The sequence below is a fragment of the Erpetoichthys calabaricus genome, chromosome 15, assembly GCF_900747795.2.
Source record: "Erpetoichthys calabaricus chromosome 15, fErpCal1.3, whole genome shotgun sequence".
Classification (NCBI taxonomy): domain Eukaryota; kingdom Metazoa; phylum Chordata; class Cladistia; order Polypteriformes; family Polypteridae; genus Erpetoichthys; species Erpetoichthys calabaricus.
The window spans coordinates 77,047,101-77,191,279 of record NC_041408.2 but is presented as its reverse complement, the minus strand read 5'-3'; the positions used below and the strand labels follow the sequence as shown (position 1 = coordinate 77,191,279).

The 144,179-nt window shown below is 37.5% G+C and overlaps 3 protein-coding genes across 5 annotated transcripts in view; 1 reads left to right on the top strand and 2 right to left on the bottom strand.

Annotated features, from left to right (window-relative positions):
- Positions 1-22,005, bottom strand: part of LOC114665887 (zinc transporter ZIP9-B) — a 44,922-nt gene extending 22,917 nt beyond the window's left edge. Inside the window, 5 exon segments of the mRNA XM_028820542.2 lie at positions 418-486; positions 1,180-1,237; positions 1,239-1,348; positions 15,939-16,044; positions 21,336-22,005. Of these exon segments, the coding sequence (XP_028676375.1) occupies positions 418-486; positions 1,180-1,237; positions 1,239-1,348; positions 15,939-16,044; positions 21,336-21,431 (439 nt within the window). The 5' untranslated portion in view covers positions 21,432-22,005.
- A 6,334-nt stretch (positions 22,006-28,339) lies between these two features.
- Positions 28,340-123,921, bottom strand: LOC114666191 (CSC1-like protein 2). 2 transcript variants are annotated; one of them, XM_028820951.2, is made up of 25 exons: positions 123,670-123,921; positions 89,011-89,145; positions 78,449-78,647; positions 78,119-78,198; positions 74,443-74,484; positions 71,154-71,244; positions 70,134-70,171; positions 68,342-68,484; positions 65,530-65,581; positions 62,431-62,539; positions 60,033-60,103; positions 57,215-57,295; positions 51,284-51,407; positions 50,760-50,893; positions 49,578-49,715; positions 48,008-48,161; positions 47,049-47,155; positions 46,718-46,804; positions 46,536-46,601; positions 45,875-46,037; positions 43,069-43,174; positions 37,277-37,444; positions 35,799-35,917; positions 35,247-35,330; positions 28,340-33,254 (listed from the first exon to the last, which is right to left on the bottom strand). In XM_028820951.2, exons 3-25 carry the CDS (start codon positions 78,629-78,631, stop codon positions 33,075-33,077), a joined length of 2,520 nt encoding a protein of 839 aa, XP_028676784.1. In that variant the 5' UTR covers positions 78,632-78,647; positions 89,011-89,145; positions 123,670-123,921; the 3' UTR covers positions 28,340-33,074. The 2 variants fall into 2 exon arrangements, with proteins under 2 accessions (XP_028676784.1, XP_028676787.1); XM_028820954.2 differs by lacking the exon at positions 74,443-74,484.
- A 130-nt stretch (positions 123,922-124,051) lies between these two features.
- Positions 124,052-137,155, top strand: mrpl14 (mitochondrial ribosomal protein L14). 2 transcript variants are annotated; one of them, XM_028820722.2, is made up of 3 exons: positions 124,052-124,197; positions 131,791-131,870; positions 136,466-137,155. In XM_028820722.2, the coding sequence occupies exons 2-3, from the start codon at positions 131,797-131,799 to the stop codon at positions 136,830-136,832; spliced, it is 441 nt and encodes a 146-aa protein (XP_028676555.1). In that variant the 5' UTR covers positions 124,052-124,197; positions 131,791-131,796; the 3' UTR covers positions 136,833-137,155. The 2 variants fall into 2 exon arrangements, with proteins under 2 accessions (XP_028676555.1, XP_051775187.1); XM_051919227.1 differs by lacking the exon at positions 124,052-124,197 and adding an exon at positions 129,096-129,120.
- The last annotated feature ends 7,024 nt before the right edge of the window (positions 137,156-144,179 follow it).

The window sequence follows — 144,179 nt, the reverse complement described above, 5'->3', positions numbered from 1 at the left end:
ACGGAAGAGAAGCTCATCTGCCTGATGCCTTGTGTTGGCAGAATGGAAAACAGACAAGCCAAAGGGCCGAGATAGCAGCTGAACTCGCCGTTAGCCCCTCTTACAGCACCGGCTCTGTCAGGCAGAACGCTACTGGCGAGCGCGACTGTGCTGAAAGGCTGACACGCGGCTGCTAAACATGACGTGCGCAGCAATCTTCCGTTGCGTACTTTAACGTGATCTGACGACGAGATCAGCAATTGACAAGTCTGACATACCTAAACGACTAGAAGTTGCGTAACGTGACATCGGCTTTAGGATAATAAAGTGAGTCAAAGATGGGACGTGAAGGGGCAGCTTTGTGGTTCTAAATCAAATGTCTTGGCCACTGCACCTCACTGCTCTTCAATATCCAGAATTGTAGGCTGTGACACTTACCTGCCGCGTGGATCACTAAGCCTAAGGTGGCAGTCATGCTGGAAATTCCTGACAATCCTGTGTGGGGGTCTGAAATCAAGAAAACAGGAAATGTTGATTATCAAACCTCCAAGACGAGTAAACGGCTACCTGGAATATCAAAGCAGCAACGTCTGTTTGTACATGAAATAAACTGCATTATCTGGGAGTGTGTGAGTGTTGGGTCCGGGGTGTCACAGCACAAACTTACACAAATAATGTAAAACTCGAATAAACCACACATGGGGGGTTCAAATCCTGCTGCTGCCAGAAGGGATCCTACTCTGTTGGGCCCTTCAGTAAGGCCCTTAACCTGACAATGGCTGACCCTGCGCTCTGACCTCCAAAGATCAAGTGAAAAGATAGGATTAATAAAGTATATCAAATCAATAAATGACCAAATGACCAATTAAAGCACCCATCACAGTAGCCACCTTAAGGCCTGCATGTCCTGTTTGTAACAGAACTTCTAAACTCTCACTACACTGTCACTCGCAATAGAAAGCTCTCGCTGTTGGGTTAAAGACATTTGTGAACCCAAACCAGAGCTGACAGCCAGCAGAAGACCCAATATGAATCCGGGGAATACACTACCACAGCTTATGTAGTAGCAAATTCATTTAATTGTGTCCAGGATGGAAGCACAACTGGCTAAGCCGGTTTTAGGTGGAGCAGCAGCCATCTCACTAGAACACAGAAGAAACACATAAACACAGCGCGATGTAAAGGTTTATGGTCACTCACTCCGAAAGGACAAGTAGCTCCCGATTTGGTCCACAATGAACATCAGAATGAAGCCCCCCCACTAAGGAAATGCCAATGAAAAAATGAGGGGGCAACGGTGGTTTTTCTGCAGGCGTCCCATCAGTTCCATTGCCATTTAGTGCCACAGGGGTGCAAAGCGGGAGAGAAGCTGTAGGAGAGAAAGGATAATATTGTTAAACTTAAGGCAGGCTTTTCTGATGCTGTGGGCACTGACTGGTTTCAACCAGTCGTCTCTCAATGACATTTTTAAAAAGTGTGACCACTAGGGGGCAGTGCAGCACCCCAAGCCCCATTGTCCGCAGAAATCCGCGAACCAGCAAAAAATCCGCGATATATATTTAAATATGCTTACATATAAAATCCATAATAGAGTGAAGCCGCGAAAGTCGAAGCGCGATATATATATATATATACAGTTATATGAAAACGTTTGGGAACCCCTCTCAGCCTGCATAATAATTTCAACAAAAAGATAACAGTGGTATGTCTTTCATTTCCTAGGAACATCTGAGTACTGCGGTGTTTTCCAAACAAAGATTTTTAGTGAAGCAGTATTTAGTTGTATGAAATTAAATCAAATGTGAGAAACTGGCTGTGCAGAAATGTGGGTCCCCTTGTAATTTTGCTGATTTGAATGCCTGTCACTGCTCAGTGCTGATTACTTACAACACCAAATTGGTTGGATGAGCTCGTTGAGCCTTGAACTTCATAGACCGGTGTGTCCAATCCTGAGATATTAAGGTATTTAAGGTGCTCAATTGCAAGTTGTGCTTCCCTTTGACTCTCCTCTGAAGAGTGACAGCATGGGATCTTCAAAGCAACTCTCAAAAGATCTGAAAACAAAGATTGTTCAGTCTCCTAGTTTAGGCGAAGGCTACAAGAAGCTATCTCAGAGGTTTAAACTGTCAGTTTCTGTAACTGTAAGGAATGGAATCAGGAAATGGAAGGCCACAGGCACAGTTGCTGTTAAACCCAGCAGGTCTGGCAGGCCAAGAAAAATACAGGAGCGGCATATGTGGAGGATTGTGAGAATGGTTACAGGCAACCCACAGATCACCTCCAAAGACCTGCAAGAACATCTCGCTGCAGATGGTGTATCTGTACATCGTTCTACAATTCAGCGCAATTTGCACAAAGAACATCTGTATGGCAGGGCGATGAGAAAGAAGCCCTTTCTGCACTCACACCACAAACAGAGTCGCTTGTTGTATGCCAATGCTCATTTAGACAAGCCAGATTCATTTTGGAACAAAGTGCTTTGGACTGATGAGACAAAAATTGAGTTATTTGGTCAGAACAAAAAGTGCTATGCATGGTGGAAGAAGAACACCGCATTCCAAGAAAAACACCTGCTACCTGCTGTCAAATTTGGTGGAGGTTCCATCATGCTGTGGGGCTGTGTGGCTGGTTCAGGGACTGGGGCCCTTGTTAAAGTTGAGGGTTAGATGAATTCAACCCGATATCAACAAGTTCTTCAGGATAATGTTCAAGCATCAGTCACAAAGTTGAAGTTACGCAGGGGTTGGATATTCCAACAAGACAATGACCCAAAACACAGTTCGAAATCTACAAAGGCATTCACGCAGAGGGAGAAGTACAATGTTCTGGAATGGCCGTCACAGTCCCCTGACTTGAATATCATCGGAAATCTATGGGATGATTTGAAGCAGGTTGTCCATGCTCGGCAGCCATCAAATTTAACTGAACTGGAGAGATTTTGTATGAAGAATGGTCAACAATACCTCCATCCAGAATCCAGACACTCATCAAAGGCTATAGGAGGACAGCATCTAGAGGCCAAAAGAAGGCTCAACTAAGTATTGATGTCATATCTCTGTTGGGTGCCCAAATTTATGCACCTGTCTAATTTTGTTATGATGCATATTGCATATTTTCTGTTAATCCAATAAACTTAATGTCACTGCTGAAATCCTACTGTTTCCATAAGGCATGTCATATATTAAAAAGAAGTTGCTGCTTTGAAAGCTCAGCCAATGACAAAACAAAAATCCAAAGAATTAAGAGGGGTTCCCAAACTTTTTCATATGACTGCATATTTATGTATATATATATCATATATACTGTATGTAATTACAGTATATGATACAGTACCTGCCAAATAAAACAGAGTACACGACACATGGGCTCGTCAGCTCTACGCATTTTTGCATCCCCTTCCAGGCATCGAACCTCAGATGTCACTGCCTGAGGTGAAGCCTGTGATGTTGCACCACAGCGGCTGGTTTGCTTACTTAACATGGTGAAGATCAGAGTAATACATTCATGGGTCTCAATTGCAATCTGATTATTTGAATGGTTACCTACGTACCTGGTAACGTGTGTGGTTGATGAAATTCAGACCTGATGAGCCCCAGTTAGGGTGAAACAAGTGTCATGTACTCTTTGTATTGTTTGGAACTTATTGTATCAGAAATCTTTGATCTGCTTCTCACAACTGAGAGGACGTGACGGATCTTTGCCGAGTGGCCGACCAACCACAAGCATTAACTGGTAGGTGAGCACCTAAATAATCAGATTGCGATTCAGACCTATGATATTATATTTTATACATATATATATATATATATATATATATATATATATATATATATATATATATATATATATATCCATCCATTTTCCAACCCGCTGAATCCGAACACAGGGTCATGGGGGTCTGCTGGAGCCATTCCCAGCCAACACAGGGCACAAGGCAGGAACCAATCCTGGGCAGGGTGCCAACCCACCACAGATATATATTATATATATATATATATATATATATATATATATATAGAGAGAGAGAGAGAGAGAGAGAGAGAGAGAGAGACACACACACCGGCCACTTTATTAGGTACATCTGGTCAACTGCTTGTAAACATCCATCCATCCATTATCCAACCCACTATATCCTAACTACAGGGTCATGGGGGTCTGCTGGAGCCAATCCCAGCCAACACTGGGCACAAGGTAGGAAACAAACCCTGGGCATGGGTGCCAGCCCACCGCAGTACTTGTTAACACAAATATCTAATCAGCCAATCACATGGCAGTAACTCAGTGCATTTCGGCCTGTAGACATTGTCAAGACCACCTGCTGAAGTACAAACCGAGCATCAGAATGGAGAAGAAAAGAGACTGAAGTGACTCTGAATGTGACATGGGTGTTGGTGCCAGATGGGCTGGTCTGAGTATTTCAGAAACTGCTGATCTACTGGGATCTTCACACACAACCATCTCTTGGGTTTACAGAGAATGGTCTGAAAAAGGGAAAACATCCAGTGAGTGGCAGTTCTGTGGGTGAAAATGTCTTGTTGATGCCAGAGGTCAGAGATGAATGGCCAGACTGGTTTTTAGCTGACAGAAAGGCAACAGGAAGTCACATAAGCACTCGTTACAAGTGAGGTATGCAGAAGAGCATCTCTGAACACACAACACATCAAACTTTGAAGCAGATGGACTAAAATCAGCAGGAGACCACACCGGGTGCCACTCCTGTCAGCTAAGAACAGGCAATTGACGCTAAAATTTTCACAGGCTCAACAATATTGGACAATAGAAGATTAGAAAAACATTGCCTGGTCTGATGAGTCTCAACTTCTGCTGCATCATCTGGATGGTAGGGTCAGAAATTGACATCAACAGCATGAAACATGGATCCATCCTGTCTTGTATCAACGGTTCATGCTGGTGGTGGTGATTGAATGGTGTAGGGGACATTTTCTTAGCACACTTTGGACCCCTTAGTATGAACTGAGCATCATTTAAATGCCACAGCCTACCTGAGTCTTGTTGCTGACCGTGTCCATCCCTTTATGACCGCAGTCTACCCCTCTTCTGATGACTTCTTCCAGCAGGATAACATGCCATGTCACAAAGCTCAGATCATCTCAGACTGGTTTCTTGAACATGACGATGAGTTCACTGGACTCAGATGGCCTCCACAGCCACCAGATCTCAATCCACTAGAGCACCTTTGGGATGTGGTGGAATAGGAGATTCGCATCATGGATGTGCAGCTGATAAATCTGCAGGAACTGCGTGATGCTATCATGTGAATGTGAACCAGAATCCCTGAGGAATGTCTCCAGCACTTTGTTAAGTCTATGCTGCAAAGAATTACAGCAGTTCTGAAGTCAAAAGGGGGTCCAACCCGCCACTAGTAAGGTGTACCTAATAAAGTGTATATGTATATACAGGGCAGCACGGTGGCGCAGTGGGTAGCGCTACTGCCTCACAGTTGGGAGATCTGGGGACCTCCCTGTGTGGAGTTTGCATGTTCTCCCCGTGTCTGCTCCGGTTTCCTCCCACAATCCAAAGACATGCAGGTTAGGTGGATTGGCGATTCTAAATTGGCCCTAGTGTGTGTTTGGTGTGTGGGTGTGTGTCCTGCGGTGGGTTGGCACCCTGCCCGGGATTGGTTCCTGCCTTGTGCCCTGTGTTGGCTGGGATTGGCTCCAGCAGACCCCCGTGACCCTGTGTTCAGATTCAGCGGGTTGGAAAATGGATGGATGGATGGATATACAGGGTGGTGCAGATCTAATTATGCAACTGTTCGACTGACAACCATCTCCCCGCCATTTTGGAATGCAGGGCAGGTGCTGCCATCTATCGGCAACAAAAAGAATTTTAAGTGAAATCTCTGTGCAGGGCAGGTGCTGTGGATTCTCTGTGTAATAAACTTAATAAGTTATAGCGTAATGAAAATTGCATAATTAGATCTGGACCACCCTATATGTATATATATATATATATATATACATATATATATATATATATATATATATATATATATTACTTACTTATTGCTAATTTGTGTCCCTTTGTTGAACTTTATTTGCGATTATCGTTCCACTGCGGTGGGCTGGCGTCCTGCCCGGGGTTTGTTTCCTGCCTTGTGCCCTCTGTTCACTGGGATTGGCTCCAGCAGACCCCCGTGACCCTGTAGTTAGGATATAGCGGGTTGGATAATGGATGGATGGATTATCGTTCCATTTGCATTGTTTGTTGTTTGAGGTATGGTGGCACAGTGGTTGGCACTGCTGTCTCACAGCTCAGGTCACATTTTTGGCCACAACAATCAGTCCAGCTTAGTTGGCAAATGCTTCCCTTGCCCTCAGGAATGCATAAAGGCCACCATTATAATCCACTCAACACCAGTTCAGCTCCTCGTTCCCCTTTGACTTCAATCAGTTTAGCCGAGTTTGGTGAAGTTCCTGAACATTTCTGGGATTTCTCCAAACTGATGGTAAGCAAACAGCAAACTCTTCCTGACACTTGATCTTTCTCGATGTCTTCCATGTTGGTCAGATAACAACCCCCTGTAGCACAACGCCTTGTCTTTCTTTCCGGCTTGCATGGCCCAAACGCTTGGGAGGAGGCCATCAGCTCGATTCTGGGTCTTGTGAGCGCCTGGTGTTAATGGCTAAGTGGCTCGGGTTGTCTGTGACGGTGCCTTCTCTCACCAGTGAACTAACACATCCATTGCATGGCGTGTAGGAGAGCAGCGAGTTACAAGCTGCCCAGAGCTGTGAACTGGATTTCCGTTTGGCCAACGCACACTTTTCGGGTGGTGGCTGAACTGCTGTTGTACATTTTACTAACCATGAGCGAGTCGGAGAGCTGAATTGTTAAAAGGATGCAGAGGGGCTGATTGCTGACTGCTGGTTTTGTTTGCTTACTCAACTTTCATCCATTGCTAAGGCCCATGGGGACACAGACATAAGGTTCTTTTCTTCACGCCCCACCAGGGACATAATTATCCTCAAAGTATCCCCGCTGTTCGATGGCTCATCCTGGGCCCTGGCTAAGGTCTCCCAGCTAGTGACGTCAAGCCTGCTGTTCTAAAGCTAAGAAACTCATTGGTAACAAATGAGACTGGCGCGTCCTTCTCATTCACAAATTATACACCTGCTAATGTTTTATGTGAGCAATAAAATCATCTCGAGTCCCAAAATTGGGGAGTGAATGGGAGAAAAAAAACAAAATCAGTAAAGAAACCGGCATCAATGAACGGCACCACCAGGACTGACCAGCTCCCACCATGGCCCCCCTAAGCAAACCCTGCAGGTGTCAAAGCCTCACCAAGGAACCAGGGCTTCATTATGACAAATCTGCCAGCGTTAAGGATGTCTACAGTCAGGGTCAGCAGCTTCATTAACTGGATTTAAGAACCCCACGAGAACAGATTAGTAGAAGCGAAAATAACAAAAGATCCAATTCACTCCGGGCTCGATGAGATTTGTTTTAAGACGCAGCTGATGTCACGTATCACCATCCAGGCTCTCCCCTTGGCACCCCGAGCCAAGAGGGGGCACTGCTGCTGCTGCTGCTGCTCCCTCCACAGTACAGAGGAACCACCCAGTAGGGAATCCATTCCCGGACGGGTTTATCCATTCTCGGAAATTCGGGAATCCCGGGCTCCCCAGAATGACACAGTGCACGGGCATCTCACGTGTGAACGGGTTTAGAGCGAGCGACACTTATTTTTAATAAAACTACTGCAATATGTTGACACCAATAAAAGACTAAGCTTAACTACAAGCAGTTCATGCTGTCGTATAAGTACGTGTATCTTTAGTTAGTTACGGTAATAAGAGCGTAGAAAGCACAACGTGTCCAGCGTGCGGTCATCCAGGTGAGAGCGCACCTTCATGCAGAGTACGCCAGCCGCTGAGAAAGCACTTTCTGCCTCCACTGAAGTAGGCTGCACAATCATCAGATACGAGGGTTGCCTGGGTTCCGCGCGGAATCACTCGAAATAAGTAGCCAAGGATTTTGTTTTCTATTTTTCTCATGTACTTCGATCCTTTTTAAACTTTTTCCAAGTATTCACCGCCAACATCAATGCACTTTTGGGCTCTTCTGACCCACGCCGCAAAACACTCGCCAAAGGCTGTCTTTGGGAGGTTGTCCAGCTGTGCGTTTCACCGAGCGGATTCGCCGAGCTTTGAGTGGTGGCGGCGCCCCTTTTTTCGACCAAACCATGCTCTGGCTCTTCGTTTCAGGGTCCAAATTGTAGATCCAGGTCTCGTCTCCAGTGGTGATCATCTTGAAAGTCCTCGATTGGCCATTGTTGAACTTGTCAAGGAAAAACTTGCACCATTCCACGCGAGCTTGCTTTTGTTCCACAGTCAGCAGCCTTGGAACCCATCGGGCACATTTCTTTGTAAAGCCAAGATCTCGTCGAATGATGGTGTCGACAGCATACCGGGTCATCCCAAGTTCCAGAGCAATTTTCCTGATGGTCACACGACCATCTTCTTCCAGGAACTCCTTCACACGATCAGCATTTCTGCCATCAGTCAAACTTCGCGGTTTCGGTTCACGTTCTTCATCGTCAAAGTTGAAGTGGCCTGTGCTGAAGCGCTGGAACCACTTAAAAACCAACCTAACCTAAGGTGGCCTTTCGATTTTCAGACCCCCATTGTGTATTCAAACCTAAAGCTGGAGACCAAAACTGCACACAGAACTCCAGATGAGGCCTCACCAGTGCATTATAAAGGTTGAGCAGAACCTCCTTGGACTCAGGGCGCTATATAACCTGATAGTCTATTAGCCTCCTTAATGGCTTCTGAACACGGTCTGGCAGTTGATAGCGTAGACTGCACTACGACTCCTAAATCCTTCTCATAAGGTGGACTTTGGATTTCCAGACCTTCTGTTTTGTATTCAAGCAATTCACAATTCCGTCTCGTGCCACTGTACGCTGTGTGGTATAGCGGGTCCACGGCTCAGAAGAAAAGCCCAGTTTTTAAATAGATAATTGCCGCACTTGCAGCTTATAAAGGGGGCAGGGTAGTGTGGCCGGAGCAGTTCTTGGACGCTACCTGAGGCGGCCATTTCCTCGCTTATGTGCACAGGTGGTGAATCGTCCGAATCGGTCATTGATGCCAGGAGCTGCTAATCGCCACACCTGAGCCACATCCACATTATAAATAGTAGGAGCGCGAGTGTGGAGGGGGAGAGAAAAGGAAAGTGAATGGAGGTTAAGGGAGAAGAAGGCGGCAGGAAGCTGAAAGCCGGTGCGTGTTAGGCCGACACTCAGGGGCAGCTAGAAGTGGTCGCTCCTGCCAAGCATTTTGGAGTAGCAGGAGTGACCGAACGGTGATTGGCTCGCTGCAAAAGGTAGCTTGGGAGGTGGCAGCCCCAATGTGAGTGTCCTGGTCGCTGGGGAACCCAAGTCATAGTGTGGAGAGTCCTACAGAGCCAGAGACCACAGAGCTACCCCCTAGACAGGAGAAGGACAGCTGAGGGCAGGGCGAGTCCCCTGGTGCAGAGCCCGGATGGAAGAAGCAGGGGAGCCACCAGTTGAAGAAAGCACCATGTTCGTTTTTAAAGAAAGGACTGCTTCCAGTTTTAATGGATTATTTTAATCACCCTTTCACTGGTTTTTAATGGATTATTTATTGATTGACTTTTGCAAGCCCTGCACTGTTTATTTGGAACACTGTGTTGATTTTGTTGTTTTTAATAAAAGCACTGTCTACATCTTTTTGCACCATCCCCTTGCTTCTTGGTGTCTTCACTGATCAGCTCATCCAGTTATATTATTGATGGTGTCGGGTTCAAGGGCTCCCAAAATGGAGATGTGGCCATGGAACGACACCCCTCATCGTCACACATTGCAGTACGCTATAAGGAGAGCTAAGGGGGCATACGTGCAGAGGATTAACGAACATTTCAGCAGCACCAGAGACACACATCATATGTGGCTGGGCGTTCAGACAATTACAAACTACAAGCCCAACCCACACAGCAGCAATGGTGATGCCTCCCATAAGGATGAGCTGAACAACTTCTTCACACGGTTTGAGGTGCAGATCAAAGAGCCTGCGAGAAAAGCAACACCTCCCTCCACTGACCAGGTACTCTGTCTCTCCATAAATGCCGTGAAGAGGACTCTATCCAGAGTCGATCCACGCAAGGCTGCAGGACCTGACAACATACCTGGTCGTGTGCTCAAAGAATGTGCCAGTCAACTGGCTGGTGTCCTCACAGACATCTTCAACACATCTCTGAGCCAGTTGTCAGTCCCAGCATGCTTCAAGTCAACCACCATCATACCAGTGCTGAAGATATCATCAGTGACATGCCTGAATGACTACCGACCAGTTGCACTCACGCCAATCGTCATGAAGTGCTTCGAAAGGTTAGTCATATCACACATAAAGACTAATCTCCCTGCCTCCCTTGACTCTCTTCAGTTTGCATACCGCTCAAACACGTCAACTGAGGATGCCATATGCTCTGCCCTTCACCTCTCCCTGACACATCTGGATAAAAAAGACACATATGTCAGGATGCTATTCATAGACTTTAGCTCCACCTTCAACACAATCATCACTCCAAAGCTGGTTGTAAAACTGAGCAGGCTGGGCCTGAACACCACCCTCTGCAAATGGATCCTGGACTTCTTGACAGAGAGGCCCCAGTCAGATCGGATGGGCTGCAACACTTCCAGCATCATCACACTGAGCACTGGAGCGCCGCAGGGCTGTGTGCTTAGTCCACTGCTCTTCACCCTGCACAGCCACGCACAACACCAACCACATCATCAAGTTTGTGGATGATACGACGGTGCTGGGACTAATAAGCAGGGATGATGAAACAGCATACAGGGATGAGGTGGAACGGCTGTGCGTATGGTGTAAGACAACAATCTACAGTATCTCTCAGTGTCGACAAGACAAAAGAGATGATTGTGGACTTCAGAAAATCACATCCTGCACACATCCCACTCAGCATCAACGGTTCAGATGTGGAGACTGTTAGGAGTACCAAGTTATGCACAAGTGTGCACATAACTGAGGAACTCACGTGGACACATAACACCTCATCACTAATCAAGAAAGGCCAGCAGAGACTACACTTCCTGAGGTGGCTGAAGCGAGCAAGTCTTCCCCCTTCCATCCTCACCATGTTCTACAGAGGGCACCATTGTGAGTGTTCTGACCAGCTGTATCACTGTCTGGTATGGCAACTACAACATATCTGACTGGCAAGCGCCTGCAAATGATAGTGAAGACAGCAGAGAACATTATTGGGGTGCCTCTCCCTTCACTACAGGACATATTTTACAAATGCAGTGTCCACAATGCCTGCAGCATTGTGCAGGACCCCTTACACCCCTCACATGGACTTTTCACACTTCTGCCATCCAAGAGAAGATACGGCAGCATCAAAGCCAGATCTGCCAGGCTGCAGGAGAGTTTTTACCCCCAAGCTGTTAGAGTCCTTAACACCAGGCTGCCCCCTGGGACCTTCCACACGGTTTTGACCACCTCTAAAAACAGAACTTTTATACATGCTGGCCACTGTCCTGCAAAGACGAGTGTGCAGGTAGAAAAGAACTGAAAATCTCATACTGACCTTTAAGGATTTTGACACTCTTGATATCCTTCTGCTGTGAAACATTCTGACCTGTCATTGTTTACACGTCTTAAATGGTTCACCGACAAATGAGCGCCGACAAACCCGCGAACTGATTTTCAACAAATGCGCGCCGACAAAATCTCGAAAATCAAAATCTCTGTGTCAACAAGCTGTGGAAAGCCTATTGACTGTGCTGACCCACTAATATGTAGCCAGGTTTCATGTAATATATAGCAAAATGTTTTATTTCTCATATCTCATAATATTGACATCTAAATTAAGTTTTACAAACCATATTTAAGTAGAACTTTTTATGCTTTTATACTACTAATTATCGCGCATTTGTCTGCGCGATTTTGATGTCGCGATTTTGTCTATCGCGCATTTGTTGGGTCACAGTCTTAAACAACTATTAGCATACACTGATCATTTCTGTATTATTCATCCATCCATCCATTTTCCAACCCGCTGAATCCGAACACAGGGTCACGGGGGTCTGCTGGAGCCAATCCCAGCCAACACAGGGCACAAGGCAGGAAACAATCCTGGGGAGGGTGCCAACCCACCGCAGGACACACACAAACACACCAAGCACACACTAGGGCCAATTTAGGATTGCCAATCCACCTAACCTGCATGTCTTTGGACTGTGGGAGGAAACCGGAGCGCCCGGAGGAAACCCACGCAGACACGGGGAGAACATGCAAACTCCACACAGGGAGGACCCGGGAAGCAAACCCAGGTCCCCAGGTCTCCCAACTGCGAGGCAGCAGCGCTACCCACTGTGCCACCGTGCCGCCCATTTCTGTATTATCTATTATTTATTTATTATATTACATACTGTATCTATTGAATATATTTATGTATCTAGATTGCAAATACCATACATTGCATCAATGTTCATATTGCTAACTACACGTTGCGGCACTCGGCTGGGGTTCCTACCCAGCCGGGACGCCCAGGAAGACAGGAGGAGGGTTCATTCCTCCTCCAGACCGCGAGGGGCAGTCCGCCCTGGTTGTGTTGGGGGCCACGGGTACAGGGCTTAGAAGCTCAAACCTGTAGGAGCTCGAGTCCCCGTGCCTGATGGACCCTGGACCCCAGCACTTCCGCCACATCAGGAAGTGCTGGGGGGGGGAAGAAGAGAGGGAACACCCGGAGTGCATCTGGGGAGACAGCTGGCACTTCCGCCACACTGGGGCGTGTCGGGTGGAAGATTGGCGGCGCACACCTGGAGCACATCCAGGTATGAATAAAAGGGGCCACCTCCCTTCATTCGAGGCTGGAGTCGGGTGGAAGAGGACGAGGTCTTGGAAGGAGAGACAGGAGGCGGCCTGAAGAGTGAGGCATCGTGGTTTGGCCTGGACTTTGGGGAAGTCTGTGGGTTGTGTGGCACAATTGTAAATAGTGATTGTATAATAAACGTATGTTGGGTGACAAAATGATGTCTGCCTGTCTGTGTCTGGGCTGTTCCCCACAACGTCAATATTGCTGCTACTTCTCTGTCTTGTCTGTGCACAATGTGTTGTCTTGTTTGTGTTTTAATTTTCATTCTATTTTTAATTTATTATTTGCACGTCATGTTGTTACACTGTGGACCCTGAGCTTCACAATTTCGTCTGTCTGTATACTTGTATAAGGATGAGATGACAATAAAGTTCACTTTGACTTTGACGGATGGTATGCCAAAGCCACCTGAAGGGCCTTTTTGCTTCCTTGCTCCTGGTGCTACTCGTGTAGACTCCAATACTCCATGGCCCTTAAGCAGAATAAGCAAGATTGGACAATGAATACATGAATTAAAGAGATTTGTGTTACTTTAATAATTACTGTATATGCTAAGGAAAAAGTAACTTCATGTATTCAGAATCGCCTAAGAATGACACACTTCGTTCCACAATTTGTGTGAGTCTATTGAATTAATTCTACAAGCAACTGAATGAGGAAGCCTGCTGCTGCTGAAGTCTCGTCATTTGGATTTTTGCCCCGAGTTTACTTTGCATTCACGCCCAGCTATGTAAATAACTGACGGCCCACCTTAGGCCTCTGCTCCGCATGCTGAAACTCTCACCTAGATAATGACGGCCTCTGTGGAGGAATTGAGCGCGTGCCTGTCTGAACTTCAAGGTGACCTGAGAAAGGAACTCAGGATGGACAAAGTAAGAATTCCGTAGCATATCTAGCAATCCGTAGGAATTTAACACGGTGGCCATTTAGAGAAAGTGCCGTCACAGTGCGCTGTACGGAGGGTCAAGAAATACGAGGTGTTTACTGGCAATATTTGGATGACCCTGCCCTACACCCTGTATGTCCGAAAGAACAAGACGTGAAAAGACCACTTGAACGGTTGTGACGAGAACAGGCCATTCAGCCCAACAAGCTCTTCCATCCACTTCACTGAGATTGTCCAAAATTAAGTTCAAGTTGAGCTATGGAGCTCCCTAAAGTTCTGCTCTCCGACACACTACTTGGTCATTTATTCCATGTGTGTCTGGGGGTTCTATGGGTGAAAAACAACTTTCTGATGTTGGTCCAGTTTTAACCCTTATCCGGTTTCCAACCACGTTCCCATGTTCTGGTTGAAGACACAGCGGGCATCCACTTTACTAAATCCTTTTGTAATGTAAAACACACCATCTTAATCTTCTCCAACCTCTCCTCATGGCTCAAACTTCGTAGTCCTGAACTCAGCCTCGTCGCTCGTGGACTTTCTCTTGTGCTGTTATGTCTTTTTTTTTTGCTTATAACCATAACTGATTTTATTACTCAAGGTGAAGCCTCACTAGTGTGCCATATGACTGAAGCAGCCACTTTGGCGCAGTCGTTAAGAGCTTTGGACTGCAAACCCTGAGGGTGTGGGTTCAAATGCCACTGTGTGACCCTGAGCAGGAGACTTGACCTGCCTGAGCTCCAACTGGAAAACCAAAAGCAACAGAACCAATCTTCTTATATGATACTCTACCATGGCAGTCTGTTTGTCTGTCCAGCATTTTAAATCACCTGTAGCTCGCAAACCACTTGAAATATTGACCTGAAATTTGGTTCACATATACTACGTGACGTCTACTATCCGCTTTCAGGGTGATGATTGACCTCAAGGTTATTCCTCTTTTTAGTTTATTGTAGAATCAACTCTCGGCAGTGGACAGCAGGGCGGCCGTGCGGCGCATGTGTACTGGTGACATTCTCATCTCTACCACCTTTGCCATCACTTCCCCTACCTCTTTATATCTTAGATCATTCTTGAGGCAGATTGAAGACTTAAGTGCCAGATTAAGTGAAAAATTAAAACGTACTAAGTAATTGCAACACAAACACTGACTTAATCAGTTTTAACGTGAAAAGTTGCGGACGAAAGAAGAGAAGAAGCGGGCTGCTAGGGTGGAAAAAAGATGAGCCGCTCAGGTGGCAGCAAGCGCATCAACCTCTGAGCAAATGAATGGTAAACACACAGAGAAAGAGGATGAAGACTAGGAATGATCAAGTCAAGTGTATTCACTGCACGTTATCGTGCAGCGCGCCGTTACTAGTTGTATCATAAATATCGTTAGTCACCTTGGATAAAGATGCCAGCCATACAAGTAAATGTTAAGCATAACCTCCCTACACGGCGTGAAGAACACAAGATGGTTTCTTTGAATCTCACCAGAGGTCTTCTGTGGACTGAATGGAGTCCCTAAATCCCAGCACTGTGTCAAACACTAGAAGGTCCTAGTTGAAGATCTCAGTTCCAGCATTTCCAAATATTTTTCCCACATCACTTAATTTCCTTACCATAGTCTAACTGTACAAGATTACAAGTCCAACTCACTGTGGGGGTCCCAAAAGGAGTCACTTCACTTGTCCCTATTCAGCTACTTCTTATTTTGGATTTACTTAGGATAAAACCATCTTACCCAATAAGTTTCAATAAACTCGTGCAATCTTCTCCAAGTAATCAACTCAAGATGTCCTCAAAAGGAACATCTCTTCAGAACCCTCGTTCAAACAATTGAGTGGTCCGCCGCTGGACTTCCAGGCTTTCCCCCCTGTTTGGTAGTCTCTGTCTCTCTTTTTCTGCACCTGCTTCCAGATTTGTCAGATGCTCTTCCAAAATGTTAAGAACTTCTCACCTGGATATAAAAGTGTGGACATGTCTACAAGCCTTGTTGGGTGCAGTGCTGCCCCTCACTTAGTGGCCTACTGGAACCCTGAGTAGAGTTTAAAGGACTCTGAATGGTGGGCTGAGATTGAGAGAAGCGCACAATGCCAGCCAGTGCTCCGTTTCTGACGTATTAACGTTAGACATCTACCCAGTGGTACCAGCGACACGCCAACATCCAAACCGCATGGACACGGCAGATGGAGAACTCGGCCCTCCTTACCTCTCAGCGAATCCTCCAGCAGTTCAATCCCCTCGGGAATGATGATCGCCAGGGCCGTTCCGCACAGCAGGCCTGCCCCCAGGACGCTGACAAACTGCAGCTTTTTCTGAAAGGAAACAGATATATCACATTACTTGTCACACCATCATCATCATCATCATCATCATCAACGTGCTGATCTGAAATGTCTTCCTTGTTAATGCTATTTCTAAAATGTCAGAGGTTTTTCAGAGGTTATTTTGCGTTAACCGCTAAGAAGAAGACGCGAGCTGAGACCTTTGATGGAGTCCTGTGCACTCGGCGGGCACTCGGGACAAATGGCAGGCAGAGGACCAGGACCCCCATCATCCAACAGTGCCAAGCAAGCAAAATGGGGAGGTGCAAACGGACCAATGCCACGAGTTTACAACATCTCAGTGCCTAGGCCACAACACCGAGGTACTTCAAGGCTGAAATCGAATCTTTGTGTATTGACTTCGCCTCCACAGAGCGTTCAGACCCCTCACTGTTTTCAAGTTTTGTTATATTGATGCCTTGGGCTAAAATCCTAATACTCCAGAATGAAGCAGCGTAAGCAGCATTTTAGGAATTTTTGAAAATGTTATTAAAAACAAAACGCTTCGGCAACAGCCCCCAGTGCACAGTCGGGACAATTGACGCGTGTTTCTCGGCACACTTCTCTTAGATTTTTTTTCTTGTTGCTTACGCGTGAGTGCCGAGAGTCAGCTTGTGATCCGCACGATCGACGCGCCCCCTTGCAGTATTGTAGTCTGCCACAGCACAACGCTTGCTGATGTCCACATTTCTGCTGACACGACCATTGACTGTTGCTGCTTAGGGGCCTGACGTCTTTCTTGTCCTTCCTCTCGATCGCAATCATTTTGCCCTTTAATGACATGTAGATATTGCACCCTGCTGCAGTGTAACGTGACTGGAGTCAGCACTCGTATCACAGCGACTCGGCCAAGCAGTGCCGTGTGTATCAGTGTCGACGCTTGATGACCAAATCACATCATCATCACCGATTCAACTTATGGTTCCGTTTCAGTTTGTTCTAAAACTGGCTTTACTGCTCCTCGTTTGTATCCTGTTCTTTTGATTGAAGACTCCAACCCCACTCATGAATATCGACGAGTTACCACAGCGTGGCAGAAAGCACCGAAAAATTTTGCAGTACGATGTTATTTTATCCACTAGATGGCAGCAGAATACTGTCCTGAGCGTCAGTCAGGCTTAACACTTTTCATCAGATCATAAGAGCTTAACCAAGAGACGCTCGGGCTTAACTGGCCCTACAAGAGCTCTGAGCCCGAGAGAAGCTCCGTGAGTGGTTACCAGTGAGGTGGTTAAGCCAGTTTAGAAATGGGCTGAATTTATTTACAGGAATGTCGTAAGCAGATTGAAAAAAGAAACGACTAATGACTCTCCCCATTTCTGCATTGGAGACCATCCTGCCACTCCATGCCTTATCATTAAAAAGGTAAGAAGTGCGCTGCACATCCACTATAAGCCACAGTTTGGCCCTGCGTTCCTGTAGCACGCTCCTCCAGGATTTACTCCCACAGCCTAGAGACTCAGTGAAGCAGATTAGCCAATCGTCCGCCCAATGTGGGAGTTTTGGCTGGGATGGCCTGGCGTCCCAAATGAGGCGGCTTCAAAACCATCGGAGTGTGGGCAAAGATGGAGGGGCTGATTTACAGTGAATTTAGTCGTCTGTCTTAGGGACTTTGTTTCCATTATTGGGTAGTGAGGAGCCAATGCAACAATTTATGTCTTGTAAGCCGAAAATTGCACAAGGAATGGCTGAGTGGGCTTTAACAGGACCTGCTCTTTGACATAAAACCCAGCATTGACTCTATAAGAAGACAAAAAAAAAAACTGACTGCCCACTTGACAAAATACACTGGATAAATAACATCATCATCATCATCACTAAATATGGACGGAGCAGCACTTCAGGTGAGCACAGGCTGTCTCAGCCATGGAGGACACGCCGGTGGACCTGATTGGACAACACCGTCTGCTCCAGCATCAGCAGATCTGAAACAGGCAGGCGGGCGGACGGGCGGACACACTCATGTGCTGCTCCCAGATCTGATCTCGACCTCAAAACAAAAATATGTACACCACACAAATAAAGTTCTGTCTATCTATCTGTACAGTCAGGGCGATTAAATGGGATAGATGGAGAGATAGAAAGGCACTATATAATAGATAGATAGATAGATAGATATATGAAAGGCACTATATAATAGATTATCTATCTATCTATTATATAGTGCCTTTCATATCTTTATCTAATAGATAGATAGATACAGTAGATAGATAGATATATGAGAGGCACTATAGATAGATAGACAGATAATCTATTATATAGTGCCTTTCATATATCTATCTATTATATAGTGCCTTTCATATCTCTATCTATCTATTAAATAAAGATATGAAAGGCACTATATAATAGATAGATAGATAATCTATTATATAGTGCCTTTCATATATCTATCTATCTATCTATCTATCTATAGTGCCTCTTGTCTATCTATCTATCTATTAGATAAAGATATGAAAGGCACTATATAATAGATAGATAGATATATGAAAGGCACTATATAATAGATTATCTATCTGTCTATCTATAGTGCCTCTCATATATCTATCTATCTATCTATCAGATAAAGATATGAAAGGCACTATATAATAGATAGATAATCTATTATATAGTGCCTCTCATATCTGTATCAGATAGATAGATAGATAGATAGATAGATAGATAGAATGGTTGAAATAGTTTACTGTCAAATAAATGCAAAGAGTACACAACACGTGTTTTGCCCTCATTCTGGGCTCATCAGGTGTACACACTCCACTAGATAGAGATATGAGAGGCACGATAGATAGATAATCTATTATATAGTGCCTTTCATATCTTTATCTGATAGATAGATAGATAGATAGATAGATAGATAGATAGATAGATAGATAGATAGATAGATAGATAGATATGAGAGGCACTATATGATAGATAGATAGATAGATAGATAGATAGATAGATAGATAGATAGATAGATAGATAGATAGATAGATAGATAGAAATATTTGCCTCCTCCCCATCTGGCTTCCTCTATTTTTGCTTCTCCGTAACTCTTTATTATTTCTGATCTCCTCATAAATTTCATTTAATACAAAAGGCAGCCTGAGTAAACACAATTCAATATTTTAATGAACGTTTGATTTATTGAAGGACAAAAGTTCCGCCACAGCTGTACGAGCCTTGTGAAGATGTACCTGCCTCCTCAGTCACTCAGAGCTAATGGCTGCATTGATGATTCCTCCTTTAGAGAGACACATGGGAGAGCCACGAGGTGAACACCACTGCTAAACATGAGGAACATAAAGGTTTGTCTAATGGCTGCCACGAAACACCTTGAAAAATCCCATACTTTTAGGATAATGTTCAGTGGATGGATGAGTCCAAAAGTGGAACTTTATAGAGGACATGGCTCCCATTACGTCTGGCATAAAGTTAAAACAGCTTTCCTCAATACCAACACCATGCTCACAGTCAAACATGGTTGCTTGTATTGAGGCGTTGTGGAAATGCTTTGCTGCTTCAGGGTTTGGTCGACGTGCCATAACTGAGGGAAGCAGAAGTTCAGCTCACTAACATAAAGTATTGAAGGAGAAGGTCCAGTCGTCAGTCTGTGATCTGAAGCTCAAGCACAACTGGCTTATTCAGATCTGCAGTCCTAACCACAAGAGCAAGACTACCTGTGAATGGCTGAAAAACATCAAAATGCAGGTCTTGGAGTGGCCTACTCAAACTCCTGACTTGATACCTTACACCTTGCCTGGTGTAAGCTCAGAGTCAGCGCCTCCCAATGTGGCCCAATTAAAACACTTCTGGAGCGGAGAGTGTGTCCGAGTCTTTTCTCCACAGCGATGCTGAAGGCAGGTCTCCTGTTTTCTGGAAGCTTTCCATTGCAGGTGCTGCTGTATTAAGCTCAGGGGGGCAGTTACTTTGTCACATGGGTTATACAGGTGTTGGTGAACTTTTTTCCTTCAGTAAATCAAATAATCTTTTAAAATTGATCTATTGCAAGAGTTCCCAAACTTTTTTCAGCCGCAGACCCCTTTACCAAAAACTTTTAAAACCGTCGACCCCCTAATTACATGCAATGGTTTTTCATATCCGCACTTGCTTTGATATGTTCGATAAGACAATGAACAGACATGTTTGTGCTACATGTATTTTCATGTATTCTTACGTGTGACTCTTTTAATGACACATTTTACCTTTTCGTTCGCATATTTGGTATGTAATGTGTTTTTTTTTTTTAAATGATTTTACTTCTTAATTAGGTACCTATTGGAATCATAGATATTTTGAAGTAACAAACAAATAGCAGTAGTAAGGGGTCTATTTTTGCTGTCGTTGACCCCCAAATTTTTTCATTGAAACTATTGACCCCTAGAAAGTTCAAATCGATCCCAGGGGGTCAATATCGACCACTTTGGGAACTCTTGATCTATTGCATTCACTCAGATGATCTTTTCTGCTATAATAAATTTGTTTGGAAGATCAGAAACGGGCGTTATGAAAAAGCAAAAATGAAGGAAATCAGGCAGGGGGCAAAGACGTTTTCATGCCACTGTATATGACAAATATTATGTTACGTACGTAGTGTCTATTTATCTTCAGATATAATGCTTTTACTTGGCGTCTTTTGTGACCATCTAAGAGATAATCGGAAGGCGCTATATAAGACACAGTAAAACATATCCTGGGAGTCCGCGGGAGTGCGCATGCCCGCGGGATGCTCGCACACCTTCTTGTCAGGCTGGTCGGCTTTATGTCCAGTTGGACTGTCCCCGAAGGTGAAGCAGGGGTGGAGTTTGAATTTGGCGTCACTTTCCTCAAAGATGTGCACTTTTTATATTATTTTTCTTACATGAGGAGGTTGTTTTCTTCAGCCGTTTTGGGTCGTTTGCGCCCAGTGGTCCATTCTCGTCACCCCGTGTCCTTCAATCTGCTGCAACGTCAGTGGGAGATTCTGTTCATTTAACGGACCGAGCTGCTGCCCTGGCATGGGGTTTGGGGCTCCGTCTAGTCCGATCTCCGGAGTGCAAGGCTGTTGCTGTAAGAGTCCCTTGAACCCCATGGTGGCTGTTTGCGTGTCACCAAAATGCTACTCCGCTACGTTTTTTTGCAACTTTGGACGCCCAGAACCTGAGTTTAAAAAGTGAGTTTTGTGTAACACTGCGTTTTTTCATCTACTTAATGCCCCCTTTGTGTTTCAACGTGTTTATTACACTGAAGCAGGATACTTAATAAAATACAAATAAAAGAATTGACTAACGATAAACAAAAGAGCCCACCCAACCTCCACCGCGTACCTCTGAAAGTTTGATCACGATCGGGATCAAGCCCAAGGCATAGCATCCTACGAACATGGCCAGGCTGATGAGAACGATCGCCGCCGCTCCGTTCATGGTTGCAGGGTGCCGGGATCGCCGAACGGTGCAAAGACCCCAAAAGTTCAAAGTCCTGATCTCGTGCTCTGTCTTCCTTCAACTTTAAATCATCACTCCTCCGCCACTACTGAACGATTCGTTGCATGATCCCCAAATCCCTTAAGTGGCACACATTGTCATCGGCTGTCATGTTTTCTTTCGGCGAGTCCAACAGCTCGGGCTCAACTTCTTACCTTCCACGTCGCAGGGCTGCAGAGTCCGGTGGCTCCGTAAAGTTCAGTCTTCAGTACGGAGGAGCGTGTTAGGGGAGGGGCCAGAAAGATTGACAGGCAAATGCTGTTGCCAATTGGAGAATAAACATTTATAAGCAAGAAGGCTGCTGCCACAGATTGGTGGATAAAAATGATCGGCAGCTACCGACCCGCATTCTCAGGGTGTTCGTGTGCGCAGACATGTATCGTGAGGAGAAGAAAAAAGACCGCTGCGCCACCTGGCGGAAAGTACCGGTGTCACGCGAACGTTCACTTGGATTCTGAAAGCAATCTGTTACAGTTCAAATATTTACACTGTAATAAGAGTTAGCGTAGGGCTGTGTCAGCGTGTATCTACAAAAGAAAAAAAAGTTTAAGGTTATTCTCCAGCTGAAAAAAAAAATTTTGGCTGTACATCTTCATCCGGTGTGGAACTGAAAAAGAAAAGACAGGTGACATATAATAATAATAATAATAATAATAATAATAATACATTTTATTTATTTGTAGGCGCCTTTCTAAACACTCAAGGACACCGAACAATATATAACACACACATTATAAACAAAACTAAAATACAAAAATTAAAATCAGACAGAGCAATTGTAATCAAACAGAAGGAGGGGCGACAAAAGCAGGGTAAACGAAAGGAGAAAAGACGAGAGTAGGTGACAGAAAGGGACACATTAAAGAATTAATCAGTCATCTAGACCTGGAGAAATGTGTGAACCTAGGCTGGAAATGAGATTGGCTTCTCCGATTTTCTTTCCAACGTGTCTTTGAAGCCCTGTGAAAGAACACAGAGAGATTAATGTGGCTAAATCAAGGAATGTGAAGTGATCTACAATCAGCTTTGTAAGGTCTTTGATCCTAACGGCTTGAACGCACTCTCTTGAATGGGTACGTCTGACAAGAAATGCAGTGCATGAGATTTTTAGACTGGCACAAAACACTGAATTTACCAGAGGGGCCAGATATAAGGGTACTGTTGGTGACACAGCGGCTCCTGTTGTGAATGTGGCTCTCCTCTGTCACGTGAGCTGTGGACGAGAAGTTTGCATGGGTTGGGTGGTCAACAGAAGGAGATCAAAGGAGGACGAGGATAAAAGGCTCCCGTGAAAGGACCAGTCTGTCAAATGGGGAAATTTGGTTTGAGGACTTGTGGGAGAAAGAGATGTTAGGGTGGAATGGGAGGACCAGCAGGATGTTGGTTTGATTATTGAGGTTTCTCTTGAAGTAGATGTTATGAGGTCTACTGCTGGATTGATTGAGGGTCCTGCTCACAATATGAGGAGGGTATCTTCTATCAATGAAGAAACTCCTCATTCTGAGTGCTTCACCTCATCACTGCAGAGGCGGCGGAGTGTAAGGAACTGTGAATGACTTTAATATGACAGGGATGGAAGGAGATGTACAGAAAGATGGTTGGAGGTTAATAAAATTAATGAACTCCTGTAGTTGGGTTCTAGAACAAGAGGTGGCACCAACCCAACCGTCAATATGCTGGTCCGTTACAAAGCCTAAGTAGGAAGAAAAGAAATAAAGTATAAAAATATAAAATTTGCAAAGACACAAAAGATATGATACTTTTCCACTTGCCTGGTGAAAGCTAGCTGCTCATGGAAGTAGGAAGCTACTGTGAAGGATGGGCATCCTCTGCTGGATGCTGCCAAGATAGACTCCAGCTCCACACATTCCTTCAACAGAATTAGGGAACTGGATGGCCATTTAGAGCAGCTTGACAGAAATCTACCAAGGACTATGAATAAACGTACTTGATACACTAAGTTTTGGCAGTCAAAATAACTTTCTCAACTTCCCTTAAAATGATTCAGGGTCCTAAAGGGGTGCCACAGCCAAGCCCAACAGCATAGGGTACCAGTCCATCACAGAACTCACTCATGTGCACTCCCAGACTTGAATAGGGTCAGCTTGGAATCACCACACCATCTAACGTTTTCAGAAAAACAACTTTTAGGTGGCAGGGCAGGTTTTTCAGGTTGGATGACTGGCCCAGGACTACACAGTCAGTTTGAACTCAACAGCTTGTAGCCACCGGGCTACTCATGGAGCACCATAAGAAAAAGACACGAAAACGAGAAAGCTGCAAACTGCTTTGAACACAGGCAATCACACACAAAAATAACCATTAAAAACTTAAGGTGTAAAAGAAGTTAAAACGTGTTCAGTATTCGATACAGCAGATAAATAGATATGAAAGGCATTATATGACAGACAGACATATTAATTTAGTGTAGTAGGCAGGATAAGATAGATGATATGAAAGGCACTATATGATTGATAGATAGACATTAATTTAGTGCAGTAGGCGGGATAAGATATAGGTAGATGATAGGAAAGGCGCTATATGATAGATATAGACATTAATTTAGTGTAGTAGACAGGATAAGATAGATGATATGAAAGGTACTATATGACAGACAGACAGACAGATAGATAGATAGATAGATAGATAGATAGATAGATAGATAGATAGATAGATAGATAGATAGATAGATATTAATTAATTTAGTGTAGTAGGCGGGATAAGATATAGGTAGATGATATGAAAGGCACTATATGATAAGATAGAGATATGAAAGGTACAATATGATAGACATTATCTTATCCTGCCTACTACACTAAATTAGATAGGTAGATGATATGAAAGGCACTATATGATAGATAGATACTTTATTAATTTCTAAGGAACTTTCAGGGTTACAGCAGCAGACAAAAAGAGGTACAAATATATACATTGTGAAGGAGAGCCCATGCGGGTGGGCACGCCGGCCAGGACTGAACAAGAATTCTTACCTGGCCAGGAGGAAGTTTTCTAATGGAAGGACCAGGAAAGACGGCTTATTCGTGTTGGTTCCTTTCCCCCCAAACACTGGATGGCAACCATCCCAGGCAGGGATATCTGCACTGATACTCACAAGGCATGCTGGGTGGTGTAGCCTCAAAGGACAGCCCTGTTGGGTTCTGGGGGGTCTGCCACAGGAAGCTACAATGATTGGGAGTCCCTGCATTGTGGGTCTTCAGATGTACCCAGAAGTGCTTCTGAGCCACAACCTCATGTCACTGAAGAACTCCTGGGTGTGCCCCGCTTCAATGTGAGAGCCAGAGTTGCGAGGAGGAGGATGAAACTTGCTGTGAGTAGCGGAGTCAGAGAGAGGAAGAGAAGAAAGAGAGTTGCAGAGTGCTTTATTGTTGGGCTGCTTTGTGACGGTGTTAGTGGTGTGGGAAATGCTTCCTGTGGAAGAGTTTTCTGAAGTAAAATGCCCTGGTTGAGTGCTACACTTGTGTCCGAGCTTTTGTGACTGGTGCTTGGGGAGCTGGAGGGCCCCCTGGTGGTCACAAAATTTAAGAAAAATGATAATCTTGAGTACAATAGCAAGATATAAATACACATGTAACAAGTATTATCTATGCGTAAATTAACAAAGTGTATTTTTATTTACTAAGTGATTAGCATTGCACACACTTAACAGTTACAAATTCACAGTGCAGGGTGTCAGTATTATTCTGCATGGAGTGGGGTCACCAGTGGAGTCCCTTAGGGGTCTCTCCTTGGGTCTGTTACTTTATCTGATTTATATTAATGACATTGATTCCAGTTAGTAAACTTGTGAAAACTTGTAACTCTGTTCACCTCCTTTACTCTCAGCACGTGTCTTGTATTATTGAACCCTTGTCATTCCTTTTTCACTGTAATATCTTTGTACCGAAAGGTGCTGCTTGTTTTATAGCCTGTTTCAGTCATAAACTATAATTAATTAGAACCTGATCTTAAAAAGGCCATCTAGTTTAACACACCAATTCTTATTTAACCTACATGTCCAAAATAGCTGCTGAGATTTGAAGATGTTGAAGTTGCAGCTTTCAGCCAAGCCAGTAGGCAACTTGCTTCCTACGCAAAGAAATATTTTTGAACATTTCCTTAAACGTTACTCTTAATCAGACTTCATCTGTGGCCGAGTTTTTTTGCCATGCATTTCTTGAACCCGTGTTATTCACTACGGAGTTGTGGAGACCTGAAGTATACTACAAAAGACTGCAATACTTGCTCCCACGTGTAGCTGACCAATTGACATTTGCTGTGTAACACACTCGTCTTTGGGAAGTAAGAAGAAAATAAAGTGCCTTGAGAAAAACCCACACTGATAGCGATCATAATGGAATTTGAACCGAGTCACCTGGGGCTTAGAGGCAGCAGCACCACCACCAAAACACTAAGCTACCTCTAAACCTCACACTGCAGCCAGTGTTTCCCTTTATATATGGGATCCTTTTGTCTTTATTTACATAAACATTTATTTGAAACACAAATCTGTCAAACCTGAAATTTGCCATCAGCTAATTATCCTATTTTTGCACCTAAGGAAAAACTAGTCTTTTTGAGACATGTCTGGCTTTAAGGTTTTCTTAATCAGATTTCTTAAATTACTCAGCAAACACTGAAATATATGAAACAGTATTTTCCTTTGCAAGGAGAACAAAATACAAATCCAGCTATCAAAATTAGTGCATGCATACTAACTGGTCTCGTACATTCAGTTCACGTCCAACATTCACATATGGCAGGCGACTCTAAACATTATTTTTGGATGATGTCTGAATATAGACTTCAAAACTTAACCACTCCAGTACATTTGCTGCAAATCCAGTTAGTCCACGTTGGCCTACAGCTTGGCTTCCAGTTGACCAAATGAATTGACATTTTTTCTTTAAAGTTTTGTATTTCTTTCACAATACCCATCCCAACACTTTCACAAATTAAGTGATCCAACACAAGGCCACACAGAGCTTTAGACTAACTATGTAGCAAATTAAAATCAGAAAGAGACAAACAAATCAAGATGCAAATAATGCACCGCTGATACTGATCAATTTTCGTAAATTATGATCCACTGGTTACACGCAGAGCCATTTCATCCATTTATTTTTCATAAGCACTTCAGCCCAGTGAACACACAACTATTTAGAGAGAAAACCAGAGAATCCCAGCATACAGTGGGGCAAAAAAGTATTTAGTCAGCCACCAATTGTGCAAGTTCTCCCACTTAAAAAGATGAGAGAGGCCTGTAATTTGCATCATAGGTATACCTCAACTATGAGAGACAAAATGAGAAAAAAAAATCCAGAAAATCACATTGTCTGATTTTTGTAGAATTTATTTGCAAATTATGGTGGAAAAAAAGTATTTGGTCAATAATAAAAGTTCATCTCAATACTTTGTTATATACTCTTTGTTGGCAATGACAGAGGTCAAACGTTTTCTGTAAGTCTTCACAAGGTGTTCACACACTGTTGCTGGTATTTTGGCCCATTCCTCCATGCAGATCTCCTCTAGTGCAGTGATGTTTTGGGGCTGTCGCTGGGCAACACGGACTTTTCAACTCTCTCCAAAGATTTTCTATGGGGTTGAGATCTGCACACTGGCTAGGCCACTCCAAGATCTTGAAATGCTTCTTACAAAGCCACTCCTTCGTTACCCGGGTGGTGTGTTTGGGATCATTGTCATGCTGAAAGACCCAGCCACGTTTCATCTTCAATGCCCTTGCTGATGGAAGGAGGTTTTCACTCAAAATCTGAAGATACATGGCCCCATTCATTCTTTCCTTTACACGGATCAGTCGTCCTGGTCCCTCTGCAGAAAAGCAGCCCCAAAGCATGATGTTTCCACCCCATGCTTTACAGTAGGTATGGTGTTCTTTGGATGCAACTCAGCATTCTATCTCCTCCAAACACGACGAGTAGAGTTTTTTCATCTGACCATATGACATTCTCCCAGTCCTCTTCCGCACATGTACTGGCTTAAGCAGGGGGACACGTCTGGCACTGCAGGATTTGAGTCCCTGGCGGCGTAGTGTGTTACTGATGGTAGCCTTTGTTACTTTGGTCCCAGCTCTCTGCAGGTCATTCACTAGGTCACCCCCGTGTGGTTCTGGGATTTTTGCTCACCGTTCTTGTGATCATTTTGACCCCACGGGGTGAGATCTAGTGTGGAGCCCCAGATCGAGGGAGATTATCAGTATGTCTTTCATTTTCTAATAATTGCTCCCACAGTTGATTTCTTCACACCAAGCTGCTTACCTATTGCAGATTCAGTCTTCCCAGCCTGGTGCAGATCTACAATTTTGTTTCTGGTGTCCTTTGACAGCTCTTTGGTCTTGGCCATAGTGGAGTTTGGAGTGTGACTGTTTGAGGTTGTGGACAGGTGTCTTTTATATTGATAATGAGTTCAAACAGGTGCCATTAATACAGGTAACGAGTGGAGGACTGAGGAGCCTCTTACAGAAGAAGTTACAGGTCTGTGAGAGCCAGAAATCTTGCTTGTTTGTAGGTGACCAAATACTTATTTTCCACCATAATTTGCAAATAAATTCTTTAAAAATCAGACAATGTGATTTTCTGGATTTTTTTTCTCATTTTGTCTCTCATAGTTGAGGTATACCTATGATGAAAATTACAGGCCTCTCTCATCTTTTTAAGTGGGAGAACTTGCACAATTGGTGGCTGACTAAATACTTTTTTGCCCCACTCTACCAATCAAAATTCAACAATTCCTCGCCAAGCCCGACATATTCAGCAATCCAGTGATAAAACACTCATCATGGAGAGCACTGGTATGCAAAAGACGGCTAGAAATGAATGCACATGAGCATCGTATGCCACTGGTAAATCAGGGTAAACACCAGGTTTATTGTTTAGGGAATTAGAATACATATACAAATGTGTTACAGACATTAAAAAAAGCAGACAAACAAGAACAGAATTTGCCTTCTGAAACCGCACTTTGTTTAGTGAAATACAGAGTAAACCATAGGGACAATGCTTAGGAAAGCACGAGATGTCACACTGGATGATAAGCCAGACATAAGGAATAAATTAAAAAATATACAATTGTGGCAAAATACTGTACATGTTTACTTATCCTCCCTGCCCCCAAATCACGTATGCAAACTGTACATATGTACCTAGTAATATCACACTACCATTAGTTCCACTGATAGTGCCGTTTTCATAAGATATATACAGGGGATTTTTCACATTTGAAAAAACCGTAACCAACCTAATAATCTTTGTAAAGCATATGCACAGCAGCAAAAAGGGTAGTTACCCTAAATTCAAATTTTATACCAACCTTGTACTAAAAACAGCTACTGAAGTCAGTAGAATACGGTTAACTAAAACGTCAGCTGTCATAGTGGGCAATGACATGTACAGAGGATCCAAATCATTCACGTAAAGACACTTTCATAGTTCAAAAAGCTGTCATGATCCTCCAACTCCATAATCCATATATTAACAAGTACAAATGATTATTTTGGTATTTGGAAAAATATAAAAAAATATAACAAAAAGGTTTGGTCTTCTAATACCGCTGCATCATTGATCTTTTAGAGTAAAAATAAATCAGAATGTAAAAAGTTACTTGTGTACAATGATTGATACAGACTTTATGGGGAAATAGATTTTACATTTGCATTGCAGGTCAAAATTCTAAAAGCTACTCACCATTGCTCTTGATCTAATAACATATAATTCAGGTTTACAAAGCAAAAAAATGAAAACATATTTGCATATTCACCACTTTGTTTCTGACAGTTCTTATAATATCTCAGGTTTTTGAATGCATCCGCAAATGTCTGTTTAGATTTTTAAGCATATGGACTTTGCTGTGATTTTTGCAGTTAATCTTTTAATAGACTTAAAAAAGGTTATAAAATCTTCTGGACACCTGTTGTGCATACTGTAGCCACTGTAAATTGTCTAAACATCTTTATATACTGAACCTTAAAAAGACAACATTTTCTGAAATGTGGCTAGCTCCTCTTGAGATAACTGATATTTTTCATATGGAGTGTCAAACGCATATTGGGAGAACCATTCTTTAAAAGCATGCAACTCCTAATAAACTCCATGTCCTTCCTGCACTTGGTACTGGATAACTAATTTATTTTCCATTCCTGCTTCCTTTTTATTACTCTCCTGATGGCAGAACAATTCCTATCATGGATATAATAAATGTGATATTAACTTTCTAAGGTTTTCAGCATTTGCAGTCAGTTGCTTATGAAATGGCTACTATGACTTTGATTTCACTTCACACTAAGCGCACCTTTTTCTGACATGCATTGTTGAGAACCACCAACCTACCCGATAAACCACAAATTAATTCACAAGTTTTAAATCTCTTTCCAACATAACATTTCAAACCCGCTTTTTGTAATTCACAATTGCACTTTGGCCACAGTCTCGTCCAGAAGCACTGGGTGTACTTAGACATGGCACCAAAGTTATGGAACCTCTGGCCCACTTAAATGTTAATATTTAGCCAAGAGAGGAATTATTTCAATATGTAAAACAGCGCAATAGTAAACACTTGTATTGGGCAACACCTAAATACATGTCATTATTTTTCATTCCAATAATTAAGAATTTACGTGAACCGTGATAGCAAACAATTTTACTTTGTATCCTAAATAAAAGTCAAATCATTAGTTCTGATTACATGTGCATAGTTTGGAATGTATCTTTGATTGACAATGCGTCCCAATGCAAACTTATACTAGAAAAAATAAAAAAGGCAAGCAAAAGCTGCCTGCTGCCCTACCTCAAGTAAAAATCTTCAGACACTTATGGCCTGTCTATTTGAATAAAAATAAGATCTGAAGGTAATTTGTTCGGTGCTTCAAAAAACAGTAAATTGAATAAACACTGGTAAAGGTCACATCCTAGTGGTTAAAATAACTGCAGCTAACACATCAATTATGGCTTAGGGAAACATGCATAAAGGAATTAAACTATTGGTAAATATTACAATGAATTTAGTAACACCCCAATCTGCTTTTTAAATATTACACTTCATATTAATTTCCAACAGTGGGACACAAATGTACTTTACATTCACAGAGGGTTGACAGACAGCTAAAATTAGTATACTGATTTGACAAAAATAATTAATTTCAGTAAGAACAAACCCTAGTTTCTTTTTTTGGATAATTGTTCAATTAATTGACAATAACAAAAGCTTATCACAATGATCATAATTCATTTCATTTGTCTGGATAAGCAAGTTGTATCACTTAGTTTTTAAAGTTGTGGGCACATGAACAACCCGACTGTTGGATTTTCATTTTCATTTCCATACCAGCTGGAAAATCTCTAGGACTTTACAAAAAAAGAAAAAAAAAAAAAAACAAACAAACTTCCAACTTAACCCTTAAAAGTGAAAATGTGCATGTTATCTTTTACAGAAAACATTTCGTTAACTAGCAGTAGTCTATGGCTAACATATAAATGTGCAACTGAGGTTTGAGAAGCAGTACAACATACCTAATAATTGCAATATAGGAACAATTTTTACATTCAACGCACAAGACAAACTTATATAAAGAAAAACATTTTATAAAGTGCTATATGTTTCCAGCACAACAAATTCCGGAACACCATTAAAGAGCACACTGCAAAGAAACCTGCTGTTTTCAAACACTTTCTAAATGATGGAGATTTGTTTTTAAAAATGTCTTCCCTGACTTGTGTCAAGCAGAACAGTAAAACAATAACTAGTATAACTCTGAACTATTACAAGAAGAATAAGCAAATGTCTAAATTGCCTGTTCATCTCCAAGTCTCTTAAACAGGTGTGCATTGAAACTTTACCCATCAGGTAGTTGAAATGAGACCATTCAGTATGGGGTCAGTTTCTAATGAGGGGTCCTAAAACAAATGGAAGAAGAGCATATGATGGAATAAACACATCTGGTATTAAACAGCTCTGTCTATACTGGGTGGTTTGGAAAGCACTACCAAGATAATTACAACCCTGAAACGTGGCAGAAGCAATCTTCTGTACTCAATCAGAGGTAATGAACATTTAAATCAATACTTAAGTCACTAGTAGTGAATGTCTGTAAATCAAAAAACAGTCAAACGGGTGCCCAAAATGGGGGAATAAAACACACACACACACAACAAAACAAAACTTTTCAATGAACAGAAACGGTTCAAGTAATGTTACCACTTAACTAACACATCCATTAACCTACTGTCAAATTATATAGCATATTTTTGAAGTCCTGTGAAAATAATTATTTTGCTACTACCCACATTAAAATAAATAAATAAATAACCTAGATGAACATTTTATTCCCTTTCCAGCTTTTCTTTCTACAGATTTTTTTTTTGATTTTATTCTTTAACAGCAATAGCATGTAAAGTAGTAAGGAAGTGGCTGCATAAAACACGCAAAGCTGTTTTAACTAAAAGAAAAGTACATTAAACAGTAAATGCTAGAGATTAGCACCATTATTTTGCAAAAGCTAGGATAACATACAAAAAAAGCACAACATCTAAAATGTTGCAGAACAATACCAAATATTGTTGCTTTTTGACCTGTAATCTACAATACAACAAACCTTACTATTATGAACTAGAAAATGTGCTACTTTTATCAGGGTCTGCATTGAAATAATCTATGGTGTGACCTACATTCTTTGCTGTGACGTTATTTAGAAGCTATGCCACCCCACCTTTGATTTTGCACATATAAAAAAAATCCTTCTTACAAAATATATATTCCATATACAGCAATGACAGTGTTGACCCTTTCTAACATACACCATAGACTTTGACAATCCTTACCTTTTAATGCGATTCACCTGTAACAAGCTTAGTTCTGTAGGAGACTTGGCGTCTACATTCACACACACACACACACACACACATCTAAAACTCAAATAAACTGAACAGACCACATTCACATCCAGGGATTGAAGGGGATTTGATCTGATCACTAGGACTCGCATCAATATGAGCTTTTGGGGTGCTGTGCACTGCTGCTGAAAGTCCAATTTTCTCTGGTATCACTATCAAGATAACATTTTTGTTTTGTACAATTAGAGCATTGAAGTAAACAAGATCCCATTTCTTCCACAATGCACACCTATGCAAAATGATTTCATTCTTTACTGGTTTTACAAATTTTCAGATAAAAGTCTTAATGACTCCAAGCTAGTAACATAAGCTGGTCAGTTATACAATTAGTATCATGTAGTCAGTCTTCCTCCATTAAAAATTAAACACTTCTCCACGTCCACCATGATTTTATCAAGAACAAAAAAAAAAAAAAAAATTAAATACAAAACAAGAAACACTCCAGTGTTTAGAAAACGCAGCCTTTCCCAGTAGCATCTTCAGCATCCAAAAATGCCGGAGGATATTTTTGACGATGTTTCTCTTGTGATTACAGATTTACAGCTGCTGATCATTGGTTACCAGTGCTTTAAATCAATTCCAATAATCAAGATAAACCTTGACTAAAGATGTAATTGTTAGCTGATGGTGTAATGTAGTGTAAAAGAATAATCTGTAATTGTCCTCCACTGGTCATCTTTCCCAGTTACTGATGAACCTCATTAGCTAAAAGACTGTCTTCACCAGACTGGAAATCTGCCTCATTGATGCTATTGTCTGTGTTGATCATTTCATCATCCTGAGAAGACCCTCGTTCTTCATCCTCCCCACTGCCTCCTCCTGCCTCCTCTGAACCTGGATCTTGAAGCACGTGGGCAACATATGTCTGTGAAAGATGAAAACAGTAAATGTAACAGCAAAATAATATCAATAAGAGTGGTATGGAAATGTTTAGATGTTTGTCTGAGGATTCACAATACCAGTGACCCTTTGCAGACTCTCCTATCTACTGTCAACATCAAGGTAGAACTGAGCAACAGCAGTGATGCCTAACGTGCAAGAACTTGGGTTGATAATGGTGCACACTTCTTTTTAGTGGCATCAGCGAGCCTTAGAAAATCAAAAATTAATGAAATCAAAGAATATAAATTGAACTCAATGCTACATTTAGCTCATTCCTGATTACATACATAGCCCATCATAATATTTAAAACAATACTTTTCCAGTGTACAATGGATTCAGAAATTTCTGAACACTTCATTGTGATGTACAACCAATAACAAATGAAGATATGAAAACTTGTTTTCAGAAAGGATTTCAGAAAAAATCTTGCAATCATATAAGAATTCAGACTATTGATTCAGCCATCTATAGATGTCCCAGTGGCAATAATTCCAGCTTTGAACCTTCTTGGGTAAATCTTATAAGCTTTGCACACCTGGGTTTGGGCATTTTATCCGATTCTTTGTAGCAGATCCTCTCAAGCTCCATTAGACTGAATGAGAAGCAACTGTGAACTGCCAACTTCAGGTCTCTTTATGAGGTTCAAGTCAGAGATTTGGCTTGGTCCCTCATGGACAAGTACAACTTGTTCCAAAGCCACTCCAGCAGTGTCTTGGCTGAATGCAACGGGTCATTGTCATGCTAAAAGATGAACTGTTGCACTTGTCAGAGGTGATGTGCTTTCTACAGCAGGTTTTATCCCCCCCAAGGACTTCCCTGTATTAGGCTCTGTATTTGTAGTTCCCCCAATTCTGTCTAGTCTCCCTATCCCTACCACTAAGAAGCACCATCATGCTTCACAGAGGAATGGTATTAGGTAGGTGATGAGCAGTGACAGGTCTTCACTAGACATAGTGCATGGCGCTCTACCTAAAGAGTTCAATTTTTATCTCATCAGATCAGGGAATCTTTTTTCTCATGCTTTCACAGTCATTTAAATGATATTTGGCAAACTTCAAAAGAGTTATAATGGATGCATTACTACTGAGATTGTCGTCCTCCTGAAGCTCTGTTAGAGTGACCATTGGGTTCTTGGTCACCTCCTTGACCAATGCCCTTTTCGCTCAGATATTCGGTTTGGCCAGTTAGCTAACTCTAGAACGAGTTCCATACTTCTTCCATTTCACAGTTATTGAGGCCACTATGCTCCTGGGAACACTCAAAGCTTTAGAAATGTTTTACTACAACTACAATTTGATCGCAGAGGTCTACAGAGAGTTCCTTGGACTTCATGTCTTGGGGTTTGTGCTGACATGGAGTGTGAATTGTGGGAAAGTTTATACACAGGTGCATGTCTTCCAAAACAATTTCCAAGCAATTCAGTTGGCCAGAGGTGGATTGTAATCAAGTTCTGAGCACATCTCAAGGAGGACTGAAGCCTGAATACTTACAGTATATTTAAATAGGAAATATCACTTTTTGATTTTCAGTAAAATTGCAAACCTTTCTGAAAACTTGTTTTCACTCTGTCATTATGGGTTATTGGGCATAGATTGATGGGCAAAAATGGCAAATTTATCCAATTAAAATTAAATCTACAGCACAATAAATTGTGCAGAAAGTGAACGGATCTGAATACTTTCTGAATCCACTGTATGTTTCATTATGTTATTTTAAATACCTGACACTTTCCTACAAATCTACAAATGTTTTTTAACAAAATTCTATCTCTAGGGTAAGGTAATGTGGTTTAATTAAAAAGATTATACAATACACTTTAACATTAACCAATACAGATTAATACAGGTTGCTTTTAAACACAGTTTGCAAATGCTAATGCAAGACAAAAAGACAAACACTGAAAAAAACTGGAGCACACATTGAATAAAGGACAAAAGAAACGGTAACTATAAAATTAATACTTAAAAGTCATACCGTGCTCTTCTTTGGAGACTGACCAGTCTGTACAGTGGGGCCATTTTCTATACCATCAACTGTATCTGCATCCTGGGAGTCAATCTAAATTAATAATGATTAAAAAATAACAGGGAGATTAACATTTTGTATGTAGTGGATACCGTGAAATATAAAAATATAATAAAATATGAGGGTGGAATGGTGGCTCTGAGGCTAAGGATCTGTGCTGGTACCCAGAAGGTTGCCGATTCGAATTCCCGTCACTGCCAAAAGAGATCCTTCTCTGCTGGGCCCTTGAGCAAGGCCCTTAACCTTCAATTGCTTCAGGGGCGCTGTACAATGGCAGACCCTGCGCTCTGACCCAAAGGGGTATGCGAAAACTAACAAATTCCTAATGTAAGAAATTGTATAAGGCGAAATAATGAACAAAAAAAACAAAACTGTAAACAGTGAGATAAGTGTAACTAGATTGTTGAAGCTGCTGAAGAAAAGCAAACCACCAATAAACCCAATGCAGAAATGGACTTAAATTCTGGCTTCCATGTTTTAGCATATTCTTGCAGTGCTTACCTTGTAGTTATGTGCGCTGAGGTATTTGAAGTGCCCAAAGCAGACATGTGAAAGGCAAATAACTATGGTGACTATCAGCACTATAAAAGTGAACATAGATGTTGTTGAAGCCAAGAATCCTACACAGAAAAATAAAACAGGTTGTATTAAAATTTTAGGCAAGTAAAATACTACTGTACTTATAATTTCCCATGTCAGTTTCATGTGATGAAAAGAGAAAGTAAAAGAAATGTTTAGTATGAACACTTGGTGTAAAATATAGAAGACTTTGAGGATAAAACTGCTTGTACGCAACACATGTCACATAACACACTGTTACAACTGTGCTCATAGCATAAAGAAGAAAATCCACACTATAAAATACACCAAAATACACCTTAAGCAGTTGTCAATGAAATTGACAGAAAAAGGCACATTGCTTTTTATCTAACAGTTTGATGTAAGTAGTAACTTGCTTAACAATGTGCAATATGCTCGCAAAGAATAACCATGAGTATACTGTATGTACTTTTTTAATAATTCAAACCTATAAATAAATAAGTCATTCTTGGATTCTCTGTATTTTTTCTACATATAAACAACCTTATGGTACAACACAGTTATTTACCTTTCATGTAGAAACATCTAATACCAAACAATACACAAAGGGTCATACACTACTTAGGGAAAAAAGATGATATGCTTCACTCAGCTAGTGTGCTTACAAAATATAAGGTCTTTAGGTAGTTCTACTTTAAACTTTTCACATTTGTGGTAAATTTGTTCTTTTTTTGCCTTTTGTATAAATAATTACCACAGTTAATAGAAGATCCCTTATCAATACTTATGGACAGAAACAAAATAAATGTAATGTGCATTTCATTAATTTTTATCTGACAAAACCATTTTTTGTTGGGATGGGCATTTGTACACATGCTGCAGTAAATTCTTTAAGTGGCTCATTTGTCCTTTTTAGTTGGAACATTGCCCAAAGATCTGGATTCCTTAGATGAGCCTTTCATTTTCAGCCTCCATAAGGGAGGGTAACATGCAGACAGATGTAATAAATAAAGTATAAATGTTGATCTTCTTTTACCAAAGCTTCAATGTTCATCAATTAAATGAATGTTACCAGTCCCCTGTTATCTTTCAGAATGTTTTTATTTGATATATTCTGAAGCTAAACAGATGAATGCCTCTGTTATCCAAGTTATTTTAACAATAGTTAATTAAGGGTAAAAAACATCCTCTAGATTTTAACCCGTGTTTACAACCAATAGCCAATTGAAATGTCTCTATTAAGTAAAACTCTTGTAACCAACATGCAATATTTTTGTCATATATATCATTATGAATGAACAACTTATTAATAAGCCCTCAAGAGTTTATTAGGCTTTTAATAAAGTTGCTGACTACATCTATGATACAGAGCTACCACATTCAAAAAGAGTAGCATTTTTTTCTCTAAAGTGTTTTCTTTGTAAAAACTGCAATCTCACCTGTCCTAACAGTAGAAAAAAATAGTAGCCAGAAGAGGCACAGGATTGGTGCAGCGACTACTTGGTTTACAGCACTTGAATGGATCTTCTTATCTAGTTTAGCCGGAAGGTATGCATAATACAAGTTATACCTGTCCACCAGGTGCTTCAACAGCATGTACATCAATCCTGTTAAGATGACAATAAGGTTCATATTAATTGAATGCAATCAAGATGACAGTAAAATCATATTAGCAATATATATGAAACATATACACAGATCAGCCACAACATTAAAATCACTGACAGGTGAAGTGAATAACTTTGATTATCTCTGGCACCTGTCAGTGGGTGGGACATATTAGGCATCAAGTGAACAATCATAAGGTGATGTGTTGGAAGCAAGAAAAACTGGCCAGCATAAGGATCTAAGCGACTTTGACAATGTCTGAATTTTGATGGCCACGAAATGACAACTGGTAAACAGACAACAGGCTCATAAGCACCCAGGGCTCATTGATTCGCTTGGTGAGACTAGGAAGAGTAGGAGAGTAGGAAGGCCCATCTGGTCCAGTCCCACAGAAGAGCTGCTGTAGTACAGATTGCTGAAAAATGTAATGCTGGCCACAAGAGAAAGGTATCAGAACACAGTGCATCGCAGCTTGCTGTGTAGCCATATACTGGTCAGAGTGTCCATGCTGACCCCTGTCGACCGCCTAAAGCACCTACAATGGGCACCTAGGCATCAGAACTGTACCATGGAGAAAAGAAGAAAGCTGGCCTGATCTGATGAATCATGTTTTCTTTGGAATATGTGGACTGCCAGTTGCATGTGTGTGTGTCATTTACTGTACCTAGGGCAGAGATGGCAACAGGATGCACTATGGAAAGTAGGCAAGATGGCGGAGGCAGTGTGATGCTCTGGGCAATATTCTGCTGCAAAACCTTGGGTCCCGGCATTATCATGAATGTTACTTTGAAAAGTACCATCAACCTAAAGATTGTTGCAGACCACATAACCACCATGGCAATGGTATTACCTGATGGCAGTGGCCTCTTTCAGCATGATAACGCTCCTTGCCACACTGCAAAAATTGTTCAGGAATGGGTTGAGGAACATGACAAAAGAATTCAAGGTGTTGACTTTGCCTCCAAATTCCTCAGATCTCAGTCCGATTGAGCATCTGTGGGAGTATTGGGAGAAGAAGTCCAATCCATGGAGGCCCACTTCATAACTTACAGGAAATAAAGAATCTGCTTCTAACATCTTGGTGCCAGATACCACAGGACGACGTTTATTTTGGTATGTGACAGACTATTTTGCTGCTTTCAAAATACTTTTTAAAATTTAATGTACTTGCCAAGTGTTCTTTTCAAGTCTGCAAAACACATTAAACACATTCTAGGTTCTCAATACTGATAAAAACGATTTGCTAATATATATATCATTTTTCTGTTTGCTTTCTTTGCATTATAGCAACAAGATTAGAAAAGCATGCACCTTGCAGCTCTTGCAGTGATGCAAACAATGCTGTCAAGCCACATGGAGCTCTGTAAAGTAGCTTGTATTTCAAAGGAGGGAATTAGGTGCACTATACGGGTTTTCCAGTTAGCAGGGAGAATGATGTCATCGTACAACCAAGCTAAGCAAAGGCATAAAGAAATTGAACAGGAATCCACCTGTTTATTTTTGAAAACAACATTATTATTCAACCAAAATGTGTGGGAACAATATGAAGATGGTTTAAAAACTGCTGTGTAATTTCTTTAAAATTCTTATGATGTGATCATCCTAACGCAGTGATCATTAACCTAAATGACTTGCTGCTTCAGGTTATACCTCACACAAACAAGCTTGTAACTGTTACACGTGAGCCTGAATCTTACCTGACAGTAACTTATAAGCGAAAACTGAAGCACTGCTGTAATAATATACATTTTATTCATTTCTATGTGTAATCATTAATCTAGCTCTTTTCTGAAGTGAACACTGTACAGCCTACTAAATGAAATGTATTTCTAAACTTCTCTTATTTTGAAATAGCTTCCATTTAATTTTGCTTGATTTACAGATGATAATCTGATGTTTTACAATAAGTACACCTTCTGTGGATGTGGCCCTATTTTAACTTCTAAGGAAATATGATGAAAAATACTCAAAGCAGACTGAGTAAGTTTGGGCACCCCTCTGAGGTTGCATGATAATCTGCTCTGTCTTCAGAAGAGAAGATCACGGCAATATGCCTTTTTTTACTAGAGAAATGTAGACAAAGGGACGTTTATCAGACCAAAATTCTCACTGTAGCATTATTGAGTTGTATGAAATAAAATATAAGACAAAAAATGGGATGTGCAAAAGTTTGGGCACCCTTTAAATTGCATTAATTTGAAAACCTGTAGTCATTTAAAGTTGACAGGTTGCAGCACAAAGTTGCTTCGATTAGCTCATTAGACCTTAAACTACAAAGACAGATGCAACCAATCATGAAAAAGGTTATTTAACATACATAATTGCGAACTGTGCTTGTCCTTGGTTCTCTCTTAGAGAGTGGCAACATTGGAACTTCTAAAGAACTCTTTACTGACCTAAAAACTATGATAATTTGTTGTTATGAATTAGGAGATGGGTACAAGAGATTATCCCAAAGGTTTGGACTGTCTGTCTCCACAGACAGAAACGCAGTTAGGAAATGGAAGGCCACAGGAACAGTCCTTGTGAAGGAAAGATGTGGTAGGCCAAGAAAAATATATTAAAGGCACAGCCAAAGGTTGGTTAGAATGGTCACAGACAAACCACAGACCACAGCTAGACATATACAAGAACATATGGCTGCTGATGGTGTCATTGTACATCGTTCCATAGTCCAGCGCACTTTGTACCTGGAACAGCTCGGTGGAAGGGTGATGCGCAAAAAGCATTTTCTGTGTACTCACTATAAGAAAAGTTGCATGAGGTATGCTAAAGCGCATCTGGACAAGCCAGAAACATTTTGGAAAAAATGGACAGACGAACTAAGGTAGAGTTATTTGGTTACAACCAGAAGCGCTATGCATGGCGAAAAAAACGCATTCCAAGAGAAGAACTTGCTGCCTACTGTAAAGTTTGGTGGAGGGTCCATCATGTTATGGGGCTGTATGGCTAGCACAGGTACTGGAAACCTTGTTAAAGTTGAGGGCCTCATGAATTCCTCCCAGTATCAACAGATTCTTGACAAGAATGTTCAAGAGTCAGTCACAAAGTTGAAGTTAAGCCGGGGTGGATGTTTCATCACGACAATGATCCAAAGCACCGTTCAAAATCTACTAAGGAGTTCATGCAGAAGCAGAAGTACAATGTTCTAGAATGGCCATCTCAGTCCCCAGACTTGAACATCATTGAAAATGTACAGTATGGATTGATTTGAAGCAGACTGTCCACACTCGGAAGCCATCAAACCTGACTGAACTGGAGGCATTTTGTACAGAAGAATAGTCCAAAAGTACCACCAGCCAGAATTCAGGGACTTGTCAGTGGCTATAGGAGGCGTCTACAGGCAGTTATTTCAGCAATAGGAGGCTCTACTATATACTGATGGGATTATTCCTTTGGGGTGCCCAAATTTATGCACCTGCCTATTTTGGATAAAAATGCACATTTCATTTGTTCTGTTGGTTCCAATCTTTATATATAATCTTCATTTGGATCTTGATCTTTGTTTGTCTGCGAATTCCACACATGTGTAGACCACCTTCCAGTTTAGTACGTAGTTGTTACTCACGGATGTCAACAATGTGCCGGAATAACGAAAGGGGTGGTGGACAGTGTTACGCTGGTTAGCTCCTGAGGCCTGGTTAGAGAATGAGATTGCCGAAGATAAAAGGTACGTGCCTACGTAACATATGAATGAAAGAAAGACAGTGGGTAAAATGAATGACAACGTAACCGCACGTTCCGGAAATTATTATTGTTACGTTGTAGCCGGCGAGTGCTGCGTGTCTCACAGTTGTACCCTGGCTTGCTCACATGTCAGTGAAGTGATCCCTATTTATGCTTTAAAGAGCCTGGATACCTATGTGTCCCCCTTTTATAACCATTGCTCCATGTATATTGCCTTACTCTTTGGATTGCCACAAAGCAACCTGCGAGATTGGAGAAAGGTTGAGAAGAGATCGTGAGAGGAAACGACAGCGTCATGAAAACAAGACGGATTGTGAACGGAGAGAAGCAGAAATGCTCCTACACCACCACATAATTACTATTCGGACAGTGATTCCGAGTAGGCCGTTCCTATCGAATCAATGTCCAAGGGTTTTGTTTTGTAATTTTGTTTCCCTTATAAAAAATCATAATGCTGTGCGACGAAGGGCCCAGTTCACGACTGGCAGTCGCGTTTAAACAGGGAGCCCTTCACAGACAACTTTAACACGCGCAACGTAGTTGGGCGCACATGGCTAGTAAAAAATATTTCACTACTGAAATGTTGCTGTTTCCATCTTCTTATATAATACGCTACCGTGGCTGTCTGTCTGTCTGTCCACGATTTTAAATCACCTGTTGCTCGCAAACCATTTGAACTACCGACCTGAAATTTGGTACACATATACTACTATGTGACGTCTACTATTTGCTTTCAGGGTGATGATTGACCTCCAAGGTTATTTCTCTTTTTATTTTATTGTAGAATCAACTCTCGGCAGTGTGCAGCAGGGCGGCGCATGTGTATGGGTCCTGTTCTCATCTCTACCACCTTCACCGTCACTTCCCCTACCTCTTCATATCTTAAATCATTCTTGAGGTAGATTGAAGACTTAAGCACTAGCTTAAGTGAAAAATTGAAGAAAACGTACTAAGGAATTGCAACACAAACACTGACTTCATCAGTTTTAACTTGAAAAGATGCAGATGAAAGAAGAGAAGAAGACGGGCCACTAGGGTGGAGAAAAGAAGGGCTGCTCAGGAAGCAGCAAGCGCATCAATCTCTGAGCAAACGAATGCTAAACGTACAGAGAAAGAGGATGAAGACTAGGAATGATCAAGTCAAGTGTAAACACTACACGTTAACATAAAGTGCGCCGTTACTGGTAAGGTATAAAATATGTTAAAATGAAGTTGCTGCCTCAAAAGCTTAACAAGTTATAAATTGATACCGTGATTGTTATCAGGGGTGGCCTAACTTTTACATAGCACTGTATTATGGGATATGCCTTGGCAGTAAGTTTAGATTCATGACTAAAGTATAACATAAGAAAATAGCTAGTTAAACTATAGATATGCATTTTTCTGAAGTATACTAACAAATTATAAAGATATGCAATTACATAATCATTTCCTTTAACCAACAGCAGATGAAAAACTTTAGGTTCCACAGCAAGTAAAATGAAGTGTGAGAGGGTGAGAAAGTGAAAGATGGGATATGATGATTCAGAAAGTGTTAAGTGCTTCACAACTACAGAAATAAATCTAAAGACTCTTTACAAATACTGCCATCATTTGTTAGATGTAATGAAATATGGATATCATCTTCTTAAATACAAAATTTTTCTTTTTTAAAAAAGAAAAATGAAAATCTGATAAAAGTGAAAAACAGGGCAAGTAACACATACACTTATTTAATATTAAGGCTTGATTTGATTCTTGGATTGTTAAGAATCCCTACTGTAAAAATAGACTTTAAGAATACATTAATCAAAAGTGCTTATTGCTACACTGTGAAACAGTTACAGTTGATGTTCTTTTTGTTTGACTATTTATAACTGATTATTAAATTAGTTTTAAACAAAAAACTCTCTTCTAACTACCAGAACTGTAAGTCAAAACAGGTAGCAAAACTTACCGAATGGGACAATAATTGGGCAGGTGATGCTGTAGGTCATTACTACAGTAAAGACGCACATCATCCAGGCATAGGCTGCTCCAAACTGGAACTCATATGCTTGATGCTTAAAAGAAATAATAATAATAATATTTATATATAGTACTGTGCAAAAGTCTTTGGCAACCTAGATTTTTATATTAATGTCTCACATTAGTGTGTCAGTAGGAAAGAACACGTTTCAGATTCCAAACGTTCATATTCCAAAAAAATTAATGGTAGGAAATGTTTGCATTCTGCTCAAGAAAGGAACATATTAAGTAACAAACCACTTTCAGACCAAAACGTAGTGGCTACAGGTATTCAGCTCAGTGTATGATTAAAAATAGAAAACAAACTAGTACTAATGATCAATGATATTGAGTTGACTAACCCACAGCAATGAACTGAAACAGAAATGAGAATAGAAGGAATCAAACTGGACAAGGAACAAGCATACTTAAAGATGAGACAGTGACAATTTAATCTTCAAATCATCAATTGTTACATTATGTGGTTATGCCTTCATCACCAAGATTTATCCTAAGCATAACTTTTGCAGCAAACTGCAGTTTCAAGATGTTCTGTCCAAACTCTTCAGAAGAGGTTTATATATATATATATATATATATATATATATATATATATATATATATATATATATATATAAAAAAGGGAAACGGGCAAAGTGGAAGACTACAAATGCAGTGGTTGGCCATGGACAGTGCAGCCAACAAGTGTGGTGCATGTTCAATACTAAGAAATGCAAGCAGATTATCATCCATCACACAATACTATCAGTGGGGCATCTGTTCAATCCCAACTTCATTCATTAGCAAGACAATGAGCCCAAACACACAGACAAGGTCACTAAGAATTATTTTCAGCAAAAAGACGAACAGGGAGTTCTGCAACAGATTTTATGTCCTCCATTGAGCCCTGATCACAACTTCATTGAGGCAGTCTGGGAGTACCTGGAGAGCCAGAAGCAAATGAGGTGGCTTAAGTTGGTGGAAGAACTGGGGCAAACTCTCCAAATGCATGGGATTGGTCAGTTTTCTCAGGTCTGTCATGGTCCTGGAGAGTTGCATGTTTTCTTTCTAACTAGTTTCCTAATTAGAAGACAATATTGGCTGATAATGAGACTTGGTATTTAACTTTTTGGCTTGTTAATGCTTTCATTCCTCCAAGAGAAATTTGAATTGCACTGTAGAGTTTCCAAGAACATTATCCATGTGTTTTGTGGACCAGAACAGATTTAAACTTAACTTTCCTTCCAATTCCCTTCTCATTTTATTTCTCAGCTTTTTGTAACACAGATACTTCATGGCGCACATGCACGTTAACAGGAGAGCTGTTGGTGTACTGGTTATCTGCATTTCATTATTAATTAATGTCTGGTTAAGAAAACAGGCAACAACTAAAACTTAAATGCAGCTGCTAAAAACTATAATAGGCAATTAACGGTTCTAAATTGTAACATGCAAGATAACTAAAATTAAACCTAGAAAATGTACTGCTAAATAAATGGGTTCTAATTAAGAAGTTGGTACAAGTGAAAACCAGCCACTACAGACCTACAGGACTGTAATTGAGGACCTCTGATCTACATTGTAAGTAAAATTTGAAAGCACTAACAAGGAATATAAAAATACCACATTTCATTATCAGCAAGGACTGAGTTCTAATTAGCAAACTGGCTGGAATGAAAACCTGTAGCCACTGCAGTCCTCCAGGACCATGCTTGAGGAAACCTGCTTTTCACAGTAGTATATATACATATTTATATTACACATACTGTAAATACTGTACATACACACACACTCTTTTATATTATTTAATTTGAATAGGACATTTGAAAAGCTAGAAAAAGTAAGTGTAGATAATGAATCTGGGTAACTTTATTTTAAAAGTGTGCAGTTACTGATATTCTATATAATCTATTTATTTATTCATTTATTTAATTATTTTTTGTTCTTTATTTCTTGTATTAGGAATTTGTTAAGTTTTCGCATACCCCTTGGGGTCAGAGCACAGGGTCAGCCATTGCACAGTGCCCCTGGAGCAATTATAGGTTAAGTTATAGTGTTGCTCAAGGGCCCAGCAGAGTAGGATTTCTTTTGGCAGTGACGGGGATTTGAACCAGCAACCTTCTGGATACCAGCACAGATCCTTAGCCTCAGAGCCACCATTCCACTGTTCAGGTAACAAATCAAGTGCAAGTAAAAACAAAGACATACATCATTACTGATGTCAGCTATATCAGAGATACAAAGGTTTGGGCATGATGCTCAACCTACTACATTTAAACAGAAATTCAAAGTGGCTTATTTGATACTCAACCCAACATCCATGGTGAGAAATCTGAGGTATGACCAAGCTCAAAGCATACAGTGAAGTCTCAACATGAATAATTATTACTACACAAAATTAAACAAAGAGAAAATTTGTAGCCCAATAATACATAATGTGTAACATTTAATAATAATCAGCCTGCTCTAAATGAAAACAGAAAATACAAACAAACAAGAAAAATATGACCACAGCTGTTGAAAATGTGTATTTTTGTAACCTCTAGGCAATTACTGTATGAGTGAGTAAAAAGGCACAAAAATCAGAAATTGTTTATAGGCAAGCAGGCAATTTAATCTAATATATTTTATTTAGTCGATAAATATAATAAATAAGCAAATACTTCTAATAGTCTCAGCGTGTCTTCTCCAGAATCCTGTTGCTTATTGATGAAATAAAAAAAAAAACAAAAAAAAAAAAAAACTTGATAACCTACTCGTTTAACATTGCGCCGCTCAGCTGCAGATCGGGCCAGACACAGTCGGATCATGTACATGAGTAGCCCTGGGATTCTCAGCAAATCCATGGCATTACCAATGAAAGCAGAGGCAATAACATAGTTCACAAAGAAAGCCCCATTGTCTGGGAGAAAAACACACCTTAAAAAAGGAAATATTTATATTAATACTGTGAGTACTACTAAAGTAGCTTAAGCAATCAGAACAAGGGTAGAATTCAAATAACAGAGATTCCATATTATAAGCAGAGTTTTTACTTTTGCAGTTGTGTTCTCCTAGAGAAAGGCCTCTTCCCACTAACAAGCTCATACAAAATAAATTACAAACAACTTCTACTTGCTCAAAAACGTTTTTTTTAACAAAGACCAAAATTCTAACCCAAAGATCCTAAAAGTTAAGAGGCACGTCACAAGCTTGAATTATAATATTTCAATTAAGAATAAAAAATTCTTTGGAAAGTTTATTTTATTTTTTGTTTTTTTTTCTCTTTATAAATCATTATACCAATGCTAATTTTTTTTTCTCCAAAACATAAAAATCAAGCCGTACCATTAAGTATGGCCCCATATAGGTCATGCAAAAAGACAATTTCCCCTCAGGGATTAATAAAGTGTACCAAAATACGAAAAATACACTTACTCAAACCTGATTTTGGCTTCTGCTAAGAATTTCTTGTCAAACAACCATCGAAAGAAAACATCCAAGCTGAAAAGGCCCAAATAAAGCAACAGTAAAGAATAGTTTATGAATAGCAATTAAAACAAAATACACACAGATTATTTAAGAACTGTATTTAACAGTTAATATTTGAATATTCATACCTGCTCAGTCCCAGTGATGGCAGAAGCAAGACCATAAATATAAGAAAGGTGTAACATTTATGCATTGTTGTTCGATTCTCACCTGACCTAGGGAAAAAAAGCATAAGACTCACAAAAATGGAACTTGGGAGTTATTTATCTAATACTGACAGCACACCTGACACATGACCTGATAAAAATGTCTTTAGCTGCCAAGAAAAAAAAAAACAACATGGCATCTTGGAGAAAAACAGAAAAGATAATGTACCAATAACACATCTTAGACAAAAATGTCAACCACTGAAGAATACCAAACAATATACAGTGTAATGGTAAAATGCAGAATGCATACCTGGTCCAATGAGACTCAAAGAAGGCAGAGTAATAAACTATAGTTGGTAGAAGGGCAGAGAATGCCCATAGCAGCAGAGTAGGAAAAAACTGGGTGATTATTGGGTTCTGTGAAAGAAAGGAGGCATCATGAGCTGTTTTACAAGAAGAGAAAAACTTCAGACACCACAATATGATTTCATTTTTTTTTTAAACAAAATAAAGAAATTAAACCATTTTAAGAAAAGCAGGAAAAACACACACAGACTATACCATGCCTGTGTAAAGTCTGTACATTTTTTCAGTGTCTGTGTGGGTTTTCTTTCAGGTACTCTGGTATCCCTCTCACATCTCTAAGATTTGTATGTTACAGGAATTAGTGAGTCTAACCAAACACTGAACGAGTTAGTGGGTATATGAGAGTATGAGTGAGTATGCTCCGCAATGGCAGAGCCCCTTGTCCTGGGCTGATGATTCCCACTCTGGGCCCAATGCTTCTGTAATAGGTAACTCTCCCTATTACCCTGAACTTGATAAGTGAGTTAAAAGATGAATTGGCACAAGTAGCAATGGAACCTGAATACTGCAAAACAGTTTGATTTTTAACAATTTCAGCTTGCAGTTAAAATAATGTTGAAAGTAGTCTTAACTCCGACAGAGTAAAGAACAGAAATGTCACATTCTCCTGGAAGTGGACTCTAATAACTCAAAGAGAAATGGCTAGAGTAATTGGAAATTACATGCATAGTTTTTAAAGAAATTAAATCATTGCAGAGAAAGGAAAGAATTCTTAAAAATAACAGTATCTTAGAAACAAATGATATCAATAAATTTGTGCTAAAGAAAAAAGTCCACAAATGATATATGCCTCCAGCAAGGTAAAGTGTTGCTCATAAGATACCAGGCATTGGTACTTTAACATGGGACTTCACACACATTAAAAAAAAATTAATAACATAATATTGTAACTCTGGTACATACATTTAAATACTCAACCGGTTTGGTGACATTAAATTTGTCCATTGTGGTGATGATGATCGCAGGTGTAGTTAGAAAGAACAGCAAAATGAAGAGGATACAGTTGATAACCAAGCATCTCAGCCACCATGATATACCTCCAAGTTGCAGGTGCTCCCTGTCAATACCAAAACAAATGTCAGATTCAGATAAAGTCATGTTCAATACTGAAAACAGTCTTTAATATGTATTTCATATAGGTTCAAGATAAATTCACACAAGTATGATCAATAATTATGTATCTGCAGTTCAAGTTACTCAAAAGTTTGAAATAAGATACAGTATGACCTATTGGTCTACTGCTTAAATCTAAATGCAGAAGTGAAACTATATTTAAACACATTCACCAACTGTGTCTGTAGTCTACAATGCTTACAATGTCACTTGCAATGTGCATGCTCAAGGGTATCATTTTTGACATGCTCATGCTATGCCATTTGTTGTGTGTAGTAACAAAATGCTCATTGATCCTTTTTTAGAAGAATCCAAAGTATCCCTTCTGGCAAGTATGTTAATATAAAATGTCTCCCCAGTTCAAGACAAATTATCCAATTAATTTTTGCAAAATGGAAAAAGATGTTTCATTTATTTAATTTTTTCAGTACAACATGAAGTATATACTGCTTATGTGTAAATAAGTCCAAAGAATGAAAATAATCAGAATATCAAGTGACATTCCATTTAAAGGGGCTGAATAAAATAAACACCCTGGATTAGTATACAGTATTTAAACTGCTGGTTTTTTTTTTTACTTATATTTAATGTCTGAAGAAATGTAACTTGATTTTTAATAACCTACAAAAACTTTTCAAAAATCTTCTGAAATTTAATAAAAAGTAATCGTAAAATTGTAGCAGCTCTTCTTTGTCTTCCATTGGTATCCGGTCATATTGTGATGTGACAGAAGGTGTCCTAAGTTAATTCCACAAATACTAAACAATCAAATTCAACAATGCATATTCATGTGAAAATGAAAACCTTAATCTTGAATATACTCTACATTTGCCCTGCTGCTTTTGGATATATAGTTATGTCAAAAGAGGATAATTGATTATTATAACAGATGACACCGAGGACATGTTTGAAGAGTGATGATTATTCTTTTATATATTCTCCTATAAAACTAAAACAAACAATTCAAGATAAAAGAAACGTGTAGTCGCCCAAATAACCAGATTTAATACATTAAAGAAAATGAACAAGATCAACATTGAATGCAATTATACTTCATCAATAATAGCTATGGAAGCGGACCTTAAATGATGTTCAAGCAAGTTGTTGACTTCTGTAATATTTAGTAAAATGGCAAGGCTAAAATAATGCATACTAGGAAAATGGTCAAAAACACAATTTGTTGTATTCAACTCTTTTCATGTTTAGCTGTGAACAAACACATTCTAAATACATATCAGACACTCTGTTCAATCTTTTTCCAAACCCACTTCTCATCTGTTGCACTGATACTAAACGCAAGGCAGGAAGTGCCTGGATAAGAGAGATTAGTTAATACAAGAAGCATAAAAATGTATCTTACCAGTATACATTCTGAGGATCAGGGGCGTAGGTGACCGTCCAGTTATGTACATGGAGGCCTTCACTGAACTGAGAATGTTGAGGCTCCATCCTGCATTTACAGCCTTGGCACTTACATGCATTGAAATCTTTCAAGATCCTGGGGAGAAGAAAAAAAGAAAAATCTAATTATACATACATACTGGCACATTTAATATTATACATCAAGAAGTCAAACACTTTAATTCTGAAGTTTTACTGCATTTAATTTAAAACAAACTTCAAGCATATTTTCTCAAGTATTATGTTTTGTGTAAATTATTTGTTAAATTGGTTCTTAATCTTTTTTTAAGACAATGTAAGTAACCGTAGTGACTGAAAATTTAAATAAGTAAACAAAATATGGGGGAAATAACACCAGCAATATATAAATTTAACAACTTCTGTCTAACATGACAAAATCATGCATTAATTACTTTTATAAACTAAAAGGGGACAAAAATGAGTGCAAGGCAGAAAGCAGCTCAGGGACATGGTACCAGTCTCATGCAGGGCACACTCACTGCCAAAGGCAAAACTTAAAAGAGTTAATAGGCAACCTAAAATGTACAATGAGAGCATCTTGAGAAAAAATTACATGAGCACAGGGTGACGGTGCAAATTACACACATCAATTGGTCTGTGACTAAAACGGCATATGAAGCTAAACACTGTGCTACCTAAACTACAAACAACTATCCATCCATTATCCAAACCGCTATATCCTAACTACAGGGTCACGGGGGTCTGCTGGAGCCAATCCCAGCCAACACAGGGCGGAAAGCAGGAAACAAACCCCAGGCAGGGCGCCAGTCCACCGCAGGGCGCACACGCACGCACATCAAGCACACACTAGGGACAATTTAGAATCGCCAATGCACCTAACCTGCACGTTTATGGACTGTGGGAGTAAACCGGAGCACCCCGGAGAAAATCCATGCAGACACGGGGAGAACATGCAAACTCCACTCAGGGACGACCCAGGAAGCGAACCCGGGTCTCCTAACTGCAAGGCAGCAGCGCTACCCACTGTGCCACCATGCCGTCCCACAAACAACTAGTATAAAAATAATCTGAAAGGGAAAAACAAAACATCAGTTAAAAGATGAAAAGCTGTATCTGCTGCATGGAGGCCAGTGATGATCACTACAGAATATTTCCTTACACTGCAGTCATTGCTTCATTCTGGAATGTTACAAAACCCATTCCAAGTGGTTTTTCATACACCTTCCCCTTTTCTTTCACATACTCTTCCTTTAGTCTAGCCTCCAAATTTGTATAATATTCCACTGCTTCCACCTGTGGGACAGAACAAAAAATGTAAATACCATTTGTATAGAGTATGCAGCATAACCCCTCTTATTTTTGTTAAGATGTTAACACTATTGGTCTGTAAATTTTAAGCTATAAAAATGTATTACAGGAAACAACATACAATATTAAATTTAGAAAAACGTAATTACATCATTACGAAGTCCAAATTCTTCTAACCCAATGTTATTATATTAAAAACAGGGAAAAGTGTGAGACTTTAACATAAGGTCTGTACTTTTGCATAGAATTTAAAAGTACTTTTATCTCACAGTCAAATTATTATACATTTTGCTTAGGAGCTCTGAGAATGCTGTGTGAATTAACTGTCAAGATAGCACTTTGTCTTCATTTGCAGTGTACCTTAATCTCACTTACCTGCTCACATCCCTTGATGACACAACAGCAGAGATGTCCACATGGTTTTGGGTTGATCATTGTGGGAATGTGTTCCTTTGCCATCAAATCTGTAAAGAATTTCCTTCCACGTTCTGCTTTTTTCCTGAAATAAAAGGGTACATAATACTTGAAGAATTTTGTTAATCTAAAATGGCATTAATAATGGGTCCCTACAGAAAACATGTATTTTTTCCGCAGTAAAAAAAATGTTATCATCTTTGAAAGCCAAATAACTTTAAATTGAAAAAATGCCTGTTAAACATTTAAGCCCTCATTACGCAAGTTAACCTAAAAGGCAATTAAAGATTTCAGCATGTCAAAATATTGTAAAATTTATTATTCTTAAGTTTCTGTAGACTGAGCTAAAGAAGACAAATAATGCTTTATAAACAAATAAAGAGTGGCAAATATTCAGGTTGGCAAAAAGTGATTTTTTGTTTGGCAACAAACTTTATCAAAGTCTTCTCTAACAGTTTTCAATCATCTAAATGATGACTGGCAATTAATTTTGTGCAAATTACAGAAATGGAATATCTTTGAAATTAGCAAATGAATCAAAAAGTTGTTCAAGCATAAGCATTTATTTTAGTTTACAACTTCTGTGACAATACTATTACCTGAATAAAGAGGCAAAAGCAAAATCAGTGCACCAAGTACATTCTAGGAGGTCTTAAATGATTAATACAATGTAATAAGTAAACATTAACTTTAAAGCGTTAATTACTTTGCTCCACAATTTTTTTCTCCCAGTGTACTCTCATGTTTTATAATGCAGCGTCAAGAGTGAGAATGCTATAGAACATGTGAAATGATACTTTAGTATCCAGCCCTCACCATACGTATGTAATAAAGTGGTTGATCCTTCTGTATTAAAACCAAAAAATGCATAGATCACTAATGTTAAACAATTAATTTTACACTAACACTGCACAACAAAGTTTTTGCTTCTTGAACACTGTTGGGTGTTTCTTATAGATTTTTGGGTGCTGATCACGAATATGACATCAAAATTCACCCAACACGCACCGTTTCAGTTTTGTCATGATTTTTTCTTATATTTGTATCCAAACATTTTCGCTCCTGTAAGTGACTTATCAACAACGGTTTGTACAGCCTGGGCATATCCAGGCATGGAATCAGGCCCAGTTGGAAGCTGTTCTGTCGAAGCTGACATCCTGGGCAGGTCTGAACGAGCTTGACGCTGTCTCAGCATGCTATAAAGGTGGCTTGCATACACCAATCCTGCTCATTTGGTTAATATAGACAGTCAGTGTGTATGTATAGTATCTGTAGCAATATAACAGTAAGTAAGCTTGATGCTATAGACGTTTTGGAGTCGGGCGATATGTCTCGTCAATGTCTTAACAGCCGCGATACATTCTGCTATATCTGTGGCGAATATACACTTGCGCCTCAGAGACATTGGATGACTGCTCTTTTGAAGAAAGCTTATCATCTGTATGTCGGCTGCAAAATTGGTGATCAAGACAAGGAATGGGTGCCTAACATTTGCTGTGAGACATGTGCTGTCAGTCTGAGAGCCTGGCTCAGAGGCACTCGAAAAATGATGCCGTTTGCTGTTCCGATGATATGGCAAGAACAGAAAGACCATGTGATGGACTGTTACTTCTGTTTGACTAATATGTCTGGTTTCTCTGCCAAAAACAAGAAGTCAATTGAATATCCTAATTTGCCTTCAGCAATGAGACCCGTGCCACATGACAACAGTCTTCCAATTCCGAAACCACCAGAGGACTGGACCTTAGATGAACCAGATAAAGAAACTGCAATGCAGGGTACTGACAGTGACATTGACCTGGATTTTGAACCGTGCCCTTCAGGCGATCCACATCTGATAACACAGTCCAAACTGAATGATTTGGTCAGAGATTTGGGTCTTTTAAAAGCAAAAACAAGCTGCTGGGTTCGAGACTGCAGGAATGGTGTTTGCTGTCACCAGGTACGAAAATTTCTTTGTTTCGAGGCTGACATCATGATATAACCAAATTGTTTGCACAAGTCGAAAGTCTCTGTTTCTGTTGTGACATTGAAGGATTGTCTTCGGCTTTGGGTTGTGATCACAACCCGGAAGAGTGGCGTCTCTTTATTGATTTGTCAATGTTAAGCCTGAAAGCTGTTCTGCTACACAATGGCAATGTTTACCTTTCAGTACATGTTGGGTATGCAGCACACATGAAAGAAACGTATGAGAATATGGAACTGTTGCTGAAGCACGTCCAGTATAACAGGTACAACTGGAATATCTATGGAAATCTTAAAGTCACTGCTCTGCTACTAGGACTGCAGTTTGGCTATACAAAGTACTGTTGTTTCATCTGTGAATGGGACAGCCGTGCCAAAGAGTCGCACTATTCTCAACAGAACTGGCCACTCCGTAAAAAGTTAGTTCCAGGACTGAAAAATGTGGCACATGAATCGCTTGTCGACCCGGCAAACATATTTTTGCCTGCTCTTCACATAAAACTGGGACTCATGAAGAATTTCGTGAAAGCACTGAACAAGGAAGGCAAACTTTTTCGTTATTTAAGACAGATGTTCCCAAGAATAACTGACGCCAAGATCAAAGAGGGCATTTTTGTTGGCCTCCAGATCAGACATGTTATGAGTGACAAGTGGTTCGAAGATCTGTTAGTTGGGCTGGAAAAAATTGCCTGGAAAGCCTTCAAAGACGTTGCTGACAATTTTCTGGGCAATTACAGAGCCCCAAACTACATTCAGCTGGTAGACAAACTTCTGAAAGCATATAAGACAATGAAATGCAACATGTCACTCAAGATTCATTTCCTCCACTCACACTTGGACTTCTTCCCCGCAAATGTCGGTGCTGTCAGTGACGAAAACGGTGAAAGCTTTCACCAGGACATTGCTACAATGGAGAAACGATACCAGGGCAACTGGAATCCATCAGTGCTTGCTGACTACTGTTGGACACTGCAACGTGATGCACCAGACATTGACTACAAAAGAAAATCAGGAGCAAAACACTTTTAATTCTGTTGAATTTAATAGCTTATGCGAAACATAAACGTGACTAAATACATTATTGTCAGTAAACATATAAATGTCTATTTCTCTGAATTCCTACGTGATGCAGTAAAACCAAAACTATATTTTTGCATACCCAGTATGTACCTGTCACAATCAGCAAAAACTTTTCAGGAAGCAAGACTTTTTAAAAAAAAATTGTTGTGCAGCGATATTTATGTGTTTGGCAGTTTTTATATAAAAGCAATAAAATATTATTAAAAGGCTATTTTTGCTTAAAATGTTGTGATGCTACAAGTTAAATCTATGAGAGAGTAAAAACGTGAACAAGGTCTACAATTAAAGGATTGTATTTTCTGTGGGATGCATATCAATAAAGCTTTGCATGCTATAAACTTAAAACACCTCCACTTTTTATCTACATACTGTGCCAAGCACTGTAGTTGTCTTCCATTTTTTAGGTCACCATATTTCATTTAAAAAACATTTTTGTATACAGTAATCCCTCCTCCATTGCGGGGGTTGCGTTCCAGAGCCACCCGCGAAATAGGAAAATCCGCGAAGTAGAAACCATATGTTTATATGGTTATTTTTATATTGTCATGCTTGGGTCACAGATTTGCGCAGAAACACAGGAGGTTGTAGAGAGACAGGAACGTTATTCAAACACTGCAAACAAAATTTGTCTCTTTTTCAAAAGTTTAAACTGTGCTCCATGACAAGACAGAGATGACAGTTCTGTCTCACAATTAAAAGAATGCAAACATATCTTCCTTTTCAAAGGAGTGCAAAGCAAGCAGTCAAAAAAAAAATCAATACGGCTTTTTGGCTTTTAAGTATGCGAAGCACCGCCGGTACAAAGCTGTTGAAGGCGGCAGTTCACACCCCCTCCGTCAGGAGCAGGAAGACAGAGAGAGAGATAGAGAGAGATAGCGAGAGACAGATAAAAAAAAATCAATACGTGCCCTTTGAGCTTTTAAGTATGCGAAGCTCCGTGCAGCATGTCCTTCAGGAAGCAGCTGCACACAGCCCCCCTGCTCACACCCCCCTACGTCAGCGCAAGAGAGAGAGAGAGAGAGAGAGAAAGTAAGCTGGATAGCTTCTCAGCCATCTGCCAATAGCGTCCCTTGTATGAAATCAACCGGGCAAACCAACTGAGGAAGCATGTACCAGAAATTAAAAGACCCATTGTCCGCAGAAACCCGCGAAGCAGCGAAAAATCCGCGATATATATTTAAATATGCTTACATATAAAATCCGCGATAGAGTGAAGCCGCGAAAGGCGAAGCGCGATATAGCGAGGGATCACTGTAATTCTCTAAAAAGTCAGTGATCACTTATCCATGGTACTGGATTTCAAAGTGCTGCCTACCCCGTACATTTTATTGTACATGCTTTATTACTTTGTCATTTAAAGGATAATAATAAGAAATTCTGCATTTGTCACATCTCACATTTTCATTAAACACCAATTTAGGAATTAATTATATGCTTGAACTAGTGCTTTGTGTGCATTTTAATGTTACTGACGAGAAAATAATGAATTTTGACTTGTGGACAATAAGTCCACAAATTATGCAAAAGTCTTCCATACAGCCCTCACTCCCTCCTTCCCTTCTCTCTCTTTCTGTGGTAATTTTCCACTGCAAGACAAAATTAAAACTATTGTGTGTGCATACACTTGCACTTTCCACCAGAGGTGAGTAGTGAGATTAACTCATTTTCTAATTTTTAACTTGTGAAATACATTGTTGTTGGGACCACTTTGTTTGACAGGGAAGCATATCATGTTAATACAAATCAAGCTCACAGACACTTTAAAGAATTAAATGTTAGGTGATTCTTGTACCATTTACCTGAAATGCCATAATTAGCAAGTTATTTATTATGTTACATTAAACCATTTAGAGTATTAAAAATCAGTGTTTCAAGAGGTCGTCATTTACCCAGAAATGTTTTTTTTTTTTTTTTTTTTTTTTAACTTACAAGCCCTCTTCTTATTTCTAACTGTGCTAAAAAATTCAGTCATACACACATGAAATGTACAGTACCTTGTCACACATACAAAATCCACAATTCTTTTATTAATCAAAAGTTAAAATAAGACTACGCTGAAGACGATGTTTAATTTTGTCTGCTCAGTCCTTATACTACTTGTTATGGGAAGTCTCACTTTAACAGGCCCAATGTAACTGAGTCTGGGTGTGCATGTGAAGCACTACTGACTCATTCAGGGAGAGTCCCGACTTGTACCTGTTGCAGCTTGCTTCCCATGGAGGTGTTCTGCATAAATAAGTCAATAAGAATGTCAATCCATTTTCAAATCTACATACAGAATGTGACAGAAAAAAGATCACCTACTTGACTTTTCATTTTACTTTAGGTATGTTCCTAAAGCATCTCTGCCAATTGTAGTATACAAAAAAATACATTCAATACACTTTGATTTATTCGACATTCTCAGCAAGTCTCTGGAAGATGAAATGTATAACATACAGAATTTGATATACTGGGTGTTTGTAAAAGGATTATCCCTTATAACACTGAATATACAATCTGCATCTAATTTTTGAAATTAAAAAATCTTAGATCTGTGTTCCATTAAAGCCTAGTCTAAACACAGTATATGTTGGTGAGGACTAGCTTACATGATAAGCAGCTATTTCAAATATACATTCATAAACTGCACCTTTCTTCTCCACTCTATAGGTCACTTGTGCATGGAAAGAAATATTTCTTTAGTGGTAAACAATGCCTCCACTCGATCATGACACCACAGACAGCAATAATGCAGATGCTCAGGTGTGTTTAACTATTAAAAAAAATATTGTTCTTGTAATATTTAGCAGATCAGAATAACATATTTCTCATAAGTCAAGCACATATAATGTTTACATATTTTACCTTTCTCCATCCAATGCCATTAGCCTTGCCACATTGTAACAGAGTCGTGCTTCTAGGACTTTGCAATTATTATAAGCTTGCCTGAAAAATATTACCAAAAAAAAAAAAAAACCATGAAGAAAACTTAAAAATCTTACAAATAGCTAACATGTAAAAATAAAATACTGTATAACCTCGAAAGGAGCTTTGCAGAAAATCCTCTTTGTTTTTGATGCCTATAATACTTTCATTGAGCATTATAAGCTATTAAAATTGATATTTATGCTAATTTTGATAAATTGTGTTTTGGACTTATTATTGCATGAATGTGTTTATTTTTCTGCCATTACATTTAATTCATACACAACTAACATGCAATGTGTGTTAAGATATAAAATGTGGTTGGCAAAAAAAAACAAAACAAATAAGCTACTCGCCTAGGAATGCATACTTACAATATAATTAGGTCTATTATGAACTCAGGAACTAAGATGACACAATGATACACAGTACATGGACCTTAGTAGCCCCACCCCACCAAAAACAAAATCTATTTAAACATCTATTTCATTGGAAACTTAAATTTACACTAGGTTGAACTACATTATCTCTAACAATCCACATACTCAAATTCATAATTAAAATATTTAAAGTAACACTTCTTATCAATGTTATACTCAGTTCAGCAAATGTGTGACTACAACAATGCATAAAATGTCATAAAAGGACTATTTAAATGCACTTCTCTGATGATGATACTTGTCCGCAAGGCCACAAAGCTACAGAAAAGTTCAGGTAAAGGCAAAAATTTGACCAAATGGTTGAAAATTTATATAGATAGCATACTCTGCAACAAAGTGATATTTAACTGGTAGGGGAGTAAAGCCATTTACAAGATTTCAGAGAGAATTTATTTATTTTTCATTGAATTGTATTAATGGGTAGGCAAGAATAACTACAAAGGAGAATTGCACCACAATATTAAGTAGTGAAATATTGATTACACATTATAAAAACAGCACTATTAACTTAATAACACTAAGATTATGTCTATTATTACCTATTGATTTTACATAAAACATGAATTAATGAACACATTCAAGTTAATATAAAAAATGTACATCATATCAAAGCTAAACTGGCCAAAGCAGATCAGATATCTACTTATTTACTACTCTATTTGAACTAGTGTTTAGAAAGAACTTCTTTATCAGTTAACTATAATAGTTCTGTTTTCTGAAAGAAACAAAACATCTTAAAGACATATTTCCATTCTTATTTGACAAAATGCAGAAAGCCTCAATATCTCAAATTAACATCTTAAAAGGCAGTGGTGTAGAAATGTTTAATTGGTTTCCATCAGTTAAATATTGTAAACTCCATTTTATTATATACAGTGCATCCGGAAAGTATTCACAGCGCATCACTTTTTCCACATTTTGTTATGTTACAGCCTTATTCTAAAATGGATTAAATTCATTTTTTCCTCAGAATTCTACACACAACACCCCATAATGACAACGTGAAAAAAGTTTACTTGAGATTTTTGCAAATTTATTAAAAATAAAAAAATTGAGAAAGCACATGTACATAAGTATTCACAGCCTTTGCCATGAAGCTCAAAATTGAGCTTAGGTGCATCCTGTTTCCCCTGATCATCCTTGAGATGTTTCTGCAGCTTAATTAGAATCCACCTGTGGTAAATTCAGTTGATTGGACAAGGAATTGTATGTAGACCTCAGAGACAGGATTGTCTCGAGGCACAAATCTGGGGAAGGTTACAGAAAAATTTCTGCTGCTTTGAAGGTCCCAATGAGCACAGTGGCAGCCATCATCTGTAAGTGGAAGAAGTTCGAAACCTCCAGGACTCTTCCTAGAGCTGGCCGGCCATCTAAACTGAGCGATTGGGGGAGAAGGGCCTTAGTCAGGGAGGTGACCAAGAACCCGATGGTCACTCTGTCAGAGCTCCAGAGGTCCTCTGTGGAGAGAGGAGAACCCTCCAGAAGGACAACCATCTCTGCAGCAATCCACCAATCAGGCCTGTATGGTAGTGGCGCCAGACGGAAGCCACTCCTTAGTAAAAGGCACATGGCAGCCCGCCTGGAGTTTGCCAAAAGGCACCTGAAGGACTCTCAGACCATGAGAAAGAAAATTCTCTGGTCTGATGAGACAAAGATTGAACTCTTTAGTGTGAATGCCAGGCGTCACGTTTGCAGGAAACCAGGCACCGATCCGATTGAACATCTCTGGAGAGGTCTTAAAATGGCTGTGTACCCACGCTTCCCATCCAACCAGATGGAGCTTGGGAGGTGCTGCAAAAAGGAATGGGTGAAACTGGCCAAGGATAGGTGTGCCAAGCTTGTGGCATAATATTAAAAAAGACTTGAGGCTGTAATTGCTGCCAAAGGTGCATCGACAAAGTATTGAGCAAAGGCTGTGAATACTTATGTACATGGAATTTCTCAGTTTTTTTATTTTTAATAAATTTGCAAAAACCTCAAGTAAACTTTTTTCATGTTGTCATTATGGGGTGTTGTGTGTAGAATTCTGAGGAAAAAAATGAATTTAATCCATTTTGGAATAAGGCTGTAACATAACAAAATGTGGAAAAAGTGATGCGCTGTGAATACTTTCCGGATGCACTGTATATTTATATTATATATATTAATATTATACATATATACAACTTCTCTTCAAAACACAAACCAACCACTTCATTAAGTATATACCTTGGCATACGATGTATACAATTTCCCACTGATATTTTAAAGAAAAGAAAATGGCCAAGGTATGGCCAGTGTACTGTTCAACATTAAACAAATGATGTCTTAATACTTACTCAAAGTGACGTTTTATCTGATCTTCTGATGCATATTTTGATATCCCAATAATAAATAGGGTGCGCTTTACCTATAAAAAAACAGGTTTATTAACTTGATCTGGTTTATTACTGAATTTAAAAAAAAGTTGCTACATAAATCTTAATTTTGCAGTAAAATTTACTCTTCTTCAAATGGCACTATATAAAAATTAAAATATGAAGTGCAATGCCAGCAGAAGAATATCCTAAGCCTCTCTTCTGCTGCAGTGGATATCTGAACAATGTTTAGAATAACTTCAACTAAAACATAGCTAGTCCTGTTGTGGACTCTAGAGTAATTATCTTATGCTTCAGCTGTTGTTAATGATCCCACCACTAGAAAGACATTGGGGAAAAATGGTATCAATGGTACAGCAGCAACACTGCAGACAACAACCACTAATAAAAGTGTGAATGCATACCTCATGTTTAACAAATGGATGATACTGAAAACGTCTGGTATAAATGTCTATGGATATAGAAATCAAAATGTGCAACTTTGTTTTAAATATGGGCCAAAATGTGTTTTGGAAAAAGTTGTGGTGAAAACTGTCAGAGGTGGTGTTCAGTCTTGCCGAAAGGAGGCACAATATCCCCAAAAACTTACTTTCTGTGAAATTGTGGGCAGGGTCATTAAATATTGAAATATAAATATTTAAATTAATATAATAAAAAAACCTGAAATAAAATACATCAGAAAAACCTTACTGTCATGGCACATTTTTGCTATAGGCTCGCACATGTTGGCTATCATAGACAAAGGCGGCGGCAGCAGCAGCTCCATCACAAGATGGCGCAAACTTTTAATTTTCATGTGAATTGCCCACAAACTGACAAGTACACCTTGATCAAGTATTGTTAACTGACCTTAACACCTCAAAGATGGTTAAGTGTACTGGGAGAAGTCAGTGTCATTTTTTTTTTTTTTTTTTGCCATCATTGAAGGAAACGTGAAAAAACATATGCTTACTCTGTATCAAAGGATTCTTCACTGGAAAATCTTTGTTAAGTTAAAGTTGAGCCCAACAGCCAGATAACAAACGGAATTACAAGAAAATCTACATCAGATAGGTAAAGAAATTGAATGTTTTCCAATAATCTAGTTCAGTTTTCCCCAAAATAAATTCTAAAGTACTAGTGTGCTTCCTGGTTTTCTTCACAATTTACTAAAAAGAAGTACTGTAAATAACTGCCTGTATATGTACTTCACACTCCTAAATATTATTTGGTTATTTCTAGTTTTAATGTTTCAATACATAATTACCTGTCAATGTGGAATTTAGAAAACACCTGCATTTTTAGTTACAAGAACCCATTAGTTTTCTTAGCAAATTTGTTAAGATTGTCATTTTTTGTTCTGTCACAATGTCTGTTATAAAAGTAGCACTTGATTTTGAATCCTTCGTGAGTGGATGTGTTCAATTTAGGACACATTGTTATTTGCACCAATTGATATTACTAGCATTTTGGGAAATGCTTAAAAGAAGTTAACAAAAAAAAAAAGCTGCTTATGAGAATGATTAACTTTTTTATATTAAAAGAAAATTAATGAATATTATATATCAATTCTTAAAAGCAATGACAATGCTTTCCCATTTCAGTCCTAGAATGATTTAAATAATGAAATGGTTTATAATACTAACATCAATAATTTTCAATGTTTTTAAACTTAATGAGAAATATGTAGAATTTTATTAACACTGATGCTTGGCAAACAAAAAAAAAAAAACAAAAAAAAACAATGTCACCAAAAAATCTAGCTAAATTAAGAAATGTAATGGATCAACCAATAGAACTTTTATGTGATAATACTGAATTTGGAAAATACTTTCCACTGACTATTTTTTCTACCCACTCACTTTTTGAATTTGATTTCTCTATTGCGAGATTTTGAGGAACCACATCCTACTACAGCTGTGTCGGGCACAAAGCAGGAATCAGCACTAAATGAACTTACCATTCATCGGCAAATCAATTCACTTCTAGAGATACCAACTAACTTACCATGCAGGGAAAACACTTGCAAACACAATGAGAAAATATATAACAGAGAAAGTAATTGAGACAGAAGTTAAACAGCATTTTCTCTAGCTGAGAGGTATAGTATATAATCATGTAACTGAATTACGTAACTGGGGCTAAAGGTGTAAGGCTAAGTTGCGTGGGAAGTAGGGAAGAATCTCTAGAAAACAACTGGAAAGAAATGATGCTTAGTTTTGTATATAACATAATGTTGATTCACTTATTTTTAGTATTATTTTGCTTCATTTTGACTTTCAGTCGAGGCAACGCTACATTGTAGACACACCTATCATCAATTTCCATTTAGAATCACTCTACATTATTTTTCAGGATTAATTTCAGTTGATAAGCTTACCAAATCATCTTCTTTGTAGTGCATTTTTGAGGTATGTCTTCTCATACTATAGACAGTTAACAGGAGATAAAGGAAGGCAAAAGATGTGTGTAACCACAGCAAATTATTCCTGATAAAAGAGAAAGCAATATAGATATGAGTGACCTTACTTTGATAAAAATGTAAATGTTGAATATGTTGTTAATTAAAAAGGTTATTAGTTCTTACAACTTTAAAAACATTGATATTTTTGTCACAAGTGTATTTCATCTAAAATGTTATTAGTCAAGCTTGTATAAAATAATTAGAACATCATAAGTGTCTATATTAGATGTTAACAAGTTCATTTCTGGAGGACTGTAGTGGTTTCAGGTTTTATCTTCCAGCCCAGTCTGTTAATTAGAAGTCAGTTGTTGCTCATGCAACAATGTTGTGCTTCACCTTGCTTACTAAGATTCCTATTCATTAATTGCACCTTTTATCCGTCAGCAGTTGCAAGTACTGTTTTTAAACCGCATCTTGTTTTATAAAGTAGCTTCCAGTAAACAATGACATGCAAATAACACAGGACCCAGAAGTACACCATTTAACCTGATCTCATTTACAACTATGTGTGTTTTCTATTAAATATTTGGAAAGAAATGGAAGAGAAAGTAAAGGACTGAGAATTGCTAATCTGCTGATGCCTACAAATAATTTAAGTGATATCATCCATCCATCCATTTTCCAACCCGCTGAATCCTAACTACAGGGTCACGGGGGTCTGCTGGAGCCAATCCCAGCCAACACAGGGCACAAGGCAGGAACCAATCCTGGGCAGGGTGCCAACCCACCGCAGGACACACACAAACACATCCACACACCACAGGGCCAATTTAGAATCGCCAGTCCACCTAACCTGCATGTCTTTGGACTGTGGGAGGAAACCGGAGTGCCCGGAGGAAACCCACGCAGATACGGGGAGAACATGCAAACTCCACGCAGGGAGGACCCGGGAAGTGAACCCGGGTCTCCTAACTGTGAGGCAGCAGCGCTACCACTGCGCCACCGTGCAACCCTAAGTGGTATCACCAGAAGGAAAAAAATGTATATCCATCCATCCATTTTCCAACCCGCTGAATCCGAACACAGGGTCACGGGGGTCTGCTGGAGCCAATCCCAGCCAACACAGGGCACAAGCACAAGGCAGGGAACCAATCCCGGGCAGGGTGCCAACCCACCGCAGGACACACACAAACACACCCACACACCAAGCACACACTAGGGCCAATTTAGAAACGCCAATCCACCTAACCTGCATGTCTTTGGACTGTGGGAGGAAACCGGAGCGCCCGGAGGAAACCCACACAGACACGGGGAGAACATGCAAACTCCACGCAGGGAGGACCCGGGAAGCGAACCCAGGTCCCCAGATCTCCCAACTGCGAGGCAGCAGCGCTACCCACTGCGCCAATGTGATGTGTGAGAATGACAACCCATAAAATTAAACAGCTTTTAATTGGAAAGATTGACTTCTAATTAAGCAACTGGTTTGTAACAAAATCCTGACGACATTGCAGCCCTACAGGACTAATCTTGGGGATGGCTAGTCTGAATGTGTGCAAAGATAACAGATGAATTGCTAATTATCAGTTAGTAAAACATAAAAACAGGTTATCAAACGTTCAGGTATTTCTTTGGACTTTATAATAAAGAAGGAGAATAAGGGAAATGGGTAGCTTCCTAACTGGGAAAAAGTACAAAAAAATAAACCATTGCTGTTTTTTAGTTAAATAATGAAACACGGAAGGTAGGGTCTTTGCTCACATTTTTTTCAAGTTGGTACTGTTTTGAATGTGTTTATAAATCTTTTCTTTATGCTTCTTGTTGGCAACTTTTTACATATTATAACATTAGCATTTACTCATGTACACATATCGTACATATATTCTGAAATATCCCATAATATTTGCTGACTTAATCTCACTACTATATTAGATGGTGTCTGATTAATATACTATTTTAAGGGGAAAAAGGCCTGCCAAATACTTAGACAGATGGAGTGACAGCAGTGAGCTAACAGTAACAGGAGAGAAAGTCACATTATAAAATTAGAAGCTTTAAAAACAAGTGGTTACTTTAATCTATTTTGAATAGGACAATCTGTCAAGTCAAATGCCAAATAAAAAAAAATTGCTTTAAGTACACTACTTGCAACATAAAAGATTATTTTCTTTCATAACACTGTTAAACAGTAAATTAATCAGATACAATTATATTTCAAATGAAATGTTACCAGCTACAGAGTGCTTCCATTCATTAACTAATTCATGCAAACATCCAAGTTAACATTAAATCCTAGCAACAATTATCTGCGATTTGTTCAAGATGACGCCAAGAAACCTTGTATGAATTCCCCTTTACCTTCTGTACAGTCACACATTGTTTCGTAGCACCTCAGTGTACTGTAAGGCAACTTCTAAGATCATGGCTTACTACTTAAGGGAAAACCAGATCACCCCAAAAAACTTAGGAAATAATCAAAATGTCAAAGCACACACATACTTAAAATCATACTGCATGATCTTAAGCCAAGTATTATCTTTACATTTTGAAATCTTGGCACAATCATTTTAAAATTTCATAAAATACTGTGCTGATCAAAAATCTCTAGGAACACAAAAAAAAAACAGATTTAAAATAAATGGTTAAGATTCTTTGGAAGATTTGGCACCCTGATTACAAGCGAGTAACAGGTTTAGTTAATCAAAAATTCTAATAGCAACAAGCATACATCTTCAAACTATACGACAAAGCAACAGACTCAAACGTAATTTACATACAGAGTGCAGTGTAACCATCTTAAAATTTATCATTCCATAATAATACCCAAATATTATAATACATGTTTAAAGGAAGTAGAGCCTACACAAACTCAATGTGAAGCAATACAAAACTGCCAAATGACTTAAAACTGTGTTTTAAGAATTTATAGAACATAATGATTTACATATTAGACAGAAGATACATTTTTGTAGGGCAAATTTAAAAAAAAAAAAAAACAAAACCTTCTAAGATATATTTCTGATTTACTGTCCATATTTCTAGCAAAAAGTAAGAGATCAGTGTTAAAATACTTACTCAGATTTCAAGTTTGCTATAGTGGTTCGTCCAAAACTATAAGCATTATTTTCTGAGAAAAAGGGAAACAAATATACATATTTTCCATATGAATTAATTACAAATTACACTTTAGTTCCTATTACGTGCAAGGAAAGAAAATCTACCCATTTCATATATTTACTGTATATACACAGACCTACAAATACATATTTACATTTGATGGTCAAAAGTCCTATCTTCCATTGAAGAAGGCAATTCCACAAAGCATTAGTTTAGCACGGGTTTCAGTGCACCAATTTTTACGTATGTACATATTTAACATTATTTTAGCAAAAAAGCATGTGTTTTGTAAGCTTTGAGCATAGGACTGAATAACTGACATATGGATTTAATGCTGTATAGAACTGATCAATACTGGCTTCTATAACTGTATATCATAAACCTTCTCTCAATTATGCATGAAAACATAAAATTAAAAACTTTTCTTAATCATCACTATAAAGTATAAAGTAACATCCAAAAATTTTTATTTTTTGGTGATTCATGATCTTCACATAATCTTATATAGTATATGTTTTTATATGGTGGCTTATCAATATATTATTAAGGTTGTATTGCATCAAAGATTATTTCTTTGCTTCAAAATTTTCAATTACATAAACAAGAGTTAAAGGAATACAGTAAAAACAGTGTAAATGTTTCACATTCAATAAAAGTAACAGAATTTTGAACGGAAATGGTTGTTGACAAAAATCAAATAAAATATCATTAAATACATCCATCCATCCATTTTCCAACCCGCTGAATCCAAACACAGGGTCACGGGGGTCTGCTGGAGCCAATCCCAGCCAACACAGGGCACAAGGCAGGAACCAATCCCAGGCAGGGTGCCAACCCACCGCAGGACACACACAAACACACCAAGCACACACTAAGGCCAATTTAGAATCGCCAATCCACCTAACCTGCATGTCTTTGGACTGTGGGAGGAAACCGGAGCGCCCGGAGGAAACCCACGCAGGCACGGGGAGAACATGCAAACTCCACGCAGGGAGGACCCGGGAAGCGAACCCGGGTCCCCAGGTTTCCCAACTGCGAGGCAGCAGCGCTACCCACTGCGCCACCGTGCCGCCCTATCATTAAATACATTTATGGCTAATTTCACTGCCATATTGTGAAAGCAATGCTCAAACCACTGTTTAATAAAGCTGAACTAATATGAAGCCAACTGAATTATGAATCAGAAGAAGCAGAGTTTTATAACAGAAGAGTCAAACTGATAGACATGCCTTAAACATAATATGACCAGAGTCAAAGAGATCTAGTGGCTTACAAAAATCACTCCAAGTGAATTCTGTGCAGGATATCTATGAACAGAATTAACTAGAAACACTCCATTAACATTTCAAAAAATATCTATATAACTGCTGTGAGAAATAGTGTTACCATGTAGCGACAGTACATATACTTGGCTGTTAAGAATTATAAAATGCTCAAAGGATAAAATTTTGTCTAAGCATGCAGGACTTTTTTTCTGTATCATGTCTAAAACAGGCGGCACGGTGGCGCAGTGGGTAGCGCTGCTGCCTCGCAGTTGGGAGATCTGGGGACCTGGGTTCGATTCCCGGGTCCTCCCTGCGTGGAGTTTGCATGTTCTCCCCGTGTCTGCGTGGGTTTCCTCCGGGCGCTCCGGTTTCCTCCCACATTCCAAAGACATGCAGGTTAGGTGGATTGGCGATTCTAAATTGGCCCTAGTGTGTGCTTGGTGTGTGGGTGTGTTTGTGTGTGTCCTGCGGTGGGTTGGCACCCTGCCCAGGATTGTTTCCTGCCTTGTGCCCTGTGTTGGCTGGGATTGGCTCCAGCAGACCCCCGTGACCCTGTGTTCGGATTCAGCGGGTTGGAAAATGGATGGATGGATGGATGTCTAAAACAATGTAGCTTTTTCTCTAAATCTGGCCATACTCTCAAGTTAACATCTAGAGGGTAATAGTGGACAAAAACTTCAGGAAGTTTTTCAAATACTGTATATTATATATATATATATATATATTAATAAAATACAGTTTCTAAATGAATGGTATAACAGTACCTTGTATTTACTTTTTGCTGTGTGATATGTTGTATGTACTCTAAACTGCAATCTGAGACCGATGTATGTCACCTTTACTGTGTAACCACCATTCCAAATATCACTTTGGTGATTTTCAGCATTTTCAGGGCTTAAGAATATTTGCTAATTTGATTTCCCGAAAAAGCAAATGTTAAATAAGCAATTATAGGTGTCTTCTAAAGATAGCAGCTATGGTAAAAAAAAATATATGAAAGAGTGTATTTGAGTGTAACGCAAAAGGTCATGAAATGCTGCAGGTTCTGAAATTCAGAATAACTCTAATTGCATATACAAATAATTCTATTTCTCACTACAATCACTTTCAATAAACATGGCATCTTACAGTCTACAATCAAAGAGTGACTCACAGAAGAAAATATTAACATCTTTACTAAAACAGTGTAAAAAAGTCTTCAAAGCCATCCTGAAAAACTTCAGTAAATAGTTTTTTTTACCATAGCTGTTGTTTATCATGCAGAAAAGATGTTACATCAATGTATTTACTGTACTGTATTATATTTTCTATTGTTATTACTTTACAATTAATAACATTCTAAATTATTTTAATATTAATATGCTGTGTTTTTCTGGTAACTGTTACAAAATACTATTCATGCAGGGACTGGATTCACTGTACTGGCTAAAAATGAAAATATTTCTTTACAAATGTAAGTAATTATTTTCTTATGGTTACTGACACTTTGACAAAAGATAACATACCAAGTAGATCTCCAGAAAAGTTTACAGGCAATACTATTCCCACAGACAAAACTCCCACAACAACCAACAGTCCAATGATATGCCTTTGGAAGGACAGATAATGAACAGCATCACCACCACACTTTTCTCGGATCTCCTCATCCCTGTAGATGAATCACAAACTAATCAGAATCACAAGACAGTAAAAGGCAACAACACCACAATTAATGCTTTGAATAATTTTCAGAAAATGCATAGTGATTAACCTGTAAAAAAGGGTTAATAAAATTAGTTTTCCATCAGCACAAGACTTATCTGTGCCAATTCAATTTAGCATGAACTCTGTTAAGGAAGAAAATACAAGTAATCCATGTTGAGTAGCTATTTGACTAAACATGTAATAGGAAACGCCAAATTTAAGTCTTAAAAAAATGAAGTGTAGTCATAATAGGGAAAGCAAGTTAGAAAAACTGGTTCCACTGTGTCAGTTTAAGATATATGAATCTATTAAATCTCTAACACTAATTACTAAGACACCTCCTTTAAAGCAAAACCAGTCACATGATTTTCACTAGAATCAAAATTGCAATGACTGCATTTTTTCTTTATTGCAAAAAACTACAGTATGTATTCCTCTTACAAAAACTCTACTCTAGCCTGTAAGGGGAGTCCATTAAAAATAATATATAGGTGGATGTTCTGAAGAATTAGACCTCTGTTTACATAACTTTTTTCCTATTACAGAGTAATAGTGTAAGCAAATTTCCCAACCACTAAATGCAAGTGAGGAATAACCACAGTACAATATAAATCAGAAGAAGTAATGCCATAGTTGTACAATGGTGGGGATTCATTTTTAATATTATGTGCAGTTGTTACCAACACAGCATAGTATAGTAAAGGCACCAATGTCCTTTAAAAGTTAAAAAGAAGTTGGACATGCCCAGTTCCATTGTTATTAAGACCAAATTAAACGAACAGAATGGAAAAAAAAAATTAGTATTAGCATTTCAAGAGGATGCTGGACTTAATGCTTCTACCCAGCTCAAACAAGTGGTGATCTAATGGTCTGGAATTGTGGCATTTTTAATTTTGTTCCCTTTCCTTCCCTCATTCCTGCACTGATTCATGTCGCTATGAGTATGACTTAATTTTGAAAAACTGTGTAAGCTGAATCATGGCGTCTTAATTACAATTTCTTACTCAAGACTAAAACTTAAGTGTTGAAACAAGTATTAAGGGCACTTTAAAGTCACTTAAAACATTTTAAAAGTGATAAATCATTTGCACCTAACTTTAGAAAAAGTGTGAAAATAACAATACTGTACAGTTTAACTTTATCCTTTACTTATAAAAATACCACAGTGCTTTAAAGTAGAAATATAAATTAAAGGACGCACTAAATTTTATGTCTTACACTGAATATCATATATTCGGTAAACAATTCATTTGTTTAAAGAACTGAAAGCTGCCCATTCTTGCATAATCAATGCTTGGAGTTTGTCAAAATTTGTGGGTTTTTGTTTGTCCACCCACCTCTTGAGGATTGACAAGTTTTCTATATTGACTCTCTGCATAAACTAAATACTTTATGTCTTCACTGCTAAAAAGTGAAAGTCTGCAGCATAATACAGAGAAAAAAAATGTTCTGTGACTCGGCTGGTACATAAAATTGCTTTGATTGTTGAGTGACAATTCAATATAACCATTAACTTGTGTCATGATGCTCAACACTTTATTTAAAAGATCACATTAAATCAGTATCAAAACTGATAATATTAAGATCATACATTTTGTAATAATATGAACTTACTTTATTCTGAAGATGGCAGTCAACCAAGAACAGAATCCCTACAAAAACGGAAACATAGGCTTAGCATATATGCATCTAAATTGACTCAGAATCACTTACTAAAAACTGCCCATATCATTTATTCAAGTGCTAAATTGTGTCTATCTACAGTATATATACCAATGGCTTGTGGACAGGCTATTGGTTACTCAACATTTCAATTGAGAAAAATTGAGACACTGATTGGCAGCAAAGGTGCCTCTTATTAATACAAAAGTTTAAAATGACAATGGAAGTAATTAGATCACTCATTTTCTTTGTGTAATTATTTAGGTGCATTCGCACGCGCCCCCCCCCCCCCCCCCCCCTTTACATGTTTGATTTGGTTTAATATGCTCTAAATTAGTATATTTCAACAAATACAGATTAAGTATATCTTTGCACATCACTGTTCCTCCGCAGAAAGAAAACCACAAATTAAAATATTAAAAGAATTTTTTTTTTAACTAAGCATTAAAAAGTAGCTAACTTAAACCAGTAGCACTGTCCATGATTCCTTGTCTGAGGGGAAATCACACCTAACAAGTGCAGTTTCTGGATATTTGGCATGTTGAGGACGTCAGATAACAGGATTAGGAATCACAGAGAATGACATATTACACAACTCTATGACAACTTTTCAGCACAGTTGCACATTTCTAAAGGGTCACAAACTTGCTGCATGCAGTTTGTCTGAAGGTTCTCCAGCTATGGCACCTTAAGTGGCAAACTCTATTTATTTTCCTTTTTTAATTCTACTGTGACAAATACCCATCTTTTTTCACACAGTTCAAAGCACCAGAATTCCTTCTTTCTTCGTGAATGCACTGTATACATAATTCTTTCAGGTGAGAACTCTTTGGTTGTCAGCACACACACACACACACACACACACACACACACACACACACGCACACACACTAGCCTACCACTTCAACTTGTCAGGGCAAGTTGTGAAATAATAAATAAATCATGAAAGTAATGAAAGAATATTCAACTTACATAGTCTCTTTGATCAAAGTCTACTGAACTAGAGACTGATGTCAGACGTTCATATCTGTCCGGTGTTTCTGAATGAAGTGCTGAAGCAACACTAAAAAAAAAATATATATATATATATATTAAGAAAAGAATACTTCATAAAACAGAATTTTCTTGGTTTACAAAAAGTGAATGCCTCACTTATTACTAAGGAGAGCTTTAGCTTTGATGTAGTTTATTAATGGTTACACACACATTATATTATATATATATATATATATATATATATATATATATATATATATATATATATATATATATAAACAAACAAACAGGATATGTATACAACTGCAAGTTTTGACTCATATTTAATGTGTTTCCAAGATGAATGTATCAGAATTACAGCAGACCTGTCAAAAAGCTACATCAAAGCTAAAGCTGTTGTTAATAATATTAACTGTAATGTTGTGTATGAATGTTTATTTCATTAAATTTAAATGTTATAGGTACATTACAACCTCATTTTTTTATATAAACTACAATATTGCTCTTTAATTTGCTTAAATAAAAGACTCAATTTTTTTAAGTGAGAATTTTAAATAAGAAGCTGATTTACAAAGAAATGGGAGGTTTATAGATCAAGTAATAAGCAGCAGAAGAAACTACAAAAGTTCAAAAAGAAGAAAAGAGTTAGTTCTTAGTTGTTAAAGTAAAAGACATGCCCCACACTAGTCACTGAAGATGTTATTTTGCCATTTAGTGAAACAGAAGTAATCAAATTCCAAAATCACAACTGTCTTGCCTCAGAAGCCCTTCATCTGCTGACTTTATGTGTAGTCAAACTTTAATATACTAATGTCACTTTTTGCTTACACAGTTCGATTTAGGGTTTTAACTATTAATGTTAATACTATAAATCTGTGAAATATAAGATTGTGAATCGTTCAAAATAATATGAACTCTTGAATTAATCTGTCCTAAAATATGATCCGAAGTTTGCACCAGTTTTTAACCATGGATAAAAGCCCCCAACACACAAATGAACTTTTTGATGATGCTACTTAACACAGTCAGATCAGAACACACTTTTTTTTTATAAAACATGATTTGTGTGTAACAGGTCCTGATCAGAAGAGATTTCTGAGTACTCCTGAAAATAAAGTGGTCAATGCTCATGCAGCTGTAAATGGTTAATAAAATTCTTAAGACATTTTAAACTTCTACAATCTACTATATGTCAGACATCATATAAACAGAAGATTCTACAGTCGAACTTCTTCCCTGTAGGTCTGAATATACAAGAAAGTGAAGCCAAATACTAATTGCGGGAAATTTTGAACTTGTTTTCAAACATTATTCCAACTACTGCAGTGCATCACACAGTGGTATTCATTCATTCATCCAGCATAAGGTCATAGGGCCTGGGACCAGAAAGCTGAAAATAACATTGGCTGTATCTCTAGTTGAAAGCAAAGAATGGGCACTTGCTAATGCACACTCCATCAGTGGGACAATTTACATCCCTTGATAAACGTAACATTATGTGCTTTGCCCATAGAAGGAAAGAGCAGCACCTAAAAAAAAATAAATGTGACTTATTAGAACACATACTGTACAAATTCCACACAAAAGGTAATCTGACTAGGATCAAATTAAAACCCAAGTACTGTGAGGCAGTAACAATGATTTCTGTGCTTTTTATGTTGCTGGATAACAGCATTAATAGAATTATTCCACATAGTATTTTTCATTGCTAAGCAATAAACTGAATGCATATTGTACATGAGCATTAGTTGAAGCATTTGCATAAAAAAGATTTATTTTTACATATATCAGTGGAATAATGGCATCATGCTGCTCTTTTCTACATAAAATATAATGTAACAGAATAAATGAAAAAACTTCATATATTTAAAATACAGAATCTAAATCCTCAGTACGTCACAGGAGGGATATTACCTGTCTGATTATCAGTGATGAAGAGACAGGCATTCTGGAAATGCACAATTACATATGAAAGAAGTGCAGATTATATAGAATATCTGAAGTTTATGTACTTTAAAATATTAATCTACATATCAATTAACTAAGAATTAGTGAATGAGGAAAAAACAAAAAAGATTATAAGCCTTTGGCAATTGAGGGCGTGAAGGCATCCATATACATAATATCTGGTGTGTTTCATCATCATCATCATCATCATCATTATCATCACTAGTTTAATGGCCATCTTCTAGGTTTACTCAGGTTACCCCCTATAACAAATAATTCTTGGAGTGCAGCAGGCTATATCTTTTAAGAGTAGTCCAAGGTTTACAATTTACTAAAAGTAATGACAAAGAACTACAGGGCACAACTTTGTTTACAGTTTACAGTTTTAAGATTAGGTTCAAAACTTGCTTTCATTAACAACAATAGTAAAGAATGAATTCTCACAGAAAAGGAAAATTGATGACCATCCATAAATTATCATCTGCCTATCCACTTTTTAAATTTGCTCAATCAAAATTGAGACTCGTAAAGAGCATGGCAGAAATTAAATTTGAAGGACCAATGTTCCTTTGCAAGGTAACTTACAGTCACCAATTAACTAAACCTGTACATATCTGATATGTGGGAGGAAAGCCAGAATACCTAGAGAAAAACTTTGCAAACAGTTCCCAGGCCAGTATTAAAACCCAACTTCAAGTTGCTATTAAATCTGAACAAATTGGAAAAGTTGTATGCCCAGACAGCTGTTCTGTAGGATTTTATACAGAAATCTGGCAAATTGGATTCATTAAAACAAGATATATGTATTAAAAGCCAGAGAGAAAAGCTCCAACCTAAAATAATATACCACTTTCATATTTCTAACTTACAAAGAAAAATAAAAACCTAACAGAATGCAATCCTGTTAAACATCAGTGTTAAGATTATGGTCAAAGCTCTCACAAACAGAAGCCAAAAAGTGCAACTACAAAATAATAGTAAGACTTATTTATTGTATTTGAGTAATTAGATGAGAGTGATGACAGATCTTCTTAACAAGCAGAAAATAACAGAAAATGTATCACATGTAGGGTTATTTGAGCATTGACTGATAGAATAAAACACTTAATCTAATAAAGACAATTGAATCAATTTGCTGGTTTCATTTCTTATTTGAAATGTATAAGAATGGAATATATGATAGTACATCTTGTTCAGAAAAAGACCAATGAAATGTTAGAAAGAATCCCAGATACCCTGCTAGACCAGATACAAAGAAAAAAGGCAAGGTGAATGAAAGGGGAAAAAAGAAGAGTTTAACACAAAAAACTTAACATACTATTCCCGTTCTTCTCTGTAATCTCTTTGATTCCGTCTCTGTCTTAAAAATAAAACATAAAAAAAACATTTCATTTTAAAATAATAAAGTACATTAATGAAAATGTAATGAATATGCTATAAATCATATAATATATGATATGAAAATGCAGCACGTACACATAAACCGAAAAAATAGTTTTAAGTTATTTCAGATGGCAAAAATATTCCAAAACTAAGAACCAATCATAATCTGATGAAAACTGGAAGTTTTAATTAAAGCACTTCCATATGTCAAGATGATTTGAATAATGCAGGGGTACCGCCTTAAAAATAAATGATTTTAAATATAAAGTAATGGTTTTGTTTTTAAGACATTTGTGTGCCAACTGATAGAAAACAATTGACCAATTAAGAAATGAAAAAGGAATAAAAAATTCCAGGTAATACATTATTTTTAATAAAAAGTATGAAATATCTAATTGGATAACATTCAGAAAGACAAACTCCAGCAAAAAAATAAATAAATAAATAAATAAACCTACTGTACACATGAAATTTAGGACAGAAATACAAATTAAACTTAAAAAAAAAAATCACTGTGTAATAATTTAACCATCTTGACATATATTTGAATTTATATACATGTAAATACGTTAAGTGACACAATGTAAATAGCAGACATTCTAAAATAAATAGTAAAGTTATGAGTGTATCGGGTGGAGTGGTGGCTCTGAGGTAGATATCTGCACTGGTAATTCGAAGGTTGCCAGTTCAAATCCCGTAAACGCCAGAAGTGACTCTACTCCGTTGGGCACCTGAGCAAGGTCCTTAACCTGTAATTGCTCTGTCCTGGGTATGACACTAATTTGCATTCAGCCCTGCAAGTTGGCCCTCCAATCTGCAGGGAAAAACCTGGGGGATTGGTGGCAGAAAAAAAAAAAAAAAAAACATAAAAAACCTCACCTAAACTAGTGTGATGCTGAGGTGTCACCCATTGCATGGCTGCACTCGGGTCCTAATCTGGGATCCCGAGTTGATTTGTCATGTGGTGGGTGCAGCAATGTGCTGTATCAGCGTGTGCTCCTAACCCCTCTCTCTCTCCGAGTATATTCTAAATTACACAGGTACATTCAACTAGTATATATATTAGTATATAAAAGCACTAATGAAGTTCCTTTGAGTTAAATCATCCATTGACTAAAAAGCTGTATGAATGTCTAGGTGTTTTAATATAATTCACTGAAAAGAAATGAACCTGGATAAGAAGCAAAAGACAAAAAAAAAACAAAGTAGAACATTTAGTAGTGAGAAGACCCTTTAATAATCACTAAAAGTAATGTTGGAGAACAAAGTGGGCATTGCCCATTTTTCTAGGTTTTTAGCAGCATACAAGGCTTGTTAAGACAGCAGATTTAACAGGGATGCAGAAATCCAGCTCACTTTCTTCTAAGTCACATTCCAGAATAAAATGCCTGAACTGCAGCTCTTACCGTACCAGAAGGCACCAAATGGTCACCCAAGTCCAAATAAAAACCTATAAGAAACACTTGACAACTATGATGGACAAAATAATGCACCTATGATGAGGCACTGATTTTGTAAGTGGAAGTGACTTTAACCAAATCACAAGAGGTTACACCTTTCTTCAAAAACTAGCTGCACTCACTTTTCCCAATGAAAATGGGATGGCACATCAAACAGCCTAAATGAAGAAAGCACAGAACACCATAAACCAAGGACCACATCGCAAAAATGAAAGAGTTTGGGGGCAAGAAGGATTTTCCACTTGAACCTGGAGTAACAACAGCCACCACTCCACACATCATCCTTATCATAAAACTGTTTATCTGTATCAAGATAAATTAGAACTTTAAACAGCCAGCCTCTTCTGTGTTATACTACAGTATGCTTGTCTGTCTTGTCTACCTTGAGTCCTATCTTATGGTAGTATATATACACTTATCTTATTTCTACAATTCTGGTGTTTATCAAATTAATTGTATTATTCTTTCTCTAAAGTGTGCTTTAGTTACAGTAATACAAGTCTAACGGCCGGTGACCGACTCCTACAGAGAAAAGGTAAAGTAAATAAAGTAGGAGCCTTACCTAATTATTTCATTAATTACTGGCTATGCTGAAGACAAAACAAATAATCAGACAAATGAACTTCTCATTTTTCCAAAAACATTGAAAGCAAAAATGCAAGATGTGCAAACTATTGCCTCAGCAAATATGCTTTTGCAATTTTTTTCTTTCTTGATTTACTCTAAAAGGTGGAGATTTTTGATTTTTTTTCTTTCTTGATTTGTTTTACAAAAGTGGGCTTATTAATTATTGTCTACTTTGAAACATTTAATTAACATAGGTCAATATCAAAATGGTTCAAGACAGATCAAAGTACTCTTGAATCTGTGAATAAAAAGAGATGGAAACGACTCAAACTGATTACAAATCACAACGTAGCTATGTGCACAATAGCATGAGTATAACACATTGATTTTAAAGACGGTCCTAGAAGTGCTTTATTTTGAGTACAAGAAATACAGATACAGAGCTGTTTAAAAGCTGGCATATCCCTATTTTTTTTTTTTATTAAATCAAAACTAGTCCCTAACTTGAGAGGAAAAAAGGAGAGTTGTGTCCACAAATACACATTGTTTGGAACTGTGATTTTTAAACTTTTCCCTTTGACATTTGTGCCAGCAGTACTGTAGAGGAAGATGGGTGAGCAGGTCTGTTTGTGTTTAAGGGGAGAGAGGTCTTTTACCGATTTTCACTTTAATACCAGTAAAACGAACACTGATCATTGCATATAGAATCTCCTGTGAGAAAAGAATCTATTCAGTCAGAGAAGCAACAGCAAAAGCTGATGTTTACAGCAATAAGAAATAAAAAGTTCATTTTACAGTTGAACTTTTTTTTCAACCATATATAAATATTGCAGCAAAACACAAAGAGGTGTCATTGTAGCCAACAAATCTGAGGAGTGGTACAGAAAAGAGTGGATTAGTATAAGGCTGGTATTAAAGTATGTTTCTGTCAGCCTTCAGGATCTGAAAACAAAGGACATGTCTATTATTCCATGATATACTTGAGCATTATTTGGTAGAGCAGTTCAATTAGAATAAAAAAAAAAAATTACCACATCATACTGTTGTGGCTTATCAAGCATTAAGAAACACATACACCATAACATTATCTATACTAAATGCCAAGGTAGACTTTAACCCAGATTTTAAATTTATTGTGAATATGTGCAAGGAGAAATCATTTAACCTGCCTTTTCTCTGTCTGTCCAGAAGTGAAACGAAAAAAATGAAAGTAATTTAAATCATTAATAATTTAAATCATCAATAATTTATGATTTAAATTTTTAAGAAGTTTGTTATCCTCTGTGGTGTGAACAGACATTAACTTAGGGTAAAATGGTTCAGCAAACTTATGCATGACAGGCCTGCAAGTGCAAGAGATGTGAACAAATGTCAAACTAGAAATGTCTTTTAATGGTGCCTATCTTAAAGGTATTGGAAAAAGCCTTGTTTATTACCAGAGCATAATATACTCAAGCGTCCACCAGTATATAGAACAAAGTCAAATGACTACACTGAAGAGTTTATAGGGTCTAACCCTAAACATATTATGCACATTATTTAAGTTAACAGTCAAATCAAAATAATAAAGAAAAGGTTAACTACCTGTCTGCATCTGTCACCAGAGCAAGGCGCCCATAGTCCCAAGCCACCTTTCTCAAAATTGAAAATACAAACAGCAAAACCTGAAAATATAAAGAAACACATAGATCAATACTAGTAACAGCTTGCAGTAAATAAAAAATCTATTTTAGGCACATATTAAATGAATCCAGCAGAAATAATTACACTTGCATTGTAGACAGGAAATAAAGTATTTTATTATCTAAACATTTTCCTTCCATATTAATTGGGCACTGGCAGTGATTAACAACCAGATTCTGTTCTAAATTATCTACATACTAAACCGTACAAAATGTCTCAGAACATACTCACCAGAAAGCACATAAAGTCCAATGCAAGCACAGTGGGTACTCCTCCAAATGGCAGGCCCTGCAATACAGTGCTGCGGATTCTTGCAGAGTAGCAGTATTCTTTAGAAGAGTTAAACCCGGTAACACAGTTTCCCGAGCATGTGCTACTCTCTCCATCCATGGTCATGGCCAACAAGGGGATCATCTTCAGTTCAGCATTTCTTTATCAGAAAAACACAATAATAATAATAATATTGTTAATGAATACAGTAGATTTCATGCCGCCTATTTTGTAGTGGCTTAGGGGAACAGCTGCTTCCTTTGACCACGGTGCTACTCATGGAAACCATAAAGCTTTTCTACTGATAGAAACTAATATAATAAACACTGATGGACAATACCATACCTCAGTTTTTTGTCAAAAAGACAATGTATTGTCAATCTGCTCTTTTATTGATTTATTTAGAAAACTAAGTAGCTCTTTAGCATGTTATCTCTTCAAGGTAAGTGAAGTTTTACCAAGAAAAAATTAACAGAAGGCAGGTAACTCAGCTGCTTGCATGTAATAGTGTGTCAGCCAATTCTAAGTCTAACCCTAATCAAATATACTTTATGTTATACCAATACAATAGGTTTATATTAGATTAGATTAACTTTATTAATCCTTAGTCTCTGTATCAAAAAATACAAAGATATACTACTTGCTATGCAACATTTTAGCTAACCAACAATCAACCTTCTGTTTATGAAGAATGCTTCAGCAAATAATAGAAGATGCAAACATAATTTCAATGTAAAAAAATTATCTATTGTGCATCTTAAGGATAAATATAAGAAAGCCACAAATGACCTTTAGATGATGCAGTCCATTGTTATACACATACTGTGTAATTGAGAATGAATTCTCAAAGAGAACACTTGGAACAAATATGGACAAATTGGTTAGTACCTGTGTAGCTCATTGAAAAAGTGCTGTGTGCCTCCTGAAAAGTGATTAAATTAAAAGCAATTGTCCAATATATATCTGCATGCCTTTGATAATGTCAATGAGAAAAGCAAAGCAAGTGTGGAAAGAGATAAAGTATTGTTTATGCTACAAAGATATTTTAAAACAGCCTGGACAGATTTGTTGGTACCTCTAGAAAAAACCCTATTGAATTAGTGGGATTTTTCAAACTAGCTATTTTCTTTAACTAGTACCACACATGTCTCCAATTGTTCAATCAGTCATTCAACCGATTTAAATGGAGAAAAGTAATTACTCTGCTGTTTGGTATCATCATGTGTCCCACCCTGAACACGGACCAGAGAAAGCAAAGGACAGAATTGTCTAAGGAGGTCAAAAAGAAAATTATAGACAAGCATGATAAAAGCGAAGGCTATAAAACCATCCCCAAGAAGCTTGATATTCCTGTGACATCAGTTGCAAATATTATTAAGATGTTTAAGGTTTATGGGACTGTAGCCAACCTCCCTGGACATGGCCGCAAGAGGAAAAAATCAACCCCACAATGGGCAGTAGAATAGTGAGAATGGTATGGAGAAATAAAAGCCAAGGAAGGACAAATTCTAAAGAGATACAAACTGAACTCCAAAGTCAAGGTCTATCAGTGTCTGATCGCACCATCCATCGCTTTTTGAGTGACAATGGGCTCAATGGAAAGACCCAGGAATACTCCACTGTTGAAAGAAAAATATAAAAAAGCCAGACTGGAATTTGTTAAAATGCACATTGACAAATCACAATTATTCTGGGAGTGTCATTTGGACAGATGAGACAAATTGGAGCTTTTTGGCAAGTGATAGCTCTATGTACACAGGTGAAAAAAATTAAGCTTTCAAAGAAAATAACACCATACCTACTATGAAACATGGAGGATGCTCAGTTATGGTTTGGAGCTGCCTTGCTGTGTCTGGCACAAAGTGCCTTGATTCTGTGCAGCAAACAATGAAATCTCAAGACTACCAAGACATTTTGTAGTGAAACATACTGCCCAGTTTCAGAATGCTCAATTTCATTCACAGAACAATGAGCCAAATCACACAGCTAAAAGCACCCAAGAATGTCTAAGAACAAAACATCAGACTATTCTGAAATGGCCTTCTATGAGCCCTAACTTGAATCCTATCAAACATCTACATGCAGTCTATTTGTGATCAAGTGCAGAGGTCTCATTGAGAGCTCCAAGAATCACTTGATTGTAGTGACTGCCTCAAAAGGTTGTGCAACAAAATATTAGTTTAAGGGTCCTGTAATTTCTATCCATGCCATTTTCATTTATGCACCCACAATAACTCATTTTTATTTATATAACAATTCAAATTCTGGTCTCCTTCAATATACTCCCCATTTGCAATTATGCACCGATGGAGTCTTGGTTTCCACTCGAAGGCATGGAGTAGATCAGTTTCAGTCAGCTGTTTCAAGACATATGATGTTTTCTTCTTTACTGCATCCATTGACTCAAAATGTGTTCCTTTAAGCATCAATTTCAATTTAGGAAAAACACAAGCGCAGAAGATATGCAGTCTTCCCCATAAGCCTCAGTAAGCATTTGAAAAGATTCCGTTGGTGTTTTGTTCAATTTTACTAAAAATTTCAAATTGACATGTTGCTCAACTTTTAAACTTAGCATGATTCCGGCACAAAAGGGGAAACACAACTGCATTAAATGGTGACTGACAATCAACTAAACGGCATAAAGTGTTGTCGTTTGTTGTGCAGGTTTGAACAGGTTTAAACCTGCATGGAAAGTGCTCATAATCAGTTCTCACTGCTTTGTTTAAGAGATAGAAACAGTCTCGCTATTTAATAGACTAGAGGGCTTTGCCCCCTGCTGGTCTCCCTCCCAAGATGTTTTTTTTTTTTTTATAATAGAGAGACATACACCTGTGCAGATACACAAACACATACAATATACACACAAAGACATTACTATTTGAGTATTTTCTGTGTATGTAATATATACACAACCATGTACAGTATATAGGACAACAAATAAAACTGAAAGTTCAATGGCAGACAACTAGGAAACAAGACAGAATAATCAAAGAAGTTACATATGAAAAATCTGATAACAAGGAAAGATGATAATGTATTTACAAAAATTCAGGTATAGAACAAATTTTTCCACAGCCTTAACATAAAATTTGACTAAAATAATGAGAGAAACAAAATAAAGGCAGTATACCAAATCTTCAAGAAATATTGTGACTTAATTTGCATTTCCAATACTATACACATTAAACAGAATATTCCAGATAGTTTGGGCCACCTCCAGTTTGCATATTATTACAACCAGTTCATAGAGGATGGCATGTCTTTTGGACTTCATACCATTCTGGAGCATCTGAATAATACAAACTGGTGTGTATTCGAATGGAGCATATTAAATTTGTAAAATGCACAAGGGATAGGATGCCCAGTTGGGCTACGTCAACCAAAAAATTATTTATAATACAGTGGAACCTCGGTTTGCGAGCATAATTCGTTCCGGAAACATGCTCGTAGTCCAAAGCACTCGTATATCAAAGTGAATTTCCCCATAAGAAATAATGGAAACTCAGATGATTTGTTCCACATATAAAGTAAAAATACATAAAACAAATTAACCTGCACTGTACCTTTGAAAAGAATCATGGCTGGTGTGAGTGAGTTTCTAAACTCTTGTGGGATTGCACCCAACAGGACGACACCGAGCGTCCCAAAGCAATCACAGTCTCCCAGCGCTGTAGCAGTTCGCCGTAAAAGCGAATCCGAAAAGATTGTGGACATGCAAGAAGCACCTCGATGGGTGATACAAGGAACAAGGAACATTATAAATGTGCAGGGCCCTGCCTGACTGCTGTGTCTGTATATAAATAACCGCGCTGTTGCTGTTTCAAGCAGAATAAAGCTGGTGTTGCTAAAGTACTGAGACTCAGCTTCATGTTTTAGGGTGCAATACAGGGACTCGCACGTGCGCACACACAGTCACAATGCTAATGCTGTAGTAAACAGTATACACTCGTACAGATGTTGACTATATGAGTGAGGCACGCCGACTCAGACGGAGAATAGGAGACGATTGCCCACAATCCCGCAGCGAGAGAGATAGAGAGGAACCATTAGCTCAGTTGTGATCACATGACGCTCAGCAGACAAAGGGTATACATACTACTTGTACTGCAAGACCTCGCTCGTTTATCAAGTCAAAATTTATTAAAAATTTTTGCTCGTCTTGCAAAACACTCGTAAACCAAGTTACTTGCAAACCGAGGTTCCACCGTATTACAAAGTTTGCTATTGATATTATTAAATAGGAGTACCAACAACTAGATACAGAGTGACACTTCAAAGTCTGTGCAATAATATTAAAGATCCACTCATTAACTATAAATTGACAATAATGCCTCCTTCAATGATGCTCACTTGCACAAAGAGAAAATCATTCATTTACAGTTTTTTTATGCTACTAAAGTAAATATGCTGCTTACTGTGGCATTCATGGAGAAGCAGGTTAAGGACAGCAACGCAAAGATAATGTAACCTTTATACAGAGTAGTGCTGCCACTCCTTAGAACATTCATTATCCTACAAAGTTAATGTACTGTACACTATGAGCACTTAATATTTAAAACTATATAGTGTTAGACATGTGTTTTGCATTTTGATAACTCATCACATGACAGACAAATGAACATATTACACAGGAGAAATACAATTTCAAATGATTAACAGATGAACATTAAAACAGGTAGACACATAAAATTAAATGTTAAAAGCAAACATATTATTAAAATTACTTTTTGAAAGTGGTCCTTTATTTGGTCCCCAATTTATTTATCTACTTGACATTCAATAAGACATGAAACAAGAGAAATACTATAAAGCTACCAGAAATGGAACAGACAGGAACCAGCACCCCATGCATGATACAATACATTATTGAGAAGGATACAATCAAGAAAGCACAGGATGGAAGCAAACAAATAGCCAAAGTATCCTTCCTTCCTCATTAAAAAAGGTGCTAAACTAGCCTTAAACTGCCAATTCATTCCATATAAAGAGCTGATCTGAATGATTAAAAAAATACGTGAAATAGTTTATAGGCATTGCTCAAGCTTATTTCAAATAGACAACATAAAATATTTTAATGACAAAAAAAGTATTTTCTGTAGCATGGGAAAGTTTCACTTTTCCTAACAATATTAAGGATTAGATGAAGTTATACAAAAAGCGGAGCTGAAATAAAGTTTTTATTTTATATATGGATGTGATTTAAAGCACCTGAATAATTTTACAAAGTAAATAAAGAATTTCTTTATCCAATTCAAGATTTTTTAGTTTCAGGTATTTAAAAATGATGCTCAAAATACACTGATAAATAAAACTCTAAAGAAAATCAGACAGAAATGGGAATGTCCAGTTTCTGAGATTTCCTGTGCAGTATGTAATAAATCCCTTTGCATAATCCCATGTGTGTGATGACTACAGCGGTTACGAGGTCAAATTTCAAGAAGCCTCAGTCAGGAAGTCCACAGTTTCTCTCGGGTCTCTCTACAGCAAATAGGTCTAATCTTTTTATGACTCAAATCATTACATTCTACTCTAGTTCCATCAACAGGAACACAAATAAAAAGAGATCCTGATCATCCTGTTCCTGTGTGATAACTACACTCTGAAGTGTAGATACATACTATATATTAGTAATATTAGTCCTTTCCACCCCTCTATACTAGTCCGTCCCATATTTCTTGATTCTCCTGGTAAAGATGAGTTATAAAAAAATTCATCTTTTGGTGAAATTACCTTTATCTCACACTGAAGAAAATGAGATAAATTCAAACCTGAAATAAATTACTGAGAAAAAAATAATTCCTCATCAAGAAATAATTATTTTTAACAAAATGACACATGCCATGATTATTGAAACACTTGCATTTAACACTTTGTAAAACGGCACTGAATCTTCTCCTAAAACATCTTATAGATTTGGAGAATACAGGGCAGGGAATCAGACCGTTCCATTTTCACAGAATCTCTCCAGATCATTCAGGATCTTAGGACCACACTTGTGTAAGCTCCTCTTCAACTCACCCCACATGTTTTCAATGGGGTTTAGGTCTGGGGACTGAGATAATAAGATGCAAGTGTTTAATTTAGTAATCAGTGGTACATCTTTTAATAGCTAAAACAGTAACCTCACCTTTTGTTACAATTCTCTCAAACTGCTTTATCCACTCAAGATTTATAAGATCTGCGGTGGGTTGGCGCCCTACCCGGGGTTTGTTTCCTGCCTTGCGCCCTGTGTTGGCTGGGATTGGCTCCAGCAGACCCCCCATGACCCTGTAGTTAGGATATAGCGGGTTGGATAATGGATGGATGGATTGATTTATAAGATGTCTTGAAACCAACCACCAGTTTAAAGTTTTGCCATGGAATTTTTTACTGGGTCAAGTTCTTAAATTTAATTCTGCAATTCCATTAAGAAATTATATTTAACAAAAAAAGCATTTAAAGGAATACAGTATGTATTCATAAACTTCCAAGCTCTGTAATTAAAAATATATTCAATTAAAATGCAGATTTTTTGTGAAACGTTTCACACACTTTAATCACAGAAATATAAAGAATGAAAGCCTATACTATTGTCACCTACAGCATATTAGCACCTTATTATATATTAAAAAAAACTGAAGAAGCTAGTACATGGCACTATTTAACTTAGTTTTTAATTATCATACAGTGTCCTGCTAACTGATTTGATGCATTTTCCCTTTCAAACACGCAGGCTATCCCATGAATTTACCATTAAACTGAGTACTAGGGTGTTGTACCGTGTTAGCCATTATGAATGTAGAGACAAGCCAAGCAAAATGACACCTTTTATTGACTAACTAATAAAATAGCCAATAAAAGGTAATAATAATAATTTTTTGCATTTATATAGCGCTTTTCTCACTACTCAAAGCGCTCAGCAATTGCAGGTTAAGGGCCTTGCTTAAGGGCCCAACAGAGCAGAGTCCCTATTGGCATTTACGGGATTCGAACCGGCAACCTTCCGATTGCCAGTGCAGATCTCTAGCCTCAGAGCCACCACTCCGCCCTTAAGGTGTCATTTTGCTTGGCTTGTCTCTCCATTAAACTGATAAAAGAATGTGTAACCAAAGCCAAGTGAAAACTTCCAGAAGAGGAATATCAAACCAACTATTACTCACATAAAAAGATTAGACTTGAAAGAAATTCCTGGTTGGCATACTTTTGAACGAAGCCGGAAAATTGCCATCTCAATTAATGAAAATATCAAAACAAAACTTCTGTCCATGCAAAATATAATCAGACTTGATCACGTTGTAAATAATTTTTAAGGTAAGCTTCTTAGATGTTGTTTTAATGAAGACGCATCTCCTCTATTGATGCAGGAATACTTTTTTTCCACCTATACAATGATTAGTTATTAATATCAAAATGACGCTGTCAGAGCCTTAACTAAAAGAAGATCCCAATCACTATCAATTGGCTTGACCACAAGGGATCTCTGTACAGTATAGTATCCTATTCAAAAGTGTGCCTCTTACTTACACTAATTATTAACATGAAACATCCAGATTACTGATCATTGCTGCTTGACTCATATAAATACGCCAGACACCAAAGACTCTCCAACGCCTGTCTTTCCACTAGTATAAGTCTGGAACCCTAGGCAAAAGTTCCTTTAGTTTTATGGTTTCTAGCTTTTGGGCCAATCTTCCAAGTTCTTTTTTGAAAATGTGTTAACTGCTAGGTTCAAGTCAATCTCTAAAATGCACCTTTTCACTTTTACATTTTAATCACCAGTGTCAGTAAATAGTAACTTCCTTAACTGATATTCTTATAGTATATCTACTGCATTTGTTTACAGAAGCTATACAGTCTGTCTACTCCAATGCAGATAATTTTTACTTCTTTAAACTGTTTAAAGTGTCTTCTTCCTGATTATCATATATTACCTTGCTATTTCCACAATACTCTTTTTTTCTTTATAAAGTGTTTTTGATGGTATGACCTTTGAAACATGCTATATAAAATAAAGACTTTCTATGGAAGATTTAAATACGGCAGGTGTACTTTAGAAGATTTATAAATTGAAGTTTATGTGTTTAAATTTTTGTTTAGCAATCTACTGTAGGGGACAAACATCTGTGTGGTGGGTAAAGAATATGAACATAACAAAATGAATGCAGAGTGTTATAGGAAAATATATTTGATGGGACAATGTGTGCGACAAAAGTACAAAATATATGTCGTCCTTAAATTTAATAAATCACTAATTTCTGTTTAAATAGGGCTTCAGTACACTAGAAATTACATTTGAACAGTGATACCTTATATTTGTCACTAATCATAAAGAAATTTTATTTCTGATTTAATATCTTCAGTTTTACTTATTGCATATTCTAAATCATAACTCTGTACTTGTACATGTTACAGAAGAATACTGCTAAACAGTAGTATAGAAAAAATAAAAGGTGGAAAGAAATAGTTTTTAGAAAGCAATACAAGATCATGATAAAAAAAAGTGATTAAAATAATCCATTTACATCATGGTTCACTTGCCATCCTAAGCAACTATCAATAATTTGATTTACAGTATGTCATGTGTGAGAAATCAAAATTAATTTAGAAGCCATAATAACTGAGAAGAAAAAAAAAACTGTGACAGGAGTTTTAAATGCACTAAAGAAAATAAAGTAAGAAGTCTTATAAAATTAAAATGCCTTGTACACAATATTCATTAATCTACATTTATGTAAGATATAAGTAATTTCCTTTGGAATTAATAAAGTTTTTCTGATTCAGATCATGGCCGAAAATTACAATATCTTCCTCTTTTTTTAAAAAAATCAACAGGACTTACAGTTTGTATTATTGCTAAAGTAATAGTTATGAATATATTCTTTCTCTAATGGCATTGAAACCATCCAAATAAAAAAAAAAACACCACACAAAGGTCTGAGTGTGTACCAGTCCATGGTATAACAATGACTAGTACTGAGGGGCCATACGAAAACAAATTACATGACAGCTGTGGTGTAGTATATCTTATCTTTAGGAAGTCAATCAGATTATTTTTTCTTGTCAGAAACTACATTTTCACTATAGAAGTTTCCTCTAAATCATTTTTAAAAATGCAGAACTTTATCTTTTCATCGTTTTTAAGGATACGGATTATTCTTTCATTTCTATGCACTATCAAAGCTGACCATTAGCTTGTTGAGGACAAAAAAAATAGAAGAGAGCTAAATACCAAGGCATTTCAATGATCTTCACAATTTGAAGGCATATAAAAAATTTAAATGGACTAGGAATATAAATAAAAACTCTACTAAATTTGTAAGGATAAAAAAGCTAATAAACATATTCTATTGATCCTGACACATCATGCAACTAAAACTGACCTAGGTAGGCTAGAAGACAAAACAGGAAGTCAATTAAACTGCCTGATGCCTCAAGCTGTCATTTTGTCACTTAGACCACAAAAGTTTCCGTTAAACAGATTTGTCCAAAGAGATGCTTAAAAAAGCAAGAAAACTTGAAAGGCTATCAAACTTAACCAAGAGGGGTTCAAGAAATGTTTAATGTGGTTAACTGTTCCTGAACAGTAACACAGAGCAACAAAAGTGATAGATAAGAGCTAGTTAATTAACATTGGAATTTAACAAATACTCATATTTCTAGCATTTGTTTTCTGCATGCAGTTTCTAGAATATAGCCTTTTCCAAAAACATCTTACCCTATTAACATACAAGTTCCTTCTTATATACCAGCAACAGTACTTTCTAGAAGGATTACATAGTGAAAGGGGATGAAACCCATCACTGCATAAAAATGACCTTATGGAATTGAATAATCTCTTCTCATTTGCACAGTTTCTTAGGATTTTGCACACATGCAAAATAGCTTCCTGGTTACCTCTGAAATACTGGGGTAGTAATACACACCTCTACAAGGGCAAACATTTTTAACTTAATGTCAACAGAAGATATTCTATAATAGACCTGAAGTTGCAATCAACAGTATTAATGATTATAACACAAATAATGTATTGTTGCATGGATGTGTGGACATTTTCATGGACTTATTTGGCCACACTTCCGCCACACCCAGAAGTTTGGCCGGAAGAAGCTAAACCTGTCTCATGTCCGTCTATGTACGGGTTGGCTTCACAATATACAGTATACACATACACACACACACACATACACACATACATATATTATACAGCAATCACTACTACATCCACCTATGACTTTTTTAGACTTCCTCTAAATAGAATCAAACAACAGTGTACAAACGCATAAGCAGAATATTTAATAACCTAAAGGAATTCCAACAATATAGCAGTAAATGAAGCAATCTGAAGTCACACAAAACTAAGAAAAATTTCCATTTCCATTTAAGTGTTGAAGCATTGTTTTATCACATGAAGCAAGTTAGGGTACAGCAATTTGACAGAGCAATTTCCCCACAGTCAAAATCTTATTTCCAGCAACATCTAATTAAATGCATCACATTTTGGCATAGAAGTGGAGGAAAAAAAATGCACAACTACACATACTCACCAAACTGAAAAGAAGGTGGCTTTTTACTTCTGCACAGATTCCTTAATGTTTTATTTATTTACAAACTGCCTTCTTCCATGTATCTAAATAGTCATTTCAGTTCAAATCTTGGCCTGTTCATGTTTCATAAAGGACCTGTGGGAAGAAAAAAATAATAAACAGCTGTTTAAAAACTGTTGTGATCTTTACATCTGTGAAGTCTCTTTTAAACTAACTAGCAAACAGAGTGCCCACAATGTTAATTTGTATTATACAGACTTCCCTTTAAATAACCCAGCATGAACATTACATAAATGAAATTAATTAAAGTCGGGTGGTATGTCTTGTGAGTGCAAATTCAATTTTAACAAATACACCAGTATGTAAATTCTTTACCACTGCACAAAAAAAGAGTACCACATTTATATTCTATTCACTGTGAAGTGTAATCATTTAATGGAAAAGTAACCGAGAATGCTGAGAACAATACAAAAGAAAGAAACTTATTTCTCTGTCATTTCACAGACTTATCTGAAGAAACCTTTAAGAAAAGAAGATAAGCCTGCACCAATAAAATCATCACCAATCTGATATATAAAGCAATGTACACAGAACATGCCTATATGGATACTTCATTATATGTTTATGAAAAATGTTTAGCCAGACACTTTATTTTAAAATAAAATAGTGGAATCTTAATGTGAAGGAAGGCAAGGAACAGCTGGTATCCCAGCTGTGATAGAGAATTGGCTACCCAGCTAGGAGGTCCACATAATGGACGGAGAATGTCGATGGATGGGCTTCATGGCTGGGATTGTTGGTGTTCCCTTTTCCAGTATGAAGGATATAATGGAAGGACAGGGAGTGACCATCTCCCAGGGCTTGGTGTTCCCCCAATACAATGGATAGCAGCATTCTGCTGGTGTAGCTCCCAATTAGACACCCGCATGGCTGCATGTGTGATGTAGATCCTGGTCAGGTCCTTGGGGGCCCACAATGAACTGCTGTCAGGAAGAGACTCCACTGTCAAATGGAAGTTCTGCCTGACCCAGAAGTATTTCCTCACTACAGTGCTGCCGAGTTTGAGTTAAAAGGAGTGTTCCACTGCACCCAGTCAAGCTGGAGTCTACACAGGAAGTTGACAAAAATTTCCTGTCAGGTGTGGTGGACAAAAAAAGAAGAGAGAAAAGAAAAAAAAAAGAGAAAAGAATTGTATTGCGTATTCTGAATTATGGAAGAAGCAGCCTGTAAAAGATACATTGTAAAAATATAAGGTCACTTGAACTTGGGACTGTGTCGGTGCAATTGTGTTGGGGCTCTTTGATGGCCTCTAGTGACCATATTATGTACTGTATACTCTTGCATATTTCTACCCACTTTATGCTTTATGCTATTTGCTTGAATATTTTTTGAGTTGATTCCAGTATCAGCCAGTGTTTTTACAAGAAAATAAACAATTAATAGTCAAGAGAACTGCTACAAAATAATTTCCGTGGATGGCCCATTATTTTTGCACAATATTTTACAGGTAAGTTGGAAAATCACAAAATGAAGAAACATCAAATTAAACCAAGAGTGTGTTGGGCCATCATGAGCTGCCAAAGCAAACTAAATGCACCTTGATATTGATTCTATAAAATTAATGGGACTGTACTGGAGACATGCGACAGCTCCCTTCTTTAATTGGTGTTTTGATGATTTAAGTCTTGAATGATAGTTTTAAGGACTGCTTCAAAATTTCCATTACGTGCTGAATGTGTCTGTGATGTTGTACTGGGACAGCCATGGTATACAATTCACAATGATGGGTTGAAATTTGGTTACAGGGAACGTTGTAGTACATAGTTTACATTGTGAGCATGAATTTTAAACCATTTATTAACAACACATGCCCCGTGAATGGGGACAATGTCGTTTTGGAGGATTCCACAAACACCTAGATAAAAATGCAGAATCATAAGATGAATGGGATTATTCAGAACTGCTTTGCATGTAAAAGTATTTAACAAGCTCTGCAATTAAAGCACTGGACATAAACCATGCCAAGAAAAGAAAAACAGATTTTAAAACAGCCACCAAAACCCAGTGCTGTGGGAAACAAACAATAATGCCTGTAGACTTCTTCTGACATGCAACACACTTACGTTGTACTGCCAGTACAGAGATGCCAGTTATTTTATATAAAGGGACACAAAAGAGACGTGAGCAAAAACAAAAGCAAAGATGTGTAACTGCAAAATCAAATAAGCATACAGTATACAGTAATCCCTCCTCCATCGCGGGGGTTGCGTTCCAGAGCCACCCGCGAAATAAGAAAATCCGCGAAGTAGAAACCATATGTTTATATGGTTATTTTTACATTGTCATGCTTGGGTCACAGATTTGCGCAGAAACACAGGAGGTTGTAGAGAGACAGGAACGTTATTCAAACACTGCAAACAAACATTTGTCTCTTTTTCAAAAGTTTAAACTGTGCTCCATGACAAGACAGAGATGACAGTTCTGTCTCACAATTAAAAGAATGCAAACATATCTTCCTCTTCAACGGAGTGCCCGTCAGAGAGAGAAAAGCAAACAAATCAATAGGGTTGTTTTAAGTATGCGAAGCACCGGTACAAAGCTGTTGAAGGCGGCAGCTCACACCCCCTCCGTCAGGAGCAGGGAGAGAGAGAGAGACAGAGAAAAACAAAGTCAAAAATCAATACGTGCCCTTTGAGCTTTTAAGTATGCGAAGCACCGTGCAGCATGTCGCTTCAGGAAGCAGCTGCACACAGAAGGTAGCAACGTGAAGATAATCTTTCAGCATTTTTAGACGAGCGTCCCTATCGTCTAGGTGTGCGAACAGCCCCCCTGCTCACACCCCCCTACGTCAGCGCAAGAGAGAGAGAGAGAGAGAGAGAAAGTAAGTTGGGTAGCTTCTCAGCCATCTGCCAATAGCGTCCCTTGTATGAAATCAACTGGGCAAACCAACTGAGGAAGCATGTACCAGAAATTAAAAGACCCATTGTCCTCAGAAATCCGCGAACCAGCAAAAAATCCGCGATATATATTTAAATATGCTTACATATAAAATCCGCGATAGAGTGAAGCCGCGAAAGGCAAAGCGCGATATAGCGAGGGATCACTGTAAACAAAAATCAAAACCCTTAATAATAGTTGTAAATCGTAGCACAAAATGTCATTTTGGCAGGAACACTAACTGATCAAATGCACACTACATTTTTTTTGCCTTTTTCTACACCAGCTTGGACGATGAGGTGTGACCTTTATACCATGTTGCTGAAGACATCACTTTCAGGTCATTTAATAAACAATGCGGTAGCCATAAAATGGTCATCCCTGTGATAAAAAACAAGATGGTGTTGAAAAAGATTAAAAAAATATTTAAACTAATTTAAATAAACTTCAACTAAGAAATACGTTAAGAAAACCAAAATCTGTACATATTTCAAAACCTAATCCTGAAAAACAATTGGAGAGTGGGAAAAAAAAAAAAGAAAAATTGTAAAAATCTATCATTAAATTCTCAGGCATCTTTCCTGTCTAAGTTCTTCTTGATATTCAACTGCTTTGAAACTAAATCTACCAACCCACTGTGCTACTGCTGACTTTATAGTACAATCTATTATTTTTCAATGTTAATCTGCAAACTTAAACAAGTTTCCCAGCATTTAATGTCATACAATTATTTTTGTCTTCTTTTTATAATTATCTTCCTTACTATTATATACCTTATAACACAGTTACAAGCTATGCAGAGGCAGTTCCTATGTCAGATGATATATAAAATTAATACCAAATAATAAAGAACAGCCACTGAGTAGAATGAATGAATCTAAGATGGCCAAAAGTGTTTTATTGCTATATCTAAATAAACGGTTCATCTTTTTTACTCCATGTTAATGAAGGTTTCAGCATCATTATATGCATTAGCCATTTTTTCCCAAACTGAACACTCTGTAAAACATACATGCTGCTTAGTTTTTGTATTCAACCATGTCACAGAAACTTCACACACACCTGAAGCAATGAGTCATACAGGAAAATTCTAAGTCACACCCCTCTCTGATGAATTCTGTTGCTATGGCACATGATTTCATTAACGTAAATCTGCTCTCTGCACCACAACAGAAACCCTTTAGGCTGTCTTGCAACGTACATATGTGCTTGGACAACATGAATGAACATGAAAGAGCAGGAGGGGCTCATGTAAACTGCCCAACTTTATTAATGGGTCTTTATTTGCAATGAATTTGCACTGCACACAAATGTATTAATAAATTTGGTTAGGGCACAAAATTTTTCAAGTCTTGTACACTTTTTTAAATAACAAGACAGTGGTTGCTGATATAAGCTCTGAATAAAAGGCTAAGTTAATATTTTACTTTGTTGCCCTATGTATCAATATATAACTTTTAAGAAATCATACCAGTACTAATTATTCTCTATACACCTTACATTTCAACTGAAACGTTAACCTAACTGTTCTATCCTGTTTAAAATACTGTACTTTATAAGAGCAATGGTCAGACAAACTTATTTCTGAGCTATGAAGTAAATATGTCTTTCATTTCACCAACCAAGGAACCTGTGGCTCCACATTTCTATGATACCTTTTACAAATCTCCAAGGACATACAAACTCTTTGCTTTACATAACCAGTTTAACCAGAATACAAACTTGTTAAGACAAAAAATTTAAACATAGCCAAAAATGATAAAACCATATGCCTGTAAATGTTATATATTAACAGTAAAACACAGATTAAATGTTATGTCAAGTTAATTGTCAAGGTATACAAGGTATAGAACAGCTAATACAATACAAAAACAAATAAAAAGTACACATATCAAAAAGTATACATATCATATCATACTGTATATACACACACACACACACACACAGACATGCAAACTGTATGTAGCTGTATTACTAGTCTTAGATAATAATAGAAAAAGGCTTTACTGGGTCTGCTGTGAGTTCAGAAAAATGGATAGATGAAATGTGTTTTATAGCACTTAAAAGTAAGAAGCTGCCCACTTCCATTGTTATATCATTACAAGTCAATTTTTTTTAATAAACTGGTAAAATGTCTAACAGCACGCATGGTTACATCTAAATAGCTTGGCACACAATTACATACCAACTAATAATGTTCCCTTGTTATTCCGTTTTTATTTTCAAAAGTTCAAGAACATCGACTTCAAACAATGCAAAGGACTATGGCTAATTCAGTAATCTGTTAAAATGTCTAACAACATGCATGGTTACACAAATAGTCCAGTACACAATTATATACCAACTAATAATGTTTCCCTATTATTCTGTTTTTATTTTCAAAAGGTAAATAGTAAGAAGATCTACATAAAAAATGCAAAGGACTATAGGTAGTTCAGGATTATTTAAACACTATCAATAAACTGATTATATTTTTATTTTTAACAATCATTCATATATATACATACACACACACACACACACACACATTTTAGATACAACACATTTAAAAAAATCAAAAAATTGTCACTACATACAATATTTACTGATATTTACTGATCACTTAGAAAGAATGACTTGGAAACATCTTTTTCTCTTTACTTGCAGACTCAATTATAGGACTAATGTACATGCTTTAAAGACATGAAGAATTAACAGAAGATAACATATCTATTTAAACTGCTGCAGGACACAGCAGCCTAAATGGCCACCACAACCAGCACAAGGTGGGACTACTCTAACTAGAACACAATTATCTCACATGTTGTACACTAAACAAAATTCATGACTGCTACAGAACTCAGCAGGTACAGCAGTGATGATGTGTTCAATGCAGACTTCTTGAGTATGTTTAACTTGCAATAAAAATAAAACAAAACAAGTATAATTTGCAATTAAGTAAGCATAGGAAATTATGAATGGGTTTGACTGCTCCATTCTACACAGATTCCAGAGAAAATAAACATCAGTGGGCTATGGTTATTATGATAAAAAAACTAGTCAAAATCTGTCTGACCCCAATGTTTCTTTCTGGGGATACTCCATTGTGCTACAGACTACTATGTATTTTGTCAGAATGCCACAAAGTCTGATGCAGTCTGTCACTGGTGATGTCAATTGATCTCATCCATTCGGAGATTCCCTTCCAAGGCAAGAAGTGATAATATGGACACAGTGCCAGCAATACTAAGCAATCCCAGAATATACCAAGAAGAAAAGGATATAAAAAATTACTTGGTAACAGTTAATTTAAATTCACAGTTATTAAAAAAGCAGTATGAGCATACATATTCTTTCATAGTTTTTTCATGAGTACAGTCCATGGCTTTTTTTCTAGGGCACCTGTAAGTATACTTACAAAAATGTCTAGATTTTGTACATGTGGTTAAGAAAGTGTCCAGACAATAGTTAGTTTTATTAAATTTAGAAATAATTACTATGACAGGCCCACAAGCAAGTAGTTAGAAGTGTGATGTGTGACACATGAGTGCAAAGTGTAAATATTATGGGTATTTTATATAATGATTAGAAACACAAAGAATACCTGAACTTGATTCCTAAGAAAAACCTTAACAGAAAAAAAAAATCTCTTTCTACTGAAGATGGGTCTGGCCCTTGTTGCTGTTTTCTCTCCTCACGTGTAGGAGACAGAAAGATGAATTATTGTTTTTCAAGGGAATGGGATACAAACTTAAAACATATAACCAGTTAAATATTGGCCTATTTTTTATAAATATGTGTAATTGAGAGTGGCACAGTAGTGTAGTGGCTGCAACTGCTAATGGTTCATAGATACAGAGCCCTGGGTTTACTGTAAATCCCATGCTTGGCTGTTGTCTGTACCAAGTCTGCATGTTATCCTGTATTTACATGGATTTTTCAGTTTTCTTCTCAGATCTACAAAGAAATACATGTTTGGTTAAATGGGAACTCTAAATTGGTCCAGTGCAATGGGGCAGGACATTGGTGTCCTGTTAAGGGCTGGTACCTGTCTTGTCCCCAATATTTCCAGTATAGGCTACTGCCCCTGTGATTCTAAACTGGCCAAAAGCAGTTTGAGAACGTTATGCTGTTGGTATTTCATTAATACAGCTTATGACATCAGAAATCATTCAGGACAGACCCAGGGTACCCCGACACTAAAATTAGAATAAGAAGCTCCATAACAAGCAACCTCTAACTCATTCACACTCTGTTTCTGATTCATTTCACTAAAAGAGGCACTTATTTAAACTCCTTCTAAACAGAAATTCCACTATATCCTAAAGAATCATAAAGCAAAATAATTACAAGTAATTGGTACCAGTTAAAAGTTTTCTTATTTTAAAAAAAAAAATCCCACATTCACATGATTAATTATGGTACAAACGTTGACCCTTTGCTAATCCCACGTAAAGCACTTTGTGACCGGCTTTGCAATTGTCAGACTTGCTGCTTATGTTACCTGGGCAGGAGTTTGGTCTTCTGTCTTAAGATTGTGTCAGCATGAATTTTATCTTTGTTCTCCATACATCTTGTAGATATATACATTTGAATTCATCAGTCTGGCAATCACTTAGTGTCTATTAATATTGCACAATGTACACTATGTACTGGTTTATTCATATTTAATTTTTTATCTAGATATCAAAAAGTATACTATCAGTATAAATGATTGCCTTTTAGAAATATGAATTATTAACCAAAAGTAAATTCATGCAATATATCACAGAGTACCAATATAGAAAACCAGGAATTACTAGTGTTAGCTACTGGAATCTTTAATTACTATATACAACATTATAACCAATTAACTCCTTGGCTACTTTCTTTTTTTATTGTGGTTCTAAAATATTATTCTGTTACTACACATCATAGCAAATGACCTTACAATTTTATGTTGTCATTATTATTAATAATTTTTAAATTTCATCAACTAAACCATTTGATCTTTTCTTTGAGATCTAGATTTTTGTTGCAATTAAAAGTTTGGAGTCTGAAGATCAACCTTGTGGTTTGTTTTGCCACAATAAGCATTTATCCCTCACCTTTAGCTCCCTAATGTTTGTAGTATCCTGTCAGTTGTTTAGCTATTCTAAAATCTCCCTGCTCACAACAAAGAGGCACGTCAGTCCTCAACTGCTTGGCCAGCTCACCACAGCTAAGCTTAAGTCAGCATTAATGCACTGTCCTTACACAACCAAGGACCCAATTTATGTTCCATGAAATGCATTTTGTTTGCACTCTATACTGTACCCAGTATACAACTTTTACCATCATCTTAGTATTGGGGAAAAAACATGAGTTGTGGCAGCACAAAACTAGACTTTTTACTGTTAATTAATAAGTAGGAATTCTGTTTGTCCTATATTAATAAGCCCCTATAAAGCTGAAAGCATTACATATGCCAGTGTGTAGAAAATGTCTTGGTCTTGGTACACAACACAGTCTGTAACTAATGTTTAATTCCAGGTTTGTTTAATAAAATAATTTTTCCAAAAAAGAATTAATTTAACTTAAAGTGGCACAATACAGCAATAATTTCACCCACATTCAGTGTAACGTCCAACAGAGTGTTTGTAAAAACCTCACATACTTCTAAATTCACTGTCTGTATTCTTATTTTGAAAGCAGTCCAAGGTGAACAGGCAGTCATAAACAATATGGGTTATCAGTCTTCACACTCCTTATTGTATTTTTAATTTGAGCAAGTTTTGCATTATGTGCATATCCTTTCAAACATGCCTAACAATACAATTCAGACTGGTTGAAAATGCAAATGTCGTGTCAGTGAACCTCTTATAAATGATCTTTACAAGTCTATCATATTGTTATTTTCTTTTAACTTGCAAACAAATCAAAAACTGCCTTCATTTCAAGTGCCCAATTAGTTTTTTTCTATTACTTAATGAAAATTTAGGCTGTTATTGACACAGTATACAGTTGATAAAAAGCATGGAAGTGTACTGTAGCTTAAAAGTATATTTTCATAGTTTGTTAAACTGTCATAAAAAGGTACTAAAAATGAATATTTAAAGACATAACCTTTTTGTTAAGTAATCACACTGTAAATGTTTATGTTCTCTTTATTGTATACATGAAAAAGCAAAACCCAAAATAATTCTATAAAAAAAAAAATAGTAATACTGTTAATGATTCTATAAACCCATACAGGTGGCCCTCAGGTTACAAACTATTTCCGTTCTTACTGACATTCATAACTTGATTTTGTATGTAATTCGAAAATGCACTGAAAATGTCTGTTAATGAAATACCATCAAAAATTAATAATGTTTTACTACTTATTTTACAGAAAAATATCTCAAATGGCCCTGCAGTGGGCTGGCGCCCTGCCCAGGGTTTGTTCCTGACTTGCGCCCTATGTTGGCAGGGATTGGCTCCAGCAGACCCCCGTGACCCTGCGTTAGGATATAGCAGGTTGGATGACAATAAATGACAATGAAGCAATATTTCCATACTTTAAATCACAATGCAGATCATTTAAATAAATTGAACCACGTCTACATACAATATGTTGACCTTATGATCAGTTTTTGATAATGACACAAGTACTTCAGAGCATAATAATGGCATAAAAACTAACTGACAATTAAGACTTGCTGTCTATGCAGAGGGATCATCAAAAGTGTCATTTTTTGCACCCAGAAGCTATACAACCAGAGACAGCATGGTTGGGACACATAATTAGAATGCTGGGAGTTACAGGCAGCAAGTTTTACCTCTCCTTAGCTAAATGGACAACTGTCTATGACAGAGCTTAATGCTTGGCCAGCACATGCTGACATTTACGTTCAACAATCAATGTTGTCTTTGCTGAGGGATCGCTAAGAATGTTAACTCCCTTCTCCCACAAGCTGTACTCCCTTAAACAGCATGGTTGGGCCACATGTTTAACAAGACTGGGAAATAATTGTACTGTGCATCCTGCTGGTTACAATCAGCAGCATATGTGCATGAAAGCATTAAACAAATGAAAAAATTGGAAAAGTCAGTAACATGCAGTACTGTTCCTTACCATTAGTGACAACTGCTACGGATTTATAGGTGCTAAATTTATTCATAAGAAAAAATGGAATTCACTATATGAAATTTAACTGAAATTCAGTTGAAAAGAAAAGCGTGGGAGTTTATTTGCTCATTCTCAACTGTGCAACTGCTGTTAACAGTGTAATTTCTTTCAAATATTGCCCATACCTACTCAAACTCTTGAATTTGTGATATACAGTACATGTATTGTTACCAGGTAACATGGTGTTTTGGTTATAAAAACTGGCTGTTTGGACACCAGTATGTATTGGAGTTATGTTAGCATGGTAGTCATCTTAAAAGCTATCCCATTCCAAACTGTACATCTTATAACCACTGTGCATTTTCATGTAAGTCGGTATTTCCAACACTAGGATAAAGAAATAAAAAAATTCTACTTTTAAACCCCAGGCAAGAAAAAGAATCTCTAAGCAGAAGAAAATAAATTTACAAACTCAAGTTGTAGTCTTGTGGGTTTGTATTTTCATTTTGGTTCTATACTTAGCAATATATTTACAGTTAATTTCAAGAAATTAAAACTTATCTTGATACTGTGCTCTGATTCTATCCTCAGCCATGATGATAAGCATCTGCAATTGTCAATAATGTTACAGAATTGTGTAACATCCTTAGTTGTGTTATTGAGTGTTTGGAAGGCTGTGAAGTGATTACTTTTAATTACATAATATGCTTTGGGATGGGAAGTCTGGTTCACCCTTCTCAGCTTGTTAACAGTGTGACATCATAATTTTTGAATTGCTGGTGACGCCTTTTTCTGAAAGAAATGAGGTGACTGTTATGAAAATGCACTGCTTTGATTTACTTTTTAGCATTTTTGTATGGTTTACGATATAGTAATGCTTCCTTACTGAGAGAAAATGAATGAGTTTACAAAGGTCCCTTCAAGTTACAAAGACACTGTTTCTTCAGTCAGTGGCAAGAGTGGTACCAGAAAAGGAAATTTTACAGGCTCTGCATGGACATTGCTGTCTTTTGTGTACAGTTCTGTGTGTGGCTTCTATGATTAGAAGATAGCTTCAGACTTCCCGGCCATGAATGAAAAGGTACATTACCAAAGGCACAGTCTGCCGTTATTCTAGCCACTTGTCCAAATGGAGAGAACTTACATATACAGTAATACATAAAATATTATATATAATACATAATATATAACATGCACTCATTTATACAAGGATTGTAGGAGTAAAAGTCCATTCCAACAACAGGTGATGTAAATTATGAAAAATACATAAACAAACATACAGACATAACACAAATGCACACACACTGATCAGCCACTACATTAAAACCGACAGGTGAAGTGAATAACATTGATTATCTTGTTACAGTGGCACCTGTCAAGGGGTGGGATACATTAGGCAGCAAGTAAACATTCAGTTCTTGAAGGTAATGTTTTGGAAACAGGCAAAATGAGCAAATATAATGATCTGAGCGACTTTGACAAGGGCCAAACTCTAATAGCTAGACAACTGGGTCAGAGCATCTCCAAAACATCAGGACTTGTGGATTGTTCCCACTGTGGCCCAAGTGGTCCAAGGAAGGACAATCAGTGAACCAGCCACAGTGTCATGGGTGTGCAAGGCTCAACAATGTGCATGGGGAGCAAATTCTGGTCCATCTGGTCTGATCCCACAGAAGAGCTACTATAGAATTAACTACTGAAAACATAATGTTGGCTGTGATGTGTGGTCCGTGGTGCAGTGCCAAATCTAAATAAATAATCATGCCTGGTGTAGGTGTAGGCTCTAAGTGGGTGTGTAAATGCGTTTCGCTCTTTGGTTAGTGGAGGCACTGACTGACCACACCGCATTCATGTACGGAGGTGTGTGGATCAATTAGGAGCCTTCATGCTGCCACAGAGATAGCCAGTTGGGTGCAAGTGTGAGATGCCACTAACAGTTTTAAAAAGAGCCTGCACAGGTCAGGGGGAAAAGAGAGAGGAGCAAAAAAAGGTGAAGACATATGAGAGCAGTCTTGTGTAGGACGAGCCGGTCAGTTAGAGAAGAGAGGCAGCGCAATCTTGGGCCTCACGAAGGAGCGACTGAGTGACATACCAGGGGCTGGTTCGCACCACTGAATAACTCTGTGGATTGGGGAAAGCATGGTGGAGTCCTCCCCAGGGATCCAAGGTATGACTGCGGGTGCGTGAAGGATGACAGGAAGAGGACTGACCTTGGATGGTCTCGCTAGAGCTATGTATGCAGTGATGTATTTTGCGTCTGTTAACATATTTCTTTAATATTTTAAAGAAATTACACTGTTAACAGCAGTTGCACAGTTGAGAATGAGCAAACAAACAAAGACTAGCAATAACATGCTAGTAATCATGGAAGTGTAAACCTGAATAACTGCCAGGTCTCATGACAACCTAGCTCAAAGTTTCATTGATGCTCTTAAGCACTCTACCAACTGACCAGGTGTTCTATAAGGCAGTTCTGGGGTAGTGGGAGCTACGTTTTCAGAGAAGGCTTTTGTTGCAAACTATTCACTGGAAAAAGGCCCAAGGCCCATGCCATACTAGAGTAACTGTATCTCTCAGTTGGCTTGGGAATGCCTAGTAATTCCCCACAAGTAGCTGGTAGCCTGCAGATGGGTAAAGAATACTCTGTTCTCATAGTGACTGTCACCAGAAAATGCTCATTAAAATTGAGATTAGACAATAAAAATATGGGTGTTAATTTCATTATATGATCCCTAATTACAATACCTAATATAAAAGGAATAACATGAAACCTTATTTTAATGTTTTTCCTAAGTGTTTAGTGTACAATGTGAAAGGTACTACAGTACATAACACACATTACTGCAATATTACTTTTAACACTGTGCTTTATCCACCCATCCATTTCCCAACTCGCTGAATCCAAACACAGGGTCACGGGGGTCTGCTGGAGCCAATCCCAGCCAACCATGGGTACAAGGCAGGAACCAATCCCAGGCAGGATGCCAACCCACCGCAGCACTGTGCTTTATTTTATAAAAAATGTTGTAACCACCTTCAGTATAGTAAAGGTGCTATATAAATAAAATGTATTATTATTATTACTACTATTATTATTAACTTAAAGCAAGTGACCTTATACCAAAACATGCCTTAAATTTTCTAACAGTAACTTGTTTTCACTTAATAGAATGACACTCCAGTACTGTTTTTATGTAACAAGATTTGGGACATATAATTTTATAGGCCAATTGCACAATAGTGCTGAAATCCTTCAATTCTTCTTCATTGACAGACTGATTAATGCATCTCTATAATATAAAGTTTGCATTTATAAGATCTTGAAATTTCCAGTTTATTTATAATGTAAATCAACAGATACAAAACTGATGAGTTTGTATTTTGGACTATTTTATCTCCTATATATCAATAAATTGTTTTCTCTAATTTGCTCTCAAACATGAATACCTTTTAGGTTAAATTTTACTTTTAACAAGTTTAATATAAATACAGTATATTGCAAAATAGCCCATTTTAAGCAATGTCATTTTAGGTCTGTAATATACATTATTAAGAGGATAAGGGTCTGTGTGTGTGTCCGTGTATTCATCCAGTTGCTAGGGTTAGGAAGACAAAATTGAAAATAGGTAAAATATTTAGAAGGGTTAAAAAAATCAAAAATAATAAACAAAAATACCAAATAAGGGTCAAAAATTAAGAAAATTGGTCTCACTGGCTTGTTCTGTTGTCTGATGTTATACTCAGGCAATAGAAGCATGAAAGGGAATTTCTTGCACCCACACAGGTATGGGAAAAAGGATTATAGCTGTAATGTTAACGATTGATAACTTAGCATGTTGGGCACTGGATGAGTGAAAACAATAGATAAAATGATGTGCACATCTGGAAACTAAAACTCTTGACACTCTGGAGTTGCTAAACCAGGCAAATGCAGTCATGGATTGTGCCACATTTTCCCAGTAAAACACAAACACAAAAAGAGTGGTCAGTTTGATATGTGATGCCGAGAGGAAGCAACGAAAACAGCCAAATCCACCCAAACATGGGCATACATAGGAGGGCTAGCAAAATTATAGTACATTGCAGGAATAATATATTTTTTTTAAACAAAACAATTTCCAATTCACTTAAGGTAAGTGAATGGACAGAAGTGGAGAGCAACAATATTCAGTGTGGTCTGTGTATTCAATAAGTTTTAAACTCATAAATATCTTGGATAGGAATTATTATTCTTTCATATACAATATACAGTAGTACCTCTGGTCACGACCGTAATTCATTCCAAAACTCTGGACGCGACCCGATTTGGTCGCAACCCGAACGTATTTCCCCATAAGATTGTTCCAGACCGTACGAACTGTATGTAAATATATTTTTTTTTTTTTAAGCACAAAAATAGTTAATTATACCATAGAATGCACAGTGTAATAGTAAACTCAATGTAAAAACATTGAATAACACTGAGAAAACCTTGAACAACAGAAAAAACTAACATTGTAAGAGTTCGCGCTAGACCCTTATGAACTGCTCGCTGTAATCTTTTATGAGTTTTAAGCACAGGGAAAAAAAATTAAAACACCACTTCTCTTGCGAAACATATCAAACCATCCTCTACTGGCTTTAAATTCCTTATCTTCGCCACTCGAAGAAGGATTTTTTTTTCGGCAAATCGCCATGAACCTTTCTGGCTTTCTCGCATATGATTGGCTCGTTTACGCTATCCCCTGCAAGTTGCTTTTCGTTCAACCACACTAGCAACAGTTTTTCCACATCTTCCAGCACTTGTAAAAACATACATTTTTTAATTATTATTACTAGGGCGTTATACCGTGTTAGCCATTATGAATATAGAGAAAAGCCAAGCAAAATGACACCTTTTATTGGCTAACTAAAGATTACAATATGCAAGCTTTCGAGGCAACTCAGGCCCCTTCTTCAGAAGAAGGGGCCTGAGTTGCTACAATATGTAAGCTTTCGAGGCAACTCAGGCCCCGTAATCTTTTTAGTTAGCCAATAAAAAGTGTCATTTTGCTTGGCTTTTCTCTACATTTATTATTATTATTATTATTACTACTATGTTACAGTGCTTGGTTTTCAGTTTAATTATGTATTTCTTACCTTTGTTTTCATTCTTGTCCTATACAAATTTGTGGAGAAAAGCATTTTTGGGCTTAGCCGAGAGAAACGTCAAAAATGTTTCAACATATTTCTAAGAAAAAGGCAGTAAAACTCCTAGTTAGACACCAACTGGTTTATTGCACCAAAACTCTATAATCTTTAAGTCACAAAGCGTGTTACCACACTTTGACGTTCTAAGACCCCACAACTGCTAGATCCCATAAATGCTACAGTACCATTGCTGCTGATGTGCTCAACCCTGGAACTTCTGAATGGTGGCTCTTCATAAACTACCACACTTCAAACCTCTGCAGAATTTAACCATATCTGAAGAAGATAACAAGCAGAGTACCAAGAGCAAATCAGCTAACTGCTACAAACATCACTATCAACTTTTATTACCTTAGATCTTGTGTCTACAGACTTTTATGCTGAATTATTTTTATACAAGCTAAGTATAAACTTATTAATTTTGTTGTGATTGATTTGTGCTGTTGTTGTGGGTATTTAATCGCTGTTGTGGCTTTAAGACAACACTGTAAGCAGAACTACTTTCTATAGTATGTTCTGTCAGTTTTGAAACTGGTCCATCTGTGGACTTACTGCTCCTTGCTGGCACAATGTAAAAATGTGATCAAATAGTTATATTTGCCTATACTGTAATGATGAACGATGATCAGCCTCATGATGACTCTTGTAAATCTCTAGTGATTAATATGAATGAAGTCCATCCGATTTTAAACCTTTACATTTTTTGTGTGTGTGTTTGTTCATTACTAAGCATTTTGTTTGTAGATTAGACAATTTAGGATTCTCAAATTAAAGATATCAATTTGTGGTTTCATTTTTATTTGTAATACTGTCGATTCATATTTCCTGATGTATTCAGGTCTATTCTTTCTAGCAACAGACACTTTGGCCGAGTTGCTAATATAGTTATTTTAACATTTTGAGAGAGACATAGGGACTGGCAAATAAAAACGGGTTTAAAAATGTTGTTTAATTATAAAAGGTTTATTTAGTGTTTGTCTTTGCTTTGGAATCATATGGCACTGCAATGTACTAGTTCATCTTGCAAAGGTTGATCCTGCTTTCCATGACTACGTTTCCAAGAAGGTTGGGACAATGTGTAAAATAAAAATAGAATGTGATGACTTGCAAATCATAACAACCCATTTTTAATTGAAAATTGAACAAACACAAAATATCAGATGTTGAAAATGAGAAGAGAATATATTTTTCATAAAACTGTAACCTATTTTGAATTGGACAACAGCAACACATTTCAAAAAAGTTGAGACGGGACATGGTTACCACAATGTTGCATCACCTCTTCTTTTAACAACACTCTGTAAATGTCTGGGAACTGAGCAGACAAACAGCTGCAGTTTTGAAAATGAAAATGTTGTCCCATTATGTAAATTATGTAATTACCGATTTTAAGCTAAGGAAGCCTATAGCTGACGTTGCGTTTTGTTTATAAAACATGTACAATGGACTTCTTGTTAAGGACTGTTTCTCCTAGGCATTTCCTTGTTTTGATTAGTGTTCTGTCCTTTCCTAATCACTTGCTTTTTCCTTTATTAAAACAATTGCATCAATGTCTCTACAAGGCATTCATACTTTTCTCTTTGCATTTCTTGTTTGGAATATACTAACCTCTACTCTAGTCTTATTTTTCATCCATATATCCTTTTTGTGAAATGGTTTAATTTTACTCGAGATTTTAGAAGAATCATACCTTATAAATGTAACTCTTAACTACTTTTTTGCAGTTAGTCAGAGGCACGCTTGAATAACTGTTTCAAAGAATTGTAGTATCGTGGTAAGTTATGTCAAGAGTAAGGCAATATACACATTTTCCCCCTAGAATCAAAGTCAAAATATCTAGATATGTAAATATAAAGTCACCTTTATTATATAATTACTGCCAGCTGAATATACAGGGTATGAAGAAACTATTCAGATATTCATTCTTGGAACCTTTTATTTCTGGTTTTGCATTCACCATATACTCGGACTTAACTAAGGTGCTACTATGACATAATCAACTAAAAGCGCCAACCAGCAGTTTTACGCCTTATTTTGTACTGCATTAGCAGAGGCACATTAGATACCAATATACTTTTTCCCCAAGATTTTCTAGCAATTTGGAATCCAGCAATCAGTGTTAACGCTGGTTTTGTCTGGATTGAAGGTATAAGTTTTTGCATTGGTATTTTTTAATAAAGCTACAGAGATAACAGAATGGGAAGGAGAAGTGGTATTTATCACTGCCGAGAGTTGATTCTATAATAAAATAAAATAAAAATAAAAAGAGGAATAACCTTGGAGGTCAATCATCACCCCGAAAGAGGATAATAGATGTCACATAATATATGTGTACCAAATTTCAGGTCAATAGTTGAAACAGTGGCGACACGGTGGCATAGTGAGTAGCGCTGCTGCCTCGCAGTTAGGAGACCCCGGGTTCGCTTCCCAGGTCCTCCCTGCTTGGAGTTTGCATGTTCTCCCCGTGTCTGCATGGGTTTCCTCTGGTGCTTCAGTTTCCTCCCACGGTCCAAAGACATGCAGTTAGGTGCATTGGCAATTCTAAATTGTCCCTAGTGTGCTTGGTGTATGGGTGTGTGTGCCCAGGCGCCCTGCCCGGGGTTTGCTTCCTGCCTTGCACCCTGTTGCTTGCTCCAGCAGACCCCCCGTGACCCTGTGTTAGGATGTAGCGGGTTGGATAATGGATGGAGGGATGGATAGTTCAAACGGTTTGCGAGCTAGAGGTGATTTAAAATCCTGGACAGACAAATTGACAGCCACAGTAGAGTATTATATAAGAAGGTAGCCGAAATTCAGCACCACTGAATTTGTAAGGAAAACGCATCATAAAAAAATCCTATAGAAAAAACTGTGTGGTACTTTTTCCCCCTTTTTCCCCTCACAGAATGGGCACTTAAGCAGTGTCTTCACAGAGTTTCCATATCACCCCTGCATCTGTATGGATTTTTAACAAGGTACTACTATTTACCTCCCATATTTAAAAACATATGCATTTGTAGGTGGATTGGTGACTCTAAATTGAACCCAGTATCAGTGAGGCACTCTTTGTGTGTTCTCTGTGATTAGCTGACACACTGTCCAAGAAGTTTCCTACCTTGCACCCACCACTCCTGCTAAGAGCCTGCTGTCTTAGGTAACCATAAATCAGAATCAGACTAACAATGTTTACAAATTTACATGAATCTATCGCTTTTTTCACTCCATCAGATATGTGAATAAAATCAGAAAGAACTATCAGAAATATAAATGGAAAAGAAATACAAAGTGAAGAATCTGGACAAATGAACAAGGTAAAAAGTGATGAAAAGTTGACAGAACATCAAATTGTCTACTCACCCATTCTCAAACCCATTTTATCACGTTTATGGCCAAACCTTACAAGCATTACAAGGCAGCAACTAACAGTAACTATAAACGAGACACCAGTTATTGGTCCAGTTTAGACCTGCCAATTAATGTGACTTTGGGATGAAAGAGAAAAATGTCCCACCTGACATTTGAGGTCAATATTAACAATATTATAGACAATATTAACATTTTTATTATATTCATATTTGTACAAAGACAATCTATATTACAGTTCCATTTGTATTTAATATTCTAAAAATTCAAGAAAAATGGTCAGTTTCATAAATTATACGCAAAATTCATGAAATAACTATAGTTTGTAAGCAACAACATACTTCCAAGACAGCATAATTATTCAAATACACATATGAAACACTTAAAGACAATGCTTTACAAACAAATTACTATATATAAATACACTGTGACGTAATTTAACACCTTTGATGACGTTTAATATTTAACCAAAACTATAAACCACTCCTTATCTGCAATGGAATTAACTTAAAGACAGGCACTGAGGAACAACATTTCTAGTACAAGCAGTGTTATTTTGTGCAAATGAGCGATCTGCCTTTTTGCAGGGCCAAATTTCTGCTGTACCTGCTATGTGCACGACATTATGTCAGGTCAGCAACCCAATGTGTCTAGCTGAAAAACAGCTGCGCTAAATTAAACTTTTTTGCCAATGGTGAAATTAAAGGGAAAGACAGAAATATAACAACTAAGCATATAAAGATTAATGTTTTATATGTTTAATTTTATTCCAAGTGTAAAAGACAGTGTGATCTTGTAGTCTTCCATGTTGTCCTTTCTATGTAACCTTTTTCACTTTTACAAAAAACACCAAACAAAGAGATGCACTTAAGGCCTTTTATTACTGCTCAGGAGATTTCAGAAACACTTGCCTTCATGGAAAAAAAATACATATCTTGAGACTTAACCAAATAATCCCTAAGCTTTTTATCATCATTCCATAGAAAACCCTGTTTAATTAATTTTAATTGGCAATGAGTTCCCAGTGTTTCACTAATAACTTGGTATAGTATTCTGAAGTAAATACTGTGTGATTACTCTATGCTGAAATACCAAGAAAAGCCAACTCTTAATAGCATAATCACAGACCCTTTTACTATCTGTCTTTACGAAGGACCATTAACATGTACAACCACAATGTGGTTTACAAAACAGGCAAGATTTCAAACTAGTATCAAAAACACAAATCAAGAAGTACAACAAAAAACACTATATATAATATATATCTATATATATAAAATCCCTATGTGCGTCCAGGTGTCCGTGTGTGGGTGTCTTCTGATGAAGTGCGCATGCGCGGGGCACGGTGCGACGCGCGATATTACTGTCAGAGAAAGTTAGAGGCGTTTTACGGAAATACAAACCAGTATTACTGGGAGAGGAAATTAAAGGTACACAATACAGTGACGCATATTACAGCCACATACAAGCCAGTATTACTGTCAGAGGAGATTAAAGGCATATTACAGACGCGCACACCTGTATTACCGCCAGAGAAAATTAAAGGTATATTACGGACGTACAAGCCAGCGGATGTACAAGACGGTATCCTTCAATAAGGGCGCGCACAAAAAGGCGAGCCTCAAAAGGGCAACCTCAATTGGGCGCAGCGAATAAAGGCGCACGTAAATAAAGATCTGCACCTTTGTTGCTCTTCACATATTCCAGAGCCATTTGAACTAAATTATCTACGAACGCCTTTATTCGCCGCGCTCAATTGAGGTCGCCCTTTTGAAGCTCGCCCTTATTGAACAGAGCCGTACAAGACAGTATTACTGTCACAGAAAATTAGATACACAATACACGGCGGCAGCCCACGAAGAACGGTCAACTCAGCAAGTAAACATCAACAAAAGAAAGGCTGAAAGAAAGAAAAATACGACCAACAAAAAGAATGAGGTCAAAGTCCCTTGCCATTTAATATATACTGTTCCTACTAATGTTTATGCACTACTGTTCTAGCGCCCGTTATTGTAACGGGCTAAATGACTAGTATATATATATTTAAAAAAAAAAACAGAAAACACACTGAACAATACTTAGGGAGACAGTTTCAATACCCAAGTTTGATTTTTGGCTAAGGGGTGAATTTCCCTCCCATTTAACAAGAAATGGTTTTGGGTAGTTATTGGCTTGGGTTGAATTTCAGCACAAGTTTTACAAGAATTATATGATCATCATGAACTACTTTCATTTATCTGACCATGTACAAAAATACTGCCTAAAATCAATACTAAAAGATTGTTATTTCAATACCACATGAAGTTAGTCAAATTACTTTCATTAACAAAAACCCTTTATAGATGTTTTAGTAATGAAACACTTTTCAAATCAAGTTTGTCAGAAAGTCAGTTCTTCAGGTTTTGACCTTTGCTGTTGGGTGATTTATGCTTACATCAGAACACAGAAGCAACATTTTAATGGAGACTTTAATTTAACTGAAAGTTTTTAAGTATCTCCGTCTTTCTTATATATGTCCCAAATTTAAGGCTCCCTTTATGAAAATAAACTAATCGATTACTTCAGAATTTCTGTAAAACAAACATTTTTCTGTTTTTTTTTTTTTAAGACATCTCACATAAGTCATCAGACATTTGTTAGAGCTCATGCCTCTGGACTTATCCAGAATTAGTTATTGAACTGGGCTGACCTTAGGATTAAGCTGTATACTCATAATGAGACTGCATCCCACTTATTTACTCCCGTACCACTGTAATAACTGTCATGGTGCTTAGGTGTTACACTAATAGCCATTAGTTTAGCTTCAAAAAAATCAATGAGCATCACAAATGTAGTGTTTGTGTCCTAATTTTCAGCCCTGACGCAGTCCCACTAACTTTTTACCTCTTCGATTCTGTGTTCCCGTTAATGTACCACATATCATTTCACAAAATATGTCTCACTTGTGCCTCGAAGTGGCACAGTGAACGAAGCCAACCCAATTCATGGTCAAATTTGAAAATTCTCATAGAAATTATTTGTACTTTTTTTCAAGGCCTCTTTAAACACTATTTAAGTTTCCACGGTGGCTTGCACATACGTTCATAGTTGATTTAAAAATTATCCCTCTGACTTTGGCTCTATTAAGAAATTTTATAACTCCTTAAACTGTAGAAAATACATTATGATCACAAGATGCAGGTCTTCCCATTGAATGATCTGCCTGTTATTGTAAAGGATATCCCATTTGTCTCAGCATTTAAACAGAAACTTCAACAGCTGATAAATAATATCATAGACTGAATGAGCTGCTCATATAGCAGTAACAATTGCTACTTAATTTTCTAAAATAAAGGTACAGCATGACCATCAATTAATGAACCAGGATCCACTATGTTCTTTTCGGTATTCGTCTATGACTCTTGATAATATGGATAACGTGACTTACCTACTGCTCCTGGTCATGGGATGGTTCCTTGGGAATCTTAGATTTCAAAAGATATTAATAAAGCACCAGACAATCATACATTGTCCTAGAGTTATTGACTTCAAAATGTAGCATATGGTACTGAATATTTAGGATGCCTAGCAAGGAAAGGGCAGTCAGTTGCCCTAGATCAGCTAAACTCTGACAATTCTTGTTGCAAAGCATATTTCACTCTGAAGAAGTTTATATTCTCCATTAACTCTTTTAAAAAAGATTTTTGTTTTCAATCTCTTTCATTCAACTGGTCACAACTGGATCATCTACTGGTACCATTACTATCACATTAAAATGTACGTTATTGATTAAGTCAGGCTAAATACATTTTCATTCTATTTGTGTACTTCTATTGTTTTATGGTTGTCTGTGTCTGGCTTGTGAATGCTGATATGTTTAATTTTTACAGAATGGAAACCATTATTCCATTAACATGGGGATTATTATCACATATCTATGTGTGTTGCACTCAAAACAAAGCACAGGAAGCATGTGTTAGCAGTTAACATCCTAGTGGCTCTCCTCTATAAAAGTAACTCACAAACACATTAAAAATTAGTTACTCTGCTAATCCATTCATGACAATCTATTTGCCTTGATATTTTATTATTATACCGCTCTCATTTATGCTTTCTGAAAATGTTTCCACCATTTTTGAGCACAAACTGTTTTGGTGTACTTGTACTGCTGTTATCTTAGTGTACTAATTTGATCCCTTTGTTACCCCTTTTTTTACACTGCACTCTTTTGTGTAGGTAGATACATAACATCTGACCAAACTTAACTGCAGGATGGGGCAGAAATAACTCCCACATTTCAAAGGGGGATTGAAAAAAAAATGGTACGAGGTATCACCAAAAACTTTTTATTTCCCAAATGTAGATATAAAAAAGTTTTTTTACTTTAAGTTTTAAGAATTATATCGCCCAAATGGTGGCCTTGACGGCTGATACACATTTGGAGCCGTTCTTGGAAGTTTTCAATCACTCTCACTAGCATGTCAGGTGAAATTCCTTCAATTTCTTCTTGAATGGCCTCCTTTAGTTGGTCCAAGGACCGAGGACGATGTTTGAAAACCTCGGCCTTGAGGTACCCCCTTCAGTGCAGATCCTGTTGCCCTTACTCTTTGAACCCACAGCAAAATCGTTTTCCGATCTGGAACACTTTCATTAGCACGTAAACCGAACCGCGTGCAAAACGCCCTCTGCGTCACAATTACAGATTCACCATTTTTTGAAAAAAGCCTGGTGACGACTGAAAACTTTATTATGTACCCTACCTAACGGAATCGACTGCACCCCTCTACCTGCTTTGGGGACCCCACAGTGATTTTTCGAAATGTGGGAGTTATTTCTGCCCCACCCTGTAGATTATTAAATGAGTGAAGAACCCTTGCAGGCCCTCCAATAACAAACAACATTAGCCTTTTTTTCTCATCTGCCGTGTTTTACACAGGGAGTTAAATCTTTCTGAAGGTTCCCGATTGCCAACTTAACCCAAGTGGTTTCACAGCATGTTTACAGTCAGAAGATCCATGTTTCCACGGTGGTTATTATACAATCACAATTTGTATCAACCAATGAACCTTTCTTACTGAAAAATGCTAAACTATGATAAAAGGTTAGATTAACACATTATTAAATATAGGTTTTCTGCAATCCCCTTATCGCTAGCTTAAAGTATTTCAATTAATTTAAAGAATAGATTTAATTGGGTTAAAATCAGCATTAATGCTCACTATAGATCTTCACTAAATTGACATTCCTATTTCATCACCATTTTGATACATGAACAATTTTATTTATTACTTTGTAAACATAGTCTCACTTCATAACTACTATAAAATATTTAACAAAAATCAATAATTCCTTAAACATCTGGGGACTCTGCTGCCCTTCACATCCTAAGCATAAAAGTTACATCTCCTAATACAAAATTAATCTAAAACAATACATTGTCAGCTCTAAATTGTGCAGCACTAACCTACTCCAATGATAATACCTAGCTTTTCCTTGCAGGTTACAAACTCCATTCACACCTTTTTTAACTGAATTCACTATAATTCCCCTCTCAAATTAATAATAACAGTAATTCTTTACATTTATATAGAGCTTTTCTTGGTACTCAAAGTGCTCTCCATGCAGGGATGACCCGGAACACAAACCCATGATCTCTAATACCGTACTTGTGAATACCAATATATGCCATTGTAACCATCATCTCGCTTAGCTAGAGGTTAAACAGCATTACCAGGCTACTCTACTTGTACTGGTGACCACCCATGCAACTCCCTCTGTGCTAGCAAAAGCACCAGGCATTTGGTGAATTGTAGTACCTTCCCTACCACAATGCTAAGTGTGTTTAAACACTTAGTTCTTCTTCTTCCTGCATCTTCCTGCATCTGTTTACAACTGTAGGCATTTCTGAAATTGTATGGCACTTCTTACATTGCTACTTGATGTTACTTTAGAATAATTAAGTGGATAGGACTGGCAAGCTTTGTTGAGCTGAATGGCCTATTCTCATCTAAATTGTTCCAATGTCCTAAAATGCTTTCCTTTCTTCCTTCCCCAAAAGTGAAAATTCTTTTGTAACACATATGTTGAAAAACATGCACTTCAAAGAAAATATTCCACATTTATTTTAAAGAAGAAAAATGATCAACTAGTATAAGACGGTTTTATTACTATCTACATTGAACAAAGAATAGGGATTTGGTTAAGACTGTAACGAAAGCGTTACGGGAATTCTCCAAGTCAAAGGGCATAGGATTTATTACTTTTGTTTATGGCAAATACTAGATAGAAATGTTAAATATTAACTATTGTTTGATTGACTTGCACTTGCAGTATAAACTGAATAATGCTACCGATTATATGATTCAACTTAATATTTCCCAATGTAAAATTCCTGGCGGAATTGCAAAGACACAGCTACAGACAGAACTTGAGATTTATTGTTGATTTCAATAAACAAATTGTAGTGGTACTTAAGGCACTCACTAGACCAAAGAGAGAATTAAGCAAATTAAATATGGCTAAAATTAGGAAGCATTTCAAGTGGAAGTACAAGGAAGTTTCCTGCAACTTGCAACACTATGCTGAGAAGCAGCACTATCATTACCACTTACAATAACAGTACATTATCATTTATAAAACAAACATATAGATTGCAAAGTGCAGCACTAGCAAGGAAAATCTGTGGTAAACAGTGAACAGAAAATATTACAAAAAGCGTGTATACAATGACAGAGTAAGACTGGCTGCCAACAATGGTGGTTCATTGCAAAGGCTTTCAGAAGGTAACCAGCTAGCCTCAGTTTAAAATTACATGTATCACAATAAACTGCCAATAAATACTACAGATAAAGGCTAACCTAACTATAGATGAAGACTAAAATAAATCAGTAGTAGTTTAGACACAAACTGCTACACAAGACCTACAGCTGACACCCTTGCCAAGAAGCTAACTGCTAATGTGTACACGTGGGAACTTGAAGACAAAGTTATTGCAAGTATTTCTGATAATATACAGAACACTTCAGCCACTAATTCACAATCCACTGTGAACCAGGCCTTTGTAGTATGTTTGCTCATACATGGAACGGTTAGTCAATGACCGATATGTCTTCACCATGGCATGAGTCTACCCGAGCATGGCTGGAGTATTCATATTATCTGAGTAGATCTTCACACCTGACTGACTACCAAACATGTTAGCATGCTAATATTCCTACATAAAAATGCATAAAACACTGTTTGGTAAAATAAACAATAAGCCAATGTTGTATTGCAAGACTTGTAGTTGGAAGCAATGTCAAGTTTGAAGACTCCAGTTGTCGCTCTTATCTCCCCGAGTATGTAAATTAATATGAGTAAAAATTACTGGAGATGTAAATTTAGATGACTCCAAGATTAATTTTTAGCACAGCTTCACAATTCCAAATAACTGCATGATTGCCCCTTTTTCAAACAGCCAATAACATGCTGGCTTACAGAGCCGGTGCCATGCGAATCTGCCCCGAAGAAAGTCGCACACTAATTGGAATGAGTCACTGGGTGTATCAGATTACACATCTGACAATCACAGGAGCATGCTGTGAATGTCACCTGCTTGCTAAGATTATGTAAATAAAGTCTATTGCCTTTAATATTAAAACAAATTCCTAATTAAACACAATGCAGACATAAATCTTTTTGGAAGGTGTATATTGAATTATTTTCTGTTTTATCAAAATGTCTATTTTCAAGAAAAAAACGGCTATGAAACAGTGTTGACTATTGATTTAGAAATGTAATCTAAACTTGATTGCCTAGCCTCGGACACAGTGTTACTGGGTTCAATGCTTCATATAATTTGTATCAACAGAACAAAATCCCCCAGACTATAAACTAAGCTAGTGGCAAAGCAACAAAGGTATTTTTTTAGAACTGAAGACGAAAATTTGCCATAGGCACACCAGTGCTTTTACACTTTGTTTGTATTTTTGCCATGGTTGCCTGGTCTCCTTAATCTGGGTTCCTTTTGGTTATATTGGAGAAAAAGTGCAATCTAAGTTAAATATTAGTGAATGACCCCATGGATCCAACTTCAGTATTAGTTGTGAGACTGTGATAACAGAACCACAAATTTCAATGCAGTCAGTCAAAAGAAGAAATAATACAGGTTAGTTTAATCAATCACCATTAGCAAATTGCAAACACAAATGCAAATGAAAAAAACTTAACAGAAACAGCTATTTCAGTGGTATTTCCATATGCAAGATCAATAGTCAGCGATGACATAAATAACAGAGGAATTTCAAAACCCCTGAATAAGCTCTGAACAAAACATTCCCCCAAATGATACCGTATTTTCAAACTTACTTGCGTGCTGAAAAAGTTGCAATAACTATTAGCCATGCATTTGATAGTTTTACTAAAATAAAACCACCTGGGTTGGTCATCTCCGATAACACAGTCTTAGATTTTGGGCTAGTCATTTAATTAAATAAGAAATTCAATTAATACAGGGACTTGTCTCAAATTATGAAATTAGGAAAGTCTGTAGCAACTGGAGCACTCTGACCCAAGGGCTGAGTCAACTCCTGTTTTACTCAATGTACCATCAATCCAATTCTACTGGTATTATGGCACAACCTGTAATACTCCATTTCCCACAATGAAAACTAGGGATGCTCCAATCAGGTTTTTTAAAGGCTGATATGGATTACCAATTTTATGTTATTTGATCAGCCGATTCCGATAACAATTCCAATATTGTTTTTCCTTTTATCCTTTTAAACAAACTTTTTAGACTAAGCTTCGGCATATCCAGACACATAGAATTAAATTATAGACCACAGCTCATAACTATTCATGTTTTATTAACAAATTATATTCTATATGGTTATTGCTCAGTGACCATAAAAATACTAAAATAAAATTTCCTTAAAATACATACTTTATAAAATACCTACAGAAATATGTAATCATAATACATATGGCATAAAAACAATCAAAAGCTTCTCATAATTACAAGCTATTATATTATTTTTTCTGTAATGTACCTAACTGAAACAAGGCTTAATTAAAAAAAAAGTAGCTTTCACCATTTCTCCAACACCAAAAAAAGTGTGTGTTTATATTATGTTTTTAAATTATTTTAAATTATAGCATTTTTGCCTTTTGCTGTTAAAGTATACATTTACTATACATATTATATGTGTGTGTGTAACATTTGTAATTCTCGAGATGTAACTGTAAATATGAATTACCATTTTAATTATGCATTACTTGTTTCTTACCAAAATATATGATGTATGATGTACAGCAACAAAAAATAAACACTGTACAGTTCTTTTAAAAAACCATAAACGTATCAAATGTTCTTAAGTTGTTCCGTAAGAAGACACAAGACTAACAAGCTTAATAGGTTTATAAGTCGAAGATACATTTTGCTATTACTTAACAAGCCTATTGTTTACTAATATGCAATTTGAAATTTGCCTTTTCTTTTTCTAATTGAAAAAGTAAGCAGCCAGAGTTTTAAAAAAAAGCATGCTGTCCAAAATGGTGTCCTTTATAGTGTAAAGGACAAAATAAAAAGGTCTGAATTCATTAAAGAAGCTTGTCTTGCCGTTTAACTAATTGCACAGGACGACGACTCCTATTCCTTTTTCTCAGTTTATTTAACGTAAAGCCTAATATTCCAGTCGCCCATCACTCTCTGCTAAGTGCTAAAACAAGCCCCAACTTGCAGCTCTTTGTATACGGTGCAGGAAGTTTTCTATAATAAAAAAAAATAAATAAACCCTCAACTACCATAATGCCTTACATAAAGGAGTACAACAACTAAATTACCATAAAGCTTAGAAAAGCAGCAGCTGAAACGATTGGTTTTTGTGATTGGCCAATTTACCAATCACTGATGGAGTCGTTTTTAGCTAAAATCATCCGATCGATTGGAGCCTCCCTAAGCCAGTTAACAACAAAAAAAAAAAAAAAAACATGTTTGGTCTATTAAATATTGCTATAAAGTATTCTCCACAAAATGTGTAGCATTAAAAAAAAATAAAAATAGTAACCCCTGAATTTAGTTGAATACAAAAAAAGAAACCAATCACATTCCACTTGACAAGGAGTGCTAAAACTTTACAAAGCATGTACTGTATTTTGCTTATTAACCACAAACATATTTCTGCTTTAGTCCTTAGAATACACTTTTGAAAACAATGAGGAAGCTACCAAAAAGAACATAAACTTGCACTAAAGAGAAGTGTCAGGACATTTAACTGGGTTCACATGCTCGTTCCACAGTCACAGTAAATGTTTTCATTGCTCAAGTCTTTGCATTTGCTAATCATATTTTGTCAGCATTTCTAACCCATTTCATTTTCACAAACATTTGTAAATTTAACACAGCATGGGAGTGGTAGCACCTGCTATCTTAGATAACGCAGTACAGACAGGCATGCAGAAAGAAATAAAATGAGAGACGAATGCACAGAGAGAAGGATGTACAGAGAGGTTTAATTTGTCAAGATGCTTAACAGTTGATTTTCAAAGAATGCCTTATAATACATGATTTGGTTGCAAATGAATATTGTGCATACAATGCAACTTCGTAGCTCTGAAGGCCAGTTTAATAATATTACAATACAAAGCGTTTAAGGCAGTACTTTTAAATTGACTCTGTAAAATACTTCAAATACTAAGCAATTGCTGCTGCTATATATAAACACAAATCAAGAATTCTGTAAATAACATTTTTCAGAAACATTTCTATATATCCATGCACAAATACAGAAGGCCCAGTTGTACCAGATTCAAGACATTTTCACATGCTGTACATGGGTCATTCTTTTGTTCCAAAAATAGGAGTCTCTGAAACACTGGGCTTGATTGTAATTTTTTACAACATGCTCCAGCTGAAAGAATATTGTTGGTTTGTTTATAAAAGAACTGAGGAGATCAAAATGTTTTTCTTTCTCTATTTTACAATATCCAGCACAACACTAACGTATCTTAAATATTCTTAAGCGCGTCTTGCTAGATAAGACACTACTTTCCCAATGTTAGGAAAAAGATCTAAAGCAGACAAAACCAACAGATTGGGTCTATAAACAGCCACCATCCATTTCCATTAAAAATTAAGTAGCTTTCAAAGATCAAAAGAGCTTCCTTAATAAATAAATAATTAACTTTTATAAAAAATGGAGTAATTCCAACTACATCATTGTATTATGCAGCAATCTAACAATACCTTACAAAATCTATGCATATTTTGTTTTTGCAAAACAATGCAACTGAAAAAAAAATGTTTTAAATATGCAACAACTGTAACAGGTATTTTGCATTTCCTTTGCTCTATTAATAACAAAATAAGTAAAAATACATTGTATATATGAAAAACATTCCTAACTTGGTATAACAGATTACTAGACAAACAAAGCAGATTCAACAGTTCAGACTGCTCACATGATTCTTTTCTTTACATAAGATGGACAAGAACTGCTGATAAATGGAAAAACATACCTACCATTTCAACATGCATTTACCACTTGTCTTCTTTCATTTCGTGCACTATCCCACAACAATGCTTCTAACATAGTGACGCATATGACCAATTTCTCAAACATTTTAGTGAACATGAATTACAGTACATTACATTGTGCTTAAGTATGAAGTAATTTTATCCAAAGTAACTTACAAGACAACGACAACATTTATTTATATAGCACATTTTCATACAGCTCAAAGTAGCTCAAAGTGCTTTACATAATGAAGAAAAATAAAAAACAAAATAAGAAATTAAAATAAGACGACATTAGTTAACATAGAAAAGGAGTAAGGTCCAATGGCCAGGGTGGACAGAAAAAAAAAAAAAAAAAAAACTCCAGACGGCTGGAGAAAAAAATAAAATCTGCAGGGGTCCCAGACCACGAGACCGCCCAGTCCCCTCTGAGCATTCTACCTAACATAAATGAAATAGTCCTCTTTGTAGTTAGGGTTCTCACAGAGTCACTTGATGCTGATGATTAGATTGATTTGATGTTGTTGTTGTTGTTGTTGAAAGTAACTTACAAGACAAAATGGTTTCCATATTTGGAGTATAGGCAAGGTAATGTCACACTGCAAGTAAGTGATCAGATCCCTCTCCCCAACCACCCCAATTGCTATGACGCGATCAGAAATTTAGGGACAAAACTTTAGTTTCAATGCAACTATAGGTAGTATATACGTAATGTTACAAATGTCTTTAAATAATTATTGCAATATTTTATAAACAATATACATATACAATTTAAAACAAACATTAAATAAACATTCACTTAAAAATAACAATGTGTTCTTTTGTAAATTGTTCAAAAAAGTAACACAAGCAGACCACTAACACTTTTACAGGCTTTACTGAAATGCAAACTGTGCATATTGCATTTTTGTGTAAACTACAATGCCTTTGTAACTTCCAGTTTTTTTCAAGAAAGACTAGCATGTCAACACCCCTTTCCATGAAGTGTGCTTTTGTTGAGCTACAAATGAGCCTTGATGTACTAAAAACACAGCTGGAAGTATATTATAAGCTCACAGAGGACTAGCACCACTGTCTATGCAATTGAGCACAGAAAAATGATAGCGTCTTACATTACCAAGGAAGTGCAATGAAATATAATTTTAAATTCACACACAATAATATAAAAGAAAGTAATATGCTACAGCAGCACACTTTTCAGCAGCAATTTGAAAATCAAGGCAGCAAAGAAGTCACATCAATAAGACTGCTGCCCCTGAACGAACAACACAAAATAAAAAAGGAATTACAGAACCCTGTCTTAATGCATTAAACTGACTACAAAAAAGATTAACTGACAGCAGGTAATGACAGTGCAGTTAATTTTCTAATTTTGGTTTTATACACAGGCTAAGCAATAACAAAGTCAGATTGCTAATGTAAGGCATTTTGAAAACAGCACAAAGAGGCTGTTTTACAAGAGTTTTGAAATAATAAAGCAATGTAGAAGTGGCATGATATATTTCACACAGGAAGCCCTAAAGTTTGGTCAACTGTAACAAAGGATGGATGGACTGATTTGGACTATTAAATCACAAGGATTTTCTGACCTTTCAACATTCTATTTACATGACTCATTATAATTAAATATTACTCCTTAGCAAGTTTTAACCAGCTTATAATGCAAATATAAATCTTACAATATCAAAAGTTACAAACCAAAAAAAAAGTCATTCTGTGACAAACAAGCAAGTTGTCAGAAAAACAGCTTTAAAAGAGTTTGTCCAAGAAAATTAGTTTGGAACTCAGTACAACAGTACTGATATAATAATGCTTTAATTGTTTATACTTATTTTAAGCAATGATTTGCAGTTAACGTAAAAAAAAATGCCAGAGAATACATGTAGACTGTGCACATATTAAAATAAATCAGATAGTCCATGAAGATATCACTCTTTATAAACCATATGCTGAGATTATAAATTCCTCGCATTTGTTGTTACATTGGAGGAATCCACATGTCCATCGTACATTAACATTCAAGCCCTGCGTTGTATTTTGACAACCCAAATTCTTGTACACTTATCACTTTTAGTTGTAAAATCACTATTCAAAAGTAAAAATGGATTGAAAATGTTTCATTATTTTAAAAATGAAGAAAATGACTTTATTCTTAATGGCTGTTTGTCTAATCAAATGTGTCAACAAGAATAAAGTGTGATAAAATTCTCATATAATACAGAGCACTCTAGGTGGTACTGAAAACCATATAACAGCAAAGACTGATCAAGTTTTGATGCTTTTGTGATTTTAACCATGCAACTCAGAAATAAGCACTGATGGTTCAGAGTCTACTAATGTGTTTATTTGAACTGTGGTTCTGTGAAAGGTTACTGGAGTTCCATGAGCTACCAATTACAATATTTTATGTCTGTTATAGCTACTGGAAAAAATCAACACTGACATAACACTGTCTGGCATGATAGTTAGTAAACCACTTCATAGGAGGAGGAGGAGGAATTTGGGAGTATCCGCTGATAGCACACTGCCGCACCCACCACAACAACGAACCACCTTGATTGAGACCCGAGTGCAGCAGGTGACACCTCAGAGTTTGATATTATTATTATTATTTACTTATTTCTATCTGTCTTATTTGGCTGACACCTTTATCCAAAGCAAGTTAAAACATTTATCTTTATTCATTTATTAATTTACCTATTAACTTATCTTTATGTGTATGGAATGTTATTTGATTTTAATAAAATCAATACAATTTAAAAACAAATATTTGGGATACAATTGTCTACATTTCTTTTGTTTTCCAGTTAGAGCACAGGCAGATGAAATGACTTGCTCATGATTATACAGTGTCAGCAGTGTGATTTGACCCCACAAGTCCAAAGACTTAACTACTACATAACACAGCTCTGCATATTATGCAGCAGCACAGGATCATATTTAAGACTGCACATTTATTTGTCACATAAACTGGACTAATCATATTAATGTGGTTATTTTATTTTTTTTTACCAATATGACTAAACAAGACAAGTGAGATTACTTTTTTTAAAATATGACCCAAAAAGAGTTTTTTTTTTTTTTTTTTTTTAAATGGGTTCTGGGTCCAGATTGATTTAATCTCAGTAAACAAGTAAAGAATGCGCTGTTGACTAGAGGAGAAGGTAAATGTTAGATTACCTCAACAAGTTTTGGACAAAACTCATTGTGCAAACTGTAGGTCTTAATCTGCTTTGCGTCTACATATTGATGTCAAAGTGTACTTTCAAATGTCACTGCAGTTAAAACAACACATTGAAATGGGCCAAACGCCTACATTATAACTATCTTATAATCTTTAACACACCTCAAGCGTTGAAGATTTGTGTCGTTCAATGCACGTACATCCTTTTCATTAAGACCGTATATTTACATTTGATATGTTTGAAACTTTCATTAATATATATTGCAAATATTTGTTTATTATATAATTTCCTTTTCGTATTTTTTTTTATTTTGACAGGTGTTCCAGGCAAAGCAATATTTTTATGTGGGGTTCCGCGGGCTGAAAACGTTTAGGAAAATCACTTATCTAGCGGATAATGGCACCCAAACATGCCTTCCTGCACCCTGGTCAAACGAGGTCAAATCATATTTGACAAACGTATTAACATATGAGACAGGGGCATTATCATTCTCGCATAGTTTGAAGTACTCTGGAGTTGCGCAAGTACTACATAAAACCACAGTAATTCTATTTATAAGAGTTCAAACACGAAGGAGAATTACTGCTGAACTCTTAAGTAGATGATGACAACAAATTGAAAACCAACTTGACAAACACGTTAAACTTTAACCGGGTGCCTGGTAGTTCGCAGACAGTATGAGCTCGATTATCATTATTTCTTATTTTTTTAACCTTGCTACAATGACCGCAGTTTGATCTCCAATTCTGATTAAGTGCAGGACATGATAACTTGTGCTCCAAAGCGAAGCATAATTCAAGTAAGACGAATTGCCTCCAGTTCCCGTTCTCCCTTTTGTGCCCAAGTTATTATAAAAAAAGCGCAAACGTCATTAGATGGCAAAATAAATTATTGCTATTTATGAGGCGCATTATCCAGTGAGGGTGACAGACGTTATACCCACGCCAAAGGAATGTGAAAGACAATCACTTATTAATCTGACATATACCCAACAGTCACTTATTATGGAGACACCTTCGGAGAAACAACGTGAGGCGCAACGTGAAATTCTGCAGCAAAAGCCACAACGCTTCCCCTCCTTCACGTTCCCTATTTATTCCTCCTCCTCCTCCTCCTCCGGCCCAGAAGCTGAGCACGTTCACCACTCGCTGAAGAGACCGGCTCCCTAGCGGGGGATGAAACAGCTATTCCTTTGTTAGGCAAAAAGTAGATCTTCGGCCTTCATACACTCCCAAACTGCCCAATTTCATATACAACATTGCTAGAAAAAATCCTCTTTGTACATAAAGAAAGATACACCCGTAATCCCCAAACATGTCTAGTGTTTTCCTTGGAAAGACGTAACATTTCCCACGCACCTGCAGTTACCACTTGTTTATTATGAATCCATCGGGTCCCTGTCAATAAGTCCTGCAGCGGGAAAACGCTTGTCTTCCTCCCACAAGACTCCAGCGGACACGCACTAACAACACCGAGACGCCAACGAGAGGAAAAAGCAGCCTTACCTAGCAATCCAGGGACAATTCTATGTGTACGTTGACAAATCAAAATATAATCTCCTTCGACATAAGATTCCTATTGGCTCTGATTATATCATTTTTACACAGCCAGCCTTCACCTAGTTTATTTCTTTACCGCTGTCATGACCACGCCAGCGGTTTAAGCGATGAAACCACAGTCTACCAGCAAGCCAGCTCAGGGGTTACCAACAAATTTTCTGGAGGGGCGGGCGAGGAATGGAGGCGGTGGCGAAGACTTCTGGTGGCGTCAGAGAACAACAATCTTGCACATGCGTACGAGAGTACCCGCGCGCAGCTGCTGCGGTCGGCTCGCCGCCAGGCTTGCGCGAACTTAAAACGTGCAACGACCACGTATCTTACGTCGTGCAAGAAACGCCCACCGGCTCGGTCTATTGTCCAATGGAATAATGTAACAGGGAATCTTGACACATGCCCGTCCCTTTTTAGGACTCTCGGTCCAATGACATCATAGACGTGCGCTTTCTTTTCATCGTGCAATTTTGCTTTGAAAAGGTTAGTTTTTCATATATATGTCCTTGTAAAGTTTTAACCAGAGTGTCAACTTTTGTTTAACTTTTAGACCAATGTGCTGTTTTTCATGATTGTGTGCTTGAGTGCCATTTTTCAGAATCACCTATGTAGTGCCAAGATCTTATGGGGTCACCGGATTCGACACACGTTTATTATTGGATTTTTAGGACGGCGATTTGATCTTGATTACAATAACTGTGAATTTTGTAATGACTTTGAAAGAGCTGCGCATTTATTTTTCTTTTGTACTTAATCTAGGAAGCTCTGATTTGATTAGCATAAATTAAAATCAAATTTTGTCCCATACAATTATGCACACAGTACAGTGAAATGCTTAAGTGCTAAACTCCGAGACTGCGAATTAAATAGAATATACAGGAAACTAAACAATAATATGACTTTATAAATATCAATAAAAATCATTAGCAATAGTTTCGATAATAATAAATAATAAATTAAATATCGCAAACCGCCCGAATGTGTTAATAAGAAGGGTAATGATTTACTTTATGAGGTAGAAGTACATAACAAACAAGAACAGATATGTCGGATATCTGAAATATTTAAATATTTGAAGTTTAAATTTTGTCGGTTGTAATAGAAACTTCTCATTTTCACCTTACGGTAGAGGTCCGTAAAGGGCAAAAGATCAAAATAACATCATATTCATAATCACTGACCTTGAAGTAGCCTAACATGTTACCCACATGCTAAAGATTAAAAGTTGTAATTTTTAACTTTCTGGTAATTATTAAAATATCAAAAATATTATCATGCCCGTGATCAGTTGCCTCAAAATATCTTAAAATTAATTCCACGTGCTTATATTACCAATACCCGTTTTTTTTTTCTCAAAGTTTTGTGAAAGGGAGTAACTTTGACCCCTCATATCACATTAGGAGATTAACCCCTGGGGTTGTGTTGGCATGCACAATTTCAAGTCCTTCTGATTTATTTTTTCTGACGATTTTACGGTTTACTGTTTTTATCATAAGGTTGTAATTTCCTACACAATATATGGTCCAAAAATGGCCTACAAATGAGTGGTGTTGAGTGAAGAGGGCCATAAATAAGGGGAACCTAAAAAAAAGCTTGATGTCCTGCTTAACCAGACATTAAAATGAGTCAAAACAGTATATCATATGTGAGGGATTTCATGTACCAGTGAGGCAGGAGGCTCTGGAATAAAACCCTGAAGTGATTTAAAGTGTTTGTATGTAATTCTTATGACCACAATATAAGAGAATTAACATCATGTAGTTCAATAAGCTGTCCTCATTTAGGATACAGATAGACTGTGAAATTAATCTTCTCCTGTGTTTCTCAGAATGGGTTTTCAGGCAGCAGTGGTTTTCCCTGACTGTAGCACAGAGAAGAGGCCATTATTGCGAAGGCTGGTATTTCTGATCATTTTCTTTGTCCTGCTCTGACATCGCTTGATATAGATGTCCTCGAAATTTGAGAACGCACACCCAGTGATGCGTTCAGCTGACCATGCTACTCTCTGCACAGCCTTTTAGTCCTGCTGCATTCTTTTTCCAAATCAGGCAGTAAGTAATACTACAGGATAGATTCAAAAGCGAATATGTTGAAGTTCTTTAGTAACTAGGAGGACAGCCTACATGCCCGAGGCATGTGAGATGGTAAAAGTGTTGTTGTGCTTTCTTCACCAAGGTATCAATGTTCTTGGACCAGGTCAAGTCCTCAGTGATATGGACAATAAGGTGTCTGAAACTGTCCACCCTCTCCACCTGAGTGCTCTTAATATTGAAGGTGTATTAGTGCCTGTGCTGTTTTCTCCCAACATCCAAAGTCAACTCTTTTATCTTGCTGATAATCAGGAGAGGACTGTTGTCCTGATTCTAGTTTGATTATCTGTTTCATCCAGGTAAGCCTGTTCATTGTTGTTGGAGATCAGGCCAACCACAGCTATGTTATCAGAAAACTTGACATCAGTATTAGAGTTGTGTGCAGTCATGTGTTCAGAGGGATTGTAGCAGAAGATTCGGAACACAACCCTGTAGAGCCCCCGTGTTGAGGGTGAGGAATGATAAAGTTTGGCCACCCATTCGAACCAAAAGGTTTTGCCCATCAAGAAATTTAAAATCCAGCTTCACAGTGAAGTGTTCCTGACCTGGGTGATGAGCTTAGAGAGATTTATTGTGTTAAATGCAGAACTATAGTCTATAAATAGTATTTTGCACAGAATTTCCTCTCCAGTTGTTCTGGTGGGTCAGTACAGTACAAAAGTAGGATCAATGTGATGGCATAACTGGTGGATCAGCTGGAGTGGTATACACATTTGTTTGGTAGTGAAGTGCGTATGTAATTCATGACTAGCCCCTTGGAACATTTCGTCGCTATAGATATAAAAATAGTCATTCATACAGGTTGGATGTGATTTCTTAGATACAGAGACAATGGTGGATGGTTGGTTGGTACAACACATTGGTACAACAGACTGTGTTAAGAAGAGATTTAAATTTTACCAGAAACACTGGTGCAAGCTGATTGGCACAGATATTAAAAATATGTCCTGGGACGCCATCTGGATCGGCTGCCTTCCTGAGGTTCACTTTCCTGAAAGCTTTCCTTATGCCATGTTCCAACAAAGTGAGTGCTATTTCCGTGCTGGGCAAGGCTCTCAACTCATACGTGTTGTACTGCTGGCTGGTTATACCAAAAAAGTTCTTACCTTGACAATTTCTCCAGAGATTATATTACTTTTTATTTTATGCTAGAAAACAAACAAGATTACTTTTTAACTCTTTGAGGGCTGAATATTTTTTCCAAAAAACTCAACACACTATGCACTGCTTTCACACATAAATCAACATAAAACGTCTGTTGCTACATGCTGTGGCTGCTGTAGGTGCCTTTTCGGTATCAATGGCAGCAGTGGCTACGTAGGGGCGGCTCGATGACCAGCAGGTGGGCAATGGTGGCAGTCGCAGTGTGATGCATTATGGTTTGTACCTCTTGTCATCATAAGGGGTGGTCCTTCTAGGAGAACGCTGCTGTAGGCGTATCAGCTACACAAACGTGTTCAGCACCACAATAAGCTGGGGACCGATAGGCTGATGCTGGTACCTCACTTTTGTTTTCGATATCCATCTCCAGATCTCATGCATCAAGCTAGAGTCCAAAAAGTCAGAGTCCAATTCAGCGTTAATACGTAAAATGTCCATGGAGTATTTTGCTTTTCACATTTGTTTTAGTCTCGCCAGATGTCGATGCCATTTTAGAGGCTGTTTGCTCTTCACTACTAAGGCAATCGAGGTCAAATCAACAAAGCTACGTAACCCTCCTTCAAGCAAAGAGAGTCAAATTAAAACGTAAGTGCAAGTTTTGTCACAGTTTAGAGCCAATTACCATCCTCTACCCCTGAATTTCGACAAAGTCAACATCAGCCCTGAAAGAGTTAATGTTCTTTTTTTAAAAATCATAAATGTATACAACTTGAAATTACTCCTTCTTTCTTTCTCAATTTTCCTGAATGATTTGAATAATTATTTCTCTACTTTCAAGTATATGAAGAAATGTGCACCATTTAAAATTAATTACCGCAACTAGTTAGAAATCCAGTGGTTCAGCACTCACTTAGAATATGTTTTGACTGTAGGAGACATTTGAAGACTAAGAAATTACTGTAAGCTGCAATCTTATGAGACAAACATGTATTTCTACCATCCCTAAATACACAATTTTAAATATTTGGAACATTTTAAAGAACATTTATACAGGCAAAATCTTTGCATCCATTGAACATACAGTATGTGCTTTTATACAACCTTTTGTCAAAACATTTGTTTTTGTGCATTTTCTTTTTTTTTTTGCCTCCTCAGTTGCTGTAGAAACTATACTTTATAGGTTGTAACCTTAAACTATATCGATGTTTATAAAATGAACCTCTAATAAACAAGGTCAGTGTTCAGAGAAAAATATTTCAGTTACATTTTCAAAAAAATATTGGAAATCAGCAGTAAGTAAAATACATGACTCCTCTAGTTGCACATTGATGTGATCTAACTCTGCACAAAACAGTATATTACATACACTTGTGCTATCCAAAATGTATCCATTTTAAGACTGTTTTAAGACTGCACTTGTGAGCAATGTTGTCAGGCAACTGATTCACTGAGTCACATTTTTTAAGAATGTTTTAGACTCGGACCTTACTGAAGTACAATCCTCAGTTATTTATCAGACAGTCTTGTGTTTTTAAATCCATCTATCCATTTACATAGCCCATTTATCCATGGCAGGATAGCAGGGTCTTGCAATCACCATAATTCCAAATCCTCTAATGGCAGTGTTTGAGGATATGCCTTATGGGACATTAGTTCTACTAATGAACAATCTGTTGTGATAACTTACAAATGTATATTTCTAACAAGCTGTCTTATCTTGCTTAGCTGTAAGAATCCTAACCCACCTACTAAAACACTGTAGGTATAGGATATTCTATTTTTATTTAAAAGTAAAAATAAATTCACTTTAAAATCAAGTTCTTTAGAATCTAGCAGGCATTTATTAATGTTTTCCTCAATTCAGCATGCTGAAACATTTCCAAATTTTTGGATATTTCTGTAATCTCATAGTGATTATTGTTGTATATCTCTTATCTTACTCTGCTTTATGGATGGGCAAGTAAGGGAGTTTCAGTCTGATTGTTATATAGTGTTCCACTCCAATCTCACTGCTTTGTTTTTTTTAATAATTTAATCTTAAACATTTTAAAAGTTAATAACAAAAAGGTAATTTTTTTTTTTCAAAAGTTTTTACAGTATACTGTATTATACACAGTACATACAGTAGAAAAACACTGTAAATGGTTATTGTCTCTCCATTAAAAGTAAAGGTGAATTTGTTAACTAGAAATATCTTTACCTCTGAAAAAAGCAGGTGAGAGTGACTGTATTGCTGTTTGATTATCCTGCATCATCTAAATTGTTCAATGTGTGCCATTGTGTGCTCAGTTTCTGCTTTTGATATTTATATTCTTTCTGCTTAACTTCAAAGGGGAAAGGTCCTTCTGATTCATTTATTTGTTTGCCCAAGAAGTCCACATATACTTATTTCAGAACTTCGGCAAATGTATACGAAAGGGTCTTTTGGCAGGGTGATGTGGTTTGGAACTTTCTATTAGTATGGGTTAAAATTCCTTGGTGGAAATCTCATAATCCTATACAATTGATGTGAACCTGTAAAATAAAAATCTGCTTTCACACTAGTTTAAAGCTGGATGTAATTTTTTCACTTCATCCAGATAATTTACCTGAAGCTAAGTATGTTTAGGCCTGGCCAGTACTTGAATAGGAGACCAGCAAGGAAAAGCTTGGGTTGCTGCTGGAAGAGGTGTTGGTGAGGCCTGCAGGAGGCGCTTACTCTGTGGTCTGAATGTGGATTCCAAAGCCCCAATGCAGTGACAGGGATGCCGTGCAGTAAAAGTGGCACAGTTGTTCAGATAAGATGTAAAATCAAGGTCCTGATTCTCTGGCCATCCTTTGTAAAGAGTAGGGTGTATACCGATGCCCTGGTTAAATTGCCCACCATGGCTTAGTCATTTTGGTCCCCTAATCATCCCGTCTCTAATTAACTAACCGTCTCTCACCCTTTCACCACCCTAATAGCTAATTGTGGTGAGCATACTGGTGCAAAACTGCTGCCATCACATCATTCATGTGGATGTTGCACATTGGTGGTGGGTGAAGTGACTCAACACTCACTATGTAAAGTGCTTAGAATGATGAGAAAAGTGCTATATAAATGTAAAGAATTATTATTCTTATAGCTGTGTGTTGTCTTGGGGACAAAAAACAACCCGAAGACTCCCTAGCAGTTTTACTATATAGGTGAAGTTGCAGATGCATCAGCTAAGTGGACCAGGACAGGTCGTATCTTGTCCGAGATAGACGTGTAGTCAAGTGCAGCTGTAGCACAAATTGAGCGGGACAGACTGGAACCTGTCTCAGGCAAATGTATGGCAGCTTGTTATGTGAACATAGAGCACGGTGTGCACATACCACAAATGTGAGTTTGTCTGCTTGGGTTGAATGAGAAGTGAATGTAAAAGTGCATGCATGCGCCATCTCACCAAGTGCAAGTCACACTTGTATAAGCTTCTACATTTTCCGTAGAATTCACATCAACTCTTGCAGGTGTAGCTGAACGTGAGCAGAGTGGATTGCTCCATACACACACACACACACACTCACTCCCCTACCTTTCTTGGTTAGAACTGAGGTGCATGCAAGCGCTGAAAAAACTTAAAAGTGCATGCATGCGCCATCTAGTGGCTGTGGTTGAGTATGAGCAGAGCAGACTACTCCATAGAGACACACACACACACACACACACACACATACACTACTAGATAGATAGATACTAAACCAGTGTTTCCCAAACTCGGTCCTGTGGACCCCCTGTGGCTGCAGCTTTTTTGTTCCAACCAGCTTCTGTTTTTAATTGCACTCCTGGGCTAATTAAGTGACGTGTTATTTCCCAAGTTCTGTGTTTAGAGAACAATCTAGAAATTAGAAAAGTAAGTTTGCTAAAAAAAAAAAAAAAAAAAAAAATATTAAAATGTTCCAAGCAGTTACACAGGAATAATGTATTTTTTTCTTTTTAACAGTATTTTCATCTTGATTTTCATTCTACTTTTCAAGGTCTTATAATTGTTTAATTAATTCATTATTTACTAATTAGTGGGTCCGACTCTAAAGTAGTTGCAGCCTTTGATTATTCAGTGTTTGCCTGGGTGTCTGATCTACTCGTTTTAAATTGTCATTAATAAAATACAACGAAGGCCAAAATATAATGAAATCAACAAAAGAGAGTTAAGCATTTAAATCTATAGCAAAAGCAGAAATATTTCTAAACGTCTTCTAAATGTAAAAATCATGCAGCTGTCCTTTTCTGAATGTCGAATAAAAGAAAAAATAATACCAGCTTATTAAATGAGCTCAGTGTTATCAGGTGTTGTCACTAATTAGGAATCCGGTTGGAACAAAAACCTGCAGCCACAGGGGGTCCCCAGGACCGAGTTTGGGAAACACTGCACTAAACAGTTCTTTTGTTTATGTATGTCTAATATGAAAGTATTAGTTTTATTTGGGAAAAATCTTTTTCTGTGAAGACTTTAAGCACACATATTTTTACAACATTTAGAGAATTAAGAAGTTATTGAAAATGTAAAATATGTGTACATTTTTTATGTTTATTGTAGACCTGTGGAAAATGCTTATTAACATTAACATTATTCTTGAGACTTTTAAGTGTCCCTGGTGGATAAGGGAAATCTCCCTGTAGTTTATCGTGGCCTGTAATGGTTTCTTTGAAAAAGAAGCATTAGCAAGATTAAACTGCTGAGTTATTACTTAATCATGTCACATTTCACCATCACTAGCCCTCTGACTGATTACACTAATTTTCAAAGTGAACTAGGTTCTTATCTCTTACATGAGTTACACCTCTGCCACGGTATTTTTACAGGAAGCTTAACTCTATCCTTAGGATATCTTTTGAAGAACTATAGTTTTATCGGCTGTTAATCTTTGACTTTATTTCTTTCAGGTTTGCATGAAAATGCTGGTGAAAGCTTCAGGGCTGCTGTTGACCCAATCATTTACAAATATTGTGAAACATTCATTCAGGTATTATTTTGGCATTTTAGTTTAAGATTATTTTGTTTTGTACAGGCATTGACACTTTTTTTGTGGATATTTGTACCGGAAAATATTCACGCCATACCATTTTTTTATGCCTGCTTAATCCTGAGCAGGTTTTCTGTGGGCTGGGGTCTTTCCCAGCAAACACTGGGCACAATGCAGGAACAAATCCCTGGACAGGTTGCCAGTCCATTGCAGGGGAACATACACGCAGACATGCATACTCCACACACTCTCACTAGGGCTAATTTGGCACTGCCAATCCACCTAACCTGTATGTCTATGGACTATGGGAGGAAGCTGGAGCACACATGGGAAACCCACACAGACACAGGGAGAACATGCAAACTCCATGCAGGGAGGACCTGGGATGCAAACCCTGGTTTCCTTACTGCGAGGCAGCAACGCTACCACTGCACGACCCACCAAAAAGTACAATTTTCAGTATTGGAAAAAATGAGTAAGTGTGGAGCACAGTCATTTGAATGTCTTTTTTTGTTATTGCAATGTGCTGTAATTGCATTAATACTGAGCACAGTGAAGCAGGTAACATACACAGTATAAAGAAAAGAAACCCAGATTTGCCAAATGTATCCTCAAGTACAAGTTGGAAGAGTTCAAGCTACAAAGTTATTGGCTTTAAACAAAACATATCAAGCTTTTTAAAAGGATGTTGCGAAAATTAGATATACTTTGCAACAGGTATGGTAATTTTCATGGCGTGTCTGGCTATTACTAGTACCAGGAAGATTATAGAACCTGTATAGCATTTATGTAAGTTATTACTGATTGCTATAGCACAGAAAAACTAATGTATATTTTACTAATTTTAGATTACTAATCATTTTTGAAAGTTTTGGGTGTGCTCAGTCGTCATCACAGTATAAACATGCTGCCAGCTATTGAGATATACATAGAATTACTTTAAATGTTTCTACTGATAAAATTAAAAAACTGTTAACAAATTCACTATTTGCACAGTATGCTGCTAAAGGCTATAATAACCCTTTTACTTGAGTTGTATAACAAATGATTAAGAGCTTCTTTCGCCACTACCTTAATATAACCACACCACATTTTTTGGATAAAAAGAGCTTACTAATAATGTGGCAGATATACTGTAAGCTAATGTATACAGTAATTATTTAATCAATGTTACTGCAACTCAATACAAAGAGTGTTTGCTCAGCATTATGAAGTAGATACAATGAAACTGTCACCTAGTAAACATTATAATGTTCTAGAATTAGCAGCTAGTAATTAAGTTGTTACTTGTCATCGGAAATAATGGAAAGTAAAGCACACTCTAAATTTTTTTTCTCATTTCTAATATTTGAATGTCTTCATTTGGTTAATTAAGAATTTAGTTTGACTACTATCTCTGTATTTTTATAGTTTCCTCTTTCAGATACAAATTCTTCTGTGGTCCTTCAACAGGAGATAGATATGAATCGTTTTTTAGTGAAGGTGGTTGTTGCCAGCTACAAGTCATCTCATCATTCTTATTTTCTGTGTTCTTTTCCTGATGTGGGTTCCTCAGACAACACACTGATCTGATCACTTCAGATAGACTTTTCCAACCCCAGCAACTTTCTCCTTTTCATTTTTGCGAATTCACAGTTGCTGTTGGACCAGAAATTATTAAGTTCTCTAGCATGTCCTTGGTCTAGCCCTACATTGTCTTCTTCCTGTGGTCTGTAACTGGTGCATAGACCAGAGGACATCCTCACCTAAACCCCAGACTAGTTTAACTAGGTTCTCTTGGTACATATACGCAGCAGTTGTACTGAGATCGCCTCCTATATTGTCATACTTTTGACCTTTATTATGGAAAATGAGCTTGGCAATCCTGCGTAGGAAAAATAATTTTAGGCACTTGTATTTACCCCATTTTTTGATACCCATTGTACGCCTGACCTACCTGGAAAGGAGTCTCTCTGCATGACCTTTCCCAATCATTCCCCAAGATGTCTTTAATTTTCTTTTCCCTAGAAGGTTTTTTTTATTCCTTGCTTCCTTAGGGAGTCAATCCTGGGGGGGCTATCAAAAAATGGGGCATGTTAAAGCACATTGAGACACTTTTTGTTGATTTTTTTTTGGCTATACAAAGAATAAATTGTTATTATTATCCCCCATCTTTTGGTCACAATTCACAACATGTGACTGCGGCCCTCCAGGACTGGAGTTGGGGTCCCCTGCAGTGCAGTATTCACTATACTGCAGCCACCACAATGATCTATTGGCCAATTTCATGATTGTCTTTAATGTCTCTTGTGAACAAGAGTGTGAGGTATGTGAAATTGAACACTATGGCTGCTGCCCTCCCTCCTCTGTCTAAAAAAGAGCAAGCAGAGAGAAAGAGAACAAACTGTACCTTCAAATTTGGAGCTGCTTATTCTCATCCCATTTCCGTTATAATCAGCTTTGAACTGCTGTAGTATACAATAGAAATTACTATCAGGTAGTGCTTAATTGATAATATGAAATAAATATGTTATGATCCTTGGCTAGTGCTTGATATTTGAACTATATAATCACAATTAGCAAAGAAGAAAAGACACACCCTTGGCAAAGAATTCATGTCCAGTGTAAGCAGATTTGACTTTATACCAATTATGCAGAGAAAAGCCAAGCAAAATGACACCTTTTTTTGCTTGGCTTTTCTCTACATTCATAATGGCTATCACGGTACAACACCCTAGTACTACCAATTATGCAAACACATTTCTCACTGTGCAGATACAGGGATCAGATGGTATGTAATAAGCAGCCCTAGAACCCCATACTACTGATGCAACTCCAACAAGATACCACAAGCAACATGGTCATAAGCTTTTTACAGATCCACATAACCTGACTATAGACCCTACAAACTCTTATGACTCCTCATATCTGGCAAGGACAAAGAGTTTGTGCGCTGCTGTTCCACGTCCAGGGCAGAATCAACATTGAATCTACTGGATTTGAGATGTATCTGTCAGCTTAATTACAATTTCCAGTACAACAGCATAAGCTATCTCAGGGATGTTGAATATTGTGATTCCTTGGTAATTGGGATAGACCCTCTTATGTCTTTTTTTTTTTTTTTTAAAATGAGGGTGACCACCACCTCCCAAGCAATTTTAAAAAGGTGTTTTAAGTAAGATACGTCCATATATCATTATTTTTGACTGCATACCATTCATCCTCCATCCTTACCAATTTGGAGCTTTTAACTAATACAGTGCCCTCCACTCAAAAATGGTTCCTAATTCTACCAGATGCTTCTAACACTGACCTCTCTGAGAAGTGCATATCCACCAAGTTAGGAGGGTTTTTTTGTGTGCTCCTTCCAACTCTTGACAGTATCTCTAGTTGAAGTCAATGGGTGATGACCTTTCTGATTGGTTGAATGTGTTGTCAGTCCCTTTTTGAGGATGCACAATCATTGTCCATGGCCTCACTTACCTCCTTTGCTTCAGCCAATGCTACAGCTCCCTCATTATTTGTCTTGTGATACATGTCAGTGAAATCTGGACAGATTGCATGCTACCTGACAGGCTGCCTCCCCACTACTGTCCACCAAATAGTCCTAGGGGAAGCTAACTTGGTAAGCATCCATCACCTTTGATCCTCTGCTCCTTGTATCTCTCTCCATTATGAAGTCTTGAACAGGGTCTATTCACACTCAGTGTCCGTAAAGCAAGAGAAGCTCTCTCAGAGGTGGTTTATCTCCTCTTGCATTGAGGTGTCTGCTTGTTACTCCCCACATACCCTTGCTACTAACCATTTGGATTTTCTAGTTCTCATCAATAGTCCATCCAAGGTAACTCAACACAAATTGGAGATAATTTAACAGTTTAATACTGTCTTTAACCAAGTGTCTATTACATATAACCACAGATCAAATGACTTTAGTACAAATTCAGTCATTAACCCTTGGCACAATGTACTTTAATTGATACCAGGAATACTTAAGGGCAACTTTTTTTTTTTTATGGATAATCCATGCTGTGCACATAAATTCAACACAAATTCATCACTCATATTCAGATCAGGCAGGCTGCACCTCCCATTTCTGCCTCAACGAGTGCATCCGTCATTATCCACATAAGTGTTGGGGACTTTTAAGCCAGTAGGTGATGCCTTTTCAAGTACCAGTTCCACTGTTTCTGGAAAAACTGGAGTAACCTGAATATCTGTTAGGCGCATATGTGTACAGAAGACAATGTGCCATTAGTGATTATGACAGGAGTAGAAGGGTCCTGGCAGTATAGATCATAGAAGAACACAAGTCCCTCAACCATACCAAGCACAAAATCATAGGAGGGTTAGTGACTGAGCCATATGTTTAGTAGAAAGTTTTTTTGGTTTGTTTTTTTTTTTTTTAAATATATTCATGGTAGAAAATCATGTGACTTTATCAACAGAAAAAATGATGTAGTAGAGTGTTAATCCTTAAAAATACAAGATTTTAATAGCTCATGATTAAAGACTGATTAAAGATGTATGCTCAAGATGTTTGCACCTTTTAAAATTTCAACACTGGGTTTTTTTTTTAATCTGTGAATCTGCAAGATAATTGCTTTCTTTTTTAATAGGATTTCTGCAGCCTGTACAGCTATACAGAAATTGACTCGGGTTCGTGTGGTGGACAACAGTACACTTGGCAGTACTCCATATCATCGACCACCTAAATGCATTCATGTATATACCAAAAATGGTGTGGGCAAAGTGGGTGACAAAATTTTGCTGGCCATCAAGGGACAGAAGAAAAAGGCTCTTATTGTTGGCCAGAAAATGCCAGGCCACACCATGACACCTCGGTTTGATTCCAATAATGTTGTTCTAATTGAAGATAATGGAAACCCAACTGGTACAAGGATCAAAACACCTATACCTTCTAATCTGCGTCGACTTGAAGGAGAATACTCTAAAGTGCTGGCCATTGCTCAGACATTTGTATGATAGCCAGATATGCTACTATCATTAAACATGATCTAAGGTATCATTAATAAAGTGGCATTGGCTAAAGACATCTTTCACATTAAAACACTTCTTGTTTGAGATAAACTGTGCTGTAACTGTTAGAAGTGAAATTGAGGTTGAAAAATTGTCTTTCTTTTGCAGGTGGTGTGTCTATTAAAAGAGAATTATATATTTTTGTTTTAAAAATGTATTTGAATTTATTCTTTGTAATCAGCACTGTTAATTTGAACTATATAAGCAATAAAGCTGTGAGTCGTCAGGATAGAGGCAGGCTGTTGGTCCTGACTATTTGGTTTGAAAAACTGTTCTTGTTGGGGCTTATTATGATGCATCAATAAATGCCAACATCTTTTACACAATTAATAAAAAGCAGAATTCACCATATTTAAAAAGATGCAGTATTTCAAAGCACTTTAAATCATTTTTGACATCCATGATGCATATTTGTACCCTTGTAAATTGAAAGGTAAAGCACAACATCTGTAGAAATGTTCAAGTCGTGACCTATATTATGAGGTAGGACTCTGATTTTGTCCATCTGAGAAATAAATTCTTAAAAGTTTTTTTTTTTTTTTTGGAGTTGTGACAGTGGATAGGAACACTGTTCTGTTTAAGTGTCCATTAAACCTTAATAGCAGCTGGATCATTGCCATATGTGGGGATGGCATGACTTATCTGAGATGCTGCACAGGGATTTGGATGTGATGTCTCCACTGTGCAATTTGTGTGGCACAAGAGGATAGCTAAAGGGAAAGACTCACCCCAGCACCCTCCAAAAGGACGTTAGGCATGGCAGATTGAATAATAATAATGCATTTTATTTATAGGGGCACTTTACATTAGCAGTAAATCTCAAAGTGCAACATAAAAAGATTAAACAAAGGCAAGGCAAGAAAAAAACACAAATAAAACAACAATAATTATAGCATTCTTGTTAATATGCTTTCCTGAATAGAAAAGTCTTTAGCTGTTTTTTAAAACAGCCCACAATCTGCTGTGTTCTCAGGCTCTCTGGTAGGGCATTCCAGAGCCGTGGAGCAGCGGCTGCAAAGGTTTGGTCACAGGGGGGCGAAGGCGGTGGGTATTTGTAAAACAGAGGTTTCTTGTAGTGGATTGTAATATAAGGAGTTCTTTAAGATATTATGGAGCATTTCCATGGATACACTGGTGAGTAAACAAACAGAGTTTCTATTCGATATGGAGATGGATAGGGAGCCAATGAAGTGACCGAAGGATTGGTGAGATATGTTCATATTTCTGTACCCTCATTAGGATTCTTGCAGCACTTTTTTGAATTTGTTGGAGCTTTTGAAGGCTCTTGTTGGGTATCCCGATGAGGAGTGCATTACAATACAGTAGTCCAGTCTGGATGAGACAAAGGCATGAACCAACTTTTCAGCATCACAGAGGGAGAGGTAGGGACAGAGTTTGGCTATGTTTCGGAGATGAAGGAATGCAATTTTACAAAGGTGATGGATATGTATATCAAATGACAGATGAGAGTCTAACTTGACACCCAGATTTGTAACAGAAGGGTAGAGGGTAATAGTACGGTCAGAAAAGGAAATACAATTTACAGAGGAACGAAGTTGATGGGGGGTGCCAGTTAAAAGAGCTTCAGTTTTGGTGCTGTTCAGCTTGAGGAAGTTCTTGGACATCCAGCACTCAATCTCATCCAAGCAAGAGGAAAAAGTTGGTGGAGGTGTAAGAGAAGTCGAATCCAGTCTCACATAGAGCTGCGTATCATCGGCATAGCAACGGAATGAAACTCCATACTTGCGGATGATGTGACCCAGGGGTAGTATATAGATATTAAAGAGGGTTAGATGGATGCCAGATGGAGAATGTAGACTAAAACTGCACAGATCTGTTCTTTGTTAACATTAACTGTTAATGAACAGGTAATTAAGGCCCACCTGTGTAGTGTTAAGCAATGCTCCTTAGTCCCAAAGTGGAACCTTCAGGAGACCTGAGGACAAATAACAAAGTTTTCTCAGTTATGGAGTTAGACTCTGCTGAGTAGTGCAATGGTTCCAGTTCATCTTCACTGATAACACATATTTGTTTGGCAGAAAGACAGGCAATGAGTGGGTGTACAGTAGGAGCTTCATCAAATACCATTGTCGAAAGATATACATCACAAACACCAAGAATCAAAGAGTGGGCAGATATATGACAGCAGACACCATTTGGTTATCATTAAGTGCACTGTGCTCATTCAACAACATGTGCACAGAGTGGACAGCCATGTTGTCATCTCTTTCACAGGTACTATCAAAAACAGGACATTCCGGTATGATAATGTGTGGTTACACTGTTGCCATCATTTGCAGAGATGTTCAAAACCACACAGTTGTTGATTTACATGGTTGTAGGAATATTGGAGTACTACAAGAAAAAATCTGCAGATAAATTCCATAGACACAGTGACTGGAGGCGAGATTTAAACCAAGGAAGCATCGTCAGTGAGGTACTAGTCATAACCACTGTGGCACCCTGCTGCACACCACCTGCTGAGTTTATTAGAAAAGGTAACAATTATACAGGGTTGAATCAGGTAACTTCTGGATACTTTTAGGTTTGTTGTGGTTCATCAAGAATGTCTACACAGTGAGCTCATGCACATGTCAGAGTGTAATTTCATGACTGCCATCTTATATAAGTACAAGTTTCACACACACATGTTTGAATTTCAATGAAAATCATCAACAAATTAATAAATATAGAATCCTTTGGTTTTGACTAAGGAAAAGTACGGTGGCTTGGACTTTTCTTTTGGCCTAGTTACTAACATTCTAGTTGGAGTCCTGCTGTTCAGTCTTTTATTAAATAAAATAACTTTATTTAGTGTTAATGATTTGACTCTGCCACTGATGAAACCTGAAAGAAAATCTTGTGACTGTTTGTTATCTACAGATCTATAACGTTGTGACATGCATTGTGCTATTAACACTTTTTGTTTAGTTACCAATAGACATATGTATAATCACGTCTCTGCCTATTCATCTATCCATTTTGTGATGCAGTCTTTTCCAGTACAGGAAACACAAGCCAAACCCCATACGTTGTACTTGTTTCTTGATCAGCCTGCATCCATAATTATTGCATACATTACCTTTGTTTAAGGTCACACAGGGGGAACTCGACTGATTTAAATTCACCAGAACATTATAGTGCATGCAGACAAAGTGTAAACATGTCTTTAGAAGATTTTTCATCATTGTGTAATTTAAATATTTAATATTTTTGATATTCTTCTATCCGTAGGTTTTTCTTTTTTTAATCTACGTATAAAAATTTTGATCTTTAGACCTAGTATCATTTATATCTTTTATATGTTACATAGTCTTAGAATGTACAAAGCCTTTAACAAAAAAATAAAAGAAAACTACAATTTTAAGACAAGAAAATGTGTTCATGCTGTGGGTTGGCACCCTGCCCTGGATTGGTTCCTGCCTTGTGCCCTGTGTTGGCTGGGATTGGCTCCAGCAGACCCCCGTGACCCTGTGTTCGGATTCAGTGGGTTGGAAAATGGATGGATGGATGGAAAATGTGTTCTAACTTTCTATAGACAATGCTAAAACACTGGAAGTGCATCCGCCTCACCTGAGGGAGTCGGGAGGCAGAGAACAATTGGTGAGGAGAAAGAGAGGAAAGACGAAGGATACGCCATCCCCACATATACACTCCTGTGTAAGGTATCCAAACGCAGTCAAAATCATTATATTTGAACCCGTGAGCGTTTATGTCAGTTGTGTCCAGGGTTTGAGGCTCAGTGATGTCCCCCCACCTTTCACACATTATAATGCCTCACTGTGACTGTGACTACTCTTTTTATCTTTAGTCAAGTTAGAAGTGTTCTTTTTTCATATCTATCTGCCTATACCTGTCTTGCAAGATTTTGAATATAAAAACAAAAATTTAGCAGAAGTTTACACTTTATTCTATATAACATCTTAAAGGCTATCACCATCCCAAAACACATTACAGACATCTTAAAAGGCAACAAATGGGTAAACACATTCATTGAGTCCAACAAGGTCCTTTAGGGTCCCATTATGAACCTGTGGTAGGATATGAACCCAAGATCTTCAGTTTCCCGTCCAGCAATTTAACCATCCTTTATTAGTGTTCACTTCACTAAACAGTCTGCATGCAGAGGCCAGGAATGTGGATCAACAATGGGCAATACACACATGGTTTTTTAAGTAACTTCATTTCTCCTTCATAGCAGTGACATTTTATCACAGTCTCTTGTTCTTTTACCAGCTTGTCTCATCCCTTTTAAACCATCTTTTGTGTTTTATTTTTGCCCATCTTCCAGTCTCTCCCATTTCCTGGCATCTGGCATGGAAGAGGAATAATAAATCGTAGGACCCAGTTGTCTCCAAACACTGTTTTGAGGTTGTTAGTTAAGCCACAGTCATACACAGAGATATTATTTAGAGCTTCATATGTCACCTGCCCTTCACAAGTTATAGTAAACTGCCAAGCATACATGAAATAGCAGGACAGCAGCTTACACACGGATAGATAGAGCATCAGTATGAGTAGAAGCTGGTCTCCCGGGACTGACCCATACCAATAACGCACAAATGCCACTGGCAGAATATGATTCCAAGAGAACAGTATCCCATTAATTGAAGCAAAATAAATCAGTAGGTTTAGAGTTATGTAGACATTTCCCCAAGCCACCCAAAATAACAGCACTAGGAAGCTTTTGTGGTTGTAGTATCCCACACAGTTCCCTATGAAGACACAGTGGTGGTCCCTTTTCAGCACGCACTGTTGGCAGACTTGGCAGTGGTGAGCTCTGGGCGGAATGTCATGTTGGCATACTGCACAATGTTTAGTCGAACTTTCATGGCTCCCAGTAAGATTCTTACTTGCCTTGTAGGAGTTGGACGTGAATGCACAAAGGATCCAGTTGGTCATGACATTGATCCATATATACCATCCCAGGGCCAATGTGACAAACTTCAGCCAGCCAGAGAAATTGGAAGGAATCAGTAGGAGCAGAGTGGTGAAGCTCATGGCATTGGAGACACCTAGGAAGTAGATAATGGCAAATGGATGAGCCCACTGCGGTAGTTTCTTCATTCTGGCAGGTCCTCAGAGTACTTTAACTGAGCAAAGCAAGTGGTTGGGAAGACAGCGTGCAGGCTTGTGGCTGCCCTAATGGCAGTTGCTACGGTTAAGTGACAAACGCAATATGCCTGAAAGAAGGAGGTAAAAGGGGAGGAGAAATCTGCCTTTGTCTCAGTTAACATTTAATCTTATCTTTGTGTCAGCATCAGCGTCTTGTTAGCATGTCCTAACCTTAGCAACTGAGAGCAGACGCGCAATTGAACAAAGTGACAGTTAGTGCAGGAATGAATACCTCACAGTGGTGAAATGTGTCTGGACTTCTAGGTCAAAAAGGTCATAAGCAAACGGTACCAGTTACTTATGTGACTAGCTTATCCTGTGCGGCCTGGTGCAGAGGACAAAAATTGGCTCTGGGTGCAAGCCTTTATCGAGTGCACGTAAATGTGGCTTTCTTCTGACTCCAGGGCAGTGTAATTAATGATAGTCTGTGTTACTTTGGACTATGAGAGAAAACCAGATTCATAAGTGTAAATCACAAGAACATGGAAACTTCACAGGAAAAGTAACCAAAGGCTTTTTGAAAAAGAGGAATTAAGCCATTCATTGTTTTTCATTTCTCCTTTTTACTTTCCCATACATATATATATATATGTTGTAAGTGCCCAAGAGGATGAACATGGCATCCCGGTCGGGATGGAGGATAGTTTCTTGCCTGGACAGGACAGCAGAAGAGAAGGACATACAAGCTTGCCGACTGGACGAGGAAATAGTTTCATGCCTGGCTGAAGTAATATAATTAATTGGCCAGCTGGAATCAGAGTCGAGAGGAGGAGGGCAACATTTTTGGAGGGCGGAAGGAGGAAGACATTTATTTGGATTGGGTATTGCTTATTCATCTTTGCATTTGTGATGGTTAAAAAGTGTCTTGGATAAATAAATATCTTTTATTTGAATACAGAACTAGCTGTGTCTGAGGTTTGGGTCATAATATCCAGACCCTGCGAAACAGATGGCCAGGAATTCTACCAACTATGCCAATGTAACCACTGGGGAGTGCCACTGAGCCCCAAACATATCTGTCTATTATAAAAAGAAATCCTGTCCTGGAAAGCAAAAGCAAGGCTACGATACGTGATCTTCTCGGAAGACATTTAAAAGACCCGCGAGACCAAAGAGACCTGCCACGGTGTGTCTCGCGGGGACCATAAACATGAGACATTGTACCAAGAGATTGACCCAGAACCGTCTCGCGATGACGTAGAACATGAGATTCTTGCAAGACACGCCCAACTTACAATCTATCAAACAGGATAACGGGGCAGCAAAACATTCAGTCTTGTGAAGGATTTGAGCACACACAGATCCAGGGCTCTCAGCGCATATAAAGCGTATAAGGACAGTACGTTATAAATGAAATGTTGACATCTAAGCGAAGAAGAAAGCAGTACGGAGAAAAGAGACTCAAAAGTGTTGGAGAGAAAAAAGAGCAAAAAAGAATAATCGAGGTGCAAATTCAGAAAATAAGGAAAGTAATTATCAGCCCGGGAACAAGTGGAATTGAAAAAAAAGCATGACCAATCCGGCTCAGAATTAAAAGACAATGAGTAAAAGACAAAGTAAAACTTCATAAAGACGTTTACAAACGTTGGCCGTAAACACATGCAGAGCAGGTTAGAGACTATGAAACCAGTGAAATTAGAAAGGCTCAAAAAAAAAAAAAAACAATGGCACTACACACATGTGGAGAAAGTTAAAGGATATGAAAGTAGGAAAATTAGAAAATATAAAAAAAGAAAGTAAAGATCGCAGTAGCGCAAACAAACAAACTGCCTCATTTAACTATGCATCAGTCTAACTTTGGTTTTGCACAATAATCACTACACTATTGCACCTTAACACTTAATTCTACTTTATTCACATAATTTTACTTATTTATTATGTTCTACTATACTGTTATCTTTCAATCTATGGCTTTTTGTTAGTCTAACTGATATTCTTCTAACTTTGCACAGTTTTTGATAAGCGGATCAGGATGCATTTCACTGCGTGTTGTCCTGTATAACTATGCATGGGACAAATAAAGAATCTTGAGAATTTCAAAAACGGAGTTTACCGCACATGCATTTATTGGTTACTTTGTAAAAAAAAAATTATTAACTGCTGATGATGTAGATCGTTTTGTCTGTGCTGAAATTCCAAACAGAGAAACCTATCCTGACCTCATTAAAAAGATTCAGC

Coding starts and splice junctions, on each gene's coding strand:
- LOC114666191 (XM_028820951.2), bottom strand. CDS start 78,631: ATGATCCCCTTGTTGGCCATGACCATGGATGGAGAGAGTAGCACATGC. Junction 71,245..74,442: donor TACAGAGAAGAACGGGAATA/GTATGTTAAGTT, acceptor TTTTTTTTTTAG/TGTTGCTTCAGCACTTCATT. Junction 49,716..50,759: donor AATGAAGCAATGACTGCAGT/GTAAGGAAATAT, acceptor TCTTCTCCCCAG/GATCTTGAAAGATTTCAATG.
- mrpl14 (XM_028820722.2), top strand. CDS start 131,797: ATGAAAATGCTGGTGAAAGCTTCAGGGCTGCTGTTGACCCAATCATTT. Junction 131,871..136,465: donor ATTGTGAAACATTCATTCAG/GTATTATTTTGG, acceptor CTTTTTTAATAG/GATTTCTGCAGCCTGTACAG.